Below are 109,250 nucleotides of genomic sequence, written 5' to 3'. Positions count from 1 at the left end.
GCTTAAATTGTATTAAAAGCCAAAGCATAAAAATGAGTCTTAAGAACAGATTTAAAAGACTCTGATGCTCTGATCTGATGCTCTGATATGCATAGGCAAACTGTTCCAGAGTTTAGGCGCAGCCACCGAAAAAACCCGATCACCTCGAGTTTTTAATCGAGATCTGGGCACATTTAATAAAAACTGGTGTATCTGGTGTGACCACCATTTGCCTCATGCAGTGCAACACATCTCCATCGCATAGAGTTGATCAGGTTGTCAATTGTGACCTGTGGAATGTTGGTCCACTCCTGTTATTTGCAAGCTTAAGTTTGGGTTGTTTTTCTTTTCTCCTCTTCCCAGGGTTTGATGGGACGGTCCTCTGGGGAGGGGGGGTGGTTTGGTTGTTTGTGTTTGTCTTTTTTGACAAATCAGACTGTGAACATGGTTGGACAAAGGCTGACCGCACAGGTTTAAGAACTCCTGGCCATACCTGTGCTAATTGACAGACAGAAACAAAGGCAAAGATGCAGCCAGAGGAGAAGACCGTTCTGTTGGATGTTCCATGCCTGCAGGGTGGGAAGCTGATTAGTAATTAAGCCAGGAAGTGTTTGCTGTTTGTACACCTTTGAGCGTTCTCTCTGTGTGTTGAGTGTGGACTCACAAGATGATTTCTTCTTTCACAGACTCGGTTTGTCGCGGCCACCTGGGGGGTGTCGGCGGGGTCCTTGGGTCCGAACTGGTTCTGGCTCCGGACCGTTAGCGCTGCTGGGAGCGCACCGCAATCCACCACGCCAGACCGCGCACTTTTATATTTATCACATCACTGTTATGTTTATTAAACTCTGTTATCCTTTGTACCGTGCTCTGCTTATTTCATACTGGGTCCTTCAAACGCTGGTCGGTTCTCCGGGCTGTGTCCGACACATAACAGTAGTCTCTGGCCAAACATCACGGACCCAGCGGTAGCAGAGACGGTAACGCGCCGGGAATGGCGGCAGCAGACGTTCAGAAGTTATCCGGATCAGTTGCGGGTGCTCTCCGCCCGGATGGTGCGTGTTTGAGAACCCATTACTGAATACTGATTCGTGCTCTCTTGCAGCCGTGTTTCCTGTGTTTGTGCCTTATCCGTGGGTCGTGGTGGAGTGTGACTGGCGACGGCTTCGCGTCACGCTCCGACCGGATAAGAGGTTTAAACGGGAGCTGCAAGAGTGTGTCTGTAATGGGTGAACGCGCACGGCGGAGCTCTGTGACACGGGTCGCTGAGCTTTCCGTGTTACAGTTGTAGCCCCGTTTCCCCGGATGAAGATAACTACTGCGTCTGTTGTGACAGCTCCGGCGTTATTTAGTTGAAACACATTTTGGTTGTGTGTTACACACAGCTGCGCACAGAAAAGCAGCTGGAGTTTGTTTTCTCTGTCACCAAAGGGGTTTTTATTTTTGGCACTCTGACTCCCTCTTTTGGTGACTGAGTCACATTACCGTTAAGCTCTTAAGTGGGAACAGGTGTGTACCATTTGTTTGAGCTTAACGGTATACGTCACTTATTAGTTTTGTGTTAGTTCATTTTTTGTGGGTGTTTGAGTTGGTTTTTGTGTGGGATTTTTTTTTTACACTATTAGTGTCTGGGGTCGTGTCCCTGCAGTCTGTTTGGAGCAAAAAAAGGACCCAAGCAACTTTATGTTAGTCTGTTAGTCTTTCTTTTTATTTCTTTTAGTTTCACCTCCCCAGGGTTTGATAGGACGGTCCCCTGGGGGGTAATGGGGGGGTAAGTGGGTTGTTTTTTCTTTTTTCTTTTTTTTTTTCTTTTTTGTTATGCCCTCTCTTCTCCTCTGACTCCAGCCGTGTGAGCCGTATGTGTCGGCGTTGCTGGAGTGGTGCAGTTTGGTTATGCTGGGCGTTTCCCAGGTAACCTCTGCACCCGGGAGGGGGGGGGGTTTGGGGGGTTTTCTTTTTGTTCCCTCTCTTCTCCTCTGGCTCCAGCCGTGTGAGCCGTAGTGTCGGCGTTGCTGGAGTGGTGCAGTTTGGTTATGCTGGGCGTTTCCCACGTAACCTCTGCACCTGGGGGGGGGGGGGGGGGGTTCGGGGTGTTGTTGTTTTTTTTTTGTTTGTTGATTCCCTTTTCCACCTCCGGCTTCAGCGCGCCTTTGAGCCGTCTGCCATTGGCGTGGCTGAGGTTTGGGGCAGTGGGATATACCTGCAGCTGGTGGCTGGTTTGGAAGTCGGAGGAGTGGCGCCGTTTTGTGCCGTCTGCCATAACCGCTGTTCCACTCCTCCCGGTTGGCTTCTGGGGTATAGTCACGGTTGGTGACGCTGGACGTGCTTCCAGTTCCCACTGCGCCAAGGGGGTGGGGTTGGGGTTGTTTTGTTTGTATGTTTTTTTTCTTTCCTTTTGTTTTTCCCCCCAGTTTCTGCCCTCAGGGTTTGACTGTGGTGTCCTCTGGGGGCGAAAGGGCTGTGGGTCCATCTAGCCATAGACGGCCAGGGCTGGGTCCGTTGGTCATGAGCGTCTCCTGGGGTTGATGGAACGGTCCTCTGGGAGGCACTGGGAGCCCCCGTGGGTGACTTTGGAGCCCAGAGGGACCTCGGTTGTGGTTATTACTCCTGGAGCTGGCGGGATGCCCTCTGGGGGGTGTTGGTCCCTACATGTCGTCGGGGGGGGGGGGGGTAGCATTGTTATTTGCAAGCTTAAGTTTGGGTTGTTTTTCTTTTCTCCTCTTCCCGGGGTTTGATGGGACGGTCCTCTGGGGAGCGGGGGGGGGGTGGTTTGGTTGTTTGTGTTTGTCTTTTTTGTTTTTTGACTAATCAGACTGTGAACATGGTTGGACAAAGGCTGACCGCACAGGTTTAAGAACTCCTGGCCATACCTGTGCTAATTGACAGACAGAAACAAAGGCAAAGATGCAGCCAGAGGAGAAGACATCGGCCGTTCTGTTGGATGAAGATTCTGTTGGAAGATGAATGCAGATACGGTTTCCAGCCATGGTCCCTGGAGGGGGGTGTTTCTCCTGGGCCAGGTTTGTATGGTCACCGGGAGGCTTCCCGTGAGGGTGGGGTGCTGTTGTGGCTGGCGTGCCTGGCTGGCTTTTGTTTGTCTTTTGTTTCTGTCTTTTGGTTTTCCTTCCAGGTGGTGCGCATTTGGGACTGAGTGGCTGTGTGGCTGAGATATCAGGACCTCACCCGATCACCTGCGGCTCGTCAGGACTCACAGCTGTGGTGCATCTACACGGATTGGAACATGGTAGCATTTAAGTCTGGAGTACACAGTGTATTTGCCAGAGACTCGACCTTGTGACCAGACGGGTGAGATCGTCGTCTCAAGAGCCATCTCATCATCAGTGGATGCAGAGAACGTCCAGGTTTGATGCATGGTCTGTGAAAGAGGAGGGGGTGAGGTCTCACGCTCATCAGCACACTTCCTGAGGTACGTTAGATTTTGTGACTAACATTTATACAGTCAGTAAATGTGGTGTCCCTCACACCTTATTGTATTGAGCTGTTATGTTAGTCGTTTTAATTAGCTTCCACTGCAGTGAGTTTGTGAACAGGATGTTCCATGCCTGCAGGGTGGGAAGCTGATTAGTAATTAAGCCAGGAAGTGTTTGCTGTTTGTACACCTTTGAGCGTTCTCTCTGTGTTTTGAGTGTGGACTCACAAGATGATTTCTTCATTCACAGACTCGGTTTGTCGCGGCCACCTGGGGGGTGTCGGCGGGGTCCTTGGGTCCAAACTGGTTCTGGCTCCGGACCGTTAGCACTGCTGGGAGCGCACCGCAATCCACCACGCCAGACCGCGCACTTTTATATTTATCACATCACTGTTATGTTTATTAAACTCTGTTATCCTTTGTACCGTGCTCTGCTTATTTCATACTGGGTCCTTCAAACGCTGGTCGGTTCTCCGGGCTGCGTCCGACACATAACAACTCCTCTTCAATGGCTGTGCGAAGTTGCTGGATATTGGCAGGAACTGGTACACGCTGTCGTATACGCCGGTCCAGAGCATCCCAAACATGCTCAATGGGTGACATGTCCGGTGAGTATGCCGGCCATGCAAGAACTGGGACATTTTCAGCTTCCAAGAATTGTGTACAGATCCTTGCAACATGGGGCCGTGCATTATCCTGCTGCAACATGAGGTGATGTTCTTGGATGTATGGCACAACAATGGGCCTCAGGATCTCGTCACGGTATCTCTGTGCATTCAAAATGCCATCAATAAAATGCACCTGTGTTCTTCATCCATAACAGACGCCTGCTCGTACCATAACCCCACCACCACCATGGGCCACTCGATCCACAACATTGACATCAGAAAACCGCTCACCCACATGACGCCACACACGCTGTCTGCCATCTGCCCTGAACAGTGTGAACCGGGATTCATCCGTGAAGAGAACACCTCTCCAACGTGGCAAACGCCAGCGAATGTGAGCATTTGCCCACTCAAGTCAGTTACGACGACGAACTGGAGTCAGGTTGAGACCCCGGTAAGGACGACGAGCATGCAGATGAGCTTCCCTGAGATGGTTTCTGACAGTTTGTGCAGAAATTCTTTGGTTATGCAAACCGATTGTTTCAGCAGCTGTCCGAGTGGCTGGTCTCAGACGATCTTGGAGGTGAACATGCTGGATGTGGAGGTCCTGGGCTGGTGTGGTTACACGTGGTCTGCAGTTATGAATCTGGTTGGATGTACTGCCAAATTCTCTGAAACACCTTTAGAGACGGCTTATGATAGAGAAATGAACATTCAATACACGAGCAACAGCTCTGGTTGACATTCCTGCTGTCAGCATGCCAATTGAACGCTCCCTCAAATCTTGCGACATCTGTGGCATTGTGCTGTGTGATAAAACTGCACCTTTCAGAGTGGCCTTTTATTGTGGACAGTCTAAGGCACACCTGTGCACTAATCATGGTGTCTAATCAGCATCTTGATATGGCACACCTGTGAGGTGGGATGGATTATCTCAGCAAAGGAGAAGTGCTCACTATCATAGATTTAGACTGGTTTGTGAACAATATTTGAGGGAAATGGTGATATTGTGTATGTGGAAAAAGTTTTAGATCTTTGAGTTCATCTCATACAAAATGGGAGCAAAACCAAAAGTGTTGCATTTATATTTGTGTTGAGTATATGTCATCTTGTTACAACTGTTTGTACCGTGAAGGATACTCCAGGTGGATCCTTCATTTGTGGGGGGAAGAAGATGGCACACGTCAACTGCATTTTATTACAAATATCTGAAATAATGCTTGTTGTGTGGTTAATTGTCCGAAGGGGTCATTGAAGAGGTCTGTGCTCCAGTATTTCCACTGAGTGAAATTATTATCTGAAGAAGATCTCCTATTGCCGAATTCTGTCACTCGATTGTATACCTACAATCGGATACCTGGTCAGTGCATGTTATAGTGAAGAATCTCTGATAATAGGTGTTGCAAATTGTTCATGAGGGTTTTGAGAAAGTAACAGAAAGAAAAAATTCTGATGTTGGGACACATCGTGATCCCTAAAAGTGAATAATCGGGTATAAATTGAGCAGCTGGGGTGGTGGGGGTGGGGTGTCGGTGGTGATATGCATCTTTTACTTTATTTTTACAGATGGTTTTGGTTTTTATTTTATTATTGCATCCAGAAATAAACCAGTTCTGCTTCAATGTGGATTTGGTACCAAGTTAATTTTACAGGCTGAAATTAAATTAGCCCACTGAGATCGAGATCTCTTTTGCAATGGAGACCCGGGCAATTATAAAGTTTCCAATTCACCTAACCTGCATGTCTTTAAATGTGGGAGGAAACCCAAGCGAACACAGGGAGAACATGCAAACTATACACAGAAAGGCCACAGGTGGGAATCAATCCTATGACTTTCTTGCTGTGAGGCAACAATGCAAACCACTAAGCCACCGTGCTGCCTATAACGCAGATTGTTTTCTGTTTTGGAACTGAGGGAGGTCCCATTCTCCCCATGACAAGTCATTTAGCAATTACAATTACTTTGAAACTGTAAAATTAAGGTAAAAATGTTGCATAGTTCCCATTTAATTTTGGATGTAAATGGGGTTAGCACTTATAGCAGCTATTGGCAGCTTGATGACATTATGTAGCGTTAATCCATGAATATGGAGGAAATAAGCAGGTCATAATTTCTAATACTCACACCAAAGTCTCACATTATGAGAACCACCACCCAGTCGACAAAACTATGATTTAATAACACTCAAACTGATGTTGGCCTGTTAACGAAGCTTGCTCAGTAACTCTTAAGATGGGGGCATATTCAGGTTTCATTTGTCCCACCCAGGCCATGCAGGGTCATGCCCCACCTCTTTATCCAATTATGAGTTGGCCATGACGTAGGCATGAGTAAGTGCTGCCAACATGGTGACACCCAGATTTGGGTTTCTGGGTCACTGTAGAAAACCTATAGGTGCTGTCACACAGCATTTATTCACTATACATACAGTTTATGGTCATCACATGAGACAGCCTTATTTGTGATTGATGGAACAGCTAATGTTACGCTTTGCCCAGTCTCCCCTATTCTGCTACACCGTAACAGTATTTTTGAATTGATGTGATGTCACTCACACAGGACGCAAACATTCTGCTTAAAATGCAGAATTATGGTGTTGCACTCGTCACTGCACATTCTGTTTTTTCAATGCATTCAAAAGTTTTCAGAAGGCAAATTAGCTGATCAGAAGCTCAGAAATATTGACCTCCGTATTTAAAATGACATGTTCTTAAATCTGGCTTGATGTCATTTCAGTTGAGCAGACTGTGCACATCTTTCTCCTGCACCACTGGCATCAAGAAGTGCATGAAATAACTTAAAAGGAACTGACAACTGAGCAGCATCTCGTTCCTTCAGAACGTCATAGTGAGTGAAGTGGAAAAAGAACACAGAAGCAGCACCAAACAGACAAATTTTACAACTTTCCAGCAAACTAATACAGAAGAAAGAACCAGAAAGCAAGATTAGTGGGCTAAAAAGACAAAAAAAAAAAAAAAAAGACAAAAAAAAAAAGAAAAAGAAACAATCAGGGACACAAACATGCTTTACTTTGTATCCAGGGCCTATTTCAGAAAGCAGGTTCAATGAAAACTCTGAGGGTGTTTACACTGAAATGAGGGAAACTGATTTTTTCAGGAAAAAATCTGAGAAAGAGGGATAACATGAGCCTGTTTCAGAAAGTTAGGTAAATTAAACTGAGTCAGAGTCAGTCCGTGAAACCAACCTGGTGTGGAGCAGATTTTCTTCTACAAACCCGGTGTCACCAACCGAAGCCCCCCCCACCAAAATCGGTCCCCCTGCCTTCACTGCACGTGTCATTTCTGAGCGTCAGCAGTGATTCACTGATTATCACCTCGTTTCTGCTTCAAACTGCACTCCAGTCATCATCTATCTCAGCGACACACATCTGAAGCTTTTGTACAACAATCATTTCCACATAAATTCAGCATTATTTCATCATAAAAGACGGAGGAAGTGATCATAGCACCGCAGCATCACGTCTGAGTCTGACTCTCTACGCCCAAAGTGATCAAAGGGAATAATGTGATTATTAACTATCAGATGACAAATTAAAACCTCTTAAATCATTCTAAGGTCAGTTTTAAGCAGAAACTGTCATGCTGTCGTCTAGTTGCGGGGTTTGCTCATGTTTGCCCTCTTAAGTTTAGGGTATGTTTGAGTTTGGTCTGTATGTCCCGTCTTTGTCAATTGTCGTGTAGGTGAGTATGCTTCTTCCTCCCTGGCCCCGTGTGCCTCTTAAAGGGGTGGTCTCTGTACCACTAATGTCTGTTTGGATTTTGTTTTGCTTTGTTGTACTGATGGAACAGTTTATAATAGTACTGCCAAGTTCTCATGGCTGTTGTATAACATTTGCATTTTGTGGAGTTACACTTTCAGCAGCAGTTCCATCATGTCTGTTCTGAAGCAACACTCATGGTTCTTAGATTCTGGTATATCACAGTTGTATGTCTGGTTACTATATTATGCATCTTGTGTCTCTGGCTCCTTTGATTATAATAGGTTGACTGTCACTTGTCTTTTGTGTTTTTTTTTTTTATTGTTTGGTAGAGTTTGTTCTTGCATATGATGCTTGGGTCCTGATTTATGCCTCTTGTTTTCTTTGATCTATGTTTATGCATTATGGTTTCTTTCTAGTGTCTTTGGTTATTCTATGTTAAATGTTTTTCTCTTAAATGCTTAGTTGGTTATGGGTTGTGCTCTTACGTTATTTAGTCTTGAGGATCTCCTGGTTTACTGCCCTCATGTGTTCATTTTAAGTTCTTCACATGTCTTGATTGCCTTTGATTATTTGCACCTGCTTTTCTTGAGTGCTTATTTAAACCACACCTTGGTTGTTTTTTCCTTGTGGGTCCATTGTCTACTGTTTGAGGGTTAGAGAGTGTTGCTATTTCTTTCCAGTCTGGTTTGTGAGTACTGTGTTCTGTTTGTTTCTTTTGTTGAGAATTGCATTTTTTAGTATTTGGCATCCTGTTTCTCTCACCAAGTGGTTAGCATGGTTTTGTTAGTTTTCACTTTGAGCTATAATAAATCATCTGGATTTTTGACAGACATCCTGCTGAGTCAGTCTGCTTGCTTCTGGGGTCCTAAATCTGTTTAGCTCTTGGTCACCACCCTCTGACAGAAATGAGGCGATAATTGGTGAGTCGCTGCTGATGCTCCGAAATAACATAGGCACAGTGAAGATGGGGAGTGATTTTTAGGAGGGGGACAGTTCAATTGATGACACGGGGTTTCTCTCAGTCTCCTCCCTCTCACACAGCTGTTTCACTTCCTCATTCATTCATCTGCATCATCCTGTGAAGATTAGTGAGGTTTTTGTATACTTTAACATATGTAGGATCCACATGGCAGATAACTCCATCTGAGTCTGTTGGGATATCTATCTATCTATCTAGATAGATGTCTATATATAGATACTAACTCCATTTTGGAACCAGACATGATTGTCCATATTGACATGATGGCATCACGTCATCATGTTGTTAATCTCAACATAAATCTCATTCTAAAATGTTCCATTTGTTTGACTGACATACATCTCACATGGAGTTTGTTCATTTGTTTATATTTAAAATATAATCAAAATGGATGGAAATGTTACATGCAATTACAACATGTAAATCATAGTAGTTGGCTGTTTTTTTTTTTTTTTTTTTTTTTTTTTTAATTTTATTTATTTTCAGTGTGGGTTTGGGACTTTTTTTTTTTTTTTTTTTTTTTCACGTCCAAAGTGTTTGGGCATCAGAGTGCCTGACTGGAACATGTTCTCTGCTCTCACCTTGCATCCATTCATATTTTACACACACTTATTCCAGTTAAGGGTCACCGGTGCTGGAATCTGTCCCAGCAGTCCCTGGGTGACAGACGAGGTTCCCCCAGGACAGGCCACCAGTCTGTCACAAGGCCAATACATACAGACAGAAAAATACACTCACACCTACAGTCTGTTTAGAGCCACCAGTTCACCTCATCTGCATGTCTTTGAAAGTGGGAAGAAGCCGGAGCTCCTGGAGGAAACCCACATACGCACGAGGAGAACATGCACCGTGTGTTTTCTCTATCAATTGTCTGTGTGCTTGACATTATGCCAAGGTGCTTATCAGGTGCACACAAAGTAATCAAACGTGGGAAATAGTTGTGCACACAGTAACATTTTGAATGTGGTCTAAAATGTGGCCTCGTTACATTTATTTCTCAGCACTCAGCTCCAGATGGGGAACAACCTGTATAGTTCTGTGCACAGCTTATGGTCCCCTTTCGCATGCACAGATACATGTGCATGCTGTGTTGTGATTATGTTGCAATGCTTTACACAACGGAGTTCCACATGATGAGGCACAAATCCACCGTACCATCTTATAGTGTATGTCCACCTTAAGGCTTTGGACAAGTTGGGCTTTGTGATACAGCTTCAAACAAGTATTGCACTTGTTTGTTACCTTCACCAACAAAGTTGGGTGGAGGTTATGTTTTTGCCCCTGTTTGTATGATTGTGAACAGTCTAAAGCCCACAAGTTTTCATGTATTATGAAATTTATACTGAGGATTCATATCCTCATGGGCAAGAACTGATTCAGTGTTCAAGGTCAAAGTCAGGAAAAATCTTTGAAAATTGGAGAAGTCCATATCTTTAACACTGAACGAATTTTCAAAAAGTCATAACTCTGTCAAAAGATCAACTTTCTTTCATATCGTTATGTAGGATGGTATCCTTTGATTGACAAACTTTGATGCAGATCTAATCCAGATTAGATTTTGTGGCCGTTTAAATTTAACTTTGAAAACTCCATTTAATGTGTATTTTACATTATATCTTATGCAAACATGGCCCAATCACACTTATATTTGAACGTGAGGTGGAGATTGGCACTCACTATTGCTTGACAAAGTTTGACCATGATCTGATCTGAAATGTGGAAATTGTGGATGTTTGAATTTCATATTGAAACGCCCATTTGATGTACATTTTGCATTATATGTCATGCAAACATGAGAACATGCAAACTCCACACAGAAAGGCCACAGGTGGAAATTGAACCCATGACCTTCTTTTTGTGAGGCAACAGTGCAAACCACTAATCCACCGTTCTGCCAATAACACAGGTTGTTTTATGTTTTGGAACTGGGGGAGGCCACATTTTCCCCATGACAAGTAATTTAGCAATTACAATTACTTTGAAATTGTAAAATTAAGGTAAAATGTTGCATAGTTCCCCTTTAAACAAACAAATCGTCTCAAATTATCATTTGTTCCAGTTTCTATCAAACTGCTAAATAATGCAAGTAACTAGTGCAATAAACTTTAGCATCTGGCACTTTTCTCAGCACTTTAAATAACTGAATGTCTCTGTGTTGTCATTGGAATGTATTTCCTGATTTTAGTCTAGATCTTAATTCTTGTTTTGTGATTTGTCGTTTTGTAAATTGTTCTTTGCCCTGTGAAGCAATAATGTAGTGCAATGCCTAAGACAAATTTCCCTAATGGGACAATAAAGTTGACCTTGACCTAATTTTGGATGGAAACTGAGTTAGCACTTATAGCAGCTATAGGCAGCTTGATGACATTAGGTAGAGTTAATCCATGAATACCGAGGAAATAAGCAGGTTATATTTCTAATGCCCACACCAAAGCCTCACATTTTGAGAACCACTGCCCAGTCCACAAAACTATGATTTAATAAACACTCATGCACATGGAATAGCCAACAAAAGAGAAACCTAAAACCACAATTCAAAATCAAGTGAACTGAACTGTTTCATAGATTGGTGCGACATGACCTGCTCTGTGTTGTATTCCACTGAACTGCAGTTCCTTTAACATCTGAAGGGGATCTGCATTTCCTATAGCCATGAAAGACATATATGAATAGATAATTACCTCAAATTATAGTCCTAAATTGGTCAGATGTTTGTTATGTGGCAAGAGATGGTGCTAAAACTTCAGGTCGGGTACACAACAATGACAGTAACATGAAGCACTGTTGCAAGTATTTTTGTAATCTGTTGGAACCAACATTGTTCTGGAGTAGGTATGAGCCCTACATGGGGAAAATGTACAACACAATGAAAAACTAAAACGGGAATTAAATCAACACTCTGAACCGAACTGTGTGTATGTGTGTACATGTAGGTATGTGTATATACGTAGATGGGTGATTCTTTAACTACGGGCACTATTGGCCTTGTAAATGTAATTTCCACCACACCATTGCCTTACAATATAAAGCGCCTTGGGGCAACTATTTGTTGTGATTTGGTGCTATATACATGTGCTCTGATGTCACTGTTTATCTCCATAGAAACTACCCAAACAATCTTTCATACAAACTGTTTAAAGGGACATTACAGTGTTGTGGTGGAAATTACGGCAATAGTGTGGGACAACTACATTTTGTTCAAAAAAATCACAACAGTTGTATGACATTGAATACCCAATTATGTTTTGATTATTTTATTCAGAGATATTTTAAAACATTAGAAAAAATGTTTCTTTATCATTGAAGATCAAAGTCTGGGTGTGGGACAAGCACAAAACGGCAATATTTGCATATAATGATGCTGAAAAAAGGTGAAAAAGTCATCATAGACTACTAGAACAAATTTAACACACTTTCATTGTAAAGATAACTATAAAAGTGTGAAATCTCCCCCTTTTTTCTGTTTTTCATACAGTATGATCAAAGGACATAAGTGCCCGTAGTCTAAGAATCACCCAGATATGTATTTATGAAATTGTGTTTATGTGTGCATGCATGTATATTCGGCCACACAGGATCATTGTAGAGTTGTTGAGTTTTTTTTGTTGTTGTTGTTGAACTGTGTGCTGAATAAAATTCATTAATTCAAGGCTAGACTGGACATAGCGATGACTGGTGATGCTAACTAGAAACGCTGCTCCAAGTATTTTGCAAATGTTGGAATCAACATTGTTCTGGAGTAGGTATGAGCCCTACATGGGGAAAAAATACAACACAATGAAAAACTAAAATGAGAATTAAACAAGAAATTAACACTCTGAACTGTTTCAAGGCTAGACTGGACATGGCGATGACTGGCGATGCTAACTTGAAACACTGCTCCGAGTGTTTCAAAACCTGTTTTGAACATTGTTCCAGAGTCAGCATCATGAACCTTCAGTGAATGCTTTGAATCATTCCAGCTAATCTGGTGTTGAAACATTATAAAACATAACTGAATGGACGGTGTTTGAATTTTTTTTTAATGTCACAAAAGCTAACATGCCACATTTCATGTCCGAGCAGGGTGTGTACATGCACGAGCACGTACGTTCGGTTCAAACTGGGAGCTTGAGGGTAGAGGAGGTGGAGTCAGAGGAGGAGCCAGAAGAGGAGGAGGAGGAGTCAGAGGAGCCAGAAGAGGAGGAGGAGGAGTCAGAGGAGGAGCCAGAAGAGGAGGAGGAGGAGTCAGAGGAGGAGCCAGAAGAGGAGGAGGAGGAGTCAGAGGAGGAGCCAGAAGAGGAGGAGGAGGAGTCAGAGGAGGAGCCAGAAGAGGAGGAGGAGGAGTCAGAGGAGGAGCCAGAAGAGGAGGAGGAGGAGTCAGAGGAGGAGCAGGACGGCGGACCGGGACCGGGTGACAACTCCGTATCTGGACGGCGGCAGGAGGAGGAAACGGTGAGAGGCAGGAGCAGACAGCGCCGACATGGAGCTGGAGAACATCGTGGCCAACACGGTGCTGCTTAAAGCCCGCGAAGGTGAGGATGGAGGCGGCCGCCTGACAGCCGCCCTCCCCGGGGTAAACTCACAGCGGTGCCGAGGTGGATACGGACACTTTCCTTACCGACTTCCTTTTTTCAAACCGTTTAACGACTCGCACACTTCATTATTAACGCAGCATGACCAAAAACCACACACATAAGCTGCGTGCTCTTAAAAGTTAAACAGCGCTGAATCCATTTCAAATTGCTTAGTTTAAAGTTTTGTGACTTACCCTTGTACGTACATGCAGGCTAAAAGCTGTCGTATAATTTTTGCCTCTTTTATTGCAAATGACGACCAATTCGGCATGGAGGGAATTTTAATTGGTATTGTCATTTTATTTAAAGGTACAAATAGACATTTGGTTCAGCTCACAACGCGAACACAAGGGATCTCATCAGTACTGTCAGTATCCCACACGATTTGGCTAAATATGACATTTTAAAAGTTGTTAATTCATACTGGATGAACGCCGAATTAAAGAATAGTTTAGAGATATGTTTAAAGCTTTGGCTGGTGTTGTGCGCCTTGGTTTCAGCGTAGGAGCACAGCGGTTGTCAGATTGTTAGATTTTTCAGCGGAGTTTGGCTGGGATTTTTGCTTCACTGACACGTCCGGAAGCGGTTGTGTGAAATGTGCCTGCAGCGACACTTTGGGTTTCCCTTTCTGATGTTGCAGCATCATCCTGCGTTTTGCGAAACAGGATGTTGATGCAGCTGTACTGCCTTGAGTTTTGTGCTTTTTTTTTTTAACCCATAATTTACAGGGGCGCGTCTATCCGTAGTCCCCCCCCCCCCCCCCCACGCTGCTTGGTACTGTTTTATTTATTTATTTTTGTTCTGACAATGACAGGTCTCCTTAAAGGATAAGTTCTCCCTCGTTTTTTATACTAGTCATATTAAACGGGAGATGCCAAAAGTCTATTTTCAAAGCACATAAATTAATGTGGTTAAAGGGCCACGGGTCAAAAATAAATGTTGATGTGGGAATAGAAGAAGAATAAGTCCTTTATAGGACCTTCGGTGCCGGTGTCGCCGGCCGAATGGTCCCCCCCCCCTAAAATCGGTCCGCCCTGCCTTCACTGCGCACGCATCATTTCTGTGCGTCAGCCGCGGTTCACCGAAGATCACCTCATTTCTGCTTAAAACTGCACACGCCAGTCATCTGTCTCAGCGACACACATCTGAACAACAATCATTTCCACATAAATTCAGCATTATGTCATAAGACGGAGGAAGCGATCAGAGCGCCACAGCAGCACAAACTGCTGGTGCTGTGTTCACTGCGCCTCCGTCATTTCAAAGCGTCAGTAGCAATTCAGATTGTCGCCTCATTTCTGCTTAAAACTGACTTTAGAATGATTTAAGAGGTTTGACCTTGTCATCGGCTGGTTAATAATTACATTATATCATTTGATTTCTTGGGGTGTGGAGACTCATCTGTCTCAAACGAGCTGCTGTGATTCCAAATGACGAATGCGCAGTGAAGGCAGGGCGGACCAATTTTTAGGGGTGGACCGTTCAGTCTGCAACACTGGTGCTTATCTCCAGATTCCATAGCATCAAGCGGATAAAAGTGTATGACTTCCCCAGGGCATGATGCCTGTCCAATGCAGGTTCATTTCCCAGTTGAGGCTGGTACATTTACAGCTGGGTGGACTAAGACAATGTAGATTGTCTTGTTCAAGGACAGGTGCCACGAGCGGGATTTGAACCCAGGTCTGTATGTTGGCAGGGCGAGTCTTTATTAACTCAGAGCTACCTGTTCTACTAATATGGCAATACATGCATACAGTTTTGGCCGTGGACATCGTTATGGTAACCATAAGTATGTGATGGTAAGTTATTATTATTATGGTGGTGACATGACATCCTAACCATGACCTTAACCCTAATGGTCCAAATAAACCAAATCTTCCATAGATACATGTGCTGAAAGAATAACTGAAACAAGAAATGACTTGAAGGGAATGAAAAAATAAAAAGTCTCTTGTTCTCTCCATGAGAGAATTGAGCCCCGGTCTCCCGCATAACGGGGGGGGGGGGGGGGGTTTAATTACTACTATGCTAACAGGAAGTTAGCAATAAGCACAGAGTCACAGAACATCATTTACAGTGGCTGCCATAAGCATAGCCTCAAGATTTAGGGTTACAGCTGCTGTAACTGTAACCACTTTGTACAATTTTTCCTACCGCACATAAAAAAAAATCAGCGCAGAGTGCATTGTGCGTCAACATCAAAATCAGATCAATGCACTTCCAGTAGCATTAATACCGTGATTTTTGCTTAGCAGCGCCTGGGTAATGTGCTTTATTTTGTAATTATTTTTAGTATTTGTTTACCATTGCTTTCACATGCATTATCTCCAGGTCTGCATGATGGAGGAGTGCTTACATTTCAGGAATATGATGCTCCCACTGCTGAAAAAACAAAAAACAAGTCTTGCTGTAAGGGGTGTTCCCTGGAGTGGAATACTACACCAGGAGCTGTTGAGTCTCACGTGGAAGGCTGCACAAGTTTATCCGAGTTTGGAGAAGTGTGACCACGAAGAGACTGAGCGAAAGAGGCAGCTGGCTGTGTTTGCGATCTTAACTGGAGAGCTGTGATACGGGCATAGGACTTGAAACGTCTACCAGACGTTTGTGTTAGTTATGTTACCTGATTATTGAATGTGGACCGACAAATGAAAGAGTCAAGCAACACAAACTATAAACTATGCTTAATGACCGTCATGTGGAACTCGTAGCACTTTGAAGTATCGAAAGGGACAAGGACTTTGTTTACATATGAAGCTGAGTGAAACTAGAGCAGTGCCAGACAGCAGAATGATGTTCTGCATGGGTGCTGTATGCTAACAGAGCAGATGTAATATCAGTGGGATGCAGTTGCATTTTAGATTATGTATTTATTAATACTTTTGTTTGTGCTTTCTGAATTCATTATGGGTTTTGTTTGCCAGCCAGCCTCAGAAAATTTTGGCGAAATCAGATATAAGTGCCTCTATGCCGTAGAGATAATTGCATTACATTTAAATGTATTATATTATAGAAAAAATTAACATTCTAAAATAAATTTTCTAATTGATAAAAGGCAATTCTGAAATCAGCCACATAGTAATTTTATTTACATAGAGCTCATCTATCGCTCTCGCAGGCCAAAGCAAAGGGAAGGCATTTGGCCCGTCTCAAATTGGATGGTTCTTTATTAAAATGTTGTGTGCAGTCAGGTCTCTGAGTGCTCTACTTATTACATTTCATGATTGCTTTGGTTTTCATTTTTAAAAAAGTAGGTTAATAGTTGAATAGTTTTAAAAGTTGAATAAAGTTGAATGCCAATAATAAATACACTTATAGCAATGCACAAAAATCCCAAATATATGAGCTGATAACACAAAATAAAGGTGCGACTTATACTCTGGAAAATATGGTATTTCGTAAACATTGATATTAGCATTTAGGTAATATTTTAAAATAAAATGCTTACCTTATTTTCACTGACCAACCCATGAAAGACCCAAATATGATTTAAAAATGTTTTTGTCACATTATTCTGCTGGAGCAACCCTGTTCCTGTAGAGTCTGTCCTGCATGTTTTCCACGTCAACTCGCTCAAATCACTCCTGATTTCTTTTTAAAATGGGTGCTTTCCAGCTCTTGACTGGCTGAGAACACCTGATAGAATTAATTACCTCAGACTAAGTACCATGAGTATGTGCTTCTTGTAGCCTCTGAAGGGATTACAAGACTTTCCTGTCAGCTATATAAGGCATAGCTATACAACATCTCAAACCTCTTAATCTACACTACACATAATTGTCTTGCATCATCTGGGCCTGAAATGTTCAGAAAGTACGCTACAAGCGAGAGCTGCTGTGAATAGTTCAACCATGTGGTAGTAAAGCTGAATGTATAATGCTGATAGATTATCTTTGAGTTCCCTTCATAATAAAAGCATTTGATTAAAATTACGAACACACATTCACAAGTGAAGCGCTCAAGTGAACACACACATATTTCAGGAAAGAAACAAAATAGCATCTCTTGTGTGCGGTGTGTTGAACTGCATTGACGGGCAGATCCGCAGCGGAAACGGGGCTTTTACAGAAGTGAAGAGTGAGTTGATCCTCTTGACAGGATGTTGGACATCTCTGGTGCCATGGTTCTGATCCTCCAGTCATTTGTGAACCACCAAGCTGAGGATGGGTAAAGCTGCTGGACTTTGTGGTACTCGGGTTGCACTCTTTGATGCGGGTTGAGATGGTGTGGCAAATAATGTTTGTTCTGTTTGCGAGACTGGTTTCATTCCAACAGACTGGAATGTAGGACTTCCTGTCCTTCTGATGAAAGGAAGGGTAGTCACGCGTGCCACATTCTCATTACTGCACCAGAGGCTGTTCTTTTTCATTTGTCCTTCAATTCACATGTACAAAATCAGCTCTCTTGTCACCGTGCAGTAAACACACACACATGCTCCAGTGTGCACATGCTTTGAAGCAGCCTGGATTGGCAGGAAGAGTTGTGGCAGTTTTTTTTTTTTTTTTTTTTTTTTTTTTTTTTTTCTTGAGGGTTGGGTGGGGTTGCATTCAGTACCACGGACAGCGATCGTGGAGCATATTTCATTCAGAGAGCAACCAGCCGACAGCTGCTGTGTGAGTGTCAGCTGCATTTACGCTGTCAGTGAAGTCTCAATTCAGTGGTTAATAAGTCAATTCACTCGTTAAACGTCCTTATTTTAAGACTTGGTGCATCCCGACTCACCCACGTCCTCCCTGCGCATATTTTGAACATGTACAAAGGTTGAATGTGTCGTCTGCATCCCGGGAGAATACAATAAGCCCATTGCTGTATTATTAAGTTGTGCAGGTTGTTCTGACTTGGTCTTCCTGTTTTTTTTTTTTTTTTTGTTTGTTTGTTTTTTGTCTTGTTTTGTTTTTCCCCAGATGTTGTGGAAATGTAGTTGTGACAGGGGTGCAAAAAGGTTGGGAACCAGTTTGGTGCATCTGTTGATGCAGATTGTACAGCGTACTTTTTTCTGTTTTGCACAAAAGTCATGATCTGATGTGAACAGTTTTCACCACTTTTGCAAAAGATGTTGGAACTAAATCAGACAACCACCAACAACTCTCAAAAGTAACAGTTTATCTGCCACAGCCAGGTGATATTCAGGCATCCCCTTGATCTTGTCCAGCTGCTGTGGTCCTCACCTCACTGAGACACCTTCGTGGGTGATCATGGCCATAGAAACGTGCCACATTTCATGTCACAGCTGACGTCCCGTCACAATGCAAGTGATACTCCTCATCTGAATCTCTCAAAGCAATCATTCCTTTAATTAAAATGACAGTCTGTATCTTCACTTGGCGTCTCAAGTGCTGCATTCAAATCAATTTTATTTATATAGCACCAAATCACAACAAACAGTTGCCCCAAGGCGCTCAGCGATTCTTCAAAGATAACAGCATTGTCAATGTCAGTGAGGCTACCAACACTGACAAAGGCACGTAAGTCACTGGGCACGGCCACCCTTCCCAAAAGCCAGTCTGTGCAAGTATTGAACATATCCCTGAAGAACACCAGAATTTGCCCGGTTCCACACAGTACTCCCATTTCCTGTTTATCAACTGGTTATGATTTCCAACAACTTGTTGGGGATCCCACAATGTTTCACAATGTCTGAGAGCAGTCTGGTCAACCGAATCAAACGCTGTGTGGCCTTTTAAATGTTTCTCACTTTCACATTAACCATTTAGGAATTAGAGCCATTTTTATACATCATGCCTCCATTTTCAGAGCCCATAACTAATTGGACAAACAAGATATAGGGTTTATTTTGAATACAACTCATCACTTTTACAGTGATGGGGAGGTGATGGTCTAGTGGTTAAAGCGCTTGGCTTGAGACCAGAGGATCCTTGGGGCACTTGTATTTGCTATGTAAAGAGTAGGAATGACAGCACTTCTGAGTCATTACTCTCTGTTGTATTTTGCACCATAGTGCACCCTGCACATTTCTGTGTCAAACTGTGTGTGTGCATGCGCGTGGGGCGGCATTTGTCAGACCCTCCAGGAATTTGCAATGGCGCACAGGAAATTTTGCTGAGTAAAATTTACTCTACTGGGATAATACTTGATCCCAGTCTAAATAGAGTAAATTACACTTCATCATAGAGTGAAATCAGCTTGCAGACTGAACGGTCCCACCTATCAACATTGGTCCACCCTGCCTCCACTGCGCATGTGTCATTCCGGAGCCCAGCAGCCCGTCTGACACAGAGTGTCTCCACCCAAAGCGATCAAATGGATTAATGGGATAAAACCTCTTGAATCATTCTAAAGTCAGTTTCAAGCAGAAACAAGGCCGTTTTAAGCAGAAACAAGGTTTTATTCGGTGACGCTTTGAAATGACCAATGCACAGTGAATGCAACAGCTAGCAGCCCCGTGTGGCTGCGATGCTCTGATCACTTCCTCCGTCTATTATTATGGAATAATGCTGAATTTATGCAGACATGATTGTTGTACAAAAGCTTCAGATATGTCGCTGAGATAGATGACTGGAGTGCAGTTTTAAGCAGAAAGGAGGTGATAATCAGTGAACTGTGGCTGATGATGCATGCGCAGTGAAGACATGGCAGGCCAATTTTTAGGGAGAACTGTTCGGTGACGCCATCTGGTCAATGCAAGTGGTGTTACTCCAATCAGTGTTATTTGGACTAGGATCAAATGTTATCCCAGCAGAGTAAATTTTACTCTGCAAAATTTCTTGTGCAGGATTTCAACAGTTAATTCAACCAATATATATCTACCTATGTCGGCCTTGAGCAACAATGATCCCTCGGAGTGACATTCCATTATGCTGCCCTCCAAACCAGTTATGATTTGTTTTATTATCCATCTGTGTAGTTAATAAATTTATTTTTACAATTGTGTGAAAAATTTGCTAAGTCATTTCCCGTTCAAACTCCGGATTCCCCATAATGCCAATACCCTTATCCCTAAGGTACCTGGTTATCCCGTACATACGTAGTGAGTTCATGGTACTGCGTTTCAGCCTCTGGCCAGACTTGGAGCGCAGCAGTACGAAGCTTCTCGAACTCGTCGGGTGAAACACCATGCAAATCTTTCCCTTCGTCCTTCGCTAAAAACTCCTTGAACAGTGCGGGACTTGTCTTGATACTTTTCACAGTACTCTCACTGTCTTTCTTGGATAGAAGAGCATTTATCCCATCAGTATCCACGGATGCAAACCTTCTGCTCTCTGCCATGTTGTCGTCTGCGACGCATCACTCCTGCGCATGCGCGAAACATTGTTGCCCCATTATGACAAAATCGGTCCACAATCGAAAATTGAATTCAAAATTGTGCAGAATCAGTCAATAATGTGGCTATTGTTAACTTTGGATGATTTGTGAAAAGTATTGCAATTATTACACGCGAATCAGCCAATCGGAACAAAGGATTTCAGATGTATAATAAATTAAAATATTTATTGATTGGCTATATGTATTTTATAAATTCAGTGGGACTGCGCACTATTTGTTTTAATCTGTAAATCATTAAGATCTGAAGTGAGAGAGTAACTGCAGATGCTTACGTATACAAAAACAGTTGACAAAAATCAAGCTTTCTCAATCTAAGTGTTGTACTTTTTTCTTTTTTCACACCTATTCCAAATACTCTATTTGTAGTGCTGTCTCCAGCATACTATGTATTTCTTGTTCGATTGCTTTCTAGTCATATTCCGCTTTGTGTGTTCATTGTTCCTCACAATCTCTGGTGATTCTCCTACATGGTAATTGTGATTTTTCTCCAAGTTTGTGATTCTTTGCAGTCTCTAGTGAGTGTCCTCTGATTTAGATTACCTCTGTGTTTCTCATGATTCTCTTCTGTGTTACTTCATTGATGTGCTTTTTCTCTGACATTTCCTAAGTGTAGCTTTATTTCCTGTTCACTGGTTTCCAGGCCCAGTCATCACTGCACTTCCTTGGCTAATTTCTTGCTGGCCTTTATAATCACTCACATTGTTTCTCTGTTACTGACCAATGTTGCCAATTCCATATTTCTTGAACTTGGCCTGCCCATTCTGGATTTGATTCCCTGCTACGATGGACCTCAGCATACTGAACCCCTGCTTATGTTTTTGGATAACTCTTCTGCTGCTCGTTTCAAGGACTCAGTTGCTGATTGGACTGATTACCCGTGTACCTGACCTGTGCCTGTGGAAGCGACAAATCTCCTCCCCTGCCTCTACAAGAACTGTTGTTGTGTTTGGACTATTGATTCAAAGTACTGCAATGCAGCTTGCTGGGACTTTGTATTATAAACCAGCTTTTACCTTACCATCATTGTGGTTCTCTGTGTTGGGGTCACCAGTTAGAATTACAGTCAGTGCTTCAGTGTTGAAGACACCAGCAACTGGAGAAGGCCAAGGACACGCCCACATTTCCTGTGTTTGTGACAGGTAGATTGCTGCCTGGGTAGTTGCCATCCAGTATTCAAGTTGTTGTTGTCGTTGATGCGGTAATGTGTGGCACTATTGCGTGGTTCCACACTTGACTTAACCTTTTGTACATCAGTCGAGCCATCATTTATTCATGTAATGCCAAATCAGTGCAGCAATACATATTTCCTGTTTAAAGATAATTAAAGGGACAGCGGTATTAATGGTGTTGCAGAAGCCACTTCATGACATGGCAGTATAGTGGTGGTGATTACCAGTGTATCGCCCTACATGGGGTAAAACTGTCAAGAATATGATGCTCCTCTGCACTGGAGCAGAGGAGCATCATGATCGCTCGCAGTGAGTTAATCCAATCAGTGACTTGCTGTGTTTGTAGACGACTGGTTTCTGAGTTGCCAGTCTTCCATTGAGTATTGGTGTTTTTGTGTGGCATGCATTTTGGCAAATGGTCAGGCCCACAATCATGTCAGGTTTTCTGTGTTGCCGTGGTATAATTTTTGTTTTAATTGGATTGCCTACATGGCACCATTTAACTTGACTGATGTACGACAATTCAGGTGTAAAAGCCAACTAATGTTGGAATAGCAAAACCTGACATTTGACAGTGTTCTTACATAGCATGTCTACTGTAACACAATAATAATAATAATTAGAGCACCAGTTGATAAGATTTTGTTGGTCATATCATTATCAGCTGCAATTCTGGTTCTTCTAATGAAAGGGTGCAAACATTTTGCTACATATTTTGAGTGCACAGTGACACTGGTTCACAATTCACATAATTTTCTAGGGTTGGGACAACTAATGAAAATCATTAGTCGACTAGTCTGTGACTAAATTTGACATTGAATGAATTAAGCCAATTTTTTTTTTGTATTCATGGTGAAACTCAAATGTGACATTTGTTTCAACAAATATAAGCAAAGTCACAAACAAAAAACGGCATTAGCATGAAGACAATACCTGCGTTCATTTACTAGGCATAGACAAACCGTTTGAACTGACTAATTCACCTGCTGAGGTTCACACACTTTCCTTCCTGAGTGAAGGTTGTGGTGGCAGCCCCAGCAGGTCTGTTCTTTTAAAGGTTAAATGAGCTTAGTAAATGGCTTTTGAGTAGTCAACTAATAAAAATAGTCGAGTAGTCAGGTGTTGGTAGTCGACTGTTACCACTAGTCGTCCCATCCCTATCATTTTCCTTCTCTGTGGAGAAAGTGGAAAGTTTTGTTAGCTGGCAGCTGATTGGGTGAGTTCAGCAGCTGACAATTCATCATAATCAAAAATGGACAAATTAAAAACCTATTTGTACAGCATCCATTTTTTTTTATCAATAATATAATCACACCCAGGTTTCGAGGTGGGGGTTTGTGGATGGTGGGGGAGTCAGGGGACCCTTTGGCATATACTTTGGGGTGACAGTTGCCCTCTGGTTGCCTGGTGCAACCCTCTGTGCAGTGAACCAGGGTTAGGGTGTGGACACGGGATGGGGTGCTGTTTTTGCCTTGTCCTTTGCGGTATGGGTCTGTGGCCTGTCCAGAGCCCCCTCTGGGTGGTAGGGATCCGTTGCAGGTGGCTAACGATGGTGTGTTTCTCAAGCTGGTTGTCAGATGCTGTTTCTTTCCTCCAGCATGGTGTGGGAGCCTTGACCCGAGGATGTGTGGGGGTTTTGCTGGTTCTTCCCCTGATGGGTGGTCCCAGTAGAGGACCATTTTAGCTTCATTAAATGGCTGGCCTGCTGTACCTTGTGGTTGCTTCTTGGCACATGGTGACAGTTTTAGTCGACGGTGTCCTCAACATTGAGGCACCTACATAATGGATTGTACACAGAGAAACGGACCACATGTCCAAAATGTTGTAGCTGACGCAACGCAAATGATGCTTCTCTTCCGAGTCTCGCTAAATAACCGCTCATTTGACATAGTCGTTCCAGTGGTACTCAAGGATCCTCCTAAGAGACCTAGTACCAAATACATCAATTGTTGCCTTGGATTACTGGTGGGCATCCAGATCTAGTAGCCATACAGTAAGACAGGAAGCACCACAGCCCTGAAAACCTGGTTCACCAAGCACCTCTGTCCATGCACCACATGACTCTGGGCAACAAATGACAAATGTACTTTTGCTAAGAATTACTATAAGTTTTTAAAATAAAGCATCACTTATTTTATTAATAATCATTCTTAAAAAGCGCCTTTTGTCCAAGTTTACTCAAAAAAAAGTTGCAGAATTTTTCCAACAGTCTTGCTGATGTACAAACCAAGTCAATGCAACCTCCTAAAATGAACAAAATGGTGAATTAATTCTTCATATCACAAATAAATACACAGTCACTGCATGTTTTCTTCTCACCTCGTGAAACAAACACCAAACCTATTTTATTTTTTTTTGCAGGAGGCGGTGGAAACAGAAAAGGAAAGAGCAAGAAGTGGAAACAAATGCTGCAGTTCCCCCACATTAGTCTGTGTGAAGAATTGCGACAAACCATAGGTAAGGCGATGCTATTTCCACGTTTACTACTTTCTTTAGCCTGCAGGAAATTAAAAGTTAAAAGAAGGCAATATAACTTCCTGAAGTCACTCTTCCTTGCCACCAAGGGATTACCACGATAACAACGGCACCTAATGACATCATTTGACATTGATTAGCTCCTTACACCAGTTATGTGCATGCTCCATGTCTTCTTTGTTTTTTGTGGGAGTGTTACAGCACCACATGCAGGCCTGGCATATATACTACAGGATTTACAGTGGAAACTGCCACGTTTACAGAGCGCTTTTTGAAAAAGACAAACGGATGGTGTCTGTTTCTACAAGGCCCTAGTTTTGACATAAGTTTTAAGCTGAAGTTGCAGGAAATGGCTTCTGTTGGTATTTGAAAGGCAAAATACTGGTGCTTCACCCTGACCTCTAGCACAATCATGCTCTAAATTTCTGGGGAGAGCTCTGTGCTACACTGTTGTAGGTACACTACATGTGGCAGTTTCCGTCTGAGTTTTTGTTTTAGGTTTCATTATGAGCCCGCACTTCTGAACTTCTTGGCCGTTTAGATATGACTGAGTGAATCACATGATTATGTGCCACACTAGAAGCACAACACAGTCACAACCAACATGAAATGTGTTGAGCACAAGGCAGGTTCGTCAGTCATTTGTGACGGGCTAGAAATCTGAACTCAATGGTTCTAGACTACCGGTTCTCCATACCCATCTGTCATTAACAACTCCAGTTTACAGCAGAAACAGGGATCATCAAGACTTATGATTATCCAACCTGTGGTTACCCTCATTCAAAATACATTGTCATATGTTATGTATTTTTAATGCTGTCAGCATTTGTAGAAATAATCAACCTACATCATTATACAGTCTGTACTTATTGAAATGGATAATCATAAATTTACTGCATTTAGTACATTAACCTATGTTGGAATGAAAATCGTGAATTCCAGTGACATGTTTGTTTTGTTGGAGCAACACAGCAAGAAGGTCATGGGATCAATTCCTGTCTTTCTGTGTGGAGTTTGCATGTTCTCCGTGTTTATGTGGTGCTCCAGCTTCTTTCCACATCCAAAACACATGCAGGTTAGGTGGATTGGAAACTTTAAATTGTCCGTAGGTGTGTGCGTGCAGGTGTCAATGTGTTTGTTTGTCTATATGTGGCACTGTGACAGACTGGGGTTCTGTCTATGGTGTACCCAACCTCACGCCCTGTGACTGCTGGGATAAGCTCCAGCCCCCCATGACCCTTAATTGGAGTAAGCGGTTGAAGATGAGTGAGTGAGTGATGTTTGTCTTGTTGAGAATAAACAGAATAAACAGAAGCAGGTGGACTCAAATATTAGCTTTTATTCTTTGATATACAACACTGTTGTGATGTGTGTTTGCAGTGTGTAGTTACTGTTATTTAGTTTAAACCGGGGGTGCCCAAGCTTCGAGATCTACCAAGCCATATCGAAAGCCACAGCATAGCCACAACTTATTCTGCAACAATATAATAATTTTCTGGCACAAAGATAAAGTTTTAACAATAATAATACATTGTCGAAGTAAATGTGTGTGGTGCAAAGAATAAGCACAAGTAGGCCGAAACAACACAACAACCCAAATTATACAATGCCTAATTCAAGTTGGAAAAGTTGTTCCCTACTTTAGTGGGACTTCTGTCACTGAGAGGAGGCAGGTAGTCTCTCATAGTCTGGACAGTAGCAGCTGAGTGCTAGCTGTAAGAAGACAGAAAGATGGTCATCAGTCATGGTGGATCTGCATTTTAACTTGGTGATTTTTATATGTGAAAAGGCAGACTCGCACAAATATCTTCATCCAAAAAATGCAGTCAAATTCTGTGCAGTTTGTCTGAGGTTGGGATGCTTCTCTTTCTGCATTAGATTCCAGAATTGGACATTCATGTCAGATGTTGCTCAGTGTCATTTTTCAGTGACAGGATCTCATTCTCAATAGCACAGATATCCAGGTTGAAGAGTGATGCCACTTTGGATGTTATACAATTCACATCTGTATTTTCCCCAAATGGAAAACAGAGAACACTGACAACAGGCTTAATAGATACGAAGTCATTAAAGTGCCTGTCAGATTTTGACAAAATGCTCTGCACTTGTTCATCATAATGTGCACTCTCAAGCTCTGCACAGTCTTTGCCCTGAAGCTTAAGTTCTGTGTCCATGTGTGGAAAGTCCTGCAAGTCACACTGTTGCAACCTGCCTTATATGTAGCAGGTGTAACTTGCTTTTAAACATGTTCATGGAGCTGACCATGTTGATGATGGGTTTGTCCTTGAGCTTGTCAGATTGGTAAGAGACTAAATCCAAGAGCCACTGACTGTCTTTTAGCTGTGCATTGTCAGCATGCTTTGAATGTTTCAGAAATTCTTTAATTTCAGGCCACAATTCAGAAAACCGTTGCCAAAATTTACGTCTGTGTGCAGCAGCAGCATCTGTGTATTCTGCATTTGTCTCCACCAGCTGCACATGGAATACATCGCAAACTCCTGGCCTGAATGGAACACGCAATCTTGTTAGCCACATCCATCACGTCTTCCACATTTGTAGACCGTTGTGCTGCTAGCCGACTTTTCAATTCCTGGACTTGTTGAGCGTGCAAAGGTGATTTGGCCAGGAAATTTGCATCATCGCTCTTGTGGCTCATTTTGAAATGCCGCTCCAAATTTAAATTAAAACCATATTTGCACTGCAGAAAAGACAGATGGATTTGCCATTCGAATAAACGAAAAAATAATCCTCCTCCCACTCTGAATGAAAATAAGTTTTTTTTTTTTTTTTTGCCAATCACTGTTGCCAACTCCTCAGTAAGGAAAGTTGCTACTGGCTGCCTTGAAAGTTGCTAGAAGTCTCTAAATGATGTCATCACCTAATTTGCATAATTGGCCCCTTTTTTTAAATTTGTGCTTTGGACGTACCTCTTTCATTATTTTTCTTTTCTTTTCTCCAGACTTCTCAAGTCGGCGTGTGGTTTACTCAGATTTATATTTGCACTGAAAGGCTGTGCTTTAATGTTCGTTGTACTGGTTACAATGACAAAGAATCTGTATCTGTACTTGCATGCTATTGTTATTGATGCTGTAGGAGAGGGGAATAACATTGTGTGAGGGACAAAAAGTGAGTAAAAAAAACACCCTACATATGTTTAGAAATACAAATGAACTTCTGTTGATTCTTGGACTTTGAACTAACAAAAGTGACCCAAAAGAGACACTCTAACGGAGTTACTTTTTTCTTTTATTTGTTTGTTTTAATTTTAGTTTTCTTAAGTCTGATATTTAGTGCAGTGATTAATTTTTCACAAAGAAAAAAATCTGCCCCGAATTGACATGACACACAAGCAGTTGGGTCAGACCCGGCGCCACGAGGGGGCGTTTGGGGGCGACGACCCCTCATGTCATCAACCCCGCCCCCTCGGATGTGAGAGTTATCAAAAATAAAAATAAAAAAGAAATACTAGAAAATATAGCAAAATATTAGTTATTCAATAATATCACGTATTTAACAAATAAACCTAATTAATTTTAAAACAAACGGATATGGCATGTTGTGTTCAAGTGATTTGATAGGTTGAGGGTTGCGCTTGTCAGTGCGGCAGAGGGCAAGGATCCTGAGTCCAGAGATTATGGCAAGGTGGGCGAACTAAAGCTTGCTCGATTTATTCAAGCAGTGTTGGAGCTGGAGTTCCTGGGATTCATCAAGTCCAACAAGCAAAAGGCAGATCATGCAGCACGACTCACTTGGGGAGGGTGTTAATGCTGTGTTTACACATAACGACAAGTCACGAATGTCATTTTTCTGTCATTCCTGACACATTCCTGACATTCTTAATGTGACTTAACCCATCTGAATAGGTTTCTTAATAGTGCGTGTTGGTGCGTGATATTCTTGATATTCATGGAGCACGTTTTTGCCTGTCAACAAATCTTCCACGAATGTCATACACCATCCTCATTTCGTCTCACGTCGTGGAGGTCGCAATTGAGCGTATTTATCCGTCTTGATGAGTATTGTTCCTTAATAGAACGTGACAACATTCGTAGTGGTTCCTGTGATGGTTCTTGGAGCCCAAACTGTCACGCGTTATTACGAAATGACACGGAAACTGTCAAGTTTTGACACGACTTGTAACACGGCGTCACATTTCACTGCGCGCCACGACAAATCAGTTTTCTGTTACGTGCGCACAATTAAACTCGGCTCCAAATGTCGTTCCACAGTTCCTGCTGAAGCTCCTCAGGACGTTCCTGCAGGTGTTCCACCTGCTGTTGTAACCGATGAGCGGGAGAACGAGTCTGAGCCAGAGGAGCGAGAGGAGACTCGCGTGCAGCCAGACATCTCTGCACCTCCTCCAGTCTGGCGGAGGAAGAAGCGCGCGCTCAATTAAACCCTGCTGCATCACATTCAGTTTGATTGCTGACACCAAGTCGGCTAAAAGTCTAATTTCAGTGCTCTTCAGCGCACTCCTGCAGGTGTTCCACCTGCTGCATGTGCCTGATGTTTGGGAAAATGCGCGAGACGAGACCTGCATGAAGCCACACATCTGGCTCTGTCCTCCTCCTCCTCTCTGCACCACTCCATGGCACAGAGCCCAACTACGCATGCAGTCACAAAGTTCTGAAAAACTGGAGTGATCTGAATTCGGTTGGATGAATATGGGTGTGTGTGTGTGGAGACAATTCACCTCGTTCACAACGTGACAGAACTTAATGATGCGCTGTTACGCGCAATAGCGCAACAACACAATTGTCAGGTGTCCTCAGGAACTGCTGCAACCTGTTACCACACGTTACGATTAATGGCACGTGTTGCTGGAGAATTATCAGGAACCATTACGCACGGTCAAGAATAGTGTTCCGCGTTGTTGCGCGCTATTGCGTGTAACAGCGCATCGTTAAGTTCTGTCACGTTGTGAACGAGGTGAATTGTCTACACACACCCATATTCATCCAACCGAATTCAGATCGCTCCAGTTTTTCAGAACTTTGTGACTGCATGCGTAGTTGGGCTCTGTGCCATGGAGTGGCGCACATGCCCAATTGCACTGTTTGCGCTTGTGATGGAGGGCTGTATGTGGGGTTAATCTACTGTCTCGTGTCGTTTCTCAGATCAGTTGTTGGTTTGGTTTTGTGGTATGCAGATCACTTGATCGAGGGTCTATACGTTCAAATAATAATAAAAAAAAAATATTGTCATCACTCTTTACTCTTACTCAGTCTCTTACAACGGTGTAGCCTAAATACATGAGCTTTCCAGGAGCGCACCCAATTCATTACGCACGCTCAGGCACGTCTCCTCCAGTTGGCAACACTGCTACCAATGGAGCATTCCCTCCCTCTTCTTCTTCTGCTATGGTGTTTCTTCTTCTTTTGCGTTTAACGACAGCTGACATCCTTATTGGTGCATGGCTGCCACCTTCTGCATCAGTCTGTTATAGCAGCACTCAGTCCTCTTGATGAGTCCAGATTTTTTATTTTTTCACGCGATTGACTGGAACTCAGTCCGCGATTGACCGGTTAGTTGCAATCAACTGGTTGGGCACAGTTGCATTTTACCAGTATTTTTAACATTGCAACTAAATGTTACAGAAATATCTTTGTATGAAAAGGTCAAGTATTTGGATAACAGAAATACCTTTAGTCTTTTAAGGATTAAAACCATCATTGGTAGGACAGGATCTGATGGGAAATGGAAGACTGTTCCAAAGCCTGGTGGCAGCAGTGGAACAGGCATGGTTGCCTTTGGTTTTGAGGTGTGAATGGAGTACTGTGAGTAATAATTGTGACCTAAGTGTCCTGAGAGCAGACAATGGCAAAAGCAGATCAGAAACGCACTGTGGCAATAAAACATTTAAAGTAAAAATCAGCTCTTTACTTCACTGCTATCCAGTCTGGCTGAGCCAAGATGGGAGTGATGCGCTGTATTTTCTTAGTTCTGGTTAATGTTCTAGCTGCTGCATTTTCAACAATTTGTCATCATGAAAGAGTTAACTGGTCAACCCCAGATACAGTGCATTAAAATGGTAAAAAAAAAAACACGGATTACTGTTTCCGGGTGTTTGGGGGCCAAAACTGGCTTAAACTTTGCAATATTTCTAAGATGATAGAAGCTGCCTTTCACAACATTACTCACTTGTTTGTTAATATTCAGTGAACTATCCATAAAAGAACACAGATTTCATACAAATTGGCAGAGTAGAGGACCAAGAGTAGAGCTGATACTGGAGGCTGAACTGGAAGGTCCCACAATGATCCCTTCAGTTTTCTTATCATTCAGTTGCAGAAAATTCCTTGCCATCCATTATTTGATGTCTTTCACTCATCTAAACAGATTCATAGAACATGTGCTGTCAGGTAAAACTGGGAAGTAAAATTGTGCATCGTCTTCATAGCAGTGATATGAGATGCTGTATTTCTTAAAAATTAAGCAGCAGGGAAGTGTGTATAGTGAAAATAGGAGTGGTCCCAAAATGGAGCCTTGGGGGATGCCATATTAAATGAGAACAGAGGAAAATAAGCAATCTCAGATTTTGATTGAGAAGCTTCTTCCTCTGAAATGACTTAAACCATTTCATCACTGGACCTTTCAGACCAACTCTCTCCTTTGGACATCTTAAGAGGATGACATGACTAGTTATATTGAAACCCACTCTGAGACAAAGTAGAACTACACTTTCAAAGAGTTGACAGTGAATAGGACATCATTGTGTAGCCTTAAAACTGCAGAGTCTGTGTTCTGCAAAGCTCTGAAACCAGACTGAAACTTGTCACAAATTGGATAGACAACTTTTTCTAAAATCTTCTAAATTTAAGGCAGTGTAGCGATGGCTCTGCAATTTTTGAAGTTGTTATGGTCAAAGCTAAGTTTCTTCAGGAGAGAATGCACAATAGCATGTTTAAAATGGGCAGGGACAGTTTCATTTAATAAAGAGCTCTTCATAATGGCGAGAATAAGGAGGCAGAGTGCAAAACAAACCCTTCCTTAAAGAGCTGCGATGGTAAGGTATCTCTGGAGCAATGCGTAGGCCTCATATGCAGGCTCCCCTCCAATATCTACAATTATGACACAGGCTGGAACTGCTGGAGTTAGCAAGTTGAAAGATGAATCACTACGGGCGCAGCAATAGGGGGAGACCTGGCCTCATGCATTGGTGAAGAAGTTTAGGGAGTGCTCACATGGTTCACTATTACCAACAGAGACAACAGGATTTAAGGTTGAATATTTATCAGTGTTTTAGGTCTGTGGGCATTTGCGTGAATGAATTAACAATAAAAATGTTTCTTGTCTTTTTATTACCAGAGGCCATCATATATGGCTATTGGGTATTGCGAAGACTTTATGTCCATTTGTCATTCTGTCTGCCTGTCTGTGGTCAATCCAGTTCTGTTACTGCCAGTCTTCAAAGTCACAGGGAACATTATTGAGACACAGACCTTGGACATGTTCAAAGATGGCTAACCTTGAGGTATTTTAAGAGGTTAAAATGTCACATTCTGTTTCATTCTGTTCTGTTTTTTGAGGGGCATGGGTGGCAGCCAATCAGAGTAGATCAGCACCGTGACATCAGTGGCTGGTCCAGCGAACTGTAAACTCTGTTTTGTTTGTGTGTAAATGTAACCTCTTTGTCATACATTATGTAAAAGCTAGCGAGAAACAGTTCTGAAACTGAAAACACTGTTTTTAGAACCTGATAACACCTCTGAAGTGATTTACTAGACATTTTGTGGATGTTAGCGTGGTGACATCACAGGCTGGTCTAGCTAGCTGCAAACTCTGGTTTGGCTGTGTGTAAATATAACCTCTTTGTAGAGCCCGATGGATATATCGGCCGGCCGATATAAGCCCTTTTCAAAGTACTCACTATTGGCCGAAATTTAGCCGATAGAACGCTGATATTTTTTCATAAACAGAACAGTTACTGAAATGATGTTTGTGTCTGCAATGTAAAATGTCCTTGCACCGTTTGTCCAGTAGATGGAGCTCTGACTCTATTCAACTGAGAGCTGCTTACACCCCTGCTTAAATGTGTTCATCACTGGCCCCCGTAGTTCGCCGTCACACTGCACTGATCGGCTGACAAAAGCATACAAGTACGTTTATAAGGATGTTGTTTGTAATAACTTTGTGATTACATTCACCCCACATTTCTCCTGTTTCAGTTCAGTTTGATTAACTCAGTTTATGTAGTAATGTGTCAAATGTGCTTCATTGCGTCAGTCACGCTTTTTATTAAGCCCACGTTGTGTAAACCTTATTTCTAGCATGAAAAACTTTCATTTACTGCTAAGAGGTTGAAACATTCAGATCCACTGGTCGTCCGGAAGGGTTCTGGGAATTACTGCCATTCGCCATTAACTCTCTGGGGCCGACGCCGTCGTATACGATGGCTGGGACCAAGCTTTACTAAATTGTAAATAACTTGTAAATTGTATTTCAGCTTTTAGCTCATACCTTTTTTGTAAAAAAAAAAAAAAAAAAAATCGGCTGATCTATTGGCAAATCAGCCGATTTATCGAATATTGGCTTTTTTTTTTTCATCCAAATATCATTATCGGCATCGGCCTCAAAAAATCCATATCGGTCGGGCCTACCTCTTTGTCATGCATTATGTAAAAGCTAGTGAGAAATAAACACTTTTGGAACCTGATAACACCTCTGAAGTGATTTACAAGACATTTTGTGGACGTTAGCATGGTGGCGCCACAGGTTGGTCTAGCTAGCTGCAGACTCTTTTCTTTGTGTGTAAATATAACCTTTTGTCATAGATTATGTAAAAGCTAGCGAGAAATAAACACTTCTAAAACTGAAAATGCTGTTTTTGTAACTTGATTACAAGACATTTCGTGAACATCAGCTTGCACGCTAACTTCCGTGAACTCGAAGCTAAATTCCGCTCTTGTCAAAAGTACACACAGGTACGCCCTCCTGTTTATGATTGATAGAGGGGCTTTCTTGAACATGTATATAAATAACAATAAATGTATAATTTTATATATATAGAGAGAGAGAGGTCTGTGAGAAAACTATCCAGCCTTTTTATTTTTTCAAAAACTAAATGGATTTGAATCATGTGCGCTTGCATCAGACAAGCTTGAACCTTCGTGCGCATGCGTGAGTTTTTTCACGCCTGTCGGTTGCGTCATTCGCTCGTGGGCAGGCTTTGAGTGAGCACTGGTCCACCCCCCTCGTCGGATTTTTATTGTCAGTGAAATGGCTGAGAGGCTGCCGCTTTGCTCCATGAATTTTTTTTCAGAAACTGTTAGAGACAGCCAGTTGGAAACCATTCGAAAGATTCAGATAGATTTCGGTGAAGATTCTGTCGGCGTCACACAGATTAAGGAGTGTTAAAACCTTTTTAAAGATGGCCCACAGCGGCGGAGGGTGAGCGGCGCAATGAGCGGCCATCGACAGGCTGGAATAACCAGATCATTTCTAAACTGAACGCTGTGTTGATCCGGGACATTGTGTGACTACCACAGAAATGGCAAGAGAGCTGGACATAGCACTTTTGCGGCACATTCCACTGTTACAGGAGATTTTGTAATGAAAGACGTGCGGAGGATTTTGCGCGTCGGCACGGAGCCGCTCATTGCACGCAAAAAAAAAAAACGCCTCCGTGTTGGAAACCATTCAGAAGATTCAGATGGCTTTTGATGGCTTTTCAGTCAAGGGAGTATCCGAGAAATTGTTTAACATCTGGGCATGTTCCAACTTGTCCTGTGAGACTTCCAACATGGAAGTGTTGTTTGTCCAGCGGCTGTGAGCGGCTGCGTCCCGACGCACAAATCCGTCTGCACGTCTTTCATTACAAAATCTCCTTTAACAGTGGAATGTGCTGATCCCGACCTCTTCTGAAACTTCTCTGCTAGTCACACGACGTCCTGCATCAACAGAGCCTTAAATTTGGAAGTGATCTGCTCGTTCCAGCCTGTCGATGGCTGCTCGGGCGCGGTGCGCCCTCCGCTGCCGTGGGCCGTTTTTAATCCAGTTTTAATGGTCCTTAATCCGTGTGATACTGACAGAATCTTCACCGAAATCCATCTGAATCTTTTGAATGGTTTCCAACTGGCTGTCTCTAACAGTTTCCGAAAAAAAATTCACGGAGCAAAGCGGACAATAAAAATCCGACGAGGGGGGTGGACCAGTGCTCACTCAAAGCCTGCCCACAGGCGAATGACGCAACCGACAGGCGTGAAAAAACTCACGCATGCGCACGAAGGTTCAAGCTTGTCTGATGCAAGCACACGATTCAAATCCATATAGTTTTTGGAAAAAATAAAAAGGTCGGATAGTTTTCTCAGACCGTGTGTGTGTGTGTGTGTGTGTACATATATATTATATATATATATATATATATTTTTTTTTTTTACAGAACTTTGATAAATTTTTAAAACAATTCATTTTATTTATATAACACCAAATCACAACAAAACTGCCACTAGGTGCTTCACGTGGGTAATGTCAAACCTTACCAATCCCCAACCCCCGAGCAAGCAGATAGTGGTAGACAGTGGTAAGGAAAAACTTCCACTGGTTTTCTTGAGGTAAAAACCTCAAGCAGAGCAGAGTCAGAGAGCACTGCTTAGGCCATTCTGAAACTTACAAAGTTATCAGCAGTAAACAATTGCAGAAACCTCACATGTCACTTGGAGTTTGTCTCTGTTCCATTTCCGCTCAGCCTTTCTACAGACTTGTCTCAGGGAGCAGGTGGAGTCATTCAGCCAGGGGTTCCACACAGCAATTTCCTTTGTTCTTTTTTAATTTAAAGGGACTACACGGTCCAGCGACCAAGACAACCAGGAGAATCCTTCAGGAGTTATATTCTCCTCTGGCTGTGATTGGTGAAACTGGGAAGAGTGCAGCTTTTGTATTTTGATATGCCCCCCCCCCTTAATAATTGATGTGAGTAGAGTCCAAGACATCTTCAATGACTTGGAGATGTTCATATATCCATTCCCTGACTTGTCTAAAGAAAACAGGCTGCAGCGGCTCTGATCTTAATCAACAGACACATTAGTTGTCCCGTATGTATATATGTTTGGGTCGGACAGTCGAATACATTTTGGTGGTGTTCCAGAGCCGACACTCTTTTTGTTTAATAGTGTAAGAAGGGCTTAAAAAAAATTCTCCTTATGATGTCAGAAACAGACATCAGACTTAAACCTTTGTTTTTGGTATGACTCAGTGTCTTAGTTTGTTTTTGCAAATTGAATCTCTTGACCAGGTGTCATATGTGCAAAATGAAAGCAACAAATAGGTGAGGGTGAAAACAGCCTGTTTTGCATAGATTATTTCTGGTGGGTGGTGAGATTTGAATTTCGACAGCACCGCTATAAGCCTGGCTGTGTCCATGCTCGCTCGGATATCTCTGGCATACACATGATTTTTGCCCATGTCTGAAATTTGCTGATAGTGCAGTCCTGGATTAGACCCCACAATATCAACTTGATAAATACCTGATCCAAAGATGTGGGACATCAGGAAATAATATGAATTTGACTGTGGTGATTTGTGGTTTGATTCCACATATTCTGTTCCCATGATATTTGTTGTTGTCCCCCCTGCTCCAGAATTTTTCTCATTTGCAACATTTTCTCCATTGTCCTTGTCCATCACACATGGATAGCATCCTCTGTTTGGTCAGTCAGATTTCAGCACATGGTCAGTTGCAGCATGATCATCTAATTTGACATCATTAGTGTCTCAAAATACATTTATGTTTAGGGGCACTGATCCAACTTTTTCTCTTACACCAACTAATACTCAACACAGATCCGATAGCACAGCCTTTTAAAAATCATTTTACTGTATTTCCCGGAGAGTGTACAGTGCATCACGACGCTTCACCTTTTCCACATTTTCTTATGTTACGGCCTTATTCCAAAATGGAGTAAATTAATTTTTTCCCTCAAAAGTCTACTCAAAACAGCCGGTATGGTATACGAGGTCTGTTAGAAAACTATCCAACCTTTTTATTTTTTGCAAAAACTATATGGATTTGAATCATGTGCGCTTGCATCAGCCAAGATTGAACCTTCGTGCGCATGCGTGAGTTTTTTCACGCCTGTTGGTTGCGTCATTCGCCTGTGAGCACGCCTTGTGGGAGGAGTGGTCCAGCCTCCTCGGCGGATTTTCATTATCAGGAAATTGGCTGATGGACTGCCGCTTTACTGCTTCAAAATTTTTTCAGAAATTGTGAGACAGCCAGGTGGAAACCATTCAGAAAATTCAGATGGCTTTCGGTGAAGATCTTATGGGGATCACACAGATTAAGGAGTGTTACAACCGGTTTAAAGACGGCGCACAATGGCGGAGGGCACGCCGCGCTCCGAGCGGCAATCGACAGGCTGAAATGACCAGATCATTTCCAAAGTGAAGGCTGTGTTGATCCAGGACGTCATCTGACTACTACAGAAATGGCAAAAGATGTGGACATAGCACTTTTTCGGCACATTCCACTGTTACAGGAGTTTTTGTCATGGCAGTTTTTGTCAACAAAAGAGCAACACCGTGATGAAGCCTCACAGGACATGTTGTGGCATGTCCAGCTTGTCCACAATTTCTCGGATAGTCACACGACTGAAAAGCCACCGAAAGCCGTCTGAATCTTCCGAATGGTGCAAGAGCTGGACATGTTAGAACATGTCCTCTGAGACCAACACGGAGGTGCTTTTGTCCCGCGCCATTAGCGGCTCCGTGGTGAATTCCTCCGCTCCTCTTTCCATGACAAAAACTCCTGTAACAGTGGAATGTGCCGAAAAAGTGCTATGTCCACATCTTTTGCCATTTCTGTAGTAGTCAGACGACGTCCTGGATCAACACAGCCTTCAATTTGGAAATGATCTGGTCATTTCAGCCTGTCGATCGCCGCTTGGAGCATGGCGTGCCCTCCGCCATTGTGTGCCGTCTTTAAACCGGTTGTAACAGTCCTTAATCTGTGTGATCCCCATAAGATCTTCACCGAAAGCTATCTGAATTTTCCGAATGGTTTCCACCTGGCTGTCTCTCACAGTTTCTGAAAAAATTTTGATGCAGTAAAGTGGCAGTCGATCAGCCAATTTCCTGACAATGAAAATCCGCCAAGGAGGCTGGACCACTCCTCCCACAAGGCGTGTTCACAGGCGAATGACGCAAATGACAGGCGTGAAAAAACACGCATGCGCACAAAGGTTCAAGCTTGGCTGATGCAATCGCATGTGATTCAAATCAATATAGTTTTTGCAAAAAATAAAAAGGTCAGTTTTCTAACAGACCTCGTATACTTAACTGAGTGGAACTGGTCAGGATCATTTTTCTATGTGTAAATAATCACAATGCTGTAAATACAATCACTTATCTAAGTTTTTTTTTTTTTGTGATCAAATTTTTATTATTCAAGAAATTTTTACAAAAAGGAGAAAAAAGTGAAATCGTGGCCAAATTGAAATTAGATTCATTGACAAAAAGAGTAATCAGCAAGATGAAATAAACATAACCCAATAAATTTGATTAAAATAATCAGCAACTCAAACTAAATCTGAAATCATGAATAAATAACCCCTTCCTCCCACCTACCTCAGGGACCTTGAGGCACAACATAAAGCAGCTTCAGTGACCTTCAATCTAATAAATTCTTCAGTTTCACAGAGTGTGTTCCACATTTCAATAGTAGTCTCTTGTGCTCCATGCACTCGGGCTGTAGACAGTTCCATATATACAATGTCCAAATACATAAGAAGCCAAGCCCCACATGAAAGAGCATGTGATGGCTTCCACCTTGTGGCAACCAGTTTCTTGGCTGCCGTGAAACCAGCCAGCAGGGCACAGCAATCAGACAGTGACAACCCAAGGGAAGACTGGTTATTGAAAATTAATATGACAGGCGAAGCCCAAACAATTTAGAAACATTGGAGGCAAACATCGCCCAGAACACAGATGCCGGTGGGCAGTCCCAAATCATGCGTTCAGAGAACATAGTTTACAGTGGGGATCAGAAATGAGCTTCATGGAGCAAAGCTTTCTTGGTGTCATAAGTTCTGTAGACAAAATTAAAGTGGATCTGCTGGTGGTCTGGGTTTCTGGAGGCCAACAATATGCTAGACCAGACTTCCCTCCAATTATAATCTGTGCTAAGATTTGGAATATCAGCCCTCCATGAAGCCTTCAATGCCAAGGATCTATGAGGGTAGGCTGAAAGGTTCTAAGGCTCACCAAGGAGGAGAAATGCCATTTCAATAAAACTTGGCATGCATTAAGTTCAACTCTTCTGATGACTGTTATTTTCTTCCAGGTTGTGAGGTAGTTTGTGGTTCATAGCCAAGTTTGAAAGTTTGTGGTAGAGGGAAATGGCAAAAATGGACAAAATCTGGCATCACAGTGTGATTAAGTACCTGCATAAGAAGGGGTTAAAGCCCAAGGACATTCACGCAGATATGGTTGCTACATTAGGGGATGAACCTCCCTCCATATCTACAGTGCAGAAGTGGGCAGCTGAATTTAAGAGGGGCAGAGAGTCTTGAAGACTACCCTAAGTCTGGGCGGCCTGCAACAGCCACAACCCAGAAAAACATTGACCTTGTTCATGAAATGGTGATGGACAACAGACAATCGACGATTAATCAGCTAGCAGATGCTGTGGGAATATCCCGTGAGAGAATTGAACACATTCTGCATGAAGAACTTGGAATGTCAAAGGTGTCAGCTCGGTGAGTGCCACATCTTCTGACGCCTGATCAGAAACGCACCAGGCTAGTCATGTCGAAGGCAAACTTGGCGCAATTTGAAGAGGATTCAGCCAATTACATGGAATGTTTGCTTACCCAGGATGAGTGTTTGGTTCACCACTTTGAACCAGAGACAAAAAAAAAAAATCAATGCAGTGAAACACCCAAGGTCACCACCTCCAAAGAAGGCCATGGTCGTTTCGTCTGCGGGGAAGGTCATGGTTTCAGTTTTCTGGGATGGCAAGGGCATTGTGTTCGTGGACTATCTTGAAAAGGGACAAACCATAAATGGACAATGCTATTCTAACCTACTGAGACAGTTACGCGAGGCTATCAAAAAGAAGCGACCAGGAAAGCTGACGAAAGGGGTGCCATTCCATCAAGACAGTGCCCCAGCTCACAAGTCAACAGTGGCCATGGCCATTATCCATGAGTGTGGATTCGAACTGGTAGATCACCCACCATACTCCCCTGACTTGGCACCCTCTGACTTTTATCTGTTCCCAAACCTGGAAAAAAAACTTGGCTGGGAAGCACTATCAGAGCAATGATGAGGTTATGGCTGCCGTTGAGGACTATTTTGACTCAAGATGAAAGCTTCTATGCCAAGGGAATCGAAGCACTCGAGCACTGCTGGAAGAAGTGTGTGGAGTTACAGGGAGACTATGTAGAAAAATAACCCTGAATTTGTTCAATTGAACAACTGCATCATAGTCAGCCTTAGAACTTTTCAGCCTACCCTGGTATATGCATGTTCAGAAATGAACCAATATATTTGGAAACTAGGCATCTCCTGCTTCTGGCACTGCATAAGATCTTATCTAATGGATGTGGTGTAAGTAGAGATGGAATCTTGCAAGCCTTCAAAACAGATCTCAGCTGCAGATAAAAAAAAAAAAGGAAGAATGTGGGATGTCAAATTGGGTACACAAGTCCTGAAAAGAGTGCAAACTTTCATCACAAAATGTCTCCCAACGTACTAACTCCCCTCTCCTCCCAGAGGGGATATTGTATGGGACGTCGGCTTATCAGCAGTTTGGGGTTATTAAATATAGGTGAACAAGGATGCCACTCAGAAGGAAACCCACTCATCTTCTCTATACCCCCCAAACTGTAATCATCTGGCAAATTACCTGGCCAAATGCTTCTCTGCGTTGTGCTAAAGCAACATTGGAGTCAGGAAGTTTTGAAGGGTATATGGACGTACAAAACTGTCCTCCATGGCACGCCAGGACACTGGAGCATTAAGGCCCGTTTACACATAGACGTTAAGAGCTCCCGCAAGCATCCTGGAAGTTTTTGGCCATCTTAAGGGTCACACGCCGTTAACGCCGGCACTAGGGGGCGTGGCTTAGTTCCGGCTTTACCGGGAATCGTCGAAAAAATTATTCAACATGTCGAATAATTCCGGGAGTGCTCCCGGAGAATTCCCTTGACGACGGAGACAACGCGAACAACAGCGTTTGATACTTTTTAATCGCCGTTTCATCCTGCCCCTTCCTGTAGTGCCGCAGTTTACACCGCCGTAATTGGCGGCCGGCATTGTATCCCTAACCACCGGCGTGTAAAACGGCGATAGAGCCCACATCGGCGTCCTCAAAGGGGTTTTAACCAGCGACAGAGGAAGACAAAACAGCGGCGCTAGCGGACAGTACGCCGTTCTAAACGCCACCTCACGGTTAACGGCGTTCCAAACAGCCGATAGGCGGCGGCCAGTATAAAAACGCTAGCGCACTGCATGCAGGCCTCTCACTCACGGCCAGCTCCAGATATTTTTGCAGAGAAGCTCCAGTACGCCTCCTAAAAGAAAATTGGCAGCAGCAAGGACTTACCAAGAGGTCTGGTTCAGAAGCAGAGGGTAGCCCTGTGGTGGAGACGAGCAACACGTTGAGGAGAGGAAAAGAAAAGGCTGAAGATGAGTTCCCTCCCCCTGCAGTGACAGCTGCTTCAGCCTATTATACTCTGGGGGCGGTGCCTATATGCAAAAGTTCCTGGAGTAACGCAGGATTTGCCTGGATAAATCCAGCGGTACACAGGGCATTATCGGCGGCAGCAGAACACTGCTGTTCTCACACGCGTCTTAACCTGTGATTGTAAAGGATAGAACTGGGTATTAACCCCCGTTGCCTGACATGTGCCGGATGCTACGGCGTCAAAACGCTGCTTTATTCGGCGGATTTAGCAGCATTTTATCCCCGTATTTGCGGCTAGTACGGCGCTCAAAACGCCAGCGAAATGCTCCGCCCCTTTCCACCGTGAAAACAGCCGGAACTACCGCAAACTTCGGTCTACATACTACCTGCTGACAAAACCGTCTATGTGTAACCTGGGCTTTAGCCTCAGAGCAGGTTATTAATGGTCTGAGAGTAAAGGCCCAGTAATTAAACTTAAAGTTCGGCAAAGATGGTCCACCTGCCAGTCTATCATGTTGCATATGGGGCAGCCCTTCCTGGACCCCCTAGCAATCTCAAAAAGAGTAGAGTAGGTCTTCTCGGTGACAACCATCACAGTAGGGTTCGAATATAACACCTTGATCATGTTCACTTATCTATAAGTTGATTAATGAATAACATATACATAGGGGTAGGTGATAAACCGATGTCTTAGTCAGTGTTCTAGCTAGAACCATTTTATGCTGGGTAAATTATGCGATCACAACTCACGGCCAGGGGCACGGGGGCCCCAGCAGGAGTCAAGGGGCAGAGCCTCCTGAACCTATTCACTTTATTGAGCCCTGCCCACTTTTACAAAAGAGGCATTTCCGTTTTGTCTTAGGACTTCCGGTGAGCGGTGTTTTCAATATAGAACAATGGAAGATATTACATGGGTAGAAACAAAAACCTTTTTGAAGAGAATGGCTCTGGCTCAGAGTGGGAAGATGACATGAAAAAGTGGTTTATACTGTATTTGTATTTAGGAAATGGCATCTTCAGGAAATGGTGTTTTTTGTAGCATTAACATCTTTGCATTTCTGGCTTCACATTAAACCTACTGCTGCAGTTTAAATGCTTTTATTTGCTGGCAGGTTTCAAAGTTCTGTGGGTATTAGCAGCAGGTTTGCACAACTTCTTCAGTTTTGCTCAGTGGGACACATAATCACATTGTGTTCTGCTACTGTGTTTTGTGGATTGGCCACATGTGTCTGCAGGGTTTGGCCAGTTGTGATACAGCCAGTAACCTCAGTATTAGTTCAGCACTTCCCTAATAAATGTGCTGTAGTCTCATTCCTGTATGAGTCAAGAACAAACTGATTTGACATGAGAAGTCAGGTGATGCTCATGTGTGTAACCATCATTTGAGGCTGATGCTGTTGGCACCACCATTACCTTTTGTGAACACATCACACCACAGCATGTTTTAGTGCATGAGAGAGCAGCTCACCGTATTGGCCTCGAGGCCCATTTGGTGCTGGTGCTTATCTCTGGATTTTGTAGCTTGAAGTGGAAATCTTCCTGGACAGGATGCAATCCATTGCATGATACTTCCCCAGCCAAAGCTAGTACTCATTTACAGCTGTGTAAATTGGGACCATGGAGATGAAGTGTCTTGTCCTGCAACACAGACTTGTAGTGTCCCAAGGAAACAAACCCAGGTCTACATATTGGTAGGCCCACTCCATCACACTGAGCTACCTGCTTCACTGTACTATAAATTTAATGTGATTTAAAAGTACCCCTGAAAGTGTTGCAACGGATCCTTCTGTGTCCCACAAAGGCCTCCAGAAATGTATGTATTTACTTTGTAGTTCTCTCAATTGTGTTTTAACACCAAATCAACTGGCATGTTGTTTTGAATCAGTTGGTAACATAATGATGTCTTCCTTTTGATAAACTCCAGAACAATGTTTGAAATAACTATAAAGTAGAGTTTGTAAAACCGCCGAAAGCATTAGGCATTATCTCCAACCAAACATTCCACCAATTATTTAATTATGGTTTTACTTTTCCGTTTTGTTGGATATTTTGTCGAGAATTTTCCCCACAGAATGATGTCATGCTTTTGATACAGATTCCAGAACATTATTCCAAACGGGTTTTGAGATACTCCGGAGCAGCATTTGGAGTTTGTCACTTATTTGTAGAACTGACAGTTTTGTCAGTATCCCCAGTCACATGTTCTATCTATTATTTAATTTCAGTTTTAGTTTCCCGTTCTGTTGTATTTTTTTTTCCAGAATTTGCCCATATAGTGGGCATCATGTTTCTTACCACAGTTGTTAACTTGTTAGCACAGCGACAAGCACATAGTGTATCCAGCATTCAGGAGGTGGAGAAACATGCAGATTTTAACTGCAGCTGTTTGTAATGTTTTATAATTTGCACTGCATCTGCTAACCGATCATAACTTAAGTGATGCTCGTGAAGGCAGGTGGTTCCACTAAACATCTGGTAAGTAGCAGGAACATGTATTGTGTACGACACAGGCAAAAGAAAGTTGCTCTTTCCATCAGTCTGGTTCATTAAAGTTCACCAGGTCCACTACAGGGGTTGTCCTCGTGTTCTTTTAATGCAGTGAGATACAAGATGAGATTGTTTGTTGTTTTTGAGTGATTGTCGACACAAGCTGGGTGGGACAAACTCATTCATCATTTTTTCTTGGACAGCAAAAACGTATTGTATAGTTCTTGTATTTTATCATTTGGTGCAATTCACACAAAAAGAAGCCAAAACCTGTCCAACTGTCCTCTCTGCCATAGTCTAACAACCGAGTTGAGAAAAATCAAACACCTGAGAACTCTTGCAGTGTTCTGAAGTTGTGTGGGCTGAACATGTAAGCTTGTGTTGCTCAAACGGTGCTACAAAGGAAACTGCGGTTATTGCAGAAAAAGGAAGCAGACTGGTGTTTTTGCTTTTTGAAGCGGTAGTATGGAGACTTTCATTTCAGTAAGTGAATTGTAGAAGACTGTGTAGAGTTTCCACCACCAGAACATACAGAAGACTTCAGGAAATGATGATGTGATGGTCAGAGGGAAAAATACAGCAAATGATTATTTTGAATTTGAATGATCTGTTATCACAACAAATAATCAGCTAATCTGCTGAGTAGGTGCAACAGCATTTTACGAGGGCTGTGAATAAAGTAAGGGTCCTTTTTATTTTTTTTCAAAAACTATATGGATTTCATTCATGTTTTTACGTCAGACATGCTTGAACCCTCGTGCGCATGCGTGAGTTTTTCCACGCATGTCGGTGACGTCATTCGCTTGTGAGCACTCCTTGTGGGAGGAGTCGTCCAGCCCCTCGTCGGAATTCCTTTGTCTGAGAAGTTGCTGAGAGACTGGCGCGTTGTTTGATCAAAATTTTTTCTAAACCTGTGAGACACATCGAAGTGGAGACGGTTCGAAAAATTAAGCTGGTTTTCAGTGACAATTTTAACGGCTGATGAGAGATTTTGAGGTGATTCTGTCGCTTTAAGGACTTCCCACGGTGCGAGACGTCGCTCAGCGCTCTCGGCCGCCGTCGTCAGCCTGTTCAAGCTGAAAACCTCCACATTTCAGGCTCTATTGATCCAGGACGTTGTGAGAGAACAGAGAAGTTTCAGAAGAAGTCGGTTTCAGCATTTTATCCGGATATTCCACTGTTAAAGGAGATTTTTTTTTAATGAAACACGTGCGGACGGGTCCGCGCGTCGGGACGCAGCCGACGCGGTGCGGCAGCACAGGAAAAAACACCTCCGTGTTGATAACCATTTGTAAAATCCAGGCAGCTTTTGATGGCTTTCAGTGGAGTGAGTATATGAGAAATTGTTTAACAGGCAGGACATGTTCCAACTTGTCCTTAATGCTTTCAACAGAGGTGTTTTTCCTGTGGCGGAGCGTCGTGGCGGCTGCGTCCCGACGCGCGGACCCGTCCGCACGTCTTTCATTAAAAAAAATCTCCTTTAACAGTGGAATATCCGGATAAAATGCTGAAACCGTCTTCTTCTGAAACTTCTCTGTTCTCTCACAACGTCCTGGATCGATAGAACCTGAAATGTGGAGGTTTTCAGCTTGAACAGGCTGACGACGGCGGCTGAGAGCGCTGAGCGACGTCTCGCACTGTGGGAAGTCCTTAAAGCGACAGAATCACCTCAAAATCTCTCATCAGCCGTTAAAATTTTCACTGAAAACTAGCTTAATTTTTCGAACCGTGTCCACTTCGATGTGTCTCACAGGTTTAGAAAAAATTTTGATCAAACGCGCCAGTCTCTCAGCAACTTCTCAGACAAAGGAATTCCGACGAGGGGCTGGACGACGACTCCCACAAGGAGTGCTCACAGGCGAATGACGTCACCGACAGGCGTGGAAAAACTCACGCATGCGCATGAGGGTTCAAGCATGTCTGACGTAAAAACATATGAATGAAATCCATATAGTTTTTGAAAAAAATAAAAAGGACCGTTACTTTATTGACGGTCCTCGTATATTAAAATAGGAAGCTCTGGTTCTGCTTGTTTCTTAAAGCATTTATACTTTGCAATGCTGCAGCGTAATATTTTCTGTAGTTTCACGCAATTCAGTCCTGTTCACTTTTTCGTAAGTGTTTTTGTACTCAAGAAATTATCTTATTCTCCTAGGATCCCTATTTGTCCTTGGAGCTGCTATAAAGTACATCTTAAATATAACTTATTTCTAAATTGTCCAAAAAGATGAACATTTTTATATGTCCACCACACATGCATTTACAGGACATGTGTTTACATTAACTTGGCTAAAAGCCTTCAGATTCCATTTTTTTTTTTGACCGCACTTATTCAGTTTTATTCAGTAATATGTTTTAAGTCAATTATAATGTCTCTTATTTTCAATATATACTTATTTAAAAATAGCAGTTAGAGGATTTGTTTTTATTCTAACCCTGTCAGTGGCTTTGTAGTTCACGTACATTGAAATGGTTGCTTCTTTAAACAGCAACAGAGTCAAGAAAAGGATGGCTTTATAACCCCAAATCAGTATTTAATTCAATTTATTTCATTTATACAGCTCCAAATCGCAACAAAGCGGCCTCAAGGCACTTCACATGACTACGTTCTAACCTTACCAACCCCTAGAGCAAGCACACAGGCGACAGTGGTAAGAAAAAACTGATGATGCAACCATGAAAAGCAGGAATAAATGTATATAAAATAAAATCTTTAGGTAATCTTGGGGTAATTTTTGATCCTATGTTGTCTTTTGACCTCCACATTAGAGACGTTATGAGGACTGCTTTCTTCCATTTGCAAAATATAGCGAAGATTCGTCCCATCCTGTCTGTGGCTGATGCTGAGACTTTGATTCATTTGTCTCTTCTAGATTGGACTATTGTAATGCTCTGTTTTCTGGCTTACCGCAGTCCAGTATTAGGGGTCTTCAACTGGTTCAAAATGCTGCTGCCAGACTTCTGACACAAAGCAGAAAGTTTGACCACATTACGCCCATTTTGGCATCCCTACAGTGGCTTCCAGTCGCTGCAAGATCAGATTTTAAGGTTCTGTTATTAGTTTATAAGATTGTTCATGGACTTGCACCTCCCTAGCTGACTGACCTGGTAAGAACCTATGTACCAGCTCGGGCCCTGTGTTCGCAGGGTGCAGGACTTTTATGTGTTTCCAGGGTGAATAAAAAGTCTGCCGGTCACAGAGCTTTCTCCTACCGTGCCCCAGCTCTGTGGAACGATCTCCTAGCACACATACAACAGTCGGATACTGTGGAGACTTTTAAATCACGTTTAAAGACTCATTTGTTTTCCTTGCTTTATCATTAATGTTATGTGTTTTTATTCTTTTATGGTTTTGTCTTTTTATTGTGTTTTTGAATTTTAATTCAGTTTTTTCTGTTTTTATTATGCTGTCTGAAGCACCTTGAGGTGATCTCACTGCAAATTGGTGCTATATAAATTAATAAATTAGATGATTTGATTTTAAAATTAAGTTGACCACAGGAAACATTAAATATCTGGGATTCCTACCGTTTTTAGTGAAATATAAGTCAAAGTAAATTTGACAATCACCGTGGACTTTTTATTTGCATGTTCCATACTATCTCAGCTTCTTCCAAGTTGGGCTTGTACTTTTTAAAAGGTCCTGAATGACTAAATGCTTATAATTCAGGGTCATATGGGGGAGACTTGAGCTGTATTTTAGGGTGTAACCAATGAACCAGTGTCCTCATGCATTTAAGAGCAAGAAAAAGTCAAAAGAATTCAGCCAAAGCTTACCAAGCACAATTTTTGATCTTCACAAATCTGGTTTCTCCTTAGGAGTCATCTTGACAAAATTCACAATGCAACAAGCAAACTGTACAATCTTTAATGCAAAAAAATTTAAGAAGTTTGGGACCATACAGATTTATTTAAGGAAGGAGGCCTAAATTCAAGACGCATTAACAATTAAATCAGTCAAGAGTCACTGCTTTAAGTTGCTATGGTCGTTTCTTCACAGTTTGAAATGAAGCTAAGACCTCTCCTCAGGCCACCGTGTTAAAACCCCATATAATCACAATTTACCATAATGCATTTCTCTGGCAAATCATGACCTGGATTGTTGGCCACATGTCTTGAAATGACAAGACTCTGTCAGACCCCCTTTTAAAGGGAGAGTCGCACATGCTGCAGTCTGAGCCACAGTGGGTTGAACGTGTAACATGATTGAACATTTTTTATATCATCAGCACACAGCTATATAATTGTAAATCTTCATATCTGCAGATACCGATAATTAACTTTGAGCTTTTATTGGCTAATACTGATGTTATCCCTACTTCTGATGCCACACAGTCATTAAAGATGTCAGTCACCAATTTCCATCCACATAATGGTTCACTAACCCATAGGCACACTCTGGATTTTCACGGATTTTCTCCCATACCAACCCCACATATCCTAGTCCTAGAAGGATCTCTGATAGATGGACGGATGGATCCCCTAGATGTTCCCACCAACATGCATGATTCCCAACAGGCATCCCTAGTCACTGCAGGTTTTGTGCTTCTTCCTGGGGTGCAATAGAGGAACCTCCTGATCCTAGTGGCTTCTTTTGACCTATGTACTTCACCTTCATCTGCTTGACTAATGTAGCTCTTCCAAGTAGGGTCTTAGACTAACAAAGCAGAAGAATTTAATTTTTGTGGATTCAACCAGCATTCCGTACTGAACCAAGTGCACGTCAGCCATATAGACCTGACACACTACTTGGTAACAGGAACTAGAAAGTATGGCAGCTATCATATTAAAAACAGTGAAGATCTTCAACTACTATGGGCTGTTTTGTATCAAAATATTAACTTCTGTGGTCTGACTGCATGTGGTGCTTCCCAAATTTGAAGTTTGCTGGACTGAAATGATCAGTAGTAGGAAAAAAAATCTGTGTAAGGCATCAGATTTTTTTTCTCTCTTCTTTAAATTGGTGTCATTTGCGTATTTACTTGCTTGTTAAATGCTGTGGAAATTAAAACTGTAGCCAAAGTGAAGTGGTGATGATTCTGTAGACGTTAAAATGAAACATTTTGCTGCAGAATTGAAAAGTAGAGTGTGTGTATTCCTGACAGGTGCTATGCAAATATTTTTGATTTGAATTTGTCTGAGGCCAGTGACTGTCAGATGTGGTGTTGACTATCACCACAAGCACTTATCACTTATCTGTGTGATAAGTCCAGAATGGATCTGATCTAAACCTCCTTTGATTTGCAGAGATGTCCCAGGAGCAGAACTATTCATGCATGTAAACTCACGGCAACAAAAACAGGGTGACTAACAGTGAAACATGAAGAAACCAGTTGTGAACACAATAAGTTAAAAAAATTGACTAGGAGGAAGTCTTGCGAAAGAAGACTGTAGTTGTTGTTTTTTAAAATCTTCTGTTCTGCTCCACTTGTCTTCTCTATTAATTTGTGTTATTATGCCCCCTTAACAAAAATTTGGGTGGTAAATGGGGAAAATGGGGAGTGCTTTGATTCTTGGGAAAGTTCTATATAAATAGTCATTATAATTGCTGTTATTAATAACAAACTTGTGAATTTTCAGTATACAAGTATCACCAGAGTATAAGTCACTGGGCCTCTAATACTAGTAAAAAAACAAAACAAAAAACGCGACTTATACTCCAGAAAATACGGTATTTGTCATTGAAAAGTTGCAATTTAGGTTCCTCTGGGTTTTTTTCTTCAGTACCTTGCAGATCTGTTTCCTCTCTCATTTCCTTTTGAACTCTCTGTTCTTCGCTGGAGCACACTTGTTTGTGCAGAAGTCCAACGAAGTCACTTTGCATCCACACGTCACGGATGCAAATCCATATTATGTTGTAGTTTTCTATCCTGCAGCACAGCTGGAGGGAATGAATGACTGTCTCTCAGGAGGATGATACACACCTGAATCAGTATTGTGCTTTCATCTGGTTTATGACAGCTCTGTAGGTTAAAATATAACTAGGAATGTGTCCATGTGACTTTCTCCTCCTCCGGTCGGGAGAAGATCATGGTGTCTGCTGGCAGTGATACAAATTCAATAGCACTGCATTTTAAAAATGTATTTAAAATTTATTCAGCGTGTGGCACTACTAATTGGAATCTTTTTTATATCTACAGTTAATTTATGAACTATAGAGCAGTCATTTGCTCACTTTTTTTTTTCCCTCCCCCACAGAGCTATGCAAATTTTATGTTTAAGGTTAAACATCATTGTGTTGACTTCGAGTTAACGATTTACCATCTCCTGCGTGTGGACACACTGCCATGTTCAGTTTGACTATTGCAGTTGTATGCCAGTCTTTGGGCACCTCGTGGCGCATAACTTTATATTTGATAATGTCATTACATCAACAAAATCAGACTTATTTATACAAAAAAGAAGAAAAAGTTACAGAATGTCAAAGTGAAAATGGTTCTCTGTAATACTAAATTCTTGTGGCTTCTGGTTTGCTTGGGGTCACCACAGTGAATCTGGTATGGATCCACATGCTAATTTGGCACATGTTGTATGCTGGATGCCCTTCTTGACACCACTCCAGATGTACATGGAAACTGAAGCACAGGTGCTCTTTGAATCCCAGACTTTCTTGCTATAAATAAAAATGCCTTGTCTACTCTTTAACTGATTATTTAACTTATTTAACCCTAAAGGTGATCCCTCTGTTGCAGATTTTTGGCCCCAGTTTGCGTCTTGATTCCAAAATTGAGGAAATTGGGCTTAGTTTATTAAAATAGCAGGCAAAATTCTTATTTCCTACTGCTATGTGATCACTTCAAATGACCATAACCGAAGATTGCAGAGTATTGCTGAATATACCAGAGTACGTACAAATTCCATTATGTGAGTGTTTGTGTTCCTGCACTAATTCCGCGCTGTTCTTGTACTTTGCCACAAAGCGAATCCATTTACATCTCAAAACTATCTTCTGTTGAGGATTGCGAACATGCTTTTCATGGCATTTATGTTGGAGAGGATAATCAGAAGAACGGTAGATCCCAATGACTTCATATTGTACCTGGATGTTCACACTCACCAACAGTACTTCTGCAAAATATCACGCTCACTTTGCGCAAATTACATCTGCATATACACGATTTTGGATAACTATATATCTTGACATCAACTTTTTTAAACATGTTCAAAAATTTCCTGAACACTCTGTTCTACAATGCTACTTTTACTGCCACTTACACCCAACATCAGACCTTGTTAAGGGTATATTTTCTTTTTTGCCAATAATGTAGACAGTTGGGTATCACAAATCTGCAATAGGAGACCACCCCAATGGGCCTGTCACACCTTGATGATTTAGCCAGTGTATGCGGACTTAAGAAAAATCTGGTGAATACGCTATGTCGAATAAGATGTAGCTGTCACACCATAACGATTTTTAATTAATTTTCTTTTTTAATTTGACCTTTATTTAACCAGGTTAGTCCCATTGAGATTGAGACCTCTTTTGCAAGGGACACCTGGACCATGAGAAAGCTTCCAATTCGCCTAACCTACATGTCTTTAAATGTGGGAGGAAGCCAGAGCACCCGGAGGAAACCCATGCAAACACAGGGAGAACATGCAAATACCACAGGTGGGAATTGAACCCATGACCTTGCTATGAGGCAACAGTGCTGACCACTAAGCTACTGTGCTGCTTTAGTCAGCGTATCCTGATGTATTAAAAATGCTGCCATTATGCAGCAGCTGACGTGTTCATTAAGTTCTGTGGTCATCTGGAATGCAGCAAATACATGTACATACGTCAGTATGCATTGAAGATAAGTTGGATATAAGTTACACACAGGTTCACAGCACGTTATTAGTAGGTTAGAAATAGCTTTTGGATACTCTAGAAGTATTTCGACTTATGAGTAACTTACAAGTAACGTGTGTCAACAATTGCATAACTTATGGCCCGTATGAGCGGGATGTATAAGCCAAATGCTGGCCTACGTCGGAAATATTGCACATGCACAAAATCTTTCAATGACCTTGCCATACTATGACATATATCAGCATGCTTCATTGTGCTATTACACATAACTTATTAGACGTACGGCAGCGTATTTGCCAAATTTTTCATATGTCAGCATACGCTGGCTAAATCGTCAAGGTGTGGTAGGCCCATAAGGGATCTTCAGTGAGTTGGAAATGTTTTCCTGTCCATCACCTGACTGGTTGTAAAACAGATGCTTTAGTTGCATCGAGCTAAGTTTCTCCTGTCATCTCGGAGTGGTGCTCAGTCAGAAAATTAAAATTTGAGGCACATGGTTGGCCAACTCTGATGTCTGGCATCTATAATAGCAGGTCTTTGAAGTTCAGGATACATAAAGTATAATTTTGTTAATTTCTAGCATTGAGCCAGTCAGTTTGTAACGATGAACCATATCTCTATCTGTCTGTCTTCTGCAGAGAAGGACTACAGCAGCTTGTGCGAGCGGCAGCCGATTGGACGTTTTCTGTTCAGACAGTTCTGCGAGACGCGCCCAGAGCTGAGACGCTGTGTCAAGTTTTTAGATGCTGTGGTAAGAGAGTGTGTGTGTTTTTGGGGGGCGGGGGGGGGGGGTGATTCACTTTGTAAGCAAAGTGGAGATTTCAATCATTATTTACAAAAGCAAACTATATTGCTGCAAACTAACTATATTGCGGCAGTTAGATTTTCCACAGACACATGGCGTGTCGACTTGTTTCTCTCCGATGCTAATTTAATTCTAACTGCTGGTCAACAACAAGAGATCAAGGAATGAACCAGGGCGACCCTTAGACTGTTAGTTCAGTTCCAGTTATGACCGCACAAGGCCAACTGTCGGTGTCTGTGGACAGTCCACCCAGCTGTAAATGAGTACTGACCTTGGCTGGAGAGTAACTGCAGAGGGAATAGAGCAGGGGTAGGCAACCTGTTCCAGAAAGAGCCATGAGGGTGCAGGTTTTCTTTGCAGCCACTGACTCCACCAGGTGATTTTACTGATTAATATCACTTTGAGCAGATGGAATCAGTTAATCAGTGAAATCACCTGGTGGAGTCAGTGGCTGCAAAGAAAACCTGCACCCTCATGGCTCTTTCTGGAACAGGTTGCCTACCCCTGGAATAGAGACTCATCCAGGATGAGATAGACTCTCATCCACTTCACGCTATGGAAACCAGAGATACGCGCAGCCCGCAGCATAGATGTTATGTGATTACCACTGTAGAATGTGGATTTCACCTTGTTGGATATCTCGCCACCACACATTGACCTCATTTATTGTTCAACGGCACATTTAAAGGCCGTATTGGACTCCAGTCACATTAATCATTACTTCCTACTCTTTTTAATTTGTGTGGGTGCTGATAAAGCTGATAAAAGTGCAATAAGCCAGAGTATGTCTGAAAAATGCACAACAGATTGACACTTGCATTGATCCGTAATCATGATTATGGATAATGTGGGGCACAGACTATTAGCTCTCTGAAGGTCAGTCCACCTGTGTCCAGTTACAGTCCACTGCATGACACACACCAGAACACAGTCAATCTGGGCTGTTTTAAGTCTGCTAATGTAATATGGCTTTTAAAAGGTTTTAATATGGCTATAATTTGGGTTTCAAGTCAAATTCTTGTATTTTGCGATAAACATATGTCCGTCTTTACCTCTTTGTAACCTGTGGTGTATTCAGAAAGAAAAACATGGCATATGTCTCAAAAAGGCTGAATAATGATTACATATCATGAAAGTGGTGTCTCTGATTTAACTCCTATGTTTGCACACATAGCCATGTAGAATTATTGTTCCACTCTGTGGCGCTGTCATCTGTCCTCATTTAAACAGCATTCCTCCACCAGAGTCACCCGCTCCAGGTAACTTAGCTTAGTTATCGGTTTAGCACAGCTTGGCCAATAACGGGAACATTGGAGCTGGTCCACCGCCGGCTGTCCCATTATTATCGGCCACTCATCATATTCTGTCCAACTCCGTGATCACAGAAGCAGCTTCCTCAAGGAGAGTCGCTGGTGTCCCGCACGTAGCAGCTTAGCTTAGCAAGGTACGATGTGGCAAGGTGGCACAAACCACAAACGCGGCCGGTTCCACGCTTTCGGGGCAGGCAACACACTAAGTGTTCTTCTGGCCAAACGAATGGAAAGGATCCATGAAGACCATTCCCACGCTGTGCTCATCTTGTCCCACAGACACTCAAAAGAAGCTCCCACTTTCCTCTTCAAGCTATTATCTTTGGAAAATCTGCCACCTAATAAGCAACACTAGTCGTGTTACTGCATCCTTGTAAAACACACATTTTAAACATTTTGAGTTATTCACCATCAAAGTCCACAAAAAACACAGATTTCACACTGTAAAACAAAACAGTTTTTCCCTTCCATTTCAATAGAGCATCTCAAGAGGCGTGACCCCACATGATGTCATTAAAGTCCAGCTTTGACAGCTTCATATTTCTGAGCGTTTATCAGCAGCGGGTGAACTCAGGCTAAATTCTCGGCATTTATGACTTAATTTCTGAGGTCCTATGGCACCAAAAATAAAACGCAATACATCATTTTCATAAATTTTTATCTATTTACAATAGTCAGCTCATTTCACATTCATTTACTCCTGATATACACTTTAAGTATTAACTGTTGGAGCCCGAAGGGTATTTTATCAATTTTTACCATACCTCCAGTAAATTCCCTTTTAAGGTACTTGTATATTGTGTAATGCCCATGTGTTGCATATCACATTGTTCCCCTAAAATCTGTTTTCTGAATGTTAGACATACGTACATTTGTCTAGAACGCTGTGTCAAGATGTAATTTGGATCTAAATCTGAAAATATGAAAAGCATTTTTACAACTCCTGGCAAAAATTATGGAATCACCGGCCTCGGAGGATGTTCCTTCAGTTGTTTAATTTTGTAGAAAAAAAGCAGATCACAGACATGACACAAAACTACAGTCATTTCAAATGGCAACTTTCTGGCTTTAAGAAACACTATAAGAAATCAGTAACGGTTACTTTTTTAGACCAAGCAGAGGGAAAAAAATATGGAATATGAAAAATATGGAATCACTCAATTCTAAGGAAAAAATTATGGAATCATGAAAAACAAAAGAACGCTCCAACACATCACTAGTATCTTGTTGCACCACCTCTGGTTTTTATAACAGCTTGCAGTCTCTGAGGCATGGACTTAATGAGTGACAAACAGTACTCTTCATCAGTCTGGCTCCAACTTTCTCTGATTGCTGTTGCCAGATGAGCTTTGCAGGTTGGAGCCTTGTCATGGACCATTTTCTTCAACTTCCACCAAAGATTTTCAATTGGATTAAGATCCGGACTATTTGCAGGCCATGACGTTGACCCTATGTGTGTTTTTGCAAGGAATGTTTTCACAGTTTTGCTCTATGGCAAGATGCATTATCATCTTGATAAATATCATCCCCAAACATCCTTTCAATTGATGGGATAAGAAAAGTGTCCAAAATATCAACGTAAACTTGTGCATTTATTGATGATGTAATGACAGCCATCTCCCCAGTGCCTTTACCTGACATGATATCATCAATGACTGTGGAAATTTACCTGTTCTCTTCAGGCAGTCATCTTTATAAATCTCATTGGAACGGCACCAAACAAAAGTTCCAGCATCATCACCTTGCCCAATGCAGATTTGAGATTCATCACTGAATATGACTTTCATCCAGTCATCCACAGTCCACAGATTGTGTTTCCTTAGCCCATTGTAACCTTGTTTTTTCTGTTTAGGTGTTAATGATGGCTTTCGTTTAGCTTTTCTGTATGTAAATCCCATTTCCTTTAGGCGGTTTCTTACAGTTTGGTCACAGACGTTGACTCCAGTTTCCCCCCATTCGTTCCTCATTTGTTTTGTTGTGCATTTTCGATTTTTGAGACACATTGCTTTAAGTTTTCTGTCTTGACGCTTTGATGTCTTCCTTGGTCTACCAGTATGTTTGCCTTTAACAACCTTCCCATGTTGTTTGTATTTGGTCCAGAGTTTAGACACAGCTGACTGTGAACAACCAACATCTTTTGCAACATTGCATGATGATTTATCCTCTTTTAAGAGTTTGATAATCCTCTCCTTTGTTTCAATTGACATCTGTCATGTTGGAGCCATGATTCATGTCAGTCCACTTGGTGCAACAGCTCTCCAAGGTGTGATCACTCCTTTTTAGATGCAGACTAACGAGCAGATCTGATTTGATGCAGGTGTTAGTTTTGGGGATGAAAATTTACAGGCTGATTCCATAATTTATTCCTCAGAATTGAGTGATTCCATATTTTTTTTTTATCCTCTGCTTGGTCTAAAAAAGTAACCGTTACTGACTGCCACAATTTTTTTTTCCTGATTTCTTATAGTGTTTCTTAAAGCCAGAAAGTTGCCATTTGAAATGACTTTAGTTTTGTGTCATGTCTGTGATCTGCTTTTTTTTTTTTCTACAAAATTAAACAACTGAATGAAGATCCTCCGAGGCCGGTGATTCCATAATTTTTGCCAGGGGTTGTAGAAATCCTTCAAATCTTTAGTGAAAATACTCCTTTATTCATGTGGACAAACTGTTTTTGTCTTTAGAAATGGGTTTCTAAAAACAAAAGTATTGTAATATATGAAAAAAAACTTGAAAATGAAAATACATAATTTCACATAGTGAACATGCTGTCATTCATTGTATTTTACCAGATTTTTTGAGTGATTTTGATTCAACAACACTAAGACTGCATACAACATTTCAAGCTTCATAATTCATTCATTCATTCTCACACTACATTGATTTTGTTTTCTTTTTCTTTTTTGTGGAGCCACCAACAGCCAAGACATTCATTCATATCCATCACTGTCAATTTTATACTATAAATAACTAATGCAAAGGAATTGTTTATGATCATTTTGAAATAGTCAGATTAATGTACAGTCACTTTTGTCAAAGAAACACACTAATAAAAATAAAAACAGAGCTTTTGTTCCACAAAACAAATGACTGTTTGTATATTTCACAAGAAAATAAAAACAAATTAAAGGACTTACCAGGTCCTCTTGGTATAAAATAAGTCCATAAGAATGATGATTTCATAACTCAGATGTTTCAGTCAGTGGAGAAGCTTTGGTGATGTGATCTTCTCCATCCTCTAGGATTGGCTATGAGTGAGGGATAGTCTCCAGACAAGATGCACAGTTTTGGTAAGAATTTGTATTTTCAAGAAGTGGTCAAAGGAGGTGAGGTGGTTTGGGCATCTGGTAAGAATGCATCCTGGGCACCTCCCTAGGGAGGTGTTCCAGGCACGTCCATCTGGGAGGAGACCCCGGGGAAGACCCAGGACGAGGTGGAGAGATTATATCGCCACACTATCCTGGGAACACCTTGGGATCCCCCAGTCAGAGGTGGTCAATGTGGCCCGGGAAAGGGAAGTCTGGGGTCCCCTGCTAGAGTTGTTGTCCCCACGACCCAATCCCGGATAAGCAGTTGAAGATGAGTGATCAGTGGTCAAAGGAAGTGTCTGTCATTCCATTGCTAATTTAATAATAGAAACATGAGGAAAAGTTGATCATGACACGGGGCATGTCATTAGGGTTCAGAGGGTTAAGAACCTTTGCCTGCACCTGGGACTCTATGGGCACCTGCCCTTGGTCAAGTCTTGAAGCATATGCTAATGTTGCATGTTGCTGCACTCCACATGGCCATAATGTCACATTTGATATTCCCCGTGATACGTCTCAGCCTTTTGCTTGACATAAAGTTATTCCAACAATATCCAGTGATTGTATGACAGACCTAGTACCAAAGACACCCAGTCGTCTCCTGAGGCCACTGGTTGGTGTTCAAATCTAACACAGGAAGACGGGAAGCACCAGGACCCTAAAGACTTGGAACGTCATCCTCCTGCATAGGAATCAGTCTCAGCAAACACCTCTCTCCAGTGACCTCACGACTCCATAAGCTCTTCCCAGGCTTCTCCCAACCTCGAAGGTCGAGGACCCACTAACATGAGTGTCACTCTAGTCCTGAATCTCTCGACAATTTCTGCACTTTGACCACACACAGATGCATATCTGAGGTCCAGGAAGTCATTAAAAGCCTGGTCTTGATCCAGGACAGTCACAAACCCAGACACTCACTAATAATTGTAACTAGAGTGGCACAGGTGTATCTAATTATGGGGTGGATACAACTCTGGATTTGTCTGTTTCAGGGGTGATGTTGGTGACTATGATGAAGTGTTGAGTCTATCTGTGTAGCCAGTGTGGCTCCTGTGAGGCTGCCCTGCCCTCTACCTCTTTACAGCTTTCAGCTGTCCAACGGAAACAATTTGCACACAAAGCAATTACGTCCTTTTCCACACAACCACTTCCCGTCTCTACACTGAGAGAGCTTTGAGAGAAAAGGATGGAGAGGGAAAATGAGATCTGTACTGTCTCCACTGTCACTTAGCACTTGTTTAGTGCAGGAGAGGACGATGCTTTTTGCAGTTTTCCAGTCAGGCTCATCTTACTTCTAGATGTCCAACTACAGAGGCTAGCCAGAGAATGGAGCAAGGATAATGGAAAGTGTTAGATAGATTCAGTTGATATACTACCATGTGTGTGTGCATGTAACATGCTCCTTAAAACACTGAAATTGATGGAAAACTTAGTTATAGGAAGTCAAGGCCTTCCAGTGTTATCAAAATGGAGTACATTGGCTGATATGCTAGTGAGGAGAACTATAGACATAAAATATCTACAAGAGACCAGGTGGAAGGGGAGAGATGTTCTACAACCCCAATTCTAATGAAGTTGGGATGTGTAAAATATAAATGAAAACAGAATACAATGATTTGTAAATCCTCTTCAACCTATTTAACTTTATTGTTTTTGTGCAAATATTTGCTCATTTTGAAATGGATGCTTGCAACACGTTTCAAAAAAGCTGGGACAGTGGTATGTTTACCACTGTGTTACATCACCTTTCCTTCTAACACTCAATAAGTGTTTGGGAACTGAGGACACTAATTGTTGAAGCTTTGTAGGTCTAATTCTTTCCCATTCTTGTTTGATGTACGACTTCAGTTGTTCAACAATTCGGAGTCTCCGTTGTCATATTTTGTGCTTCATAATGCGCCACACATTTTCAATGGGTGACAGATCTGGACTGCAGGCAGGCCAGTCTAGTACCCACACTCTTTTACTACGAAGCCATGCTGTTGTAACATGTGCAAAATGTGGCTTGACATTGTCTTACTGAAATAAGCAGGAACGTCCCTCAAAAAGACTTTGCTTGGATGGCAGCATGTGTTGCTGCAAAACCTGGATGTACCTTTCGGCATTGATGGTGTCATCACAGATGTGTAAGTTGCCCATGCCATGGGCACCAACACACCCCCATACCATCACAGATGCTGCCTTTTGAACTTTGCGCTGGTAACAATCTGGATGGCATTTTTACTCTTGTCTGGAGGAAACAACGTCCATCGTTTCCAAAAACAATTTGAAATGTGGACTCATCAGACCACAGCACACTTTTCCACTTTGCGTCTGTCTATTTCAAATGAGCTCGGGCCCAGAGAAGGCGGCAGTGTTTCTGGATGTTGTTGATGTATGGCTATTGCTTTGCATGGTAGAGTTTTAACTTGCACTTGTAGATGTAGCGATGAACTGTTATTTTTCTGAAGTGTTCCTGAGCTCACGCGGTAAGATCCTTTACACAATGATGTCAGTTTTTATTGCAGTGCCGCCTGAGGGATCGAAGGTCACTGGCATTCAATGGCTTGTGGCTTATGTGTAGAAAGTTCTCCAGATTCTCTGAATCTTCTGATTAAATTGTGGACTGTTGATGACGGAATCCCTAAATTCCTTGCAGCTGAATGTGGAGTAACATTGTTCTTAAACTGTTGAATTATTTTTTTCATGCAGTTGTTCACAAAGTGGTGATCCTCACCCCATCTTTGTTTGTGAACAGCTGAGCCTTTTGGGCATGCTCCTTTTATACTTAATCATAACACTCCTGTTTCCAATTAGGTGTTCTTTGAGCATTAATTAACTTTCCCAGTCTTTTGTTGCCCCGTCCCAACTTTTTTGAAACGTGTTGCAGGCATCCATTTCAAAATGAGCAAATATTTGCACAAAAACAAAGTTTATCAATTTAAACATTAAATATATTGTCTTTGTGATGTATTCAATTGAATATAGCCTGAAGAGGATTTACAAATCATTGTATTCTGTTTTTATTTACATTTTACACAATGTCCCAACTTCATTGGAATTGGGATTGTACCATGGTGTGGATGTGAGCGTACAATAAGATTGTGGTGTAGGTGAAGAGAGTGAGAGAGCAATGAAGCTGAAAATTGATAGTGAATGCCATCAGCACATATGCCCTGCAGGTGTTGTGTAAGATTGAGAAAGAAGATTGCTGAAGTGAGTGTAAATGGGGTGATACATGGTGACATACAGAAATAGAGTAAATTGAGGTGAGGAAGGTGTACACAAGGCAGGCCTCTATTTATAAATTTTCAACTAGGAGTGAGCTGGCTTCTAACTTGAAAACCTTTGAGCCAATCAGAATTTTAAGGAGCCACTAAGCAACAAAGTCTTGTTTTCACTGTTCATTGAAAATGTGTCTTTTACACTGTTTTAAACCTGTAAGAGCTACACATACAGCTCTTACAGGTTTAAAACAGTACAAAAATGTTTGGTTCATGTTTTTCATTCAGATTTTATTGTTGAATGGACACCAATAAGATAATTATAAGTTAATTAATTATAATCACTTTTTAACATTTTCATGTTTGATATTTAATATTTAACACCTCCAAAGTACCACAGTTTTGAGTGTTTTCAGATTTTCTTGTGATTAAAGCAAAATTTCTGATTGACTCGACTTAACACCTCTTTGACCTACAGTATGCCACAGAAGTATCCAATCCCCTCACATCATCTAATTTTACTTCAGTTTATTAAACGTGTCCCCCCCCCCGCCACCACACACACACACACACACAAAATGAGTGTGATGGTGTGATGGAGGGGAGGTGATGGTCTAGTGGTTAAGGTGTTGGGCTTGAGTCCAGAAGATCATGGGTTCAAATCCCCACCTGACTGGAAAATCACTAAGGGCCCTTGGGCAAGGCCTTTAATCCCCTATCCCCCGGTGTATCCCCCTTGTATGGCAGCACCCTGACAGTGTGACAATGTGAATGTGAGGCATAATTGTAAAGCGCTTTCTGCATCTGATGCAGATGGAAAAGCGCTATATAAATGCAGTCCATTTACACACACACGCGCGCGCACACACTTTCTCAATGGCCTAGGATTACAGCTGTTTACCAAAATCACAAAATACTCTGATATTCAAACTGAAAACTTGCTACATCACACACGCATCACTTTAACTGACGTGACAAAAACTTTGAAAACACATTTTGTAGTGCGGCAGTAAATCATGTTCAGTATGTTCATGAGGCTCCAATTTTGCAAAGTTCATAGACTGCACAGTTTTTTTTTATACATTAAAATGTTTGGGGCTTTTTTGTTTGAGAGCCTAATCTTTGTACACTTGACGTGCATGTAATTTGAGAGGTGATATATAAAAAAAATAAACATGAAATTAAATGTGATTAAGTTAGACTAATTGATCACAGTGCTTGTAATTAATTAGATTATTTTTTGTAATCGCCTGACAGAATTAGGACATATATATTGACAGGAGTCAAAATCTGCAGTAGATGCCAGAGTCAATCAATCAATCAACTTTTTTCTTGTATAGCGCCAAATCACAACAAACAGTTGCCCCAAGGCGCTCCACAGTCTGACGTCGGATGCTTTGTGTTGAAAGCTGTGGCTTCGAGTGTGAACAGCAGCTCCTGTGACAAACCAGCTGACTAGAGAGGAACTGCCAAAACTGTTCTCTTTCCAAGACAGTGACAGGTTTTACTCCCTTTGACCATAACAACACAGAGCCATTCCTAAAAATATTTTCAACTTAGTCTTCAGGCCAGTCTCTCACACACACACACTCTGAGCAGAGCACTCTGGCAAGACAAAAAATTTAAGTCACTGACTGGCAGTCTATTTTGAAAATGTGCATGCCAGCCTTCATATGAAGGCAGAATTGCTGAACAACTGATCACCAGTTTTGCTTGACAGTGCTGAAAGGTGAACTGTCCTGTTCATGGGATGCAACCTGAAAGAGAACCTGAGGCGGTGACAAGAGAGCATAGCCAGACAGCATTGGATGGTATTCTGTCAAATGACTGCAGAGGTGAAGAAGAGAAAGACGGAGAGCTGAACAAAGGGTCAGATGTAAGGAAGTTGGAGGAGGAAGACTTGTGAAATTCAGGGAGCGGTGAGACAGGCACTGGATGGAGGTGAGGCTGAATGACTGGACAATGACTGCAAAGGTGGTGAGCCAACAGTCAAGAAGGTGCTGGGTGTGATGTGGACAGAGAAAAGACAGAGAAGACTTTGTGGTGGGATGATGGAGTCAAATGTTTGCATTGGTTATGAGATCAAACAGCAGTCTTCAGGGACTCTGATGTTTATAGATGACATTGTGGTCTGCAATAACAGGAGGCAACAGGAGATGTGGAGATACACATTGGAGACTAGGTGAGGAATGTGGGTTAGTTGCATACTCTATCGGTGTGAAGGCGAGGGAGGGCAGCAAAATGGTACAGTGGCACAGATTAGAAGTCATGAAGATGGATGAGTTTAAATATTTAAGGTCCACTCTTCAGTGTAATGTGGTGGACAGGTGAAGAAGAGAGTGCAGGCAGAGTGGATGAGGTATAACAGGAGCCTATCTGCAAGAAAGGGAAATTTTCTACGACTGTAGTCGGACCAGCTCTCTTGTACAATGGCTTAGAGGCAGTGGTGCTAACACAAAGAAGGGCAACAGAGCTGCAGGTGCTGCAGCTTGAGTGAAAGGGATGGACAGGATTAGAAAGGAGCATGTTAGAGGGACAGCACAGGTAGGGCCATTTGGAGACTGCACATGCAGTCTCACTTCTGTCACAGAGGGGGATTGCCGGGTATATCTAGAGAAGGATGCTGAAGATTGAACCACCAGGCAGCAGGAGAAGAGGGTTTATGCATGTGGTGAGGGAGGATGTGCAGGTGGTTGGTGTGACAGAGGAAGATGCAGAAGACATGTTGAGCTGGAGATGGATGGCTTTGTGATGTGACCCCTTGCGGAAGCAGCCAAAATAGGAAAGACGTGAAATAGTTTGTTTTTGAGGTCTGGCTTTATAATTCAGTCAGATTTACACACATGGACAAAATTGTTGGTACCACTATGTGATCAGAAATAAATACAAGCAAAGCAATTTTGATTTATCAAAGTATTTTTTAAAAATGTCCAAAGTTATTTACTTTCATAAAGTGAAACAACCAAACAAAAATCCTGACAAAAAAAAATGTATGCTGGACACAATTATTGGCACCCTTTGATGAATTTACAGTAAATCTTCACTTTTACAGTCAGGTTTTTTTTTTTTTTTTTTTTTTGACAAGTCAGGGGATGGATACATGGACATTACCAAGTCACTGATTATGCCTTGGATGTCATTTACAATTGTCTTTAAGAAATACAGCAGAAACAATATGGTACTCTATGGTTAATCTGTCTGGAGGACGAAGTTCTCAAAAAAGCTGAGTGACCGTGCAAAGAGATGAGTGAGGAAACCCACCAAGACACCGATGGCAACTTTGAAGAAGATATAGGCATCTGTGGCTGTGATTGGAGAAACTGGGCACAGTTTAAATTTTAACTGTTGCGTCACTAGTTGTATAGCTTCATGGTGGAGTGGCGCAAAGAAGGATTTTCTTAAACAGATGCAAAATGTCAGATACTGTTCTCCAAAAGGCACACAAGAGAGTGAAGCTGGGATATTGTCTGTTTTCTTGTCTCAAAGTCTTTGTTGGTTTGTAATTGTCTACTTAAAATTCAGGGATGCCAACAGTGCTGACGAGCATTGCCCAACGCTTACAGCCAATCAGGCCTTATTTTCGTACCTGCTTTCTTTGGACCAAATCATTTTGACTTGATGTGTTTCATTGCAGGCAGAATATGAGGTGACTCCTGATGAGAAGAGGCACGAATGTGGACAGGAACTAGTGGAGAAATACTTCAACCCAAAGGTATCTGTCACTGTGATGAACGTATTTGGTGTTGCCCTGGCTTCATATGACAGCAGTGTTGACTGAATGTTTCTTCTAATGTTTGGATCTGGAGCGGGGATAAAGTTTGCAGCAGCAGTCATCTGATAGGCGTGTGTCTGGGTTGACTTATTTCATCAGTGACATTCATGTGTCTGGGTCCTCAGCCTCTGGGATTGACAGACCTCTTGTCTCCGGCAGATGTTTTTGCTGATACCTTTGCAGGAGAACTGAGGTTCAAGTATTCAGTGTGCTGGTGCTTCCTGTCTTACTGTGTGGTTGTGAGACTTGAATGGTAACCAGTGACCTAAAGCAGTGATGGGATGCCTTTGGTAGTAGGTCTCTTCTTTGGAGGATCCTTGGGTATCGCCTTTCTTTCTGTCAAACAATCAGTTGCTCCAGGATACTAAAATGAGCAGTATAGCTTGCTTTGTGAGTAAGCTTCAGCGTTGATGTTTTGGCCATGTGGCACATTTCTTTGGGCATAATCCAGCACAAAGGGGCCTGAATATGGAGGGGTCAAGGTGTTTCATCTGGCTGTGACAAATGGATTGTTACGTTTGAGAGGTGGGGATGGACTGGTTGTTTGCTCAAGTAACCTACTGGCAATAGTTATGGAATCACCAGCCTCGGAGGATGTTCATTCAGTTGTTTAGTTTTGTAGAAAAAAAGCAGATCACAGACATGACATAAAACTAGTCATTTCAAATGGCAACTTTCTGGCTTTAAGAAACACTATAAGAAATCAAGGAAAAAAAATTGTGGCAGTCAGTAACGGTTACTTTTTTAGACTAAGCAGAGGGAAAAAAATATGGACTCACTCAATTCTGAGGAATAAATTATGGAATCACTCTGTAAATTTTCATCCCCAAAACTAACACCTGCATCAAATCAGATCTGCTCGTTAGTCTGCATCTAAAAAGGAGTGATCACACCTTGGAGAGCTGTTGCACCAACTGGACTGACGTGAATCATGGCTCCAACACGAGAGATGTCAATTGAAACAAAGGAGAGGATTATCAAACTCTTAAGAGGGTAAATCATCACGCAATGTTGCAAAAGATGTTGGTTGTTCACAGTCAGCTGTGTCTAAACTCTGGACCAAATACAAACATGAGAAGGTTGTTAAAGGCAAACATACTGGTAGACCAAGGAAGACATCAAAGTGTCAAGACAGAAAACTTAAAGCAGTATGTCTCAAAAATCGAAAATGCACAACAAAACAAATGAGGAACGAATGGGAGGAAACTGGAGTCACAGTCTGTAACCGAACTGTAAGAAACCGCCTAAAGGAAATGGGATTTACATACAGAAAAGCTAAACGAAAGCCATCATTAACACCTAAACAGAAAAAAACAAGGTTACAGTGGGCTAAGGAAAAGCAATCGTGGACTGTGGATGACTGGATGAAAGTCATATTCAGTGATGAATCTCGAATCCGCATTGGGCAAGGTGATGATGCTGGAACTTTTGTTTGGTGCCGTTCCAATGAAATTTATAAAGATGACTGCCTGAAGAGAACATGTAAATTTCCACAGTGATTGATGATATGGGGCTGCATGTCAGGTAAAGGCACTGGGGAGATGGCTGTCATTACATCATCAATAAATGCACAAGTTTACGTTGATATTTTGGACACTTTCTTATCCCATCAATGGAAAGGATGTTTGGGGATGATGAAATCATTTTTCAAGATGATAATGCATCTTGCCATAGAGCAAAAACTGTGAAAACATTCCTTGCAAAAAGACACATAGGGTCAATGTCATGGCCTGCAAATAGTCCGGATCTTAATCCAATTGAAAATCTTTGGAAGTTGAAGAAAATGGTCCATGACAAGGCTCCAACCTGCAAAGCTGATCTGGCAACAGCAATCAGAGAAAGTTGGAGCCAGATTGATGAAGAGTACTGTTTGTCACTCATTAAGTCCATGCCTCAGAGACTGCAAGCTGTTATAAAAGCCAGAGGTGGTGCAACAAAATACTAGTGATGTGTTGGAGCGTTCTTTTGTTTTTCATGATTCCATTATTTTTTCTTCAGAATTGATTGAGTCCATTTTTTTTTTTCCCTCTGCTTGGTCTAAAAAAGTAACCGTTACTGACTGCCACAATTATTTTTCCTGATTTCTTAGTGTTAAAGCCAGAAAGTTGCCATTTGAAATGACTTTAGTTTTGTGTCATGTCTGTGATCTGCTTTTTTTTTTCTACAAAATTAAACAACTGAATGAACATCCTCCGAGGCCGGTGATTCCATAATTCCAGGGGTTGTAGTGAGGGAGGCACCAGCGTATGCTTCCAGACCTGACCTGTGGAACAGTTTAAGGTTGATTCAGTGGTTGGTGGTGATTGAAATATTGGAAAGCCAACCCTGCATTAACGTATTGATATCTTATGAGAAAATGCAGAGGTAAACATGTTCCTAAATACTGAAAATCAAATCAATAATAAATGGGCTGCATTTCTGTACCGCAGTGTTTGCCAGCTGGTTACCAGCAAACAGGAACGCTCTGCAGAAAGTCATTAAAAGAGCAGGAAAAGGATAATAATAATTGGATGCTCCCTGCCTTCTCTGGAATCTATTACCAGCTCCCTCTGCAGAGCCAAGAACATCATCAGTGACAGCAGCATCCTGCACAGAAACTGTTCAATCTCCTGCCATCTGATACAAGATACAGCAGCAAAAAAAAAAAATCCATCTTATCCACTGAATCAAACATTAACACATAATATATCACAACTTTTTAATGTGCAGTAGCCAATAGAAAACAATAGGCTATAATTTTATATTACCGTGTTTTCCGGACTATAAGTTGTGTATTTTTATTTGGTTACTTATTTTACTAGTTGGGGGGTTCTGCGACTTATACTCCAGTGGGACTTACAAACTGAAAAGTCACACATTATTTGTAGTTAACAACAACAATAATAATAAATAGCATGACTGATTTCTGGTAAAAATCCTACATAAACAAAGCACAAAACAAAATATGCTCCAGTAATGAAAGAATAAATACCAGTAAAAGAGCTGATAATACAGAAAAAAGGTGTGACTCGTGTGTGTGTGTGATATATAAAAAAAATCTCCTTTAACAGTGGAATATCCAGATAAAATGCTGAAACCGACTTCTTCTGAAACTTCTCTGTTCTCTCACGACGTCCTGGATCAACAGAGCCTGAAATGTGGAGGTTTTCAGCTTGAAACAGGCTGACGACGGCGCCTGAGAGCGCTGCGCGACGTCTCGCACCGTCCTTAAAGCGACAGTATCACCTCAAAATCTCTCATCAGCCGTTAAAATTTTCACTGAAAACCAGACGAGGGGCTGGACGACTCCTCCCACAAGGAGTTCTCACAGGCGAATGACGTCACCGACAGGCGTGGAAAAACTCACGCATGCGCACGAGGGTTCAAGCATGTCTGACGTAAAAACATATGAATGAAATCCATATAGTTTTTGAAAAAAATAAAAAGGACCGTTACTTTGACAGACCTCGTATACACAGACACATGATGTAGTCCCATTTTTAATGACAAGTGTGTTTGCGATACCTTTCTGTTAATGGTATACTGTGCGACACTCATGCGTACAGTCAATGCACAATAAAATCCTCATGTGTACAAACTAAGGGAAAACTTTAGAATTTTGACTCTCCTTCACCATCTGTTGCTGCCTGTAACAAGTGCTTTTGAGAGCATAAGACTACAACGTGCAAAGTTAAATCAAAACAATAAAACTTGCAGGCTATAAAAACAGAAGCTCTCCCACAAAATTAAACCAGTAAAATCCAAAAGTGTTTTGCCCTGATATGAAGAAATCCAGGTATGATTCAGAGTTCAAGTGTTCAGGAAGTTTGTTCCAAAGATCTAGTGCACAGAAACTAAACAGTGGTTCCCGTGTTTAGAACTGACTCCTGAAACGGTAAGCAGAGCGCTGCCGGAAGATCTATGAGGTCTGGAGAGTTTATAACAAGACAAATCTGAGATGTTTCATGTCTAAACCTTTCTGCAGTTCTTTGTAAACCAGCAGTTCAACGTTAAACTGAATACTGTATGAAAACATGCCCAACCAGTCATGTAAGCTCTCTACTAATGTGCTGTGTGTGAGTTTGTGTGTGAACTTTCTAAAATTTCTCCATGTTGCTGTCGGCCAGCAGTCTGTGCACATCTGACAACTTCTTTTGTCCATATGGCATCAAATAACATCCAATATGTTGCCCACTGCACATTTATTTGTCCATCTCTGTTAAGTTTTTATGATCGGCACATTGCGGAGGGTGCACTTACAAACGGAGATATTTGGCAATGAGTTAGTGTGGTATGTATGCAGGCGTGTGAAAATATGTAGTGTGTTTGTGCATGCTTGTCATGTACATCCATAAAGAAATAGAGCAAAAATGGCTTTGCATGAGCTTGAACATGCTTGAAACTTCAGAATATACACACTGCAACGCTGCATGCATTTCGCTGCACACTCGTGTTCACGCTCGTGCTTATTTTGCACAGACAGACAGCAGCAGTGTGCGGCAGCTAATGCGCTATTAGTGTGCAGATTGTGCAGATTCAGACTTGTGCTCTGGAAATGTTGGCTTTTTTAAATGATTTTACTGCTCTTAAATGTAAGAAGGCACTAGTTTTAAAATACGGTAAAAGGAAGGAAGGGTAGGAAGGGAAGGGTCTTTATTGTCATTGTACATGCGTATAATGAAATTTGTCCTCTGCATTTAACCCATTCTCATTACAGTTTGACCCAATCCAACAATTAGTAGTAGTGGACAGCCACAGTCCTGCACCTGGGGGCCAACTGCAGATGTAGAGACACTACCTTGGTCAGGGTCAGAGAAAGGAGCAGACCCTAAATAAGCATTTTTCACTCATTACTCACTCATATTCAACCGCTTATCCGGCATTGGGTCGCGGGGCAACAGCTCCAGCAGGGAACCCCAGACTTCCCTTTCCCAGACCACATTGACCACCTCTGACTGGGGGATCCTGAGGTGTTCCCAGGCCAGTGTGGAGGTATAATCTCTCTACCTAGTCCTGGGTCTTCCCTGGGGTCTCCTCCCAGATGAATGTGCCTGGAACACTTCCCCAGGGGAGGCACCCAGGGGGCATCCTTACCAGATGCCTGAACCACCCAGGGGAGGTGATGGTCTACTGGTTAAAGCGTTGGGCTTGAGACCAGAGGATCCTCAGTTCAAATCCCAGCCTGACCGGAAAATCACTAAGGGAAAGGTCCTTAATCCTTTAATTGTTCCCAGTGTGTAGTGGACGCCTTGCATCAGGGTGAATATGAGGCATTGATGTGTAAAGCGCTTTGAGTTGTTTGATGCAGATGGAAAAGTGCTATATAAATGCAGTCCATTTACCACCTCAGCCGGCTCCTTTCAACACGAAGGAGCAGTGGCTCTTCTCTGAGCTCACCATGGATGACCGAGCTTCTTACACTATCTCTAAGGTAGACACCATTGGTGAGAGTAGGAACGAAGATTGACCAGTAGATTGAGAGCTTCGCCTTTTCGTCACAACAGTATGGTAGAGCGATTGCCGATTCTCCAGCCAATCTCATGCTCCATTGTCCCATCACTTGTGAACAAGACCCCAAGGTACTTGTACTTGAAGTCATTCATTTGGGGCAAGACTGCATTCCCTACCCAGAGTAGGCAATCCATCACTTTCCTGCTGAGAACCAAGGCCTCAGATTTCGAGGTGCTGATCCTCATCCTAGCCACTTCACATTTGGCTGCGAACCAATCCAGTGAGTGTTGGAGATCACAGACCGATGAAGCCAACAGGACCACATCATCTGCAAAAGCAGTGATGAGACCCTGAGCCCACCAAACTGGAAACCCTCCTTCCCCCAACTATGCCTCGATATCCTGTCCATGAATATCACAAACAGGATTGGTGACAAGGCGCAGCCCTGGCGAGGCCAACCCTCACCGGAAATGAGTGTGATTTGCTGCCAAGCACCCGAACACAGCTCTCGCTTTGTGAGTACAGAGATTGGATGGCCCTGAGAAGGGACCCCATCACTCCATACTCCCACAGCACCTCCTACAGTATCTCCTTGGGTACCCGATCATATGCCTTCTCCAAGTCCACAAAACACATGTAGACTGAATGGGCATACTCCCAGGCACCCTCCAGGATCCTTGTGAGAGTGAAGAGCTGGTCGGTTGTTCCACGACTGTGAGGCACCAGTGCTAACTACTAAGCCGCTGTACCGTATTGTGGAGTTATGCCAATGAGTCATTCATAAACTACAGGTAATTGCATTACTTTCTGGAATCTCCTGGAATCTTCAGTGCTGTTGAAAAACATTCGTCTTGTATGTAAACTGTTTACATGTGACAATCTGACACAGTGACTAAAAACTGAAATCAGCCCATCATGTAACACGTTTGATGAAATGGAAAATGCGCAAGAGGGAAAACTGAGTTTTTATCTGAGGTGTATGTAAACGTATGTCTGCAGCTGTGGGTTTATTTTAAATAGTCTGTGTACAAATACAAATGCCACTACAACAAATGACTCTTGGAGTAAGTAGGTCTGTTATAACAGTGTTCTGATCCAGATGTGCTGGCTTCATCAGAAACTGACATTATATCACGTAAAGCCTGTGAGCAATTCTGATTACCTTATTTAGTAAAAGTTATTGCATTTAAGATTTTCTTTCTTTATATCATTTCCTTCCGTTCTTTGCAAAAGTGGGAGCGGCCAAGAATCATGTAAAGATGCATGTGTAGGAAACATGGATGTCATTACATGGTTTAGAATGTTCCCTGGAAGTCGGTGTGGATCCACTCCGCTGGTCATAAGAACAGAATGACTCCCGAGACACAGGATGTGAGAACAAGATCCGACCCTCTTCCAGCTCGGCCCCAGGACCTTTGGGTCAGGTCTGACTTCTGTTCTGTGTCAGGGCATCGTTCTTTGCCATGATGCAGTGTCTGTGAACATGTTCTTGTTTATTTTAAGGACAGTTTTCAGTGCTCACCTAACACACATGGATGCAGTTTTGAAAAAAAAAAACGACCATATTTATTTGAGGAACTAATGTTTTTTGTCGTCTCTGAGCAGGTTCGTGGTCAGTGCATCAAACTGTTGTTGTGTATTGTAATGAGTTTGCAGTTGTGTGATTCTACACCTGACTGAGTGGGTGTGGACGCAGGTCTGAACCTGCAGCGTGCTGACGATCTGTCAGACACCCTGTTTATCCAGCTTTGATTCATGAATTTACTGTCAGACATGCGTCATTGCCTTAACCTGTACTTTTTGTTGTTGTTGTGTAGTCTGAGGACCACGTGCCAGAGCTGGAGGAGGGTATGACCGCTCAGTGTGCCGAGCGGCTGCAGCAGGAAGCCTGCAAAGACCTCTTCAAAGACTGTAACAAGTAAGATCAGACGAGGGTCACTGCTGGCTTACCTTTTTTTTAATTAACATTTTTATTTTATTACAACACAAAAGAAACAGAGAAAACACAACATGAAGAGGAGAAAAAGAAGGAAAAAATTTAAATGACTTCAGGACATTTAGAATACACATTCACCAAGACCCAGCAGCCCTATGTTTATATGTCCTGAAATCAGTGGTGGGCACAGTGGTACATTTGCAACTACTAACAAGCTGAATTTGAGTTTTAACACCATGATCGCTTCTGGTAGCATCAAAAGCGACAACAGACCCAAACAATGAGTCAGCACTTCTGTCTCTGAACATCTTACCCCCTGCTGGAAGCTCTTGTTTACTACATGGCTTCCAGCACAGAAGCAAGCTGAGAGGAGCCATGAAGCTCAGCTCTCTACTCAAACGAAACGCTGCCTTCAGGTGGAGGTCTCGGAAAATAAAGCAATGCTGAGTTATGCTTTGGTGTATGAATACTGATAGAATAACTCCATTAATGTCAATTCTGTCATTTGTACAAAGTTAAAATATAACACATCTTTTAATGTTGAATAATGAACTAATTCTGAAGTTTTGTAACAAACACACAGATCGCAAAGGATTCTGGGTAAAATGTGCCTCTGCTAAACACTGATTTGGTCGAGTCATTCATTATGTAAACCAACACGTTAATGTGATGTGTGTCGTGTGTTTACAGATAAATGTGCTTTTGTAAAATTTCCTTTTTTTTTTATTTGTAAAAACAAGCATTTTCAAAAAATAAAAAAGCCAAGTTGTAATTAGATAACGGTCTGATATAACCGGTGCCAGATGTTCAGTACTTAAGCTGTGAGTTTTGGCCCTTTTTCAGCTGATTTTCATTTGTGCAAGAATTTTTTGGATTGCACTGAGTTTCAGGTTAATCACGCGTCCTGCATTGCTTAGTATACATGGAGTAACAAGCTGCGTTTAACATCTCACGACCACCTCCTGATCGGCGATCGTATGGTCGAATGAAAATCAAACCTGTTTGATATTCTGGTCAGCTGTCGTGAGGGTATCCTGCTGCTGAAGTGCTACAAGCATCCAACCTCTCACCCTGTGCCTGGTGTGCAAACACCGCAGACCTGTCTTGTAATGTTTTTGTTTTTTTTAAACTTTGTCTCCCATCGAGGGTTTTTGTAAATTAAGTTTGAAAAAAAAGCTTCTGTTTACATTTTGCTTCTGGAAACATGAGTCCGACGTGTGGTTTTTGAACGTACAGTGTGTGTGAGAACATAAATCGTGCACTCTGAACTTTTACACTGTGTGGTTCTGTGGTACAGTTTGAACTGAAACAGAGTACAGTGATTAAAAATACAACCCCTGGCAAAAATTATGGAATCACCGGCCTCGGAAGATGTTCATTCAGTTGTTTAATTTTGTAGAAAAAAAGCAGATCACAGACATGACAGAAAACTAAAGTCATTTCAAATGGCAACTTTCTGGCTTTAAGAAACACTATAAGAAATCAGGAAAAAAAAAAATTGTGGCAGTCAGTAACGGTTACTTTTTTAGACCATGCAGAGGGAAAAAAATATGGAATCACTCAATTCTGAGGAAAAAATTATGGAATCATGAAAAACAAAAGAACGCTCCAACACATCACTAGTATTTTGTTGCACCACCTCTGGCTTTTATAACAGCTTGCAGTCTCTAAGGCATGGACTTAAATGAGTGACAAACAGTACTCTTCATCAATCTGGCTCCAACTTTCTCTGATTGCTGTTGCCAGATCAGCTTTGCAGGTTGGAGCCTTGTCATGGACCATTTTCTTCAACTTCCACCAAAGATTTTCAATTGGATTAAGATCCAGACTATTTGCAGGCCATGACATTGACCCTATGTGTGTTTTTGCAAGGAATGTTTTCACTGTTTTTGCTCTATGGCAAGATGCATTATCATCTTGAAAAATGATTTCATCAACCCCAAACATCCTTTCAATTGATGGGATAAGATTTACATGTTCTCTTCAGGCAGTCATCTTTATAAATCTCGTTGGAACGGCACCAAACAAAAGTTCCAGCATCATCACCTTGCCCAATGCGGATTCGAGATTCATCACTGAATGACTTTCATCCAGTCATCCACAGTCCACGATTGCTTTTCCTTAGCCCATTGTAACCTTGTTTTTTTCTGTTTTGGTGTTAATGATGGCTTTCATTTAGCGTTTCTGTATGTAAATCCCATTTCCTTTAGGCGGTTTCTTACAGTTCGGTCACAGACGTTGACTCCAGTTTTCTCCCATTCGTTCCTCATTTGTTGTGCATTTTCGATTTTTGAGACATATTGCTTTAAGTTTTCTGTCTTGACGCTTTGATGTCTTCCTTGGTCTACCAGTATGTTTGCTTTTAACAACCTTCCCATGTTGTTTGTATTTGGTCCAGAGTTTAGACACAGCTGACTGTGAACAACCAACATCTTTTGCAACATTGTGTGATGATTTACCCTCTTTTAAGAGTTTGATAATCCTCTCCTTTGTTTCAATTGACATCTCTTGTGTTGGAGCCATGATTCATGTCAGTCCACTTGGTGCAAGGTGTGAGCACTCCTTTTTAGATGCAGACTAACGAGCAGATCTGATTTGATGCAGGTGTTAGTTTTGGGGATGAAAATTTACAGGTTGATTCCATAATTTTTTTTTTTCCTCAGAATTGAGTGAGTCCATATTTTTTTTTCCCTCTGCTTAGTCTAAAAAAGCAACCGTTACTGACTGCCACAATTTTTTTTTTCCTGATTTCTTATAGTGTTTCTTAAAGCCAGAAAGTTACCATTTGAAATGACTTTAGTTTTGTGTCATGTCTGTGATCTGCTTTTTTTTTTTTTTTTTCTGCAAAATTAAACAACTGAATGAACATCCTCCGAGGCCGGTGATTCCATAATTTTTGCCAGGGGTTGTATAATGTAATTTGTGAAGATGAGATGTGTTGCCAAGCAGGTAAAATGTGCATCTATAGCTGTAAATCCAGTGAACATTTTGGGGTCATGTGGGGTCACGCACACACGGAGGCCACTTGGCTATTTTATTTATATGTATGTATGTAACACATAATGCCAGTATTCCTAACTGTTGCCAGCCATCATATTTAATTTTTCATTTTTAGCTTTAGTACCTGTGCAAACATTTCACAGGTTGGAATTTTTTAATTATTTAAAGATGTTAAGTATTATTTAATTGTTGCATATTGTCTCTAAATATTTGGTTTACAGCTTTGTAGACAATCATGAAAATACAAGTGAGTGACTTTTCACAAGAAACAAGTGTCATTTTGAGACACGTCACAGTGCAAGTTCCATTCTAAAGTACTAAAGTACTAAAGCACTAAAGTAAAAACTGCATCATGAAACTTCCATGTATTGAGCCTTCTCCCATCTCTCTGTACGTTCTATTCTTTTATCATGTGACATTTTTGGTTTCACCACATCACATAGTTCTAACCACTAAACCTTTAATTGCAATGATAGAAAGTGGGGAAGCTAAATGAAGCTTTCTGCAGCAGTGTGTGACCTGCAGGAGTAATGTCATCTGTATTTTGCAGATTGATCCATGACTACCTGAGTGTGGCTCCCTTCGCAGACTACCTTGACAGCATGTACTACAACAGGTTCCTCCAGTGGAAGTGGCTAGAGAGGTAAAGTTTGATGCAAAACGTCAAAGAATTTAGTCTTCCTGCGTCTGTTGTTCTGTAGTCATTTCTCTCTTACATACAGTAGCGTTATGTTGACTGCTGTTGCATACATGTACTTAAAAGCTCATTTAGACCCATTTAGAGACTGCATTAGCCTTAAGCTCCACCACAGCACCAGTAACAACATGCTGAGCGAGTTGCTTCATCCTTTCCTGTTCACATGTCCCCAAGGATACGTGGGTGTGAGCGGTGCAATCTTCAGAACACTTTCACCGTTGCATGTTTCATTATTCAAGTTTGAAGTTGCTCAACAGCAAAGCTTCAAAGTTCAGTTGCATTTCATAATTGAGAACTTTCTCAACAGGAAAGGAAGTGTGGTAGCCTAATGGGTACAGGAACTGTAACAGTGCCTAAAGTGTCGTTCCTGGTAATGAGGATTTATAGAGTAGTGACTCATGGGATGTACCAAATAAAAATGACTAACTGAAGAATGCTTTAAAGGTTAAGTGTTGAAATTGACTAAATGTTTGCAGGATATCCACAGAAAATGAGTCTACAGCTAACCAGACTGAATGTAAGAAAATAAATCTGATCTATAAATAATTGAAATGATTAGTAAAAACTGACTTGTTATTTTGGTCAAAGAATTTTTGTCTTAAAATTATCTTAAGTTGTGAATTACATTTATGTGATTTGTGTTTAAAAGACAAACAAAAATATCATAACAGGAACAGACATAAGGACGGTAAACTCTACACAGGAAGGGCTGGGTCTCCACCGTAAAAGCTTAATCTCAGGGTGGTAAAACCAAAATTTCAATCCAGTTCATTCATACTGTGCAAAATCTTGTTGGCACAAAGCACTATGCCCACGTCATGAGTAAGCAACATTGGCGACAGCGATAAGGAAAAAAACCCTTCTGTGTTTTGTATACAGGAAGAAACCTGAAGCAGATCAGACTCAGTAGAGTGGCCATCTGGTCTAGCCATACTAACAAAACAAGTACAACACAGGACTGACAGAAGAAGCAATGACAGAAATATTACTGTGAATCACCATATGGAAATCATTTTTATGATGGCAGGATAATTAATTAGACAACAGTGAGGTGTAGGTTAGAGTCCCAGTGAAATGGACTGTTAGTGAGTCCGTGATTGTATTGATGCCAGACCAGACATTGAGGTAGATATCCCAAAGTTCACCCCACATCACCTCAACCTCTGACCTCTCCAACAATCAAGTGTGGCAATTATGAAAGCTGTGTGTTAATTAAAATTGATTAATTGTCATGTTGTTTGTTTGGGGTGTGGGGTTGTTAAAACATAAAAACCTAAGATTGCATTTGGGATTACAAATGTTTATTAAGTGTCAGGTTCAAGCACCCAAGATGTACTTGAGACACATTCTGGTGTAGCCTGTCTCCTTTGGATTTATAATATACGATTCTGTTTATTAAGGTAGATGAGATCTGTAATATTTATTGTCTAATTTACTCTAGGGGAGAGATAATCCTCCAGATTAACTTTCCTGCAGAGTCAGACAACCTGGATGTCAGTAACCATCAACATAAAATATGAAAGGAAGATCAAAATCCTGTGTTTATGTGCCACATCCCTGTGAAGAATCCTTTGTTGCTGCTGGAGTGACTGTGTCAGAATTAAGGAGATCCGGTTGAGTAGTGTTTTATGATTTGAATTGGTTTACTTACAGGGTGTAGATAGCACATGGTTAAATTGGAGTGTGACACACTTTCGTCACTTTATGATATGCCTGTGTCAAATAATGCCTCAACATTTAAGCAGCGTTTAAAAGATGACCACTTTCTCATGAAGGCAAGCTTACTAATGTAATGCCCAAAGAAAATGTGCACAAAGTGCCATGGAGTAAGTCTGAGACCACGCGTTGGTGTTGTGCATTGTCGCATCCACCACACAATGGACCCAGACAGACACCGGGTCCACAACTTCACATGTGACAACATCCCCAAAATGTCGTAGTTGATGCTCCCTCGCATGCAAGTAATACTCCTTATCTGAGTCTCCAAGAGTAACACTTTTTTTGACACTGTCATTCCAGCGGTACCAAAGGGTCCTCCAAAGAGACCTAGTACCAAAGGCATTCAGTTATTGCCTTAGGCTAATGGGTAGTGTCAAAATCTCACAACCATACAGTAAGACAAGTTGGACCTTCATTCGCCTGCAAAGATATCCGCATTGTCAAACACCTCTGTCCAGTGACCTCATGACTTCATAAGCTCTTTGCAGGCATATCTCAATCTCAAAGACGGAGGACCCAAAGACATTAATGTTACTGCTGAGATAAGTGAATGTCTAGAAGTTCAGCAACTTCACAAAGTCATTGAAAGCCTGATCCAGGACGGTCGCAAACCCAGACAGACACTTTGAATCCTCACACAGCTTCTCAGGTGGCTATTGGTCCAGGTCGGCAAACCTTTCCTTGCCAGCAAAGGCACCTGAGTCACTGGTTTCCACATCCTGTTCCACCCAGTGCCCAGTCCATAGAAGCATTGGATAGTCTAGGAACCAGAATATATCCCAAACACCATGCACCAGTTTTCACTAGGAAAAATTCTGTTTCTTCCCCCCATGCTGTATGGCACATATTGTTTATGGGTAAAAACTGGCTATGATGTCAGCAACTTCATGGGGATCACACAAATTTTGAGGATGTCCAGAGTACAGTCCAAACAACTGATTCAAACACATTGTGAAAACCAACTTAAGCTGCAAAGAAATACTGCCTGTATTCACTTTTGGCATTCAGTGAGTACTTGCAGAGCTAAGATACAGTCCATGGTTGACTTCTTGAGTGTAAAGCCAGACTGTTCTGGAGGCTTTGTGGCAAGTAACTGGTACTGGGTCCTATTAAGAATAATTTTTGCATGCACCTTTCCTGGCACAGAGAGCAGTGTAATACCCCTGTCATTGTTGCAATCTGGGCAGTTGCTCTTTGTAATGAGGGAAAAAAAAAAGAAGTGAATTTCAGTTGCAGACAGAAGATGCACAACTGGCTTGACACACGAGGCTTGACAGTATTTTCAATGGATCCATTGCCAGTTGCGTTCTTTATCCCTGGAAGATGTCCACTGTTTGTGCAAGTTGAAAGCCACGGTGTTTAAGGACATGAGAATGACGGTTTTCTGCTATCTCTTGAACAAGATTAATCAGAATGCAAATGGTCAATGTGTCAGATTGATGATGCTCTGCAATAAAACCTGATGTGATGCTATGACACGGATAGGAAATGGAAGTCCATGAAATTAAATACCCTTGAATCTCAAAAGAATCAGACATCGACTTTGTTGAGGGCCACCATGAAGCTTATGCTAACCACATTGTGTGACAGCCAAGATGTCCCTCATAGTGTTGTAGTAGTAATAATAATACACCACACATTACTGCAAGTAATTATGAACATTACAATAACACTTTGCTATGCCTCTTATTGGTCTGTTCAGAGGAGTCACATCTGTGGGCATGGAGACCTAAGCAGGACCTCAAAGTGGTTGCTGAGGGTTTGTTTAAGGATCAGACCTGTAGACGTTATTGCAGTGAAAAGAAAAAAGCCACTGTAAAGTTCAGAGCAATTTGGAACACTTGGTACCAGAGCGGAAAGTAGGCCAAGGAGACAGTGTTTTCTTTGTCTTCCTGCTGTTGGTCATGGTAAAACATAATGAAAGCTGCCAGAACTTCCTCAAAAGAAGACTCTGTCCTCTCCTACCTGAGTGCTAGTTTACAGTGGAAGGAATTAAGTATAACAAGTGCAGGTATCTGTTGGAACATTTTCATTTAGGTTAATTTCCAGTGTTGGAATTTGCAAAAATATTGCGTTAATGACTATTCAGGACCCTACTCTGTATTTTCATAAGTGGATATTGAAGTCCATTGCTCCCCATTATTGTTTTTTCTCTTCTGGGAGAAAATGCATGACTTGATTATTGCAATACTTTTGTGTATATTTAAAAAGGAAACTTAAGATTTCGTAGGGCTATACAATATGACAAAAATCTAACATCATAATTTAAGTCATTTCATATCCTGAAAATTATATATATATATATATATATATATATATATATATATATATATATATATATATATATATATATATATATATATATATATATATATATATATATATATATATATATATATATATATATATATATATATATATATATATATATATATATATATATATATATATATATATATATATTACACTACAGTACTGTTTTCTGAAAATTTAATGAATTAATAGTTTATATGTAATGATCACATGGCAAGACCTATTTCTTAATATGTCACATTATATACTCGCATAATAAATTATTGAGTTTGGTTATTTTTCTCTTTACTTTACCTTGGGCCAAATGTTCAATTATGAATGTAAAAACATTGCTCATTGGCTTTAAAAACAGTGTTTGAGATAAGATAGCTTTATTGTCATTGTACAAGTACAATGAAACTGAGTGCAGTTTCTTCTTCTGGTGCGTAGAGCGTATACGGGTGATTCTTAGACTACGGGCACTTATTATGTCCTTTGATCATATTGTATGAAAAACAGAAAAAAGGGGAAATTTCACACTTTTATAGTTATCTTTACAATGAAAGTGTGTTAAGAAATTTGTTCTAGTAGTCTATGATGACTTTTTCACCTTTTTTCAGTAAAATAATCAAAACATAATTGGGGTATTCAATGTCATACAACTGTTGTGATTTTTTTAAACAAAATGTAGTTGTCCCACACTATTGCCGTAATGTCCCTAAGCAGTTTGTATGAATGATTGTATGTGTAGTTTCTATGGAGATAAAACAGTGACATCAGAGCACATGTATATAGCGCCAAATCACGACAAACAGTTGCCGTAAGGCAATGGTGTGGTGGAAATTACATTTACAAGGCCAATAGTGCCCATAGTTAAAGAATCACCCATACACAGTAAATGAAAAGTAAACATTTTTAAGAGATAAAAAAATAATATAAAAGAATGAGTGGAGTGAGAATAGACACATTAGAATTGACAAGTTGACCTTATTGCACAGGATCATTATTGCACATAACTGTATTGCATAAAGCCACGGTTTCGCAGAATTTCATATCAAGAATATTGTAGTATGATGGATCGATCTATAAGGTTAGAGGGATTGTCTTAGGAGTGGGAGGTGTTTAGAGGTCCGTTCACATCACTTTGAGCAGATGGAATCAGTTAATCAGTGAAATCACCTGCTGGAGTGTGTGGTTGCAAAGAAAACCTGCACGCTCATGGCCGTTTTTGGAAACAGTTTGAGACCTCTGCTCTATATGGAGCACAGCTGCAGCCTCTGTGTCATGTTGTTGTTCTTGAGGATTCTCAAGAAGTGGAGCCGCTGCTGGGCATTCTTTGTCAGGTCATCCCCCACATGCAGTCCCAGAAACCTGAAGACTGAGACCCTCTCGACGCTGACCCCTTGATGAATGTGGGCTGAGGTTCCGATCCGTTCTTCCTGAAGTTCACCATGATTTCTTTCGTTTTTGAGGTGTTCAGGTCTAGGTTATTGATTGTAAAGTCAAGATTTCCTTCACAAATAATGTCAGTTATCACTGAACTGAAAAACAAAAGTTAAGAATAGAGTTATGGTTAAAACTGACATTGTCTCCTTATTTTGATATATCAAAATAACCCCCAACATGCCTGTATTGAGGTTTCATGAGTACGTTTGCCATTTGGATTGTTGAAAGTTCCTCAGTTGAATTTGCCATATCAAAAAAAACAAACATATGATTGGATGCAAAAATCATTCAAATCGGGTAAGCTGAACAATTTGACCCATGATTCTGTGTAGGCTCTCAGTTGTCCAGGTGGTTTCCATAGTAGAGAAGCTTGAATCTTTGACTGGACTGGGTTGCTTGACACGAGGACGTTTCGCTTCAAATCGCAGAAGCTTCCTCAGCTAAAATTATTGCTCTGGGAGTCTGACTTCTTTCTTGACTCTTGTAGAGAAGAATAAACAGAAGTTAGGAGTTAGTTAGGAGTTTCAGACCTAACCAGACCCCCCCTACCAAGAGGCAGACTGCTATAGGCTAGTGACTAAACAATAGCTCTAATTAGCAGCTTTTGTGCTCTAGTTAGCACCAGGGCAGCTGTCCCTCCTAGTGATGGGACGGATGCCTCTCCTGATGGCTCCCTTGATGACTCTCCTGATGACATGAATAACTCATTACCATGAGCAAAAGACTGAAACTGCTTTGACCTGAGTACCCCATTGTAAACGGGGGACAAAGCGTGTCTCAGACCCCCTCCCCGGTTAACGCTGGGTTTCAACTGTTTCACATAGAATGCCTCCTTGACCCCTCTCTCAAACCATTTCTTCTCTCTGGCTAAGATTTTAACTTCCTTGTCCTCAAATGTGTGGTTAGTGTCTTTAAGGTGGAGATGAACTGCAGACTGAGGTCCACTGGCGCCCTTTTGTGTAAAGGTTGCTTATTTTCACCTATGTAGTGTTCGTTACAGTTTACCTGACACCTGACAGAATACACTACATTGCTCTGTTTGTAACTAGGGATCCTGTCCTTAGGGTGAACTAATTTCTGTCTCAAGGTGTTAACCGGTTTAAAGTAAACAGGGATTTTGTGGTGTCTGAAGATCCTCTGTAGTCTACTCCTGCTAAATAAGGGAGAGACACTCCCCTTCTTCTTGTCTCCGTCTCCTGTCTATCTGGTCTCTTTGTTCTCTGGGACTTCTGCACTTTGTCCAGGGACCATCGTGGGTATGATGAGTTGTGTCACGAAAGGCATCTGTCGTAAAACGTGCCAAATACCAGTGCGGATCTGGCTGTATCCACTGTGGTGACCCCAAACAAAAACGGGGGCAACCAAAATGACAACACACACTTGCTCTTATTTTTGTGCCCATATGGGTGTTGGTGTTACTGTCGTGAGATGGCAGAAATAGTTGCTCTGTAGAGACTAAAAACCTGGTCTCAAGTTGAGTGCAGAGATTTTATTTAGTCATTTATTTATTTACAATGCAAATTCAAGTATGCTCTGTGTAGGCGGTGCACAACATGTACACACTCTCCTTGTCAACACAATTAAACTGAATCGAAAGTATCGGTTTAATGAGATTAATGTAAACACCAAAAATACAAACCTTTACCTTACTGGTTCACCTCAGGGTGCCTTTGTGGCTGGTCTCTGTTACCTCTCCATTATTGTTGTACACAAATTCATTAACTTGCCACAGACCTCTCACTTCAGTCCACTGTCTAGGTTCCCAGACACACATCCTTAAAGGCCATGACAACTGAAGGTTGATTCAGTTCATGCCTACAACACGTCTATGACAAATTGATGAAATGCAAATGGTAAATGGCAAAGTAGAGTTGAACATGCCCCATATGAACTTGCATGCTTCAGTTTAGACTATTTGTAATAGAGTTTAAAGCAGGGTCTTAAAAAACACAAGGTCATGATTGTGCCACGTTGTTGTTTCTGTAGAATCTGAGACCGTTCAGCTGTTTTCATTCTGATCAATTGAAACATTTATTACACTATAACACAATTTTTGTTCCTGGCTTCTAAGTGTTATATTTCAACTGCTTATGTCTAAAGTCCATGGAAAAATGACTACATTCAGCACAAACTTTGATTTTATTTTTTTAACGTTTAGAAAGTTCTAAAATTTTCTTGAAATTTCTAGATAATTCTGGAAACTTCTAGAAAATTCTGGATAGTTCTAGCAGTTAAAGAATATTCTAGAAGACTACTCAGTAGTAGTGAAGGCGAATCAAGAATATTCTTAAACAGACATATTTCAAAATATCATTGTCCTAATCACAGAAGCAAAGTTTCTGTGGAATAACAGCTATTTTCTATTTATTTAAGGCATAACAGGTTAGGAAAACACACTGTGTACCCAGGAACAAAACAAAAATAAAAATTTGTTACATAGTGATAGACTTGGGAATGAACTCTTTTCTTGAGATTGCTTTGTAATACTATTTTTGTTAAATATATTTGTTAGTTGTGGGAGTTATCTCTAAGATTACAGTTGGCACTTATCAGTCATGTGATTTAGATATCACAGCTGATATCTAAAACTTACTTTTACTGTACAGTTTTGTTTTCTCCTGATTGTAGCTTCATTTCTCTGTTCAACAGGCAACCAGTTACAAAAAATACATTCCGACAGTACAGAGTTTTAGGAAAGGGGGGTTTTGGAGAGGTGAGTATCTTCAGTATCATCCATTTAAATTTTGACATGCATTGTACATTGGACTGAATATAGTGTGTGTGTTAGCCATCACTGATGAAAACATCTGGAACAGACCCCTACCTCATGTTCTATCTATTGTGTAATTGCTGTTTGACTTTGCCATTGTCTGGTGCACTCTGTCCTGTGTGTCGCCATGTAGTGGGCATCGTGTTTGTACCTGCAGTTGCTAGTCTGTCGCCAGCACGGCATGTCTAGTGTTTAGGAGGCAAACAAACTACATGTGCGTTTGAAACACAGCTATTCATAATTATCCATCATCCAGCAAACCATCCAGCAGATGGCGCACACATGATTTGGATATCGTTTGGTAAGTAGGTAACTACCTACTTACCAATGTAGAGTTCACTATTATTATTGTTGCCTTATTTTGCTGAGCACCTCATTAATTGTTGTGATTCAGCTGAAAGAGTTTGGTTCATCTTAGCAGCAATGTTTACTTCTGTCATGTGCCGGTCACATGATGCAAAAGAATAATAATAAAAAAAAAAATCCTACAAAATACCCATCAATGAAGGAGATGAGTTGAGTGCAGTTCCCCAACCGCCGAGAGAAATCGGTGACGTGGAAGAAGCTGCTGCGCCGCCAGGTTGAATTTGAGTGAACCAGAAACTCCTGATTGTGCTCAAAACACTTGGATGCAGAGCAGTTAAATGAAGATGAAACTGCTGCTGGTGAACCAACATGTTTCTTTTGGAACAACTTTGGATTTAGAGGAGTGAAATAAAAATCACAGGTGAAGCAACAGATGGGAATAAACACACTGCAGCACAGGTCTTGATGGCACGGAAGACTTCAGCGCGCTCTTTGCTAGTTCGGAGTCCACGCCAGAGGCGCCCATGTAAGCATATAAGCAGAGCCTGTCTGTGCTAGTTGTCAAATGAAGCTTTGTTGCCACTTACTGTGAATCGAAAGCATGAAAGCAGCCGGAAGATGGGCTGACTCCAGAAAAAATCCTAGATGTCAATGACTGTGAATTCTGGGTCAATTTTTTATTTTTTTTATTTTTTTTGCTGATATACAGTGTGGAGAATCGATCTTGCCCATCAGTTTTCACCACATGAAATAGAATTTGTCCTCATTATATCATGGCTTCGCCAAATCAGGACCTTCAGCGTGCACTGGGGCGGTTTGCAGCCGAGTGTGAGGCGTCCGGGATGAAAATCAGCACCTCCAAATCCGAGGCCATGGTTCTCGACCGGAAAAAGGTGCTTTGTCCTCTACAGGTCGGTGGAGTGTCCTTGCCTCAAGTGGAGGAGTTTAAGTATCTCGGGGTCTTGTTCACGAGTGAGGGACGGATGGAGCGTGAGCTTGATAGACGGATCGGTGCAGCATCTGCAGTGATGCGGTCGCTGTATCGGACCGTCGTGGAAAAGAGAGAGCTGAGTAGGGGGGCAAGGCTCTCGATTTACCGATCGATCTACGTTCCAATCCTCATCTATGGTCATGAGATTTGGCTCATGACCGAAAGAACAAGATCGCGAGTACAAGCGGCCGAGATGAGTTTCCTCCGCAGGGTGGCTGGGCGCTCCCTTAGGGTGAGGAGCTCGGTCACTCGGGAGGAGCTCGGAGTCGAGCCGCTGCTCCTCCACATCGAAAGGAGTCAGTCAGTTGAGGTGGCTCGGGCATCTTTTCCGGATGCCCCCTGGACGCCTCGCTGGAGAGGTGTTCCGGGCGCGTCCCACTGGGAGGAGGCCCCGGGGAAGACCCAGGACACGCTGGAGGGACTACATCTCTCGGCTGGCTTGGGAACGCCTTGGGGTTCCCCCGAAGGAGCTGGGGGAGGTGTGTGTGGATCGGAAGGTCTGGGCGGCTTTGCTTGAGCTGCTGCCCCCACGACCCGACTCCGGATAAAGCAGAAGAAAATGGATGGATGGATGGATATATCATGTTTAAAATTGTTATGAGTTATAAAATGTTAGCATTTATTGTTTTTCAGTTATTGTCTACACAAGCTGGCTGGGATGGACAAACTCACCCACTCCTTGACTTTTTTGCTGTCTATTCACTCCAATGATACCAGTGTAGGGAATACCAGGACATATAAAGGAATATGATAAACTGTTTTCTCATATAAACATTTTGATCTCAAACCCAAATATGTCTTGAGTGTACAGCAAAAAAAAAAAGGCCTTGTTGCTTCAGTATTTTCAGAGGTGTGTGTGTATTACATATTAACTGAAAAGTTGTTTTACACTGAATGTAGTGTCAGTGACAAATCTTAATCCTGTTGAATGACACTGAATGGTGTCTGTGTTAAATAATTGGTACATCAAAATGCACTTTTGATTCCACACTGTTCAGAAGTGACCACAGTTTGTGGATTAGGAGTGAGTCATATAATGACAAATATACACTAACTGACCACTTTATTAGGTACACCTATACAATTGCTTGTTAATGCAAATAGCTACTCAGCCAATCACATGGCAGCAACTCAATGTATTTAGAGATCTAGATGTGTTGAAGACAACTTGCTGAGGTACAAACTGAGAATCAGAATGGGGAAGAAATTAGATTTAAGGGACTTTGAATATGGTGTGCTTGTTGGTGCCAGACATGCTGTCTGAATATTTCGGAAACTGCTGATCTACTGGGATTTTCGCACACAACCATCTCTAGGGTTTACAGAGAATGGTCCAAAAAAGAGACGATATCCAGTGAGTGGCAGTTGTGTTGATGAAAATGTCTTGTTGATGATGGGGAATGGGCAGACTGGTTCAGTGGCCGATTGCGTAATGCTATCATGTCAATGTGGACCAGCATCTCTGAGGAATGTTTCCAATACCTTGTTGAATCTATGCCAAAAAGAATTAAGGCAGTTCAGAAGGCAAAAGGGGTCCATCCCAGAACTAGTAAGGTGTACCTAATAAAGTGGCCGGTGAGTTTATTATCTACTTGGGAGAAAGATATCTGCTTAGATTGAAATTGTATAGTGTAGAATGATCAGAGGGATTCTCTGTAATCAGGTGGCTTAGTAAAACACAAGCAGGGATAACTGATGAATGCAACACCTTGACTGATCAGGACTGTACAAAAGATGCCATTAGAGTTATGATCTAAGTTAACCATCAACCACTGCGTGTTGGATCACAAACTTTTTGAGGTGTATGTTTGTTGAAATATGTCCCATAGCAATATAAAGATTGTGGTTTGATGTGTGTCTTCTCCTGTTCATCATGTCACCCTGAACTCGCTCTCCTGTGTCAAACTTGTGCAGGTGTGCGCGTGTCAGGTCCGAGCCACGGGGAAGATGTACGCCTGTAAGAAGCTGGAGAAGAAGAGGATAAAGAAGAGGAAAGGAGAATCCATGGCCCTCAACGAGAAGCAGATCCTGGAGAAAGTCAACAGCAGATTTGTAGTAAGCATTACCTCATAGCTAGAGTCTACAATGTGTTTCAGCTAAAAGGAACAAGTATTTATCTCAATGACTGGGCTACAGAACTTGCTTCTGCTGCAGCTTCGTGTTTGATTTGATGTCACAGTGTGTAACCTTCAGACAACACAAAATGTGCTAGCAGGAACTAAATTCACTGTCCCTTAAATCAAATTTATTCATTTATATAGCACCAAATCACGACTAGTCGCCTCAAGGTGCTTCACAAACATCATTTAAAAGGCAAAATAAAATGATTTAAGATTAAAAACACAATAAAAATTTAAAACATAAATAATTAAAAGGAATAAAATAAAGGAATAAAAGACACAATCATATAAAATACTAATGATAAAACAGGGAAAAAAGTGTCTTCAATCTAGCCTTAAGTCTCCACAGAGTGTGACTGTCAGATCATTTCAGAGAGCTGTGGCGCTGTGAAAAAAGGCTCTTTAACCTGCTTTAAACAATAAAAAGTGACTGAGTTGTTAAGAGAACTCGAGCCCTCATCAAACTGTGTGACGAAAGGTTCTAAATTCTGTCTATAAACAAAATTTATCATTACAGTTGTCCCAGAATCCTTTGCTGTGTGTATATTTACTCACATTTCTAAATATAAGTACAGGCTGGTAATTTGCACACTTTTGCTTAGAAATGTTTGTACTCACTGTTTGTTTACGTTTGTGTATGAATGGTTGATAAATATTGACCCTGGATTTCTCACACTGTATTTTGAAGTATTGAACACGTACTTAAACCCATGCCATCTTGCCATCTCCAGGTCAGTTTAGCGTATGCCTACGAAACAAAGGATGCGCTTTGCCTCGTTTTGACCTTGATGAATGGAGGAGATCTGAAGTTTCACATCTATCATATGGGAGAGGCGGGGTTTGAGGAGAACAGGGCTGTTTTCTACGCTGCAGAGATCTGCTGTGGTTTGGAGGACCTGCACCGAGAACACATTGTCTACAGGTCAGGACTCTCTCATCTGTTCACCTCTGAGAAACGTGCTGTGACTGACTTCTCCTCTGTCTGTGTTGCACCTAGAGACCTGAAGCCAGAGAACATCCTGCTCGACGACCACGGTGAGTCGCAACTCAAAGAAACATCAAGAAGCAATGGTGGGTGGGTGTGGGTGGAGCTAGAGGTAGAGCTGGCCAACCAGAACTGCTCTTGCTTCTCTGTGAGTTAGATTGACATTGTTTTTAATGAGGTTTCACAGTCACTGTGTGCACATCTGCTTTTAAATACAGATAACCATTCCATAAGTAAGCGTAACTGAGATTTGAACCTTAAGCTAATGGATGGAGATGGATTTTGACAGGCCAAATCATCAGTAATTATAATCAGTTTAAAACTATTATAACAACTTGTTGATCCTTGGGATGGCGGCCATACATTTTTCAAACCTCTACAGATATGAGTCCAAAAAGCAGTCAAAGGTTTTGCCAATATGCATGTTTGGGTCCAACCTGTCAGCTCCGTGGACTAATTATGTAGAGAATGGGCACGGGTGGTCTTCAATCAGGAACCTTTTGTTTTGGAATACGCTAACCATTTGTGGTACAAAGCATGTCATTAACTAATGACTAACTGAAAAATGACATGACAAGCATTTATATTTCAACCAGAAAGGAAGCCGTATTTCGTTAGAGTGAAATGTATTATTAGGTTAGTTTATTAAGCAGAGGGGTCGATCTGTTTTCTTGACTCAAAACCTCTGATAATGTTGAGTCCATGTTTTCCTTTAGGAATCATTCCCGTTGCAATATGTTTTTGGATCTTGTTAAACTCTTTAATTAACAGAGTAATGAAACATTTTTCTGCATATGCTGATGTTCCGTCTGTAATTAGATCTGTAATTAGTGGACATTAATGAGGTTTTTTTTTCCCCCTTCAGCTGTGGACTTCACAACATTGGCCGCTCAAAATATTTTGCTATTTTGATGGGTTTGTTTGAGGTTTTCTGTTTAAGGCAGAGTAATCCCACAATATGTGCCCAAAGGGTGCTATATAAAGGGAGTAAAGCAGGGGTGTTAACCCCCAAAACGTGAATCAGCTGAAAATTGTGAGTTATCCGCAAACCGTTCATTGCAAAACAAGAATACTGAAAAAATATCTCCCAAAACATGAATGCAGGTCTTGCAAAAATGTGAATATCATTCATGATATATATAATATATAATTTAAGCAGTTTATATATTTCAGTTTGGATCAATTACTGCAGGGAATCTTGATCGCAAACCCTATCACTTCAAAAAAAAAAAGAAAAAGTTGTTTTATTTTTGGTGTGGGGGTGGGGGTCACAATCCGGCGAGGTGCAGAGATGATCGGAGCAGCTCTCGCTTCTGGTGTGACGCGCACGGCACCGCTGGGTGTGTCCGGCTCCAGGGACAGTGTCAGGTGAGGAGTTTGACTGGGACGGTCCACCTGTCAAACGGTAATGAAGGCGTCAAACTCACAGAGGACAGAAACCTCCCCCTCCGTCAAACAACTCAATAATCTTAAGAGGAACGTTGTAGAAAAACAAGCAACACTAGTTTCTAACCTCAGGAAGGTAGACAACGAGCTACAACCTAATTTTTATCCATATGAGCCGTCCTCTGAGCTGGAAAAATAATATTGACCCGGAAGAGCAGACCGTCTACAAAGTGCAAAAAAAGACACCAGAAAAAATTCAATAAATTCAGGTGTGGTGTCACCGAATTTACTGAACACATCAGTGGGGCCGCGCTGGTTATACTACAGCACTCAGTTTGTCATTGTGAAAAACTTTGGAGATTTTTTTATTGTTTAAATTTTCAATAGTGTCAATGTTATACGGCATAGTGACACAAAATTTAGTGAACATATCAGTGGGGCCCTGCTGGTTATACTACAGCATTCAATTTGGAAAAATAAGCAAAAATTGAATTTTAGAGATTTTTTTATCATTAAAATAAGTCATAAAATGACCAATAAAATTCACTAAAGGATGCATTCTTCACCGCACAATGTGCATGGCAACCTGCAGCTGTAGATTATTTCTGTGATTTTGGGAGCGATGAGAGAATGGTTTTATCAACCAAGTTCTGAGAGCAAATGCATCATCGGCTACGAAATGATTATTTTATATAGCGTGGCATCAAGCGGGAAAAAGCAGAATGCATTGGCATGACAAATTGCGCAGCAGTGCAGGAATCAAATCTGTGCAAGTGTCAAGGTGCCTTTAAGGAGTAGACAGTAAAATGTTCCTGTTAGAACTTGAAGTGTACTGTAAAACTTTGGCTGTTATAAAAGAATGAGAGAAGCTGAGCAGTTTTCTGTTACTTTTGATCTGACATATAAACACCTTTATGCTGCATTCACATATTGGCTGTATCAAAAATTTTACACTGGTCATGAAAGCAGAATCACTGTCATTTGCAGCAGCACATGATGATGTCGGTTTTCTGTATTAATGAGTTGCACAATAATTCAGCGGAGGTGATGGTCTAGTGGTTAAAGCGTTGGGCTTGAAACCAGAGGATCCTCGGTTCAGATCCCAGCTTGACCGTAAAATCACTAAGGGCCCTTGGGTAAGGTCCTTAATCCCCTAGTTGCTCCCGGTATGTAGTGAGCACCCTCACATCGGGGTGAATGTGAGGCATTGTTATAAAGCGCTTTGAGCGTCTGATGCAGTCCTGTATAAATGCAGTCCTTTTTAGAGTTTTTGCGTTTTGCACGTTATCTCAAAACAGGAAGCTGTGGCTCTAACGGCTCTTTAAAAAAAAAAACACTTTTTTTGATATAACACCAGGCATGTCTGAGCTTAAATGATCCATTTTCTTGCAGTCAGTCTTTCTCCACCATTAAGGGTAAAACACCATCTTCAGGGGGAAGTGCATGTGCACATGCATGAGTTTTCGAAATTACCAGAAGTTACCTTTGACCTCAGATGATGTGTGTACACTGGACTAGTGTAGCTGCTTGAGCATCACTTTCATCCGGTGTCGCAGACTGAACGGTCCCCACCTAAAAATTGATCTGCCCTGCCTCCACTGCGCCTGCATCATTTCGGAGCTCACCCGAAAAGACTAAGACGGAGTCTCTTCACCCAAAGCGATCAAATGGGTTAATGTGATTATTAACCATCAGATGACAAAGTAAAACCTCTTAAATCATTCTAAAGTCAGTTTTAAGCAGAAACAAGGCCATTTTAAGCAGAAAACAAGGCGATAATTGGTGAGTCGCTACTGACGCTTTGAAATGACGGAGGCACAGTGAACGCACCACCAGCAGCTCATCTGGCTGCTGCTCGCTGATCGCTTCCGCCATCTTTTATTATGAAATGATGCTGAATTTATGTGGAAATGATTGTTGTACAAAAGCTTCAGATGTCTGTCGCTGAGATAGAGGATGACTGGAGTGCAGTTCGAAGCAGAAACGAGATGATAATCGGTGAACCGCGCCCGACGCACAGAAATGACGCATACGCAGTGAAGGCAGAGCAGGCTGATATTTAGGGTGGAGCATTCGATCTGCAACACCGGGCCACGGCACCAATGTAGCGGCTCTGCGTTGTGTTTTTGATTTCCTCACACTCACTGCACTTGGGAAGCGAACCCAGGATCTCCAGCTTGGGAGGCGGACGCTCTAACCAGTCTGCTAAAACCCGGGCTCTGGCCTGAGTGACCAGAGTATCCTTTTGGCTGTTAGGGGTGTGAGGCCTGTTGACTACCACATGCACAGCAACTCCTTCTCGCCACACTAGTATGCTAACATATCCATAAGGTGTCTTGTAAATAACTTCAGAGGTGTTAATCTGGTTACAAAAACAGCCTTTTTTAGATTCAGAGGTGTTTATTTCTCACTAATGTTTACAAAAAATATGCAACACAGATTTATACAGAATTAGGATGTTTTTCAGGGTGAAACATCTTGGATTATTTTGGTCAAGCAAGCAGCCAGCTGACATCAGTGTGTCTCGACTCTGACTGGCTGTTGCTGTGTGCTTCCCAGCATCACGCAAGTCGAGGGAAGCCCCCATGTCATCTATGACATCGCTATCATAGACTGTATGGGTCACTACTGAACATAGTTCAAGACAGGATGAATTTTTTCCTTATTTGGTGCATTATACATTATTCATTCATTCATCTTCTACTGCTTAGTCCAATTAAGGGTCACAGGGGCTGGAACCTATCCCAGCAGTCATAGAGCACGAGGCGGGGTACACTCAGTACAGGACGCCAGTCTGTCGCAGGGCCACAAATAGACAAACAGACACACCTACGGACAATTTTAAAGAGTCCAATCCACCTAACCCGCATGTCTTCGGATGTGGGAGGAAAAAGGAGCACCCGGAGGAAACCCACGCAAACACGGGGAGAACATGCAAACTCCACACAGAAAGGGAATTGAATTGAACCCATGACCTTCTCGCTATGAGGCAACAGTGCTAACCACTAAGCCACCGTGCTGCCCGCATTATACATTAAAGTTGGTTAAATAGTCATTGGTTTACTTTTTCCTATGGATCGATTTTCAGAGTGAGAATTTCTTTTTAGCAACATGAAACTTGCAGCAAATTTGGTAGGTTGCATTTAGCATATGATTTAGTGGTTTTGTACTTCATTATACAGTTTCACCAGTTGGTGATTAAACTGATATAGCTTACAACCATTTGGACCAAACTTTTCGAAATGACACATTTTAAAATGTTATCCTGCTTGGCCATAAGTCTAAATCACATTAAAACTCCACTGCAAAATTTTACGGGATTTACATATAACATTTTAAACACGTCTTATAAATATTCCACAATAAACAGTTCATATTTTCTGAAATGGTAAAACTAGAATCTGGCCTAGCAACAGGCCATGTGTAAATAAAATATATGTAGACCATGATGGGTTTTTCACACACGTGCACAGAACATACACGGGCCTCAGCCATGCAGTCAGGAGGCTTCAAACATGCTAATAGCAGAAACAAGATGACAAAGAACACGAACAAGATGATGACAAAGATGAATAATCTTAGTTGTTTTAGGGTAAATTTGATCACTTTTTGCTTTTTGTTCCATTCACATACCGTTCATGTTTGTTCTCACCTGAATTCACATGTAGCTTCACCTTCACTCCCACACACCTGTTTCCCTTTTAGTAATCACTCACCTGTTTCCAGTCAGTCATAAGCTTGTCCCCGCATTTTCACTCACTGCTTTTCAGTGTGTTTGGTTTGACACCTTGCATTGCGGGTCCCTAACAGCATATGTTTTTTTTAGTCACTCATCACTCACTCATCTTCAACTGCTTATCCAGGATCGGATCGTGTGGGCAACAGCTCCAGCAAGGGATTCCAGACTTCCACCTCTGACTGGGGGATCCTGAGGCATTCCCAGGCCAGGCTAGAGATATAATCTCTCCACCTAGTCCTGGGTCTTCCCCGGGGCATCCTTACCAGATGCCCGAACCTCCTCAGCTGGCTTCTTTCAATGCGAAAGAGCAGCGGCTCTATTCCGAGCTCCCCACGGACGACCGAGCTTCTCACCCTATCTCTAAGGGAGACACCAGCCACCCTCCTAAGGAAACTCATTTCGGCCGCTTGTACCTGCAGTCTAGTCTTTTGGTCATGACCCAACCCTTATGACCACAGGTGAGAGTAGGAACGAAGACTGACCAGTTTTTCCCTGTAGCTGGTCTCTGGATTGCTGCTCTGTCTTTCTGCCATTGTTCCATTCCTCATCTTAACCTTCCGGCCAACATCACATCTCCACATCTTGCCAAGGATCATAACCGTATCACACCTCCACGCCACATTAAGTCCCCATTAAAGCTGTCATGCGTTCATCCCAAATAAATCCCGTTCACTTGCACCTACCTGTATGCGAGTCTGCATTTGGGTTCAGTTCAGTAATTAATCATGAAAAGATGTTTGTAATTAAAATGTGTTGCTGTTGTTAATATAATGTTTAAAGTATGAACATTTAATTATCCTGGATCATTTTTAGTTAGATTACACAACGACTTGTTGCTTGGCGACAACTCAGGAGGCTGAAAGCATGCAGAGGACGACTGCAGGGGTTAATACTTTATAGATGATTTTATGTTTGTGTCAGACCTGTACATTATGTGTATGCATAGTCTGTTTTGTGTTGTAGTAACTAGAGCAAATAACATGAAATAACAGATTGTATGCGTTTGTCTCCAGGTCACATCAGGATATCAGATCTGGGTCTGGCAGTTCATGTTCCCGAGGGACAGACCATCAAAGGACGGGTGGGAACAGTAGGATACATGGGTAGGTAAATGCTGACTTTTGCTAACATCTACTGGTAGAACAGTGTAAATTCTGAGGTGGTCAGGGCCTTTATTTCCCTGAGTTTTCCTCAGAAAATTGGGCATTAATTTGAAGCAGGTATAAGCAGGATTTGCATGTGATGTCATCACTCCCTTTGCTCTTGTGCAGCACTGTTTTAAGTTCAGTCACCTTCACTGAGGTTATATTGATGAATTTCAGGCGTACTACATGAATGATTTTCATCACTTTAAGATGCTGGTCATGAAGGAAGGACTTCATAGAATGCAGATTGCTGTAATGGAGCGAGAAGCTATTTACCCATTCAGATTGTAAGTCATGGAAGACATGACCTGATCAATCAGCCTCGTAAGCCATATTCATGTCTGTGATGTAATGATGGTTGCTGGCTTCATTGTCAAGTATCACAGAAACAGGAAATGGTGTTAATGTGACCACTAATGTGTTCATGTCCCTCACTTAGGACTAAAATCTGAGCTGATAAGAGGACTTTATTTTGATGGCATACACAAGAAAACAAACTGTGCACATGGTGTGAATCCAATTTGGACATGTTTTCTTGGGCTTTTCCAGCCGCTGAGGGCCTCAGCACTGTGGCGCCTGCGTACTGGATCACACATTGAGAAATACGCCACATGGTCACAGTATTGTAGCTGACATTCGCCTACAACAGAAGTGATACTCCCAAAATAACTGCTCATTCCAGCAGTACCCAAGGATCCCTCCAAAAAGAACCTAGTACCAATGACATCTAGTTGTCTCCTTATGTCACTGGTTAGTATTCAAGTCCCACAGCCATATGGAAAGACAGGAAGCACCAGACCCAAAGGATTTGGACCTTCTTTCTCCTACAAAGATATTGGCATCACCAAACACTTCTCTCCAGTGACCTCATGACTCCATGAGTGCTCCCAAGGCATCTCTCCATCTTAGAGATGAGTGTCACTGTTGACATGTGTTTGAAACTTTAACCACATACGGATACACTTCTGATGGAAGTGAAGTCACTGAAAACCTGGATCTTAGTTTTGATCAAAGACAAAACCCAGACATTGCTCATTCACAGTAAAGATCACATCATCATACTGGAAGTCAGGGTCACTAAACCTTTCCTCACCAAACAAAAGGGATGTTGCTTTTAAAAACTTTTTTTTTTTTGATAAGTTTAAACTTGATGACAAAATTGAAAACCAGACATTTATTTCTAATTTAATGACCTCTCATGGCCCAACTGCAGTACCTTCACTATCCACCAGAGGCTACCAGCCTACCCTTTGGAAATCACTGCACTAGATTAACACTATGCTGGAAACAAAAAACTATGACATTAAATGCTGTGTGTGTCATTGATTATTGTGTATGTTCTGGGGGTGGGCTTAGGAGGTAGCTTTGCCTAAATAACTATAAACCCAGGGTATAAAACAGGCTGGCCGCGTACTTTAACTTGGGGTGTGGTCTGGACTGTTGGTCTATCTTGGGTTGTCACACTGGATCAGGTCTTGGGTCAGAGGAACCAGCGAGATCATGCAGATCTCATACGTGATCACTCAGAACATTGGGGCACACAGTAATTGTTCACCAATATAGCTGAATTTAGTGCACAACCCTCAACTGTATCTTCCATGTAAATCCTCTTTTCCTGAATGGATTTTTATGTCAGGCCACCACAAGACAAAGGGGCCGATAAATAGAGAGGGTTAACATCTGGAACATGTGGCTGTCAAACCTTTGCCAAAACCATGATGATGGGTTTAATCCATTTACTTCTGGAAAGTATGTTTGATAATCATATAGCAGGAACCCTCTCTGACTTCTTATGTGATCTTTTTATTAACTTTGCTATTTGCTGTTGTTACAAACAACATCATGGCCTTGTTGTTACATAGTAAATGATAGATTATGATCACGCATGTTTCCACTCAACTGTTAGCTGCTTGTTTTCTAACGCCAATCAGTTCCATAAGAAGTTGTGTTTTAAGGTCTGAATTTACTTTTATAAATCACCTTCACATGAAAACTGTTGGCTCCCCCTCCGGCTGTCCTCCAGCTCCAGAGGTGGTGAAAAATGAGCGCTACACCTTCAGTCCTGACTGGTGGGCGCTGGGCTGCCTGCTGTATGAAATGATCGCGGGCCAGTCGCCCTTCCAGCAGAGGAAAAAGAAGATTAAAAGAGAAGAGGTAGAGCGACTCGTGACAGAGGTGGAGGAGGAATACTCCAGCAAATTCTCCGAGGACGCCAAGAGCCTTTGTAAAATGGTGGGTGACTGTTTTCCAGACAAGGCGACTCTGTGGTCACTTGCTTAGTCTACATAACGTCAGTGACGTCATTGTCCAAATTATTTCTATGTAAGCTTTTAAACTACTTCTGTGATCAAATATTAGTACATAAATTATGTTTAATGCAGACTCTGCCTGTTTTTAAAAGTATGAAAACTCAGAATACTTTAAAACTTGTCCTTTTTTTGTCCCTGATTTTACATCTCGATATTGGAAAATGTTGGGAGGGTGTGGAAAATACAAATAAAAACCCCACAATGATTCTTACATGTATTATTTATTTGCAGTCTGTAAGGATGTTTTGTGTGGTGAACCTAATTTCATTTGTTGGTACACATCAATTCCTGTGTTTAAGGCCTGAAACACAGTTCAAAAAAGTTAGGAAGGGGTAAATTTGGGAGATTAGGTAAAATAATAAATACACTCAACAAAAATATAAACGCAACACTTTTGGTTTTGCTCCCATTTTGTATGAGATGAATTCAAAGATCTAAAACTTTTTCCACATACACAATATCACCATTTCCCTCAAATAGTGTTCACAAACCAGTCTAAATCTGATAGTGAGCACTTCTCCTTTGCTGAGATAATCCATCCCACCTCACAGGTGTGCCATATCAAGATGCTGATTAGACACCATGATTAGTGCACAGGTGTGCCTTAGACTGCCCACAATAAAAGGCCACTCTGAAAGGTGCAGTTTTATCACACAGCACAATGCCACAGATGTCGCAAGATTTGAGGGAGCATTCAATTGGCATGCTGACAGCAGGAATGTCAACCAGAGCTGTTGCTCGTGTATTGAATGTTCATTTCTCTATCATAAGCCGTCTCTAAAGGCGTTTCAGAGAATTTGGCAGTACATCCAACCAGCCTCACAACCGCAGACCACGTGTAACCACACCAGCCAAGGACCTCCACATCCAGCATGTTCACCTCCAAGATCGTCTGAGACCAGCCACTCGGACAGCTGCTGAAACAGTCGGTTTTTATAACCAAAGAATTTCTGCACAAACTGTCAGAAACCATCTCAGGGAAGCTCATCTGCATGCTCGTCGTCCTCATCGGGGTCTCGACTTGACTCCAGTTCGTCGTCGTAACCGACTTGAGTGGGCAAATGCTCACATTCGCTGGCGTTTGGCACGTTGGACAGGTGTTCTCTTCACGGATGAATCCCGGTTCACACTGTTCAGCGCAGATGGCAGACGGCGTGTGTGGTGTCGTGTGGGTGAGTGGTTTTCTGATGTCAATGTTGTGGATCGAGTGGCCCATGGTGGCGGTGGGGTTATGGTATGGGCAGGCGTCTGTTATGGACGAAGAACACAGGTGCATTTTATTGATGGCATTTTGAATGCACAGAGATACCGTGACGAGATCCTGAGGCCCATTGTTGTGCCATACATCCAAGAACATCACCTCATGTTGCAGCAGGATAATGCATGGCACCATGTTGCAAGGATCTATACACAATTCTTGGAAGCTGAAAATGTCCCAGTTCTTGCATGGCCGGCATACTCACCGGACATGTCACCCATTGAGCATGTTTGGGATGCTCTGGACCGGCGTGTACCAGTTCCTGCCAATATCCAGCAATTTCGCACAGCCATTGAGGAGTGGACTAAACATTCCACAGACCACAATTGACAACTTGATCAACTCTATGCGAAGATGATGTGTTGCACTGCATGAGGCAAATGGTGGTCACACCAGATACTGACTGGTATCCCCCCCCAATAAAACAAAACTGCACCTTTCAGAGTGGCCTTTTATTGTGGGCAGTCTAAGGCACACATGTGCACTAATCATGGTGTCTAATCAGCATCTTGATATGGCACACCTGTGAGGTGGGATGGATTATCTCAGCAAAGAAGTGCTCACTATCACAGATTTAGACTGGTTTGTGAACAATATTTGAGGGAAATGGTGATATTGTGTATGTGGAAAACGTTTTAGATCTTTGAGTTCATCTCATACAAAATGGGAGCAAAACCAAAAGTGTTGCGTTTATATTTTTGAGTGTAAATAAGGTAAAATAATAATCATGTTATTTCAAACAGGTGATGTCACTGCATAAATGGCAAGGATGTAATCCTAAATTGAACACACCTGAACTCAGATCCCTCAAAGGATTCTTTATCAAGAACAGTCATTCAACAATAGCTGATATAACCACTTAGGAGAGGGATTAGTTTGGGAAACCTTTGTCAAGCGCCACAGTCCAGAGTTATATTCACAAATACCTCTGTGGCCCCCGTGGAGAATTTTTTGAAATGAAAAAATGCACAATTGACCCTATGCTGTTGTGTTGCACACCTTAAGATGTGTTTACAGGACGTATGGGACAAAATAACACCAACATCACTTGGTATTCTCAATGCCAAAATTTCTTAAGTGTTGTAAGAAGGAATGGTAACATTACAAAGTGATAAATGCTTTAGCATCCCACCTTTTTTCTGCGCTATGTTGCAAGCTTGAAATGCAGGAAGGGATAATATTAACAAATGAAATGAAGCTGAACACACAGCATGAAATGTCTTGGGTTCATACTGTCTGCAATGAAATAGAAGTCAAAGTAAATGTTTTTTGTCTCTTTCCCCACCTTGTCTTATTTTGGGGTTGTAACTTACATACAGTGGTGGCAAATCTCATTTCAAGATATGTCATTTCAAAACTGCACACACTGAGAGAGAAGGTAGAAGTGTCTGCTTAGGCTGTATTGATATAAATTTCTTTCTGCAGGGTTGTGTTCATTTTAGTTTTAGAATGTAACTGCTGTGAAACAATCTCTAATTTTGTTCATTTCTGTCTAGAAGTCAATGGTTAGTGGAGCATTTTTCAAAAGAAATTACTCAGTTTCTCACATACATACTGTCTTCCGATTAATTAATTGCATTTGTGTGACTATTTGTTGTCACTTTAATGTCGTGTGCTAGCTGCTGGCCAAAGACCCCACAGAGAGAGCGGGCTGCACTGGGGGCGGAGCTTTTGAGGTCAAAGCCCATTCCATCTTCCGTTTCATCAATTTTAAACGGCTGGAGGCCGGCATGCTGCAGGCGCCGTTCATTCCTGATGTAAGTGCAGCTGTGCTTGAACTTATTTGTGATGTATGCAGGAACTTAAAATAGCCACAGTGTTGATATGGACAGCAGCTGTAGCATTAGCTACTGTGTAAAGGCTCGTGACGGCTGTACTCCATGGATTATGTCCATTTGGATTCTGTATGACAAATTACAGTGTGGACTAAGGAAGAGAGTCCGTATAAGGTCAAGAACGCGCGCACGTTTTACCTGGCTGCTGCAGACAAATTGCTGCTTTCTGCAGGTGTGAATGGACTGGTTGTCTGCCTGGGTGGTTGCTATCCTTGACCCAAGGAACATGTGGCACCGTTGCATTGCGAACAAAAACTGAAACCAGTGTTAAAGTGGTGAGTCAACACTGTGACACAGCCAAGCTGCAACTTCATCAACTCAGATGGAACCTTTGGAAGAAGATTAGCATTAAATATGTTAATCTGGTGCACACGGACAGAAAATTTAACTGCAAAAACTGCATTTGGGTCCATAAGTATTTGGGCAGAGATGTAGTGTTTGCGATGTTGCCTTTGTGCACCAGCACAGTGGAGTTGAAATGAAAAAAGATGTTTGTAGTGTCGAGTTTCTGCTTTATTTCAAGGAGTTTAACACAAACACACATGAACCATTTCTGAGTTACAGATATTTTATACACCTTCCCTCTATTTTCAAACTCGTATGTAATTGGACAAACCAAGTATAGGGTCAGGTCTTAAAGCATGCACTAGTGCAACACATTGCGGCATCCACAATACTACAGAATTGCCTAGTGTTTTGGATGGAAACCACCCACCCACCCAACCAAATTAAGAAATTTCATCACTTTTACAGCCAGTTTTCTTGAGACAAGTCAGGAGGATGGATACATGTATGTCATCATGTATTCACACCTGACTTCAAGGGAAGCCGCCAAGATACCCATGACAGCTCTAAAGGAGATTTAGGCTTCTGTGTCTGTGATTGGAGAAATTCTGCACAGTGCAGCGTCTCTCTGCTGCACTACCAGTCAGAAGCTTCACATTAGAGGTGCTTTTATGGAGTTATTTTATGATTACGACAAGTGTAAAAATATTTTGTTTGTTTGGAACTGTCGTCGACCACCACAATTTTGCTGTGTGACGTGTATTTTGGTGACGGGGTCGTAGAAAATCCTCTTTTTAGAACTGAAAGGCTGCACATTGCTTAATATGTAATGGTTCATACGCGTGCAGCATCATGTTGGATGTGACATCAGGTTGAAGTTAGTCATCACCTTCAACCTTCTAAATACACAGAAAATCCTTTGTTTTGTAGTTTCACTTTGTCTCAAAAGGAGCTCATCTTCTTGGTATTTAATTTCCTTTTTCATCAAGGTCATGTGACCAACTTAAGCCCTTCCTATAATGTAATTTGTGAAGACGTGTTGCCAAGCAGGTAAAATGTGCATCTATAGCTGTAAATCCAGTGAACATTTTGGGGTCACGTGTTGTATTTGCGTGTTGTAGCCACAGGCAATATACTGCAAGGACGTGCTGGACATTGAGCAGTTCTCCACGGTGAAAGGTGTGGAGCTGGAGCCCAAAGACGAGTCCTTCTACAGCAAAGTGTCCACAGGCAGCGTCTCCATCCCCTTCCAGAATGAGGTGAGAACACACAAGAGCATCCAAACAGGGCGTTGAACACTTTGCTAGGATACAAAAATAAGAATAAAGGATTACTGGATAAGAAATTTTATACATGGGTAAGTCTAGATCAGGGATCACCAAACGTGCTCCTGGAGATCAGTTCTCCAACTATCCCTGCTCCACACACGGCTCACAGTCAGGTCACATGACTCTCCAAAGTGATGGAAAAAGGCGAAGGGACAATATTGGGATTGGACCTCAGTGACCACCTGCTGTGTCCATATTAACGAGACAAAACAAAAACACCGTAGTTTCTGCCACTTCCCTACTGGAGATGAATCAAAACCTGGTCTGATCAAACTCTTGGGTTTTTTTTAGGTTTCGACCCTTGAGAAGAAGTGGTTTGGTCTGTTAGATCCAAATCTGGTGTGATTCAGTTTTAGTAAAACATCAAAACTGAATGTACTTGATAGCTGCATTGACTCAGCAGAGGTACAGAGATTTTCACCTTTAAAACAGATTCAAAGTAGCACCTGCACAGACGGTGTGAGTGAGTGAAATGACGACTTGATGGTCTGTGTTCCAGTCACAACACAGTTTAAACCAGTCACAGAACTTAAACCAGCCAATTCCTCCAAGACGTCTGAAAATATTTTTCACACAAGCCACTGAAAACAAGAGCAGAGGAGCAGAAAGTATCTGTCGTCGTCTCGAACCCCTGTCTAACCTGCGCTCCGCCTCTTCTGCAGATGATTGAAACGGAGTGTTTTTTCGAGCTGAATGTTTTCCACCAGGATGGGGTGGTTCCTCCGGACCTGGACTGGAGAGGGCAGCCGTCTCCTCCACCCAAACAGGGACTCCTGAAGCGGCTGTTTGGCAGACAGGTCAGCGGGGTCACGACCCTACACCCTCCTGTTAAATCTTCAAAGTTACAAAAGGCTGATTTCAAACTGACACACAAACAAAAAAAATAAAATAAAAGTCGTTTTCTTTGTCAAGACGCTGCATTTGGACTTTGAGAGGTTTGTATAATAAGAGACGCTTCAGGAATTATTGTCAGGCTCGAGCTGAGTGTGAAGTAAAACATGAGTTCTTCAGTTTCATGCATTCCAACTAATGACCCTCTGCCTCCATCTGCAGGACTGCTGTGGTAACTGCAGTGATAGTGAGGAGGAGCCAACCAGACTGTGACACACACGAACAGAACTTGTTTACAGCTTTTGCACGTGTGTTTGGATCATAAGACTATTTGTGAATGTAAAACTTCAGCTGCTGAGTTGAATGTTATTTAAAAGGCACATCGAGTGTGAGTGGACATGTTCCGTCGTGCACGTGCCATGGACACATGATGGACGCACCATGGACACATGATGGACGCACCATGGACAAGTGTTCACATCTTCATTCACTCTCTGTGAGCTGCTGTTGCTGCCCTCTCAGCAGTCGCCTGCTGTTAGAAAAGTGCCTTGCCCTGTGGCACTGTGACAGGGAGAAGCTGAGCTGAACCTGCCCACGTTCACGCCGTGTTTCTTCAGGGATTCAGATTTGTGACTTTCAGCAAAGTTTCCCACCAAGTGACGGTCTTTCGTCTCGGCCTTGGTTCTGTGAGCAGCCCCGCTCCTGCTTGTCCTTCATTAAGTCCTTTTAAAAGCGAGGATGTCTGCACAAGGGCTTCACGGTGTTGAACCCAGGACCTGTCAGAGCGTTCTGCATCCTCAGATGGTTTATTTCTTTCCGTTCATAGATTTTTTGGGGGGAGACCATTTTTTTTGTGTGTGTGTAAATGGCTGCAGTTACTTTCCCCCATTTGTCGATTATAAATCGTGCAGCGTCCCGCTGTTCTGCCATCTGTTTTTTTGGTTTCTACATTTTAATGAAGCTGTGTCTAACTGCTGCTTTCAGTGATTCCACTCCTCCCCCCCCTTTTTTTCCCATGTCGAGTGTCAATATTCCAGTAAGTTTATTTCATTTTAGAGGACTGGGAGTGCTTGCCCCGCCCACTCATTTACCCCGCCCCCTCTCTGATGACTGCGGACTCAGAGCTCCAGGTGAACCCCAAAACAATAAAAGCAAATAGAAATATATTAAAAAGTATCGTCTGGGCCACATAAAAATAAGTTTCTTTTGCCACATTTCAGTCCCACAGTTCAAACATTTGTACTGCTTAAAGATTCTACCTCCTGATGAAGTCAGTTTACAGCCAACACAGGAAACATTTCACAGACCCAGCCAGTTTTTACAGTGGGTACTTATTACTTATTCTTTTTCTTTTGTTTTTTTTACGCTGTTAGATAATAAAAACTAAGAATCTATGTTGTATGTGAAACAGGAGCACGTGACTGGCTGCTTGTGGTAGTGCGGGGGGGCAGGTAGTATTTGAGGGCTTCTTTGAGAACCACTGATCTAAAACAATCCCGTTTTGGATCCTTTGCATGTATATATTGTAAATATGTGTTTACCTTGGAAAAAAAAATGTTGTGTATGATTGAACGGGGGTAAAAGTAACTTCTGAATTCATAATGTACCAAACGGCTGTGTGTAGAACCTACCTCTAAAAAAAAAATAAAATCAAATTACAAAATAGGTTTTAGCAACAATTTGATGTATGTAAATAAACCAAACTTTTACTTTTGGGTTAGTTTAATAAAAATTTCATTGAAAAGTGCACTTCCAAAAACTTTTAATCAATTTTAATATTCTAGTAATTTATTCGTAATTTAGTTATTCAATATTGTTCAGTTAGTTTTGGTACGAGACAGATTTCTATTGGTGGTCAAACAAACACAACGTACAGGCGGGTAAATGATGATAAATTAAAAAATTTAATTTTTTTTTAGAGAATTTTTCCCCCCCTTCTCAGGATATTGTGACTGTTTTTGTTTGTTTTTAAATATTGTTAATAGAGCGTTTTTATTTTCTGTTGTCTGGTGGTGAGATATTTTTCGGTCTGAGCAGTTTTTGAATTGTGCCGGAACAACACAAATCCAGTCGCGTGGTGCCACAAGACGGCACGATGATTAAAATGACATTAAAACAACATGTGTAAGTGACGTTTTTGTGTCAGAGACTTCTGATGAGTAACCATCTGTCCCACGACCTGTCTGTGTCCTCGGACAAAACATCACCTCCCTCAGCATGTCCCAGAATCCACGGCTCAGCACCAGCAGGCCTCTGAGTGGACACCGCACACTTTAAGAAAAAGAAAGTTTAGTAAATCTGTTTAGAGCAGCATGTCTTCAAAATAGCCACGGCAACCTGAAGGTTGCTGGTGAGGGAAGCCAAGACGTGCATGATGGAAACTGAGTTACATACTTCAGTGGCTGTGATTGGAGAGGCGCTATTGTCCATAAGTATTTAGAGAGTGACACTCTTTTAGCAAATATCCAGTAAACCAGCTATGTAATATGTGAGTGTCTTATATAGTGATACAAGTCCTTTAGAAACTATTATAAATAAAACTGTCATAAATTCAGTTTGAATGTGAAAACAGTTGTTTACATACACAAATTATAGAAATAATTCATGGAAAAATAAATGTATAAGCTTCAACAAGTAATATTTGTCATCCACTTGATACTGCGGCTTAGTAAATCACTTTCTAGACTGATTCACTGTGCCCTGGCTGATAGTCTGGAGAAGACATAACACATGCTTATCAGTTGGACAGGGTGGTCTTCTAACTCATAACAATTTTTTGGGCCACCTTTCCTCTGTTGTGAGAAATAAATACAAAGACACTGACATCCACAAAATCTACTTTTGATAGGAAAAAACTGACTTCACTTGCCACTTAGTGCCCTTAATGTATTGTCGTGGTCCTCTTTTTGGTCGTCTCAGGATGTCTTCTTTTAGATAACACAAACTAATTGCAAGTGATTTGCTAGAAAAGGACACAACACTTTGGAATAATTCAGCCTTAAGCAAGATAAAATGCACAGAGTTTTTAAGTTTATTTAAGCCTTTGACGCAGAGCTTATACAAACTGAGTCCTCTAGAGAGACTGAATATGACAACCGCGCTCATCTATTTATTGGAGACCCGCGGGCATCGCTCCTCCTTCGACTTTTTTATTTATTTCATTCCCAAGACATGGTTTTCTATTGGAAGCGTCCTCTAGTGAACCCTAAGCAGGTGTTAGGCCATTATTTCAATGTGACAAACGCTCCCATTAAAACGTGAAGGATTTACAACTGATTTTTTTAAGACCTTCGGCCACAGGTGCAGCTGGCCTGAGGCCCCCTGCACGTGGCCTGCGGGCTCATTACTGCTGGGATATCAGCCAACTTGGAAAGTACCTGACAGATCAAATGACTGATAGAGCCCTTTTTTTTTGGGTTGAACACCTGCTAGTTCAGTTCAGGTCAGGACACTTGATAGTTCATCACAGTTCAAATAAGGACCTAAAAATTCTTCTATAGTCCCTCCTCTGGGACTCGAAAGAGTCCCATTACATCAACTATACTCTTGGGTTGTTTACTGACAAGACATCCTCATTTGTGCATTGCAATAATAAAAAAAGAAAAACACATCACTCGACTTACTGATAACTCTGGTGCGGATATGAATATAAGTGATACTTCACACGGTAAATATATTTAAGTGTAAGTGCAGGTGAACCTACATACTAAGGCACAAGGTGATCAATTAGCTGGATTATATCGACGCAAGGTGACATTCAAACATTGAGTTTTGGTGTAATTCAAGGCACTTAAAATGGCCACATAAAACAAGTTACAGCAACCTCTTAATCATGGCAAAGTAAAGGCATTACATTGACATTAGTGCAACCAATCATCTTCTGGCATCTATTGTCTCACTCAACCAGGGGCTCCAACCCATTATACTTGGTTCTACATATTATTTTGTTAAAGCGTCACACATTTATTTTTTAAATGCATCAAATAACCCCTACGTTACCACTATTTAGTCAACCAATCAAGAAACTATTCTAAGGTTAGCGCAGCTATATCTAGTTAAATGATAAACACAATAAATGGTTTCCCTTCATGTCCGTCCTTAAGTCATTTGCCTTAGTCAATCATATAATGGTTTTCATTATAGGCCATTTCTCAACATTTTCCACTTTGTTTTTCTTCTTTTTCAGCTTGTTTTCTAATGCCCTTTTTGGCCAGACGCCAAATTTAGGCGATGCATGTCTCTTAAGGCATGCTATAATTTAAGAAAAAGGGGTCCCTATGGTGCATCTTTACTACTAAATCTCCAAACACGCCGTGTAAGGGTCCCCTTTTTATAACTTTGCAATGTGATATCTATGTGTATGCATTTAGCTTTATCTGTGTTACGCAGATGATGGTAAGGACAGACATTTACCCGACCTTCGTTACTAACATATATCCTTCTTTGTTTTTTTTTATTTACACTCAGATTTCTGAAACCAGTCCGTAATTCAAACTCAAGAACCAAGGTCATCGTCCGTTTTCAGTGCCATTACGTCAGTCCGCGCTCCACAGCATTTACTCAGCATCTGAAGTTTTGGGAGAAGTTGGGGAATATGGGGAGGTTGGCCTTTCAGGGGTAGTGGGGGAAGGATCAGGAATTCTGGCTTTCAGACAGTCGCGCAGTTCTCTGATGGATCTTTCCAGCTCCTTGTGCTGCTTGGCCAGGTTGTACAGGGCCCCCAGAGAATTCTTGCCCACATTCAGGGTGGTGGTGGCCAGCCCTAGGTGTTCCCTCTCCATATGCTCCATCATGCTGGCTAGCATGTCCATACTAGACTGAAGACCACACAGTTGAGTATGGAGGCCCTCCTGAGCACAAGAGATGTTGGCATTGTCACAGTGTATCCTTAACAGGTATGCAGCTGTCTGACTCAGTTGTGGCATGATTTCCTCAAATAGCCCATGGGGAATGTGATTTGTGAGGGGCAGGAGCTGCTCCAAGGTTTTTGGAACAGACTCTTGTGGAAGACAAAGCTCTCGAACCAAGATTGCCATGTCCTGTGGGGTGACCATGACCAGATTAAGGTTGTGCAGTCCAGGGGACAGGAAGTACAAGGGGGAAGGCATTTCGTGTGTGGGGGGAGTATTGTTGATGTCGCTCGGGCAAGTGGTTGGGACACTCTGGGCATTTAGCAGCCTGTACAAAGCTCCCCTCTGTCCTGGTCGGTGAGTTCGGCTAAGGTCCACCCCTGCTGATCCTCCTCCAGAGGTACTGGGCTGATCGGAATATCTCTCCTGCCTTGGGGGTGGAAAGCTGGGGACAGGTCCTAGCAGTGAATTGGGTCTAGGATGCACTCGGGCGGTTGCTGCATATAGCCGACCTTGGCTGTCTCCCCTGGAGGGTATCGTTGCCACTGGCACATGTGACTGTCTCCATGGCATCTGCGGAAGGGGTGTGTTCCTGAGTCCAAAGGGTCCTTCAGGTGATGGTGGAGTCCTCGGGCCGACTCTTGCTGCAGGCAGATTCTGTGAAGCCGTCATCGCCAGGTGCTGGAACGATGAAGATCCTTCTGTTGCCAACTGGTTTAGCTGCTGGATGGATGGCTGCTGTGGCGACCAGTCATGGCTCGACCATCCCTCCAGTATATCCTCTTCTCCAAACAGTTCTGAGAGTCCAAGCAGACTTGATAGAGGCAGATCAGGCATAGGTCCCTGATCAGGGGAGTCTGGTCTCTCAGCCATACTCCTGTGTCCTATTAATATACATATACGTTCATTATTACAGCTCCATGTCATTCTTTCAGATACTGTCTATCCTATCCCTCGTTGTGGGAGCATGTGTGTGAGTGTAAATGTGCGTGCATGTCTTCTTCCTCGTCTACAATATCGCCAAGCATGGTCCATCCCAGTCCTCCCTATCTGGGGTATACGCCACAGCTCACAATCTGAGCTGTGTGTTTCAGGCAACTGTACTAACTGATCAGAATTTTGGCTCTCTGTTGGGACTGTTTACACAGAGACTGCTACCTGCTGCTTTGGACTTGAACTAACAGTCTTTTTCAAGACTTTTTTACTTTTTTATTTTTATTTATTTATTTATTTTTAACTTTTTTACTGTGCTCCAACGCCTAAGGAAGACCTCTAACGGTCGAAACATCGCGACGGAGCACTTTTATCAGCTAACTTTCATTAGCGTTGGCAAGCTAACTAGCTTGCTAACGCTTTTGTTTTTATTTTTTTATTTTTTTTATTTTATTTTAGCACCGTTGTCGTGCGTTCGCTGTTGTCGTGCGTTGCCTGTGCTGCTTCATGGCCTGTTTGGTGCCTTGATTGGGGCACTCCTTCTGCTGAATCACCTCTGGATTATTTACACATTATTCACTTTGTGTGTTTTTAGGAATCCGCTAGCGTAGCGCAGCTACTAGCTCTTAGCCGGTTTAGCATGGCGGCTTCTCCTGTCTCTCCTGCACTTTTCTGCTCTGGGTGTGAAATGTTTAGTTATTCCTCGGCCTCCTTTAGCAGTAACGGTACTTGTAATAAGTGCAGCTTATTCGTAGCTTTGGAGGCCAGGCTGGGCGAATTGGAGGCTCGGCTCCGCACCGTGGAAAATTCTACAGCTAGCCAGGCCCCTGTAGTCGGTGCGGACCAAGGTAGCTTAGCCGCCGTTAGTTCCCCCCTGGTAGATCCCGTGCAGTCGGGAAAGCAGGCTGACTGGGTGACTGTGAGGAGGAAGCGTAGCCCTAAACAGAAGCCCCGTGTACACCGTCAACCCGTTCACATCTCTAACCGTTTTTCCCCACTCGACGATACACTCGCCGAGGATCAAACTCTGGTTATTGGCGACTCTGTTTTGAGAAATGTGAAGTTAGCGACACCAGCAACCATTGTCAATTGTCTTCCGGGGGCCAGAGCAGGCGACATCGAAGGACATTTGAAATTGCTGGCTAAGGCTAAGCGTAAATTTGGTAAGATTGTAGTTCACGTCGGCAGTAATGACACTCGGTTACGCCAATCGGAGGTCACTAAAATTAACATTAAATCGGTGTGTAACTTTGCAAAAACAATGTCGGACTCTGTTGTTTTCTCTGGGCCCCTCCCCAATCAGACCGGGAGTGACATGTTTAGCCGCATGTTCTCCTTGAATTGCTGGCTGTCTGAGTGGTGTCCAAAAAATGAGGTGGGCTTCATTGATAATTGGCAAAGCTTCTGGGGAAAACCTGGTCTTGTTAGGAGAGACGGCATCCATCCCACTTTAGAGGGAGCAGCTCTCATTTCTAGAAATCTGGCCAATTTTTTTGGATCCTCCAAACTGTGACTGTCTAGCGTTGGGACCAGGAGGCAGAGCTGTGGTCTTATACACCTCTCTGCAGCTTCTCTCCCCCTGCCATCCCCTCATTACCCCATCCCCGTAGAGACGGTGCCTGCTCCCAGACCACCAATAACCAGCAAAAATCTATTTAAGCATAAAAATTCAAAAAGAAAAAATAATATAGCACCTTCAATTGCACCACAGACTAAAACAGTTAAATGTGGTCTATTAAACATTAGGTCTCTCTCTTCTAAGTCCCTGTTGGTAAATGATATAATAATTGATCAACGTATTGATTTATTCTGCCTAACAGAAACCTGGTTACAGCAGGATGAATATGTTAGTTTAAATGAGTCAACACCCCCGAGTCACACTAACTGTCAGAATGCTTGTAGCACGGGCCGGGGCGGAGGATTAGCAGCAATCTTCCATTCCAGCTTATTAATTAATCAAAAATCTAGACAGAGCTTTAATTCATTTGAAAGCTTGTCTCTTAGTCTTGTCCATCCAAATTGGAAGTCCCAAAAAACAGTTTTATTTGTTATTATCTATCGTCCACCTGGTCGTTACTGTGAGTTTCTCTGTGAATTTTCAGACCTTTTGTCTGACTTAGTGCTTAGCTCAGATAAGATAATTATAGTGGGCGATTTTAACA

At 41.9% G+C, this 109,250-nt stretch overlaps 1 protein-coding gene across 1 annotated transcript; it reads left to right on the top strand.

Moving 5' to 3' along the window:
* Positions 1-13,096: 13,096 nt before the first annotated feature.
* Positions 13,097-101,747, top strand: grk6 (G protein-coupled receptor kinase 6). Its single transcript, XM_034177853.1, has 16 exons — positions 13,097-13,229; positions 24,083-24,178; positions 51,741-51,853; positions 63,360-63,437; positions 70,745-70,845; positions 74,414-74,506; positions 82,667-82,730; positions 85,999-86,139; positions 86,936-87,126; positions 87,202-87,239; positions 93,328-93,417; positions 95,483-95,691; positions 98,646-98,783; positions 100,268-100,405; positions 101,137-101,271; positions 101,528-101,747. The coding sequence occupies exons 1-16, from the start codon at positions 13,178-13,180 to the stop codon at positions 101,576-101,578; spliced, it is 1,728 nt and encodes a 575-aa protein (XP_034033744.1). The 5' UTR covers positions 13,097-13,177; the 3' UTR covers positions 101,579-101,747.
* The last annotated feature ends 7,503 nt before the right edge of the window (positions 101,748-109,250 follow it).

Source organism: Thalassophryne amazonica, chromosome 9, assembly GCF_902500255.1.
Source record: "Thalassophryne amazonica chromosome 9, fThaAma1.1, whole genome shotgun sequence".
In the NCBI taxonomy this organism is placed as follows: Eukaryota; Metazoa; Chordata; class Actinopteri; order Batrachoidiformes; family Batrachoididae; genus Thalassophryne; species Thalassophryne amazonica.
This window is presented reverse-complemented; position numbering and strand designations above follow the sequence as displayed.

What these genes read in the sequence shown, in the direction of transcription:
- grk6 (XM_034177853.1), top strand. Translation starts at nt 13,178, where the DNA reads ATGGAGCTGGAGAACATCGTGGCCAACACGGTGCTGCTTAAAGCCCGC. An exon ending in TCAAGTTTTTAGATGCTGTG is followed by an intron (nt 51,854 to 63,359) that starts GTAAGAGAGTGT and finishes GTTTCATTGCAG; the next exon opens with GCAGAATATGAGGTGACTCC. An exon ending in AAGTCAACAGCAGATTTGTA is followed by an intron (nt 86,140 to 86,935) that starts GTAAGCATTACC and finishes TGCCATCTCCAG; the next exon opens with GTCAGTTTAGCGTATGCCTA.